A 144,179-nucleotide genomic window follows, 5' to 3' on the forward strand; every position below is an offset into this window, starting at 1 on the left:
CTTTGTATTGTGCCCACAGATGACTACATTATATTTAAATCCCCATGTGAATAACACATACAAATCAAAACACATTGTTGTTGTATGTTTATAAATGAATTCAAATCACAATGAAAAAATATATTAGCACAAACAATTGTACAGATACAATAATTAGATGATGCATTGGATCCTGAAAGAAGAAGGCTGTATTACCACAAAGATGCATGCAGTGAAGTGAACGAGTAATAGAATATGTATTTATGCACCATTTAGAAAGGTAATGTATCTAGAACTGACAAGGGTAAGTAAGAGAAGTAGATGGTGTAAACTATAGGATTAATCTGTATGCTTTAAACAATGGCATGTTGAGGTAGAAGCCACAAGAATACATGATAGATATGAATCCAGAGGCACATATGACAGCCGGGTTACATCGTATATATTTCAGTGTGATAAGCACTATGGGCCTTATTCTGGTTCACTTTTAGAGGCAAATTCCTTCTCAAATGGACAAAAACATGTGCACTGCAGGTGGGGCAGAAGTACTGTAACATGTGCAGAGAGATTTAGATTTGGGTGAGTTATTTTGTTTCTGTGCAGGGTAAATACTGATTGCTTTATTTCTACACTGCAATATAGATCTCACTTTGAAGAAAAACCCCACCCAAATCTAACTCTCTCTGCACATGTTATATCTGCCCCCCCCCCCCCTGCAGTGCACATGGCTTTGTCCATTTGAGAAGGAATTTACCTCTAAGAGTGAACCAGAATAAGGCCCTATGTTGTATGAAGGTCAGACAAGTAATTCAGATGTACATAACTCCACAGACTGAGGAGGTTGTTAACCCTTTGAGTGCCAACATCTCTGTGTAGCTCACATTTGTTAAAAAATTTAGTGTAAAAAAAGATTATATTTCATGTATAAGGTAAACATTACAGGGCATTATGATGAGTAAAAATGTTTGCTTCGCATATTTTGCATATTTCGCATATTTCCCACCAATTTTGCTAAAGTCACTTGGCACTCAAAGGGTAAGAGAAGGACTTGCACATGTGAGACTAAATTTTGATTTTGCCATCAAACATAAGTTGAAAGTATTAATGTTCTTGTTTTGGTATTTTTGCATCAATGGAATTAGTGTTATCTATACAGACTTCACAGGATGAGCATTGATCGTCCTTCATAGATGTGACTGATTATTTCTCAGGTTTCCATTCCTTGGAGATTGTTCTAGCAACAGAGTCACAAAAAGGATGTGAGGGGTGCAGGACACATTTGGCAGGGCAGCCTGAATCTTTGGAGACAGTCATGTAACTATGAAGGGGGGTGGCTTGTCATGAGACCATGATCCCATAGAGACATAAACAGGGACTTCAATAAGGGCCCACCCTTACCCACCAATCTCCTTCCCTCTAGATTGTAAGCTCCTTAGAGAAAGGCCCTCTTCCCTCCTGTTCTCACAGCCGTCTTCTCTCACATTTCAATTACAGAACTAAAATATAAAAATAATTCTTCTTAAACGGACCTTGCAGACTGCATAAGAAATCCTGTTAGAAAGCGCGGTCAAGCAAAATAATTTAAACCAAGTTGTTTTAATCAGTAAATATGCAATGTCTATTTCATAATTATTCTCCTAAACGTGATCATACACAATAATAAGATATACATATACAGACAAAATATTCAAATAAAAATAAATATAGAAATTTAAAATAATAAATAATAATAATAATATATATATAAAAAACAATTGCATACAATATACATACACTAATGGTCTGTGTAAAAATGAATGCCGCTGGAATCAACTTTGGTGTATCAGTCTCATATTAATGAAACAATTTTGGAGAAGATATGAGGCTTTTTTGGCTGGATGCTAGAATTTAGTGTCTCATGTATGAGGCGTATATGATACAGTCTCGTTTATCTTGATGTATAAAGTAATGAACGCTATATTTGCATCTCTTCATACTTATAATTGTTCATCTCTTCCAACTGCCACCTGACCTTGGAAATTCAAGGACAACTTCTTTGCTTCCCTAGATCTCAGCTATATTGTGTACTGAGAATTGTGGTACTACTGTTACATGAACATGTTTATGTACCCTGTATTGTTCTAATGTGGGCCATATGTGTGGTGCTGTAAACCACTTGACGCCTTATAACACATTGGGGGGTGTATTGGCCAGTGATAAACGCTGCTGCCGCCACCTGAGTTTACTTAGTTGACCTCTTATCGAGAAATAAACTTTATAATCTAATAGCACTGCAAAGATGCACTGAACATTTTCTGGTGTCCATGAATAAAGAGAATATCAGTATCCAAATACATTGATGCTTTTCACCTTGACAATTGGCTGTCATCAATGCTAAATATTTACAAAGAAGCCTTGATTATCCACCACACCAAGATTTCTGCCAGGATGCATGGGTTCATGCAACAAGGTGATGTGGTGGGCGTTTCTTTTCATTATTGGTGACAGGTTCACTTGCTAACATTTGCAGCTCCGTAGCCTAGGGAATCACAATTACACATACAAACAGGAAGTAGGCCCACAGACGCTGCTATTGCTCAAAGGATGACTGGAACCCTATTGGGAAACAAGTAAGTAATGTAAGAAAAGGTGAGCTGAGTGTCAGTCCACAATAATCATTCATAAAGCTAAAATAATTCTTAAATGCGCATAAAGCAAGTTTGCCAACAAGGAACCTGAGATGCTGCAACAGGATGGTAGAACTAATTTAAAGCTGTGTACACAATTAGCAGTACATCTGATGTAACAATATAGCTGGGCGTATGTAATGAATGATGTATTGTGCGACTGCATTACAATGCATTTTGTTGTTTGCTGGATCATCCCATTGGGCATGTTGCATCCCGGTGGGATAACCTGGAAAAAAACCTGCATGATTCCACAGTAGTGAGCTCCCGGATCCCTTCCAGAACCACACATGGCTGCCACTTCCCCCTGATCTGATGGGCCAATGGCAACCTCCTGTCCAGAGGGTTCAGTGGCAGCCTCCTGTCCTGAGGTTTCAGTGGTCTCCTCTTGTCTGCCGATTATTCATATGTATCCCATAAGAACATTGACACAGGCAGGAAAGGGTACGCATATTACTGGAGAGGTCTAATCACCTCTAGATTATTTCTTTCTTTCATAAACCTTTAGGCAATGCATCCCCACACCACACTAAAACCCTGTTTTGCTTTTCAGCTGTTAAAAAATCTGGCCACTCCGATTCATTTATATACTTAGCCTCTGCTGACGTGCTTTTGCTGGAAATGGGCCACATTATATGACCGCATTCACCTCTGTCTGGAGATTGTTTCTTTATGTAAATGCTGGCTTATTTATCTCTTTCAGAGAAAAGCTTTTCAATAGGCAAGATCCAAGCCCTCCTGAGTCCAGCTCACAGGGTGTGCTTTGTCTCTATGCACTTAACAGAAATGATTTAAGTATTAGCCGGAAATATTTATTCCAATGGTCATATATAAATAGTCCACTAAATAAGCCGCTTGTAGGATTGTAGATCTCCTAATGGGTAATATCTGGTAAAGAAAGCAACATATACAGGAATATACTCTAAGGGCCTTATTCTAGTTCACTCTTAGAGGCAAATTCCTTCTCAAATGGACAAAACCATGGGTGCTGTAGGGGGGCAGATGTAACATGTGCAGATAGCTAAATACCCTAGACATCAGACAATAAAAATAATTACGGGACCCCAGCAAGTGACTGCAGAATGTCATCACATCACATGTGTAGTCAGCAGACAGCACATACATGGCAGCATTGTGGAGGCACAGAGTGATGGGAGGAGTCTAAACTTACAGACAATGCAATAGATCTATCAGACTCCTTGTATTATTGACTGAGATTAGAAAAGTCATCAGCTTGATGGTCAGCAACATCGAGTCCGACCCCATGCTGAGAAGGTCGGGACCCACTTTGGGGTCAGGACCCACAGTTTGAGAACCGCTGCCCTAGATTGATTAATGAAATTAACCAGGATCTCGATAGATAGACGAAACAAACTATTTCATTAACGGGGAGAGCAAATGCACTAAAAATGAATGTGCTTCCGCGTATATTATATCTTTTTCAGGCCCTACTAATAATGATACCAACAAAAGTCTTCTCTAACATCCATAAATCATTTACCTGAGTTTTATGGGCAGGAAAAAAAGCCAGAGTCTGACTGAAAACATTACAAAACAATACAAAAGAGGGAGGTCTTGGAGTTCCAGATTTAAAACTGTATTTTTATGCAGTTTTGTGGCATTCGGGCAGGGACACACGAAGATGGGTCCAGTTGGAATCTGAGTGGATGCAAATGCACTCAATATCTACCCTGCTTTAAATACCACATAAACAACGCCCTACAAATATACAAAGCTCTCCAGCTATATTATTCACATTAAAGTTATGGGACAGGCAAACAAAATTACCTTAATTAATATCTAAACACCCCCCCCCCCCCCCCAGCTCTAACCCCGATATGGGATAATCCGGACTTCCCAGGCGGTGAAGAAAGACATCTCTTTAAACACTGGATCTGTAACAATTTGCTCTTTATTAATGATATAGCCCCAACGTATTTATTTCCATCCTTTAAAGACTTACAACTAAAATATAATATTCCTACTCAATGTTTACATCAATTCCTCCAACTACATAGTTTTTACATACAGATGGAGCGCCTCTCGCTATTGCTCCGCCAGCGCCAGAATCTGGCTGCTGGCGATCGCCGGCGGAGAGGCGCCCCATCTGACTGAGACGCGCGTGCGTCTCACACGCACACGCGTCTCAGTTTCCCGTCGGTGGGGGGACGGGAACCCTGTCCGTCTCCGCTTCAAGGAGATGGACAGGGTTGGGGGGGGGGGCGGCAAGGTGGCGGGGACTCGGCGTGACCCTCGGCGAGGTGGCGGGGACCCGGGGGGAGCCCCGTTGTAAGGCGACGCGCGCGCATCTCGTGCGCGTGCATCCCCTTATGGGGGATGGCGGCTGGCAAATCTTCCGCCATCCCCTGCAATAGCGAGAGGCGCTCCATCTGTAGCAAGTTATGGTACACAGATCCAAATATCTAAGTAACCCCCTAAAACTATAATGTCCTGTATCCACAACGTCCCCCGGCCCTGGAGGCGGAGTTGGAGCAGGGGGACGTTGTGGATACAGGACGTAGGAGAAACGTAACCCAGGCAACCAACCTATATATGCTTCTTAAAATAAGAATATGTATGAAGTTCCATGTACTGTATAATATGAAAAACTTTTTCAACAAAATGTTTATAAAAAAAAAGAAAAATAATTAGATTTGGGTGAGTTATTTCGTTTCTGTGCAGGGTAAATACTGACTGCTTTATTTTTACACTGCAATATAGATCTCACTTTGAAGAAAATCCCCACCCAAATCTAACTCTATCTGTACATGTTATATGTGCCCCACCTGCAGTGCACATGGTTTTGTCCATTTGAGAAGGAATTTGCCTCTAAGAGTGAACTAGAATAAGGCCCTAAGTGTAAAATAATTGAAAGCCAATGAAGATTTCCATCACCACAGAGACATATGACTGCTGATGTTTACTATGTGTCAAATGTTTATATGTGCATTTGTCATGACTGAAAATAGCAGTGCCTTCCGGGGTCTAGGTCATTCCTGTTTTTACCTAATCCCCAAGCAATGCTCCTGATTTACATCAGTAATATCAATCTATACACTAAGGGGGTGATTCATGTTGGCTCGCACAGCACATTTGGTTTGCTAATGGACAAAACCATGTACACTGCAGAGTGGCTCCAGGCACGACTACCGCCGTGCAGCGTCCGGCACCATCTGCCATAATGGGGCGTGCGCATGTCAAGATGCTCTAACGTCCCAAGCGTTTGTGAAATGCTCAAACCTCCATGTCCTGTCCCCGTCCACCAGATCGCCATCTGCCAGAAACCTGCAGACGGAGGTCTGGTGGAAACAACGAGAGAGAGATCTGTAACATGTGCAGAGAGAGTTAGATTTGGGTGGGGTGTGTACTTCAAACTGATATCTATATTGCAGTGTAAAAATAAAGCAGCCAGTATTTACCCTGCACAGAACCAAAATAACTCACCAATATCTAACTCTTTCTGTACATGTTACATCTTCCCCACCTGCAGCAAAAATGGTTTTGTCCATTGGGAAACCAAAGCTGTACAAGCCAACCTGAATCACCCCCTCATTTCAGTCACTGATGTGTCCAGGCAGTATAATGATAACGAATGTTCCAATATACCAGCTGATTGTAAACAGAGACTGCCCTTAAACAAGTCAAGGAGTTACACCCTCATTTATAACACATACATTGTAAATACAATAAATATGTCAGTTGGTCTTGGTGCAACAACACAAATAATATTAATAAGTTCCACTAGTCCCTGAGGAGATTAATCAGCTGATCAAAATATTCATATAAGTAAACCTAGAGAAAATAGCAGCCTGGTCCTGTAAAGAAAGGATGTGAGTATCAGCGCCGGCTGTACAGTAATGATTTGAACATTTTTTTTCTAAATATATATAATTTATTATAACATAAAATTATTAGATATAGTGCATATAAAATACTTTTTTGACTGGGTGACTAAAGTAATAGATCAAGGTGGGTCTGTAGATGTAGCTTATCTAGACTTTAGTAAAGCTTTTGACACTGTCCCACATCGCAGATTTCTAAATAAGCTTGGGATTGGATTTTAAGATAGTTGAATGGATAAGAGCGTGGTTGCAGGACAGAAAACAGAGAGTTGTAGTAAACGGAGTACAGTCAAAGGAGGGAAAGGTTACAAGTGGAGTACCCCAGGGATCTGTACTTGGACCAGTGCTTTTTAATATCTTTATTGGTGATATTGCAAATGGAATTGAGGGTAAAATGTGCCTTTTTGCCGATGACACAAAGGTATGCAACAGGTTAGGCACACCAGGAGAGGTAAAACAAATGATTGATGATCTAGGTAGATTAGAGGAATGGTCAAGAGCATGGCAAGTACAGTTTAATGCCAAAAAATGCAAAATCATGCACTTGGGTCTCAAAAACCCTAGACTAAAATAGTATAAATGGCACTATAATGGAAACAGAGGAAGAGAGGGATCTAGGTGTCACTATTTCAGGGAATTTAAAGGCAGGTAGGCAATGTAACAAAGCAATGAAGAAGGCAAGTCAGATGCTTGGTTGCATAGGGAGAAGTATCAGCAGTAGAAAGAAAAAAGTAATAATGCCACTGTATAGGTCATTGGTACTATTCTGACTCAATAACCAGGCTGTAAATGTAAGGCCTTTAAGACAGTTCATCTGTGTATGTCTATAGTGAACCAGTACTTACACCAGGAGACTTTGTCAGACAGTGTCAACTCAACTGAAGAGGCATGTGTGAAGAATCCAGATGAGGGTTTATTTCAAGCTGATATTCTTGTAATAATGCACAAAAACAGTAGGTGAAAAGATAATAATTTGCCAGAGCTCAACAGGAATCAACTGAAGGTTAAGATGGCAGACATACAATGAGATAGAGATGGGAAGAAGGCAGGGCTAATGACATCAGAGCCCTACAGGAACAAGGAAGGACAATTTTCACAAGATGCAAAGCTTGCAATAGTAACATGACAGTAACTGAACAGCATATAAAGACACATACTTCGTGGGACATGACACTCCCCGTCTGAAATCTTTAGATTTCACGATAATTCAAACATAATAAAGTCATTTGGTGAAGTGCAGAATTGATCTTGAGACCTGTAAACAAAGAGAACCTGCAACAATAACAGATAATGATAAGAAAACATTTAGTCTAAATCTTGTGACTGAAGTCCCAAGTGTCAAACCCATCTTCAGATTGGGGAAGTCGCAACTTGCAAACACTTCCACCAACCCACACTGTAATCCAAATAATTAGGTGTCAATGGTATGATAGCTGGAAGTTTGTAGTAAATTTCTTCCTATGATTAGCTGAATCTAGTAGCCAAGTTCGTCTTTATGTGACATCTTCCTTTGGGAGAAGAAGCACTAATTCACAAATTGGACGGAAGAAAACTCGGACAGAACCTCCTTTGGTCACTTTGACTTCCACTTTACGAGTCTTTCCATCGTCGCTTGGGATAACCTTGGTGATAAGTCCCATTGGCCAGTCATTGCGATGAGCCTCTTTGTCCATTAAGAGGACGAGGTCACCGATCTGGAGGTTGAGTTTTGACATCTGCCATTTATGACAACTTTGAAGCATGTGCAGATACTCCGTCTTCCAAAAACACATTGGACAGGTGTTGAACCTGTTTCCACTGACGCCTGTAGATGTCATTGTGGTCTAAGATTTCAGAAGGAATTAAAGCAGCTCCAGTCTTATTGGATTTTGCTATATGACCGTCCACTCTTAGCAATTTGTGACAATCCATTCCTGGGTTCAGTTCAAGGAGTGCACTGTTCTCGGATAGGGTGGCTCCCTTTGTGATCTTATCAATTTCTTGACAGTATACTTCTTGTTGTACACACTGAATGAGAAACTCCTCTGCATGTTCAGGGTCTGCAACTGTTTGTTGTAGATTGTTTGGTAGTTTCACTCTTGGCAGGCGGAAGGGTAAAGGTGTTACCCAGCTGTTGGAATCATCTTGAGTGAAATCTTTGTCCATTATCTTGAGAAATTCTTTATCTTCTCTTGCATATGCTAACTTGTTATCCTCACTTGTTGAATTGAAAACTGTCAGTCCAAGACTGTCATCCCGAGACAGGACTATGTTCGTATTATTGTAATGGTCATGCTGTAATTTACTGCTACCCAGCTTCTCTTTCACCCAGTAATGATGTGGGCATGGCTGAAAGTGAGTGCTGCGACCATTTGGCAAGAGGTTTGTCTTAAATGAGGAAATCTTGGTAGGCGGCATTATTTTGTCCATACAGACATTGCCTATGATAACCCAACCTAGATCAAGGCGTTGGGCAAACGGAGCATTATTTGGTCCATTTATATGTTGACGCACCTTATGTACTTGGAGAATGTCTCTACCGAGTAGAAGTAAGATCTTTGCATTCTCGTCAAGGTTTGGTATTTCATTGGATATAGGCCTTAGGTGAATGTGATGAAGAGCGACCTCTGGTGTAGGAATCTCTTCTCTGTTGGATGGTAACTGGTTACACTCGACAAGTGTGGGTAAGGGTATCTCAAGATTGTCCTTGAGAGATGCTACAACCAGTCCACTGGCTCTTCTTCCAGATTCCTCAGTAATTCCACTACAGGTACCCAAAGTGTAAGGATAAATATCTCCTTCTAATTTTAACAGATCAAAGAGTTCTGGACTTGCGAGTGACTGATTGCTCTGGTCATCCAAGATGGTGTAAACCTTTAGAGTCTTCTCTGGCTGTCCCTTGGGGTATACATTGACTAGACATATCTTTGCACAAGACTTGTCACAAAGACCTTCCCCACAAACTTTAGTGCATGAAGAAGATATAGTAGCGGGACCTGCCGTTTGATCTGTAATCTCCCCGCCATGCCTTGGCATAGGAGGGAGATGTGCAGGTGGTGTAGGATTCAGTTGAGATGGGTGAAGTGCCTGCACGTGGTCCTCACAGTCACATTCTGTGCATTGAATAGCAGTTTTACAGTCCTTAGCAAAATGTTCAGTGGAAGCACAACATCTGTAACATACCCCAAACTTCTTTAGAAGTTCCATGCGTTCCTGGAGTGGTTTCTTTCTGAAGCCAATGCATTTCTTGAGGGGGTGTGGTTTCTTATGTATGGGACACAGACGATTAGGGTTTTCGATCACTTCACCTTGGTTGCTCTTGTCAGGAGCTGATGTTGGTGTGGAAAGGATTTCTGTCTTATTCACTGACACTGACACCCTGTGGTTCTTGTAGTTAGAACGTGGGCTATCATACTTGGGGGAAAGCGAACCAGAATGATTTGGCTCACTATAGAAGAAGCTTGGGTCATTCTTGGATTCTGCAATGTTCTTGACAAACTCACAGAAGTAGGAAAATGGGGGAAAGGAGACTTGATTTTCCCTTTTGTATCTTGACCCAAGTGTAGTCCACCTTTCTTGAATTCCGTATGGCAGCTTGGAAACTATTGGGTTTACCCCATGAGCTGTGTCCAAGTAACTGAGGCCAGGTAAGTGAGTATCAGCCTTGGCCAGCAGGAGTTCAAAGAGTAGGTCACTGAGCTCTTGAAATTTCTCATTGTCCTTGCCGGATATTTTTGGGAAATTCTGCAGCCGTTTGAACAAAGCATTCTCTATGGCTTCAGGACTTCCAAAGCTCCTTTCTAGCCTTTCCCAGGCAGCAATGAGGCCTGCCGCAGGATTAGCGATGTGGACGGATCTGAGTCGCTTGACACGTTCTGTGGACTGTGGGCCAAGCCATGTGACCAGCAGATCTAGTTCTTCAGCAGCAGTAATGCCAAGGTCGCTAATTGCGGTCCTGAAGGCACATTTCCAACCTCTGTAGTTCTCAGGCTGATCATCAAACTTAGTGAGGCCAGTCTTAATAAGTTCACGGCGAACCATATATCTTGCGAAGTCTGACATGTCTTTTTTCTCTGACTTTGGGCAAGATAATGCTGGCTGCTGAGTTTGGTTGTTCATATTGTTTATAGTGTTCTGGGTAAGAGACATAGGGAGATATGGGGGTGCATAGGCATTCAGCCTAGGAGCTGGTTTAACGTCCATAGGTCTCGCTGCATATGAAACTGTGTGGTTACCAGGGATCTGGTGATTTACTGGCATATTGGTTTGCGACCATACATTTGTATATGGAGCTTCTTGAGGCATTGGACCTTGGTGCACTGTGGTGTGTGTATTGTACTGACCTTGGACATGGTTTGTTGAAAAATGATCTGAGTCCCTTTGTTGTGCCCTGTTAGGAATGCTTTCAGCAATCAGGGGTTCACTGTTCTGGCTTAGGACGTAATCTCTTGTGCGCTTAAGAGGATCCTCTGCATCCACTTCACTTAAATTGATGCTGTCTCTTTCACTTACACTGGCAGCTTGTTCTAAAATCTTTAAACGTGCCATTGCTGTAGCATGTTCACATTGTTTCTCCAGAGCTTCTATTTCTGCCTTTTCCTGCGCTGCTTTGGCTTCCATTTCAGCCTTTTCCCGTGCTGCTCTGGCTTCCATCTCAGCCTTTTCATGCGCTGCTCTGGCTTCCATCTCAGCCTTTCCGCGTGCTGCTCTGGCTTCCATTTCAGCTTGCATTTCTGCCTTTCTTTTTGCAAAGTCGGCTTGTATTTTAGCAGTTTCTACTTCTGCACGTGCCTTTACAAGTTGTTCACTTAGCATGGAATATTTTGAACTTCGTGACTTAGATCAGGGGTGGGGAACCTCAGGCCCGGGGGCCGGATGCGGCCCCTGTAGCCGTCTGAGTGGCCCGCCCACCCACCAGGCGGCTTTGCCGGGAGTCAAGTAAAGGGGAATTCTCGCGAGAGGTCGGTAGTTCTCGCAAGATTCCTCTTAATCAACAGCAGCCGGAGACTGTCAGTCCTATTCAGCGGCAGCCGCCGGAGCGTGGGACGCTGCAGCAGGACAATTTGTAAGAGACATTTTTACATATGGCCCCCAAAGGATTTTTTCCCCATACAAACGGCCCTTGGCACAAAAAAGGTTCCCCACCCCTGACTTAGATGATCGCTTTGAATGCCTGGTGGACACAGAAATGCGTGATGATGTTTCCAATAATTGTGCGATTCTGGCTGCTGTCTTACACTTAACTTCACATACTAAACTGTCTCGATCCAAATTGAGATGATTGAAGCCTTGCAATTCTTTTAATGCATCGTGAGTATTAAGCGTTTTCAAAACATGAACATATTCTTGACATTTCACTGTGTAAAGTTCATATACTGAACAAAGCTGACCTAGGGTTCCCTCTAGTGGTGAGACATCACAATCATGCTGAGAGATGGTGGACATGTGACTTTGTAGTTTTTGCCATAAGTTTAGGATATGGGCAGAAAGTTCATGTTTCCTACCTTCAAGATTCTCTTTAACCTTCCATGTAGGCTTAACAGGACGTTTAGACTGTAAGTTGAGATCCATAACTTCTTCTTGTTCTGATTGTAGATAGTGTTCATCTTGAACAGGCTGCACAATGTTCCCTTCAGCCATGATAGCAAACAGGTAGAATTTAGCTGAATAACACTGTAGTGAGTTTGTAGCTTGCTAGAAGAATCTGTGTGATGTAGCTGTATCTGTGGCTGCAAAACACTGATGATTTCTCCTCACACTGCAGGCAAACTGTTACTTTCTTTGTATCTGCAGAAGCTGCAGCTGGCTTGCTGGTATATCTGGCAGTTTATAAACTATCTTTTCACTGTTCTGACTCAATAACCAGGCTGTAAATGTAAGGCCTTTAAGACAGTTCATCTGTGTATGTCTATAGTGAACCAGTACTTACACCAGGAGACTTTGTCAGACAGTGTCAACTCAACTGAAGAGGCATGTGTGAAGAATCCAGATGAGGGTTTATTTCAAGCTGATATTCTTGTAATAATGCACAAAAACAGTAGGTGAAAAGATAATAATTTGCCAGAGCTCAACAGGAATCAACTGAAGGTTAAGATGGCAGACATACAATGAGATAGAGATGGGAAGAAGGCAGGGCTAATGACATCAGAGCCCTACAGGAACAAGGAAGGACAATTTTCACAAGATGCAAAGCTTGCAATAGTAACATGACAGTAACTGAACAGCATATGAAGACACATACTTCGTGGGACATGACAGGTACAACCTCATCTAGAGTACTGTGTTCAGTTCTGGAGGCCATGGGTGAGATTTAATGGGATGAGAGATTCAGAAAATGAGAGATTTGGTGAGAAATCTCCAGGTTTTTTAAAGCAGCAATCATTTACACTTCAAAATCAAACTTATTTTGTAGTGTAAATGATTGCTGCTTTAAAAAAACTGGAGATTTCTTACCAAATCTCTCACTTTCTGAATCTCTCATCCTATTAAATCTCACCCATATCTCCAGAAGGATATAAATACATTAGAGACTGTACAAAGAAGGGCAACTAAAATGGTGCATGGCTTACATCACAAAACGTACCAGGAAAGACTAAAACATCTTAATATGTATACTTTGGAGCAGAGAAGGGAAAGGGGGGACATGATAGAAACTTTCAAATATATCAAAGGCTTTATTAACAAGGTACAGATGGGAGACATTCTTCACAGGAAGAGGAGCAGCAGAACACGAGGACATGCACGGACACTAGAGGGAGGAAGATTCAGGGGAAATTTGAGGAAGAATTACTTCACAGAAAGAGTAGTAGATAAGTGGAATAGCCTCCCATCAGAGGTAGTCACTTATAAGGACTGGACACTACAACTATTTTATTGCTTTTTTAAACATAGAAGCAAAGAATTTGACGGCACTTGGCCCATCTCGTCTGCCCCTTTTTTAAACATGTTACCTCAAACCATATTTGATCTTTATTTTTTTGTAAGGATATCAATATGCCTATCCCAAGCATGTTTAAATTGTTCTACTGTATTTGACCCTGAAAATGCTGGGCGTTCCCATGAGTACGTGTGCTAGGGGCGGGTGGCTGATGTCATATGACATGCCTGTCCTGTCTTTGTCCCGGCTGACGCAAATAGTGACCTTTATTTGCAAGCCCAGGAGAAATCATTTGATGGTCAGCAATTATCGAATGATTTCTCCTGCAGTGGACACAATGTGAGGTAATTTGTCTTTGGTAAACATCTCCTTGCATGGTTGCGAGGGGAAATGGCGTGGAGGGGAGGGCGGATTTTTCGGCAGGGCGGGCTGTCTGGCACTCGATAAGCTGCGATCAACCAGAATCAGCCCCATAATACATTATTATATAGGCAGTCCACATTAGGCACCTAGCACCAACATTTCCCTGTGATAGTGCTTCAGCATGAAAGTTTATGCAGTACCTGGCCATATAGCCTAAATGCTACTAATATAAATACATATTCTTATTGTTCATATTAAATTGTTTAGAAAATGGATACAGTGACACTGATAATTTTTTTTTATTAATCTGGATGTCACGACAACCACCCCTTTGGCATAAATATACATCACTTGATGGATTACACAGACATGCTCTGCCTCAAGGGGCCTGTTGACTCAGGTAAGGGTTGTAAGATAACTGGGCCTTTGATCTTGTGTGTTTCCTGTTGTAGTAATTAATATCCTCCTCTTAACATGACATTTATGAAAGCTCAACCACTACTTGTAGTTTACCTACCTTGAATCATAATTAATATTACATGTAGACAAGAAACTTAATATATCTCTTTCTCCACACAAACAAATAAAATGAGCTCCAGACAACCGCTCTTGATTAAATACATGCACAGCTTCAATCATAATACCTAAACTGCCCAGTCCATTTAATATTATTTTTACTTATATAATTTGAAAATTTCTCTTTTTACACCCTTATCATATAATTTTAGCTTCACTGAAATGATTTAAAGGGCTTTTAGAGCAGTTTTTCTTAAAAACACTAAACACTTTTTTTTTTAGTAATCAGATCACATTTCCCATTCTTGTAATGCAAACTATTATTAAAATGGTGTTACTCAGGGTATTTTTAGTAAAAAAAAAATATCTGATGAAGTCTTTGGGGTGCCCTCACAAAGGCAAATCTTAAGGTGCATACACACTTTACAATTTTTTTGACGAATGATGATGCGCATACCCGCCAGTTGTTCATCAAGATTGTTCGTCAACTGTGCATGCAGCTCAATTTGGATATCTTTCAAGAAGACAAAGAAGGTACAGAAAGAATAAAACTGCGCTAAATATGAACAAACAGTGTATATAATGAAAACAATGAACAATGTAATGTAATGACATACATGAATTAAGAAAAATAATAAAAATAATAATGATAATAAAATTGTTAAAATACTGAAGGTCAATAATCACTCAGTGCATTTGAAATGAGTGTGTGGATAGTCACCCTTTTTGTGGTCCGCCAGTACTGGGGAAGTCCATTCAGTTGTAGAGGGGGTATTGAGGAATTTGTAGTATCCAGTGAATAGGAGGTGAGGGTCTCTTCGGTGGTGCACAAGCTCCAGGACATCAAAGGGTGCCGGAGCAGTGCAGCCCACTCCCCTGCCCGCTCCCTGCTCTCTTATCATGGCAGTGTGACTGCTGGGCAGAAAGCCCAGCTGCTATCAGCGCAGGTCGGCGTCCTCCCTCCGCCCGCCCCCCTCCAGGCAAGTGACAGCCGGGCAGAGAGCCCGGCTGCCATCAGAGCAGGTCCTCATCCCCCCTCCGCCTGAGTCCCCTCCAGGTAAGTGACAGTCGGGCAGAAAGCCCAGCTGCCATCAGAGCAGGTCCGCGTCCCCTGTCTGCCCACCCTCCCTGCTGCTGTCTGCTGCATGAAGTGTGGAGCTGCAGACACTGCTGCAGAGAGGTGATAGGCTCCACACTTCCACACTGCAGTTTTGCTGCTGGGCTAAAATATATTATAATTGTTGGCAGGCTCTGGGTCATATATATATATATATATATATATATATATATATATATATATATATATATATATACTCTATATATCTATATCAAATTCAGTCCCCCTTGGCAACAAGCAATATCAGTTCCCCTTGGCAACAAGCTATTTCAGTCCCCCTTGGCATTGAGCATGAAGCCCCTGGCATCGAGCATGCAGTTCCAAGCACTGAGCATGTAGTGGCACTTATGTGTCAGATGTGTAATGGGCATTACGGTTTGTTATATAGTATGTAATGGGCATCATGTGTGGCTTTATGTGTAATTGGCATCACGGCATGTGACTTTATGTGTAATGGGTATTACAAAGTTCGCTAAAATGTGCAACAGGCATTACGGTGTTTGGTATAATGTTAGGCCCCGCCCCTTTTGCCGTGCAAGAGCCCCGCCTACTACAAATGGGGGGGAGGTGCGAAACATGCTCTCGCTCCGGGCACCGTGGCACCTAGCAAAACCACTGACTGCAGAGAAACACACTTGGTATTTTCCACAATATCACTGTGCAGTAACAGCCTGGAGAAACTTGCTCAATTCAGAGCTCACACAGGAAGATTTACACAGGTGGCTAATCATCAGCTAGCAGCTCAGATTCTTGCTTGTATGCAGAACAGACTTCTCAGATAGTGAAGTCAGCACACAGGAAAACATGCTACTGATGAGCTGGGCTGGTCAATCTTGCAGTGTCTAGGTCAGGGGTTCCCAATCTTTTTTTTAATCTTGGCACATTAGAGTACAAGAGTTTTTTCACTGCACCCCTAGGATAAAAAATATAGAAAAAAATATGAAATTAAATGCATTGTGTTTATACTGTATGTGATCCTTAAGTTCAGTTATATGGTAAAGGGTTCAGTCTGTACACACATTTTATAACTGGTGTCACCAGCACTGGTTTTGTCCATAAATAATTGACCATAAATAATTTGAGTTGGTCTTGAACCACCAAACCGTGGCTCCCCTGCAAGTGTCCTGAGACACCCCAGGGAACCACAGCACACACACAGCACACTTTTGAAAAAGCTGGGAACGATCCTAGCGAAATGCGTCAGTTATTGACACCTCCTCCTCTGCAAATCTCTGTGGAAAACAAATCAAGGAATCCTGAACCAGGGCTGTACATCCACCACAGAGGAGCATTGTGCCCTAAGCAGGATAAAGAGCCGTCGGCCCCACTCCAAAGGGTTTATCACCATCACTGCTATTCAGCACAGGACTTTTTCCTCCCACAAATCGTGAGTGGTACAAGCAAAAACTGCTGTTTACCATTGGTACAAGTACAGTTCCACTTATAAGAACAGGATCTCCACAGAGAGGAACATTAGAGGTGTCAATTATTTTGCCTATTTTTACAAAATGATGTATTTCTGTGAATGACTAATTTTATATCTAATATGTAATACATTTGTCAGCAAGCCATTTATGTGTTGTACCATTAATCTATCCTCTGAGCGTAGATGTCTCCATTTTTCTATTGGAGCCACAGCACACACTTTGGGATCCACTGGTCTAGGTGCTCAATAAGGGACCACACACAGCTTTCCAGGTTTAGGTAAATTAAAATAATTGTTCCTGCTAACAGTGGATCCTGTGGGGCTTCATAAGTGGGCAGGAGCTATACAGTAGCTCCACCAACACCATTCTTATTCAGCCTGAATTATAGCAATTAAAAATTGTAGTTATGTATGTTTGTGAAATTGATTACTTATTAGACACAATTAATCACAAAAAATGGTTTGAAATATTTTTTTCTCTAATCCATTAGAAACCAGTGAAAATGGGAAAGCAACCATATTGGGTGCTTCAATGAATTCAGTGATGGCTTCCTTACGTGGCCTACACATGTTTTGCAATTTTTACCCATTTTCTAAGCGATCTGACTAGATCGTTTACAAATGAAGCACAACTCACTGTGTGTGTGTAGGGCCCCCGATGACGGTGATGCATGGTTCTGAGCGTCGCTATCTCCTGACTAGATTTGTACTGCATGCAGTTTAAATGTAGTCATCCCCTGCATTCTCTCTATTGAGAACAAGGGCAGTAACAGATCGCTCAGCACGAATAGTGGTACATTGTTGTGTGTTGAGCAATCTGGCTAAGCGAAAAAAAAAAATTGGGCAAAACGATCGAGCGCTGCGTCTGGTTATGTGCTGCCTCAATACCACCAGAAGGGGGACTTTCCCTTATGTCCCCAGAAAAGGATTAAGTGGAAGAGATGGCGCTTAACCAGTGTATCATAAAAATATTTCCTTACTAATCTTTCAATGTTCCTTTATCCAACTTTTTCTTTCTTAAACTGTCACATTCACTTCCTGGATCTGAGCGCTCTAGATGTCAAACTTGCTACTTGTGAAGGCCCCATTAGTGATGTACTGTAAATAAGTCTCTGTGTTTTGTTATATAGGCGTACACCATAAAATGCCTCTCTTCACAGCATGTAGATGGATGCCATTTATTAAAGTAACTTAGAAATGTTTAGCAAAATTGTATAAAACAATCTATGGAAATGTAAGAATGATATTGTGAGTGATGTATTTGACAGCACAGGAAAGGCAGCCTGGCTTTCTAAAACACTGCAAACAGATATACTGTAAGTCAGACAGATGGACTTTTTTAAGTAAAATGACAATCAGCAAATCAATCATTTTGTCATGATAGTCACTTCCAGGAGATTGCTTCAGGGCCATAAAAGAATCTGTTTGCACATTTCATACAAAATTGTCAGTGACTAGTCTACAATTATTGTCTGTGGATCAGACTCAAACATAGATTGGTCTAGTACAGTATGTTCTATGTCCCTTTTCAATAGTGCAAACTGCACAGCATACTGTATGCTAGCAATAAAAGCAGCCCCTATGGACCTGCAATATACTGTAACACAGGGTCTGATTTAGGGACAGACACTTTTGCAGTATGGTTGCATCTTTGGATATAGATACTGTAATGTTTGCAGGAGGTGTCTTAATGAAAAAGTTACTCAATAATTTCTTTAGTTCTTTTTCTTCAAAGATGTCTCTGATGGTGTTTAGTAATTGTGTCCGTTTCTCCGTCAAAGGTAGGTGTCCGTGAGCAGAGAAGATAAAAATAAGAAAAAAACGTAAATTAAACCATGTGTGTGGTAATTTATTATATGTCTGTGAAGTCAACAGAAAAAGAATTTTCAGATGTTTTTTTCTCAATAAAGTGAAGATATATTAGGCGTACCAAACTCACGTTGGACAAGTTGGTACGAAGCATATAAAGGTATCTTTATCCTTTAGTGGCGATATCTGTGGTTGTTTCTTTAATTCAAATGGGGAAGGTATTTTGCCAGTGTGCTCAAAAAGAGAAAAAGGTACAATACATGTGTGGATTCGTCTGGTGAAGAGAGTGATTATTACTCTATAAAAGGACCAGTAGTGGATGGCGTACCAGACTCACGTTTAGGCAAGTTGATACGAAACTCATCAAGGTATCTTTACGTGGTGGCAATCCCTTTCTTTTCCCAAAGTGTGAGAGATGTTTGTCCAGTGTACTCAAAGAAAGAGAAAAATACAATACATGTGTAGATCCTATGGGATCCTATGGGATGTGAGGGATTGTTTTGATTTGTGAGGAGCCAAAAAAAGGATAGGTGGCGTACCTCACTCACCAAAGTTGTGCAGAAATTACATATATCAAGGTGTCTTTAGTTTTACGGGCGTACCCTTACTCACGGAGTAAATTTGATGTTTACACTCAAAAAGGTTTCTTTAGAATGCCTCCGGTTCTTACGGATTTCTGTGGAGGTTCATCACTCAGGATTTGCTCGAAAGAAAAGGGGGAATCAAATATACCATATATCAGAATTTTTCTTGTGAACGGTTTGGTTTAGAGGGTAAAGGTTCTATTACACCTAATTATGGTGTACCTTACCCTCGATTTAAATATTTCTTGTATAAGATTAATTGGTGGGCGTACCCCAACTCACACTTGTGTGTTCAGGTGTCCGCTCATCAAGGTTTCTTTTAGGGAAGTGGATATTTTCTTTTAGTGGATCTACACATGTATTGTATTTTTCTCTTTCTTTGAGTACACTGGACAAACATCTCTCACACTTTGGGAAAAGAAAGGGATTGCCACCACGTAAAGACACCTTGATGAGTTTCGTATCAACTTGCCTAAACGTGAGTCTGGTACGCCATCCACTACTGGTCCTTTTATAGAGTAATAATCACTCTCTTCACCAGACGAATCCACACATGTATTGTACCTTTTTCTCTTTTTGAGCACACTGGCAAAATACCTTCCCCATTTGAATTAAAGAAACAACCACAGATATCGCCACTAAAGGATAAAGATACCTTTATATGCTTCGTACCAACTTGTCCAACGTGAGTTTGGTACGCCTAATATATCTTCACTTTATTGAGAAAAAAACATCTGAAAATTCTTTTTCTGTTGACTTCACAGACATATAATAAATTACCACACACATGGTTTAATTTACGTTTTTTTCTTATTTTTATCTTCTCTGCTCACGGACACCTACCTTTGACGGAGAAACGGACACAATTACTAAACACCATCAGAGACATCTTTGAAGAAAAAGAACTAAAGAAATTATTGAGTATACCTTGCGCCTTATTGTTTAGGAGTTCCAAATTGTTTTTTGTTGTTGTATAAGTGTAAGGTGTTGGTGACACTTTGGGAACTACAAAACTAGGGCTGCATTGCGCCATATAAGATCCTATAACCCCCATTTGCATTAATGAAAAAGTTGCCTACTGCCGGCATCTTAAATCTAAGTGCTGCGCCCATAGTGACCATCAGTGCCTAGTCTAGTAAATCTGCATCATAAGAAGAAGACATTGGTCTTGCCACTGCCAGAAAACATGGCCAACATGCCCTCATTTTCTGTTAATGCCACCACCAAATGGCTTTGGGGCAGGGCGAGCAATCACTCAAAATTAGACCCTTGATGCCACATGTTACCAGGGCAGCCTTCAGGGGGAGTTCTGTGGGGACTCCAGACCCGGACCCAGACAGAAAAGGGGCCCAGGACTGGAGGCTGTCAAGTATAAGCTGTCATAAACAAAGTTCACATTGCCCTTAAAGCAATGTAGAGGTTGATTAGTGCATCCATTGCTGCTGACTCACCAGGCAAGCCATGGGTACAAGAAGGGGAAAGGGGGCCCTGCCTATTTTGTCAGCCCTAACCCCATCAATGTCTGATGGCAGTCCTGCATGTTACTCCACTACTCATCCAATGCCTCTAATACCCCTTTCACACCAATCACCGGGCAATTACCCTGCATTTTTGAGTGCCAAGTCATTTTGCCGGGTGCAGCCTGACCCCAATTAACATCACCTGCAAATTACCTGGTTAAGCTTTTCATCCTGGAAATTTTCGGGAAAAAAACTGGTTTTTCTGTGGTGGGAAAGGGTCAACATGGGTCTTAAATCCCAGCTCACCGAGCCTGGTCAAGAGCAGGTTCGGAGTGCTAGGATTTAAGACCCATGTTGACCCTTTCACACCAAAGAAAAACCCTGGTTTCTCAACAAATCCTGGGTTGAAAAGCTTTAACCCAATAATTTGCTTCTGGTGTGAAAGGGGTATAAATCATTTCATTATCTGTACTAAAACACACTCGGTGACTGTTATTTTTATCTGATATAAAACAGATAAAAACCGATAAAAACAACAGTCACCTAGTGTTATCCATTGTCTATATGTTTTAGTATAGATAAGGAAAGGCATTGGATAAGTAGTGAAGTAACACAGGGAAGTACATAAAATTGCTGATTTGCATATAGTACCACTATGATGTTAAAACATCTGCGTATGCACAGGTCTCATTTGGGAAACTGGAAATAATATAGAACAATACATTATCTAGAAAAATTATGTATTTTTTTGTTGAAACACACACTTTTTATTCTTCCTATTGACAATATACTGTGCAGTATACACTGTACTTTATCTAAGATGAAAGGTGCTATAAATAGTTGTAATATACATTATGGCATGACAACTCAGGGGTCTTAGGCATTGTCATGGCCTGAACACCAGCTAAAAAGCTTTCCGCTGTTCTGTGTTCAGCTTGTTAAATGAGACATGTTCTATAACAGAGGGTGTAGTGTGAATTACTTTGCATTTCATTTAGTTCTGCATTCACTGAGAGGAATGGAGCACAGACGCGACTGAGCTTTGGCAGCTGTTTGTGGTGCTGAAGCTGGACTCCTCTTTCTCTCTCTCGCTCTCTCAGTCTCTCTCTCTCTCAATCAGTATATAGCAGAGGTAGAGGCTGCATCAACGGGAAATACAACTGAGAAAACCTGAAGAGCAGTAACTACTACACCACACGGCTGCTTTTCTGATCTGGAGTGCACGTCTCTTGCCAAATAGGACAGAAGCAACACTTGAAATGGTAAATAAAACACTTTATTTGCAATGTATTTTCAGGAATGCCTTCTATTTTTAAGGCTTTATTAGTTATTTTTCAGCATTCTGATAAAATTATTAAATGGTGTACAGTGCCTTTAAAATACAGTACTGCATACTATTTATTTAACAAGTTAATGATCACTTTGTAATTAATAAAAAAATGTATATACTTTTCTGAAATAATGCAGCGTGCTAAGTTGTTTCCAAATAAGATATATATATATATATATATATATATATATATATATATATATATATATATATATATATATAACTTAAAACCAAGTTATTAGTCTAAGCCTTAAAACTTTTGGCTATGTTTTTATGGAATATGCATATATTTAGGATTTGTTTAACCATTGTGAATATGAACAACACAAATAGATATAATTTGTAAAGAAAATATTGTTTTGAATGACTTTACATAATGTGTTCTTTTGACTTATTTTCTTTCTACACAGGACACCTGGATTTGAATGAATTGTGCTGCTCCATCCAGTCTCTTTAGTTGCTAACCTTCATCACAAAGGCTCATAAATAGCGAACACAACAGAAACATGGATAATTATTCACTAGCTTTAGGTATGCATATGATGAATGAAACTCAAATCAATCAGACCCTAGACAACATGCCCCAGAACGCACTAGAAGTTCAAGTTGTTACCATATTTCTTGTCCTTTTGATATGCGGAGTTGGCATTGCTGGAAACATTATGGTTGTTTTAGTAGTCTTAAGAACCAAACACATGATGACCCCAACAAACTGTTACCTGGTCAGTTTGGCCATTGCTGACCTAATAGTGCTTCTGGCTGCTGGGCTTCCCAACATTTCAGAAGTGGTCGCTTCTTGGGTTTATGGCTATGCTGGGTGTCTTTGCATCACCTATCTGCAATACCTTGGCATCAACATCTCAGCTTGCTCAATCACAGCCTTCACCATAGAGCGATACATAGCTATCTGCCACTCCATAAAAGCCCAATTTATCTGCACTGTATCCAGAGCCAAGAAAATAATAGCTTTTGTTTGGATGTTCACCTCAATGTACTGTGTTATGTGGTTCTTTCTGGTGGACACTACAGAGGTCAAGTTTGCTGATGGCATTCAAGTCAACTGTGGCTACAGGGTGTCTAGAAACTTGTATACTCCAATCTACTTTTTGGACTTCACTATTTTTTATGTGATTCCATTGGTTCTTGCCACTGTTTTGTATGGCTTGATAGCTCGGATTTTGTTTATGAACCCATTACCTTCTAACCCTCAGGATCTTAGCAGAATGAGTTCAAAACACTATGGGAAGCCCTACAATTCCATAAAACTTTCATGCAAAGGAAACAAAAACACAGTGAGTTCAAGGAAACAAGTGAGTACAATTGTATTTATTATCCACACTTGTAATCAAAATGTTAACAAACTTGTCCAGTGATACTCCAAGCCATTCATCATGACAGATGTAGTTGAGTAGCAACTAGAGGTGCACAGCTTGCTTGATACCTTTCCCTACATTATGATTTCAAGTACCTTGTTTGTCATTTTCCAGGTATTTTGAATTAATCCAGAATGTGCTGTAGTTTTGTTGGTTTCCGTCCAATCAAATCCTTTCAAAGACAAAAGATAACCTTACGTATGTATCAATAATGTAGTATAAACATGTGCTCTACAACAATAATACCAGCTCTCTTCAAAACAGAATCTAAACAAATGTAATCAAATACATGTTTGGTGTACTGATTTAACATTGTAGCAAAGTATCACTGATGTATTTATCATGAGGCAACATCTGCTAGAGGAAATCCTGGAAACTAAAGCAGGAATAAGCACAAATCTGGTAGGTTTTTCTGTACAAAGTAGGAATCTTGGGAGAAAGCTACAATTATGGAATATAAGAGGTTATTCCATTGCATTACACTGAAACTCTTCTGTGCACAACACTAGAGCTGATTTGCAGCATTTCAGTGAAGGCTGTTAAATGTTTGCCTCTGGTTTCTGGGCAGTGTGAGGGACTTACTGTAGTATTGTACATGGAGCATTCTCCCAGCATTGGTGGTAGGAATTCTTTAGTTCCAATATCCATGGATAATTAGCTTTATACATACAAATTAAGAAAAAAATATATTAGCTCTTTTCTGTTAGCATATTCTGTGTTTCTATAAAAGAAAACTATTAAACAAAGGTGCAGATTTTTTTTTATCTGACATCTAGGTGATCTGTCCTGTACCAATCTTGTACTGAAATGGTCAAACTGCACTTGAATGCGATTCTCAAAGGAGCTTATAATACTAATAATACTGTATGTACAATACACAACTTTTTCCCCCAATGTTTTAAAAATGTCATGAAAATTTGCAATTTCTAATGTTGCTCTAACAGCACACATAGCGCCATGACAAGTCACCTATTTGCTATTGACCTTAGCTAAAGCTGGTGTTTCCTATGAATAATGAGCTTGATCTTTGTATGCCATTGTAATAATAATTTTTAGTACATGGTTCGTATCTCTTGTAAAGTGACCCACACTGTGTCTCCTTGTTGCACTTAAACCGAGAAGCACAATTTGAGATGCACCTTGAACCATTTCACTAATCAAAATGATACAACATTGACACAAAATAAAGTTATAAAATAATCATGATATCTTTGCCATTATTCATTTATGCCATAATTAAGGTTAAACTAAACAGAATTTTTCAAAAACAAGATTTATTTGATTGAGAGGTTTATTGCTAAAGTAATAGGAGTCTTAACATTGATGTGATATATACATTTGAATAGAGGACCTATGGAACTTTTTCAGCTTTCAGAGAAGTTAGGCAGGCACCTTAAAAACCAAAGCATGGACAGTGCCAGAAAGCCAGAGAAAGCAAAATCATATTGATCTAGATAACCATAATCAATAGATAACTACTATGAAAGTCAGACGTGTTGAAGGTTCTTTACAGAAAGAAAGAAAGAATTGCAGCAAACATTGACATTATTGACATGGTTTTTGGAAATGATTATTTCACATTATGCCAAATTGGTCTATGCTTCCCTGGGGTTGTTTTAGCCTTCCTCTGCATCCGCTGACTGGGGATTTTGAGTATAAAGGGACTGAAGCAAATTTAACTCAACTTAAATTAGCTCATAAATATAATATAAATTCAATACTTTTTTAGATCTGAAGATGCATTTCAGTTGGCAACTGTCATATATGCATCTATCTCACACCAGGCACAAATCACAGATACATCTCACTTGTATCTGTCCTGTACCAACATTATGCAGTATAATATGTATTTTATGTACAAGAAATGCATTAGGCATCAATGTCGCTACTAAAACCTATACTATATAATACGTAAGAAATTTCTCTACATCTTGCACACATAAAAAGTAAACATAATTTTATCTATCTATATACAGTGGCGTAACTAGCTTTTGGGCGCCCCCCGCCGTTAAAGGGAGGGCGCCCACCCACGCACCCCGCCGCACCAACCCCCGCCAGCCCCGACGCACCAACCCTCGCCCGCCTCGCCGCACCAACCCCCGCCTCGACGCCCATGCAATCCCCCCCATCCCCCGCAGTCTTACCTACGTTCAGTACACGCTGGTCCCGGCTCCCTTCTTCTGCTATGAGGACCACCACAAAATGTCCGCCCCCATGCAGCAGACAGTTTCAGAGAACTGTCTGCTAAATGGGGGCAGACATTTTGTTGTGGTCCTCACAGCAGAAGAAGGGAGCCGGGACCAGCGCGTACTGAAGAAGACACTGACAGACAGGTAAAGACTGCGGGGGATGGTGGCGGGGCGGCGGGGTGTAACTATAGCACTGCAGCCCCCGGCGCCCCCACATGCACAGCGCCCCCCGCGCGGTCGCGGGGGCTGCAGTGCTATAGTTACACCCCTGTCTATATATACTTGCCCTCTCCTTCCCTAACCTCCCTACAAGATGCCTAAACCTAACCCTTCCCCTCTGCAGCCTAACCCTAATGATCCCCATTACTGACTAACCCTAACTATTACCCCCTTAGTATAATTATAACTCTCTCCCACTTTAGTACCACCGTAATACCCCCCATCTTAGTGCCTAACCCCCCTCCCCAGTGCTTAATTCTATCCCCCTAACCATTACCCCCTTAGTATAATTATAACTCTCTCCCACTTAAGTACCACCGTAATACCCCCCATCTTAGTGCCTAACCCCCCTCCCCAGTGCTTAATCCTACCCCCCCCCCCCCATGTGTGTGCGGCCTAACTCTAACAGTCCTTGGCATACTTACAATCGACCAGGATGTTGGCAATTCCGTGCCAGGATTTCAAATTCCAGCATCTTGACCCCTAAGTGCGTTCCTTAAATACAGTACTGTTTAAAAGTTTTAGGCAGTAGTTAAGCTGCAAAGTAAGAATGTTTTCAAAAATGGAAGTGTCAATGGCATATATTTGATTAATTAACAAAATAAAAAGTGAATGCGAATGAACAGAAGAAAAATCTAAATCAAATCACTATTTGTATATGCCTTCAAAATGGGTATGGGTCATTAGGTTGACAGTGTCTAGGTCAACAGTCAATAGGTCGACCCCTGTTGGTTGACAAGCAATAGGTCAACACAGCAAAAAAGGTGACATGGTCAAAAGGTCAACACAAGCAAAGGATCGACATGAAAATAGTAGACTTAAGAAACGGTTGGAGCGTTATTTCATTTTTTTTAGTGTCTATGTTGACATATGTTGACATGGACACAGTATAAGTGTATGGTGTGCACAGGGAGTTAGATTTGGGTGAGTTCTTATGTTTCTGTGTAGGGTAAATACTGGATGCTTTATTTTAACACTGAAATTTAGATTTTAGTATGAGCACACTTCATCCAAATCTAAATCTCACATGTTTCATTTGCCCCACCTGCAGTGTAGCATGGGTTTGTCCAATTGAGAAAAATGTAGGCCCATAATCATGTGTATGATTAACTAATCACACCAAACAGGTAATAATGATCATCATTTCAATATGTAGGTTGAAACACAGTGATTAACTGAAACATAAACTGCTGAGTAGGTGGCTTAAAACTAAGCGTGGACATCCAATTTCTGCTACAAAAGGTGAGGATGTGGAAGATATTTTCATGTCACAGGGCAAACACCATGGCAAGACTGAGCACAGCAACAAGACACAAGAAAACAATGCTTTAGATGAAGGACACTCTTATTTGCCTTTGAAATCAGAGGATGTCCAGCTGTGCCTTTAAACAGGAACTGGCAGTGAGATCCAGGCACACCCATGTAATGTTCAATAAGAAGTGGTCCTCATAAAAGTAGTGAAGCATGGTGGAGGTTCCTTGCAAATTTGGCACTGCATTTCAGCAAATGTAGCTGATTTGACCAGGATTAAGGTGTCCTCAATGCTGAGAAATACATGCAATACCATCATGGATTTGTATGATGGCTTCAAATGTATTCTGCAGCTGGACCCCAAACATACAGCCAATGTTATTAAGAAATATATTTAAAGAATAACAAGGAGTCCTGAAAGCGATAATATTGCCCATCCAGTGCCCTAATCTCCACACCATCAAGTATTTCTGGGATTACAGAAGGATTTCAGAAACTCTACAACTACAGAAGATCTGTGGTTAGTTCTCCAAAATGTTTGGAAAAACCTCCCTGCCAAGTTCCTTCAAAAACTGTGTGCAAGTGCACCTAGAAGAATTACCACTATTTTGAAGGCAAAGGGTGGTCACACAAAATAATTTTTTGTAAATTAGATTTCCCTTCTGCTCATTTACTTTGCATTTTGTTAATTGATAAAATTGTTGAAAGCATTCTTACTTTGCTTTGTTCTGCCATAGATAAGTATGCCAACGTTGGAAGCTTGTCAGCTGACATCCCAAACATAAGTATGCCAGGGCAGTATAGCGTCAAGCTGGGGATGTGGGGGAGGGTTAAGTTTAGGCACTAGGGGGAATTTAGGGTTAGGCTGTGTAGAGGGAGGGTTAATTTTAGGCACTTAGAAAAGGGGAGTTAGCTTTAAGTGGTGGTGTACAGGGGTTAGACTCTAATCGGGAGAGTTACGGTCAGGTTGTAGAATATCGTATTGCACCATATGCAATACAATTAAGCACCAGAAAATGAGATTGCTACCATTACAACCGATAAGCAACTGGAAAAATATTAGGCAAAACACAGTCATATTAGATACACACTCTATAAAAAGAAATGTAGTACTGTATATAGGTAAATAGATCAATTGATTGGGGCAACATGTGCACACAGAGAGTCCCAGCTGGACAGCTGATGGCTCACATAACACAATAAGCCCAGTCAGCAGATTGGATTCAAGGAGAACCCACAATCATTTATAAAGTACAAAGCTGTATAACAAAAGTATGTACCATATAATTATAAACACACAGAAGGCTGGAAACGGAACTGAATATTATGCAAAACATCTAATTATAAGATACAATGAAGTACTACAGTATCATTAAATCCATAGGGGGTTAAGGTATCAAGTTGTCAAATCCAAGGCAACTCAAAGCATAACAATGGTTGGGATCTATACTCACTTCTCTAACAGGTAATGAGATACAGTACTGTATATTACATGCAGCAAGGATCAGATTATATATGATAAGTAATTAGGAACCTTTTATCACTAAAAGCGGTTTTAAATGTATTCCATGGAGTAAAATAGTTATGCAATTTAGACATTTGAAAATCTTTTATTTCACTTCACCTGAAAACCCTGAGATTACGCACTCTTGAATAGCAAGTCTTTATTTTAGTCTTCTGACGTTTCAGTTCAGGCTCATATTTTACAATAGGCTAGCCTTTCTTAGATGATGTATTGATAAGCCTGCTGGTTGTGTTACACCGAAGAACCACGGCATTCAGAGCCGGCCCTAGCCTAAATGACGCCCTAGGCAAGATTTTGGCTGGTGCCCCCTAGCACCACCACTAGTTCCGCCTCTGACCCTTCTCCCCTTTCCCAGCACCATCAACCCTCATCATAGCAGTCATCATTTTGGTGCTCCTACCCGCAATATTTTAAATAGAAACAGTGCACACATTCAGTGCGCAGCCCAAACAGGGGTGTGTTCTTGCTGGGAAGGGGCATGGCCACCCAATAGTACCCCCAATTCAAATTATGCCACACAGTAATCCCACTTTATTCACATTATATCATGTGATGGTGTCCCTTATTCACGTTACATCACACAGTAGTACCACTTTACCTTATGTACATTACTCCTCACATTATTCACATTATACCCTTAGAAAAAAATCCTGAGAAAATATTGTATTTTAAGCACCTCCATGGCCACACTGCAACCCAGCACAAAGCAGTGTGTGCTGGGCAGAGGAGAAGAGCTGCAGCTGCTGCTGTCACTTAAGGGGAGGGGGCCCGGAGCCCCCACTGGGCCCTTCCATCACACTTTGGCCTGGGTAATTTGTACCCCCTACCCCTTTCTCTGGGCACCCCTGATAATACCACACAGTAATGCCCCTTACACATGACACACATTATTAATGTCCTTATAACCATAATGCCCCTTACACATTATGCCAACCTTTATTAATGCCCTTCATACACATAATAACACACATAATGCCCCTTACACATATGTTGCACATTATTAATGCCCTTATACACCTGACACACATAATGCCCATTACACATATGTTGCACATTATTAATGCCCTTATACACATGACACACATAATGCCCCTTACACATATGCCGAACACTATTGCACAACCAACCCACCCCCAGACAGCACTCTAACCAGCCGCTAACACTGTGACCTCTGCCTCTGCTTGAATACAGATGTTTCCTCATACATCTTGCCTCAATAGGCCATGCAGCTCCTGGCCAGTTCTGCTAACGTTGGGTGCATTTTTTGCTGAAAATTCGTATAATTTGCATTGTTATGACCAGCACACAGAAGGAGCTTCCAATGATTAAAATTATATATGGCATTCCTATATTCTGTGTGTGACTGTGGCTGTACCTGCATACGGAATGCTATGTTACAGTGATTTCCATGAATACACTAATACATATGCAGATACAGCCTCACTCACACACAGAATATAGGCATGCTGCATATCATTTTAATCAGCAGAAGCTGCTGATGCCCCTAGGCATTCCAAATGCCCTAGGCAATTGCCTAGTTTGCCTATGCCTAAGGCCGGCTCTGACGGCATTACTGCAGGTGCCAAGTTTGGAAGATTCCGCACAGACAAGAATATTACCAAAGGAATACAGTGAGGTTAAACCAACATAATAAAATGTATATAAATTACTCTATGTGAGTAAAGGTGTATAGCTCTGTTGGGCCCCCATGAGACCTGAGCAGTGGCAAAACTCTGGGAGGCAATGGAGTCATCTGCCGCCAGGCTCCTGCTCTCAGGGGGACACCTCTCATACCCTGCTAAATCAGTTAATTAAAAACGTCAATATCACTTTGTAGCTGAGTTCTGAAATATATGTCTACTCTGTCTCTGTAAATATATATAGCTACATATATATAGAACACATATATTTCATATATTATTCAAAGTTGCGTTTGTGTGTGTGGGGGGAGGGGGCACCAATATATATCTTGCCTCTGGGCAACTGGGACAAACTTATGCCACTGCTGAGTACAGTATGCAAGGGAGAAGAAAAAGAAGACAAGGTACTTGTTTCCTAGAACGGCCACAATCGTGAGTGATCGTGGCTCTTAATTAAGGGACACGATCCTCACGATGTGGCCGATTTTTTACAATTTTTTCCCTTTGATTGACAGAAATCGGGTCAATCGGTCGGTCGCGACCAATTAAAATCGGCCGCGATGCGACCGACCGATTGACCCGATTTTTCCATAGACTTCAATGTTAAAAAATCTTTTAACATTGAAATCGGGAGGATCTTGTCGGTCTTGTGCCATTATAATGGCACAAGATGAGATGGACTTGATTAAGTCCATCTCACATAGGGAAAAATGATAAAAAAGGTGAAATGGGCCAATATGACCCATTTCACATTTTTTATGTGCCCGCCATGACCCCACGATAGACGTCAACCCGAAGCGTGGCGAGCGCAGCGAGCCCGCGAGGGGCGGCGGTGCGCGTCCTACGACCTTTTCATTCCCCTACTATCCACTAGGGCGTGGAGTGAGAATAGAATAGTGTGGCGAGCGCAGCGAGCCACCGAGCCCGAAGCGTGGCGAGCGCAGCGAGCCCCGCGAGGGGACGTGTATACCTGTGAAGTTATACGCGTCCCCTCGCGGGGCTCGCTGCGCTCGCCACGCTTCGGGCTCGGTGGCTCGCTGCGCTCGCCACACTATTCTATTCTCACTCCACGCCCTAGTGGATAGTAGGGGAATGAAAAGGTCGGAGGACGCGCACCGCCGCCCCTCGCGGGCTCGCTGCGCTCGCCACGCTTCGGGTTGACGTCTATCGTGGGGTCTAGCCCACTTAGTAACATTTGGGGGGGCAATTAAAAATAATCAGGTGAAAAAAAAAAAAAAATCGGGTGAAAAATCGGTCGGTCGGATCGGTCGCATCGCATGCGACCAAATCGCATGCGATGCGATCGATCCGATTTTTTATCTTACGACCACAACGATCTAAATCGTTGTGGCCGTGCTAGGAAACAAGTACCGAAGACAATTTTTGCTTGGGCACGCTTTAAGACAAGACAGTTGATTAAAAGGAATCTTTATTGATATATACATTAAAATACAGATCAAAACAGGAATAAGAAAATAGGGGAAGGGAAGTGTTAGAATAAAAGGATGGAAGGGGGTGATAAGCAAGATGGTGTCATGTGTAGGAACAATACACATATTATATGTGGTCTCTGATTCTTGTATATAAACAATACCAAGCAATACAATACAGTGTGTGAATTACATGCAATCTTCAATTATTGTGCATATACGTACAATTATGTCACATACAGACAAAAGTGACTTGTGGAACAAATGTGGCACAATGTGTTGAAAAACTTTATATATATATATATATATATATATATATATATATATATATATATATATATATATATATATATAGCTTAGTATAATACACCAGTGGCTCTCAAACTTGGTCCTCAGGACCCCACACAGTTCACGTTTTACAGGTCACCCAACAGGTGCCCTCATTACTCACTGAAAAGTTTTAAAAAATCCACAGGTGGAGCTAATTATTTCACTTGATTCTGTGAGGAGACCTGCATAACATGCACTGTTGTGGGGTCCTGAGGACCAACTTTGAGAACCTGTGGTATACACAATAGTCGAAATCCATACGGTAGGATTACGCCTTTTGTGTATACTAAGTGTGCCCCAGCAAATAGAGTCTTCTTTTTCTTCTCTCTTGCATTACTGCAGGGGTCTTCAGTTATTGCTTGTTTGTGGGTCTTTCTAGCATTTAGTATTGTGTTTAGCAAGGTAAATACAATTGACTTGGCCATTGTAGAATTTTTAATTATTCACCTTAAAAACTGGGTTGGAGTTTACGTCCCAATTATTATAAACTACCTCTATTAGGAGCTTACCCCCTACTCACAGAGAGTGGTACTGTAATTTCTAATAGCAGCAATCTCCACATCTCCAGATAATAGTGTATGCAAGCAGTGATGTGTAATATATTTTTTTATTTTAAATTTGAATAATTGTATAAAGATTTTGCAAGTATCTTTTGTCAATGTCAGGTGTTGATCTGGTGTGAGGGTGTGATTGTAAGAACCACAATGCTGTTGATCTGACTGTGTTAAGAAAATATTCAGGTTTCTAAAATATACAACAATCCCACTCTAAAATTTGACTTTGATTTAATTTAATTAGTTGAACAAAGATTGCTGGACTGACATCAGAACCACTAAGGTAATTTTAGAATAAAGATAGGCATTTAATAATACTGTCTGTAGGAGCACCTTCTCAAAATGATTGGATGCAATACTGTTTAAACCTTCCTGATGCGATTGACTTGAGGGGAACAGCCTGTCAAATGGTATGCTTAATACAGGTTGAGTATCCCTTATCCAAAATACTCGGGACCATGAGCATTTTGGATAAAGGATTTTTTGGGATTATGGAATATATTTTTTCATACTGACCTGGTTTCCTGGTGATGCCATGATGGTCCTCCAACGTTAATGGTGTCCCCCGGCGTCCATGGCAGCCTTCCGGATGCTCTTTAGTGGCAACTCTGGTCCCAGGGGTGTCATTACCGGTGCGCCAACATTTCAGACTTTTTATTAAAACGTTCCTCAGGGAGACTGAAACAGAGTTTAGAGTTTAAAAGTGTAATGTACCATTCTGAAGCTTTTACAGTTTGAGTGCCAGCCATTACATTCATGTGTGTAGTCACATTAAGTTCACTGGTGCTGGTGACTCTCTTCATCGTAGCTGTTTGAAACTGTGCCTGACCTCCTGCAACTAATTTCTATTCCTGAGCTTCCATGTACACATGGTTTTAAAAAGCATTGAAAATTGATTCTTGAAAGTATTACAAAGAGATTACTATATCTGCAGCAGATGAAATTAGATGCTCTTTCAGAAACTGCATTTGACAATTCAAGTGATTGTCAATAAACACTGGCAAAAACAAATTATCAACTGAAATCAATATTGATTTTTTTGAATTCCCTGCACGCTATATGTCATGTTAAAGTATTTGTTATTAGGAATACATGGAAGAATTCATACACAGGAGTGTGTGTGTAAAGAGAGCATGTTACAGATATGAATGCAATCGCACGCAGCACCAATGTGACAATAGGCTAATACAGCAGATGGCGTCTGAGGGTAAATAAATGCCTCTGTGGGCATCTGCACCTTTTTCAGATACAGCATCAGATCATTTTCCAGGAAGTCTGCAATGTGCCCCCATATTTGGGAATGCCCACTCTTCCAACCCAAACAACCGCAGCCTTTCAATAATGTGCAGCACCCCACCATTGGAGATGTATGCAAATATATGAATTAGACTCATTGGAGCAGATGTATTAAGCCTTAACAAGAGATAAATGCAAGTTTGATAAGGAGAGATAAACGTCCAGCCAATCATCTCCTTACTGACTTCAAACACAGCCTGTAACATGACAGTAAGGAGCTGATTGGCTGGACATTTATCTCTCTTTATCACCCTTGCATTTATCTCTTGTTAAGGCTTAATACATCTGCCCCAATGGGTCTTATTCACTACAGATCACATAAGCCCATCCTGCACATGTCTTACACTGAGAGGTGCAATAGAATGGGAGGTATACTCGAGATTGGAAACTCAGAGTAGAAATAGGCGCCCTATGGGGTGTGTCGCTAAGCTGCTCCTACTTGAGGGGTGTGAAGCCCTCTAGTGGGTACAAAAGTGGGAAAAAAAGGTGGAGCGCTAAATGGATCAATTGGATATCACAATTTTAATATATATAAAATATTAAAAAACAACCAATTTGTAGAAAAACAATAACATTAATGTCAATGACAAAAACCATATAAAATTACATATATAATAAAGAACAAGGAAGACAATACTTATGTCTCTGCGTAGCTGCCTTGGTTACCCTTGGAATAAGGGAGGGGGGGGTTTGTTGCTCTCCGGGTAGTGCACTACCGAAATGGTGGTTGGCAAGTTGCCGTCCTAGATGGTATTTGGAGACGCTGGAGGATGATCTGGTTCCCAAAATTGGGGTCCTCACTAGGTTGCGCTGATCCCAGGTATAGTTGCTGTGGTCAATTTTCTCGCTGGAGGAAGATCTTTATACCTTCTTGAATGAAGGGTCCTCACGATGATGCGGTATTGGTTATCCACAGGGTGCGGGTTATCAACTCCCAGGTGGAATTGTGAATGAAGATAGGGATCCGAAGGGTGGCAATGAAAGGGAGAGCTTCCAGGAGAGTACCAGATGAAGTGGGGGGGGGGGGGGGGGGGCCAGTAAGCAGAGTTGAAGATTCTTCCCAGTCCTTAATGATAAAAGCAAGTGCTGCCTAACATGTTTCGTTGTGATCTCACAACTTTATCAAAGGTATGGCACTTGGTCTGAGAGAGGTGCAGTTTCCTGTCAAGCAGTCCTGCAACAGGCAGCTTGAGTAAGGTTCGACATTCAGGCTGAAGTCACAGAGGAACACCAAGACTGATGGTCGTGGTGTTCCTCTTAATTTGTGATCGCAAATACAGTCAGGAGATGGTATGCCAGAACAGAGGTGGTATGCACCTTCTACTGCATTTCAATTGCTAAGAAAATGTTATTATATGCGGCTGTGAGCAGTTTGTCATATGCAACCCTTACTGAATCAGGCCCAACACATAGAAAGCATAGAATTTGACTGCAGATAAGAACCACTTGGCCCATATAGTATAGGGGATACGGTCATTTGCTCTAGATAATACAATACTATTGTCTTTTTGGTTACTGTCCATTAGCACTGTTTAATCTTTCTCGCTAAACCCATGTCGACCTTGACCCATGTCAACCTAGTGGTGTTGACCTAATGCTTGTCGACCAACATGCTGTAGACCAAATTATCCCAACCCTACTGTAGTATGCCCACACTGGAGTTAATTTTTTTTGTCAGGAGCCACTTAATCTACCAGTATATTTTTTAGAGTGTTGGAGAAAAACTGATTGCCCAGGGGGAACCCATGCAAGCACAAACTCACAGTTATGGCCATGGTGGAAATTAGGGATGTGACCGGCCACTAGTGTTTTGTGAAACATGTTTTGGATCTGTATCTCCGGCAGTGTTTTGGATCTGGTTCTATTCCAAAACACCACCCTTCAGTGTTTCATGTTTCCTGTTTTTGAAAAAACATAGAAATCGCAAAAATCTGAAAAAAAATAATATTTTTTTGTTCCTACGCTATTATTGACTTCAATAACATTCATTTCCAGTCTATCCTGAATACCTCACACATCACAATGTTGTTTTAGGACAAAAGGTTGCACCAAGGTAGCTGGATGACTATGCTAAGCGACACAATTGGGTGGCACAAACACGTGGCCCATCCAGGAGTAGCATTGCAGCGGCAGACAGGATGGCGGTTTGAAAAACTAGAGGTGCCAGATGGAATTGTCCTTGGGACCTCCCACACAACCTTATGTTGCATAAATAGGACATGCACACTATAACAAATCAATCATTTCAGTGACATGGGGCCAAATGTAATAGGGTGAGAGTTTCAGAAAGTGAGAGATTTTGGGAGAGTTTTCCCCTTTTTTTAAAGCAGCAATCAATTACACTGCAAACCAGGTTGATTTTGCCATGTAATTGATTGCTGCTTTAAAAAACATGAGAAAACTCTCCCAAAATCTCTGACTTTCTGAAACTCTCACCCTATTACATTTGGCCCATGTGGTCTGCTGCACGACTGTGGCTGAAATTATTGGTTTGTTTGGGCCCCACAAAAAAAGAACCAATTCATCTCTCCCAGTACAAACTGGCTCTACAGAGGCAAGATGTCATCCTCATGCTCCAATTCCTCTCCCCTTCAGTATGTACATCCTCATCCTCACAGATTATCAATTCGTCCCTGCTGGAATCCACCAATACAGTTCCCTCTTTAGTCTTTGGAGGCAATTGCTGGTCTTCGTTTAATTGATCATTCATTTTGATGAACCTCATCTTCTCCACATTTTGTGGAAGCAACCTTCTATGCCGCTCGCTGACCGGGTTCCCGGCTGCACTAAAAACACACTGGAGGGGGGGACAACTCAGGTAAAATAGAGCCAGTTTGTACAGGGGCCTCCAAACTGCCATATTTTCCTGCCATTACAGGAACGGACTGCCTGACATGTCTACTTGGATGCTTTCACCAAAGTAATCCTCCACCATTTTTTCAATGGTGACAGCATCGTATGCAGTGAAAATAGACATGTCAGCAATCATTGGCAGGTCCTTCAGTCTGGACCAGATGTTGAAACTCACTGCATCACCGACAGTGCGTTGGGTAGGAAATTTGAGCTGTTTCCACGCAACCACAGGCATGGGAGAAAATGAAGGAGGAACTGTTGCCGTGTCAAGGTCCGCTTCAGACAATCTCCTGACCAGCAGGTCTTTGCACCTCTGTAGACTTGTGTCCGAAGGAAACAGAGACACAACATATGCTTTAAACCAAAGATCGAGCACAGTGACCAGAACATATTCCTCGGAGATGCTGCTGCTGTTGCTGCGGAAGGCGATGTATCTACCCAGTGGGCTGTCATATAGTCCTTAATTTGCCCTGAACCACTTGTCCATATGTCCATGGTTAAGTGGACAGTGGGTACAACTACATTTTTTTTAGGGCACTATGGACACTTTTTCGGACATCTCTTTACATCCTGGGTATCGCCTGCCTAGTAAAGTGGAATCTAGATGGGATTTGGTACCGGGGACAATACCTCCATCAATCGTCTAAATCCCACTCCACTGATGGCGGATAACGGACGCACGTCTAACACCAACAGGCTGTCATACTTCGTCCTCTTTGCAAACGACTGTTGGACAGTCAATTGCTTAGTGAAAGATGTAGCAGTGTTCCAACTTCTTCTCTGGGTTGATGAACAACTCCCAGCAGTAAAAGAAGCAGCAGTAGGCATAGCACTGAAGGATCCTCCGGAGGAATTCCAGATAGAAGAGGAGTCAGTCATGCCTTGACATGGCCTGCAGAACTACCTCCGATCCAGATCGAGGAGGAACTTGATGAGGAGTGACTTGCTGGTGTCATTTTCAGGCGCTTGGATACAACAGGATCGGAACTAAACAGTGACTTATGAATGAACTTCAGGTGACCCATAGATGAGGATGTCCCTAGGTGGCCAATGGCCTTACCCTTACTTATTGCAGTATTACATAAGCTACATATGTCGAGACAATTGTTGTCTGGATCTGGATAAAAATAATTCCAGACCAAAGATGTGGATTTTTTGGTCTTCTACCCAGGCATGGCGATGGCCTTTTTCATCCCATGGACAACAACTGTCTCACCTTGTGCCTCATTTAAGCAAACCATATCACCATCAGCAGCATCCTCCTCATCAACTTCCTCCTCAGCACCAACTACATCAATATCCTCCTCCTGGTGTTCAACATTGACACCTTCAATATCAAAATAGGAAACTGGACTGTGAGGGATCCTTCCAGCATATGCAAAGGACGTGCTGTAAATGGTGGAAGGAGCCACCTGTTCCCGTAGTGATGGGAAGGTCAGGCATTGCAACGTCTTTAGAACCGACAGTTGTTTGCTGTGTTTTTGATGAAAGCTTAATTCTATTACATTTTCTAGTGGGAGGAGGAGGGCTTACATCGTCATGTGAAGCTGAACCATTAGTCATGAACATTGACCAGGGCCGTTCCTTGCCGCTCCGTGTTGTAAATGGCATTTACATTATATTTATCTTTGTGTTACTGAACTTTGGCATTTTGAACTTTACATGCCCTCTACAATGACATTGGGAAACGACCTTAATAGATGACATTGATGGCATTTCATGTTCTAGGTCATGGCTAGTAACAGCAGCTTCAGCACTAGGAGGAAGTGGTTCTTGTTCTTTCACTCTTTTATCCTCCAAATTTTTGTTCTCCATTTTCTTTCTGGAGTTATAATAAATGCAGCACAGTAGAGTGTACCACACACACGGCAAAGCCTGAAAAAATTATACGGATTAAAATAACCCTTTTATTTTGGGGTTATTTATATATTCGGCCCGCACAGGAGAGTGTACCCGGCCCACACACCTGGCAAAGCTTGAAAATATTATACGGATTAAAATAACACTTTATTTTGGGGCTATTTACAGGGGCAAACGCAGGATTTTCAGAAGGGGGTTTCCGGAGATGGACACTTAGGTGGCCCAGTATATGCTGGGTCAGTTAAAGTATTATCGATAGACCAAATGTATATAAATAATAATAATAATAATAAATATATATATATATATATATACATATATATATATATATACGTACAGGAGGAAGGAGCGGCACTCGGAGACTTGTAATCCAGGTGAAGAAAAACTGTGGTTTATTAAGCGACGTTTCGGGGCTCGCACCCCTTTCTCAAGCCACACACAAGTGAATCACAATAAAACAGTGCATACTCACGAAGCGCGGCAAACAACCATCAACTCCTCCCTCCCGGCGTCTCCTCCGGCCTCCGTCTCCCTGCACGCTCTCCGGGGACGCTCATTCCGTTACCAGGAAGTGCGTCACTCGGCTGTAACGTGCCGGAAGTCTCCAACCGTGGTGCGCCCGGTCGGGACAGCGTCCTGTTGCCATGGGGACGCGGCTGCATAAAAAGAAACATCAAATAACAAATCAACACTTATATATACATAAAAACTACCCAATTACCTTAAAACCTTACTGCTACTACCTTTCTTAGTGATATATCTATATTTTAAGACCACGTCGAAGACGTGGAGTTACAACGTAAATGACAACAATTTTTGCCATTCACTCCGTGTTGTGATTTGTACAGCAAGTGTACATAACCGTTTTTTTTAAAAAAAAGAGAGACCAAAGAAGTGAATCTCTCTGAATAATGTGCTGTGCTAATTTAACAAGAACCCCATTTATGGGGGGCACACATATACATATTTATACATCATTAATTTCATATACACATGTATTAAGGAGAGTGCTAAATATGCCATTATTGTTATTCTGAATACACTTAACGCAACCAATTTATTAAATTAGCACTCTACTCCGTGCAAGGACCTGTATGGCTGAACATAATTACAGAATGGACTAGCTATATCAAATAAAGCAACTTAGCCATAAGCTATCGTTGAGTCCCCTGGGCGTGACTGTATCGAGCCTGTAAATCCATTTATTTTCTAACTGAACCAATCTTTTTCCCCTGTCTCCCCCTCGTGGGGATAAGGGTACCTGGTCAATTATTTTATGGCGTAATGTAGCAACAGAATGTTTCTGATGGGCGAAGTGGCGGGCCACCGGTTGGTCACTGGTGCCACTTACCAGTGCCGCCCTGATGGCCGCCCTGTGTTGTGCCATGCGTTCTTTGAACTGTCGCTCTGTTTTGCCCACATAGTAAAGCCCACATGGGCAAAACAGAACGTACACAACAAACCTGGAAGTACATGTGAGGGGCATTCTGATGGCGAATTTTTTACTCAGGTGGGGATGATCGATAAATTTTCCTACCGACATGTGGCTACACGTCGTGCAGCCGGTGCATTTAAAGCACCCGTTGCCCCGTCTTAGGAACCCACTAGTGCCCCCTTTGATTTCAGGTTTGCCCAACTGTGTGACATCTGACTTTACTACCCAATCTCTCAGGTTACGACTCCTGGTGTAGCTGGGCATTAATTTATGGTTTTTAAACATCTTCAGGTCTGGGTCTGATGTAATAATGGGCCATAACGATTTGGCCTGTTTGTTAAGAGCCATACTGTGTGTATGGAATTGCTGTACCCAGGGCACTGACGTTGTCTTACTCTTTTTGCCCCTCTCCTCTAGTAACTTACTGCGTGACTTTTTAGTGGCCTTTTGCCTGGCTTGTTCGAGGATCTGTTTAGGATATCCCCTCTCTCTGAATTTTTTGGTCATTTCATCAAGCTGTTGGTCAGCTGTTGCAGGATCACTATTACACCGAAGCACTCTAACATACTGGGAATAAGGCAGAGAATTCACAGTGGACCGAGGGTGAAAACTCTGATAATGTAACAGAGTGTTTCTATCAGTCTGTTTAGTGTGCATCGATGTTGTGATCTTTCTGTTCTCAATGGTTATATTAATATCAAGAAAGCTGATGAGTTTTTTGTGGTGGGCTACTGTTAATTTAATGGGGTGACCTGAGTTATTTTGCCTTTCGATCACTGCCAGGAACTGTTTGACATCCCCTGTCCAAAAAAACAATAAATCATCTATATATCTATAATATAAATGTACAAATGGGGTAAATGCCTGATCTTCAAAAAACAGTTGTTTCTCAACAGCCCACATGTATGAGTTCGCCAGTGACGGCGCAGCTGGCGAACCCATTGCACACCCAACTCTCTGGTTATAATATCTCCCATCGTAATAAAAATAGTTATGCTGCAACGTAAACCGTAATAGAGCCAGAAAAAAGATAATGTCAGGACCCTTATAAAGTGCGTTGTGCGTAATCAGCTGTTCTACCGCAGCAATACCCGCTCCATGGGGAATGCATGTATACAAACTTGCCACGTCAGCTGTAATTAAGGTGGTTTCTTCAGGTACCTCATCCATGGAGTCGAGTCTGCGCAATAAGGTAGAGGAGTCTTTAAGATGAGTGAAAGTGCCTTGTATGCAGGGTTGTAAATATGTGTCCACATAAGTTGCAATTTTCTCGTTTAGAGATCCTATAGCGGCCACAATAGGTCGGCCCGGGGGCTTTTTTACATCTTTGTGAATTTTTGGGATGACATAAAACAGTGGAACCACTGGGTGGTCCACCATCAGACTGTTATAGGTGTCCTTATTGATAAGAGCATCGTTCACGGCAGTGTTCAACAATATGTCCAACTCTTTTTGATATTTCTTTGTAGGATCGGACGGAAGCAATTCATAGGTGTCTCCATCATTCAATAATCGTACACATTCCTCCTTATATTGCATTATATCCATTACAACAATAGCCCCGCCTTTGTCGGCTTTTCTTATGACAATGTCCTGCCTTTTACTCAGAGATTTCAGCGCAGTGTCTTCTTCCATGGACAAATTGTAATGATTTAAATGATTTGAATTTTCTTTAGGTTCTTGAAAACCTTCTAGCATCCTATTGAATATTTTTATGGATGCATTTGTCGACACTGGTTCAAATTTGGACTTAGGGCGGGTGTCTTTTCTTATAGGTGCACTCTCATCCTTCAGGGATACTTTTTCTGCTGCCTTCCCAAAATGTTCTTTGAGCTTAATTGATCGATGAAATCGATGGGTTTCGATTTTATGTTGAAAAGCGTCCATCCGATTTGTTGGGATGAACGAAAGACCCTTGCTCAGCAGACTGGTTTCCCCGGGTGTGAGTGCCGTTGTAGAAAGATTAAATATTAGCGTTTCGTCTCCTTGCTTATGATGCCGCGGGTTTTGACGCCGGTGTTGGCCCCCCCTGCGGGTGGCTTTCGACCTTTTGCTCCTCTGGCACCTTTCTTCCCTCCTAAAGGGGATTGAACACCAGATTGTGTGCTTGTTTGCGGTCTATCTTCGACATCGCTCGCAGAGGTGCTAGAGTCGACTTCTTGTCTGCGCCTATTATACCTCCCGGCAACAGGGGGTCTGGGTCTGGGATTATTTCTTGATGTCCCCAACCAGGAATATACTCGGTGCATTTCGTAATCCTGTTGGACTTTCAACAATTTTTGCTTTTTAAATTTCACCAGTTCTTTGGTGTAGTCCGTCTATTTGCGTCTGCAATTTATGCACCCAATTGCCATCTGTGTCCGCCAATAAAGTGTCCTTGTGCTCCAGAGTGAAAGTGCTAAGTTTAGCCTTGGTCTTATTCAATTCCTGAGTGGATTCTTGAATGACCAATAACATTAAGTCTGTGGAACATTTATTAAGGATAGAAATCCAGGTCTTGCAAAACTGCGCGTTATACCGTCCTATTGTGGGCATATTATGGATTCTAAAACCCCGTGGTATTTGCTTAGCCCTGTAATAGTCGGATAAAGTCCTACTATGGTAGAGAAAATCTACCTCGCGCTTGCTTAACTTCAGCCACTCTTGAAATATGCAGCCGCGTCCCCATGGCAACAGGACGCTGTCCCGACCGGGCGCACCACGGTTGGAGACTTCCGGCACGTTACAGCCGAGTGACGCACTTCCTGGTAACGGAATGAGCGTCCCCGGAGAGCGTGCAGGGAGACGGAGGCCGGAGGAGACGCCGGGAGGGAGGAGTTGATGGTTGTTTGCCGCGCTTCGTGAGTATAAATGTATGCACTGTTTTATTGTGATTCACTTGTGTGTGGCTTGAGAAAGGGGTGCGAGCCCCGAAACGTCGCTTAATAAACCACAGTTTTTCTTCACCTGGATTACAAGTCTCCGAGTGCCGCTCCTTCCTCCTGTACGTATATATGCTTCCTGGTTCATCCAGTGTATCGCGATGAGAAGGCACCTGAGCAAGGTATAAAACTTTAAACCCTTGGTTTACCCCATGAGTGCCGGTTCATAGGGACTATGTATTCATGCTGACACTTCATGGTGAGAGCATTCAGAACAAGGCACCTCAGTTAACAGCTCTGTCTGTTAAAAGAACATCCACCGCAAGTTTGCACATCACTGGTTTTGCACTGAAGCACAAGCACTTTATTGAACCTTTTCTGTTGGTGGGGGAGACCACATATCATCACTATACTTTTTGTGTCAACCCGACAAACGGCCACTTGCACAATGGCCGAGGAGGAAGGAAGCAATCCTTTGGCATATGTCCTGCAATGCGATAATAGTGATAACTTCAGCTATTCAGACATTGAAATTGAGCGCATTTTGCATAAAGACCCCGCTTTTGATACCATCTTGCACAATTCCAATGAAGAATTATTTCAAGAGTGGCTGAAGTTAAGCAAGCGCGAGGTAGATTTTCTCTACCATAGTAGGACTTTATCCGACTATTACAGGGCTAAGCAAATACCACGGGGTTTTAGAATCCATAATATGCCCACAATAGGACGGTATAACGCGCAGTTTTGCAAGACCTGGATTTCTATCCTTAATAAATGTTCCACAGACTTAATGTTATTGGTCATTCAAGAATCCACTCAGGAATTGAATAAGACCAAGGCTAAACTTAGCACTTTCACTCTGGAGCACAAGGACACTTTATTGGCGGACACAGATGGCAATTGGGTGCATAAATTGCAGACGCAAATAGACGGATACACCAAAGAACTGGTGAAATTTAAAAAGCAAAAATTGTTGAAAGTCCAACAGGATTACGAAATGCACCGAGTATATTCCTGGTTGGGGACATCAAGAAATAATCCCAGACCCAGACCCCCTGTTGCCGGGAGGTATAATAGGCGCAGACAAGAAGTCGACTCTAGCACCTCTGCGAGCGATGTCGAAGATAGACCGCAAACAAGCACACAATCTGGGGTTCAATCCCCTTTAGGAGGGAAGAAAGGTGCCAGAGGAGCAAAAGGTCGAAAGCCACCCGCAGGGGGGGCCAACACCGGCGTCAAAACCCGTGGCATCATAAGCAAGGAGACGAAACGCTAATATTTAATCTTTCTACAACGGCACTCACACCCGGGGAAACCAGTCTGCTGAGCAAGGGTCTTTCGTTCATCCCAACAAATCGGATGGACGCTTTTCAACATAAAATCGAAACCCATCGATTTCATCGATCAATTAAGCTCAAAGAACATTTTGGGAAGGCAGCAGAAAAAGTATCCCTGAAGGATGAGAGTGCACCTATAAGAAAAGACACCCGCCCTAAGTCCAAATTTGAACCAGTGTCGACAAATGCATCCATAAAAATATTCAATAGGATGCTAGAAGGTTTTCAAGAACCTAAAGAAAATTCAAATCATTTAAATCATTACAATTTGTCCATGGAAGAAGACACTGCGCTGAAATCTCTGAGTAAAAGGCAGGACATTGTCATAAGAAAAGCCGACAAAGGCGGGGCTATTGTTGTAATGGATATAATGCAATATAAGGAGGAATGTGTACGATTATTGAATGATGGAGACACCTATGAATTGCTTCCGTCCGATCCTACAAAGAAATATCAAAAAGAGTTGGACATATTGTTGAACACTGCCGTCAACGATGCTCTTATCAATAAGGACACCTATAACAGTCTGATGGTGGACCACCCAGTGGTTCCACTGTTTTATGTCATCCCAAAAATTCACAAAGATGTAAAAAAGCCCCCGGGCCGACCTATTGTGGCCGCTATAGGATCTCTAAACGAGAAAATTGCAACTTATGTGGACACATATTTACAACCCTGCATACAAGGCACTTTCACTCATCTTAAAGACTCCTCTACCTTATTGCGCAGACTCGACTCCATGGATGAGGTACCTGAAGAAACCACCTTAATTACAGCTGACGTGGCAAGTTTGTATACATGCATTCCCCATGGAGCGGGTATTGCTGCGGTAGAACAGCTGATTACGCACAACGCACTTTATAAGGGTCCTGACATTATCTTTTTTCTGGCTCTATTACGGTTTACGTTGCAGCATAACTATTTTTATTACGATGGGAGATATTATAACCAGAGAGTTGGGTGTGCAATGGGTTCGCCAGCTGCGCCGTCACTGGCGAACTCATACATGTGGGCTGTTGAGAAACAACTGTTTTTTGAAGATCAGGCATTTACCCCATTTGTACATTTATATTATAGATATATAGATGATTTATTGTTTTTTTGGACAGGGGATGTCAAACAGTTCCTGGCAGTGATCGAAAGGCAAAATAACTCAGGTCACCCCATTAAATTAACAGTAGCCCACCACAAAAAACTCATCAGCTTTCTTGATATTAATATAACCATTGAGAACAGAAAGATCACAACATCGATGCACACTAAACAGACTGATAGAAACACTCTGTTACATTATCAGAGTTTTCACCCTCGGTCCACTGTGAATTCTCTGCCTTATTCCCAGTATGTTAGAGTGCTTCGGTGTAATAGTGATCCTGCAACAGCTGACCAACAGCTTGATGAAATGACCAAAAAATTCAGAGAGAGGGGATATCCTAAACAGATCCTCGAACAAGCCAGGCAAAAGGCCACTAAAAAGTCACGCAGTAAGTTACTAGAGGAGAGGGGCAAAAAGAGTAAGACAACGTCAGTGCCCTGGGTACAGCAATTCCATACACACAGTATGGCTCTTAACAAACAGGCCAAATCGTTATGGCCCATTATTACATCAGACCCAGACCTGAAGATGTTTAAAAACCATAAATTAATGCCCAGCTACACCAGGAGTCGTAACCTGAGAGATTGGGTAGTAAAGTCAGATGTCACACAGTTGGGCAAACCTGAAATCAAAGGGGGCACTAGTGGGTTCCTAAGACGGGGCAACGGGTGCTTTAAATGCACCGGCTGCACGACGTGTAGCCACATGTCGGTAGGAAAATTTATCGATCATCCCCACCTGAGTAAAAAATTCGCCATCAGAATGCCCCTCACATGTACTTCCAGGTTTGTTGTGTACGTTCTGTTTTGCCCATGTGGGCTTTACTATGTGGGCAAAACAGAGCGACAGTTCAAAGAACGCATGGCACAACACAGGGCGGCCATCAGGGCGGCACTGGTAAGTGGCACCAGTGACCAACCGGTGGCCCGCCACTTCGCCCATCAGAAACATTCTGTTGCTACATTACGCCATAAAATAATTGACCAGGTACCCTTATCCCCACGAGGGGGAGACAGGGGAAAAAGATTGGTTCAGTTAGAAAATAAATGGATTTACAGGCTCGATACAGTCACGCCCAGGGGACTCAACGATAGCTTATGGCTAAGTTGCTTTATTTGATATAGCTAGTCCATTCTGTAATTATGTTCAGCCATACAGGTCCTTGCACGGAGTAGAGTGCTAATTTAATAAATTGGTTGCGTTAAGTGTATTCAGAATAACAATAATGGCATATTTAGCACTCTCCTTAATACATGTGTATATGAAATTAATGATGTATAAATATGTATATGTGTGCCCCCCATAAATGGGGTTCTTGTTAAATTAGCACAGCACATTATTCAGAGAGATTCACTTCTTTGGTCTCTCTTTTTTTTTTTAAAACCGGTTATGTACACTTGCTGTACAAATCACAACACGGAGTGAATGGCAAAAATTGTTGTCATTTACGTTGTAACTCCACGTCTTCGACGTGGTCTTAAAATATAGATATATCACTAAGAAAGGTAGTAGCAGTAAGGTTTTAAGGTAATTGGGTAGTTTTTATGTATATATAAGTGTTGATTTGTTATTTGATGTTTCTTTTTATGCAGCCGCGTCCCCATGGCAACAGGACGCTGTCCCGACCGGGCGCACCACGGTTGGAGACTTCCGGCACGTTACAGCCGAGTGACGCACTTCCTGGTAACGGAATGAGCGTCCCCGGAGAGCGTGCAGGGAGACGGAGGCCGGAGGAGACGCCGGGAGGGAGGAGTTGATGGTTGTTTGCCGCGCTTCGTGAGTATAAATGTATGCACTGTTTTATTGTGATTCACTTGTGTGTGGCTTGAGAAAGGGGTGCGAGCCCCGAAACGTCGCTTAATAAACCACAGTTTTTCTTCACCTGGATTACAAGTCTCCGAGTGCCGCTCCTTCCTCCTGTACGTATATATGCTTCCTGGTTCATCCAGTGTATCGCGATGAGAAGGCACCTGAGCAAGGTATAAAACTTTAAACCCTTGGTTTACCCCATGAGTGCCGGTTCATAGGGACTATATATATATATATATATATATATATATATATATATATATATATATACACACATACAGGGGCAGCAACAGCAGTGTAGACCCCTGGGAATAGCAATGTACTGTGGCCCCTACCGATCCTCCAGCAGTAGGGGTGGGGGAAGCTTTGATATCCCACGGGTGGTAGGGGGTATTATATCAATCGCTCAGCATGTATGTAGGGCCTGGATCAGCAATTTCCACTAATTACCCCTTTACTGCACAGATGGTGGGAGATTGGGCGGGAGAAGGGGGCATTGGGCTGAATGAAGGGGCCCTGATACATAACTTCCAGGGTGGTGGAGGATGTTTAATATGCAGAGGAGGGGTGTATAATGGAGTGGGCTTATTATTCATAATTTTCTGGTGGGAGGACAGCTTGCTTGACTGCAGATATCTCCAGTTCCCGGAAAAAGATTTCTTAGATTTTAATTGGAATGAAAAAAAACTAGTTAATCCCACCTACCAAATGGTATTATGGACTAGGGGATCAGAGTTCAGGAGGCAGAGCAATCCGCCAATGAGAATATAAAACTAAATACCAGGTGTGTGGATCTGGAGCAGTAACCAGCTGCTGGAAGGCTGATATCTCTAGTTTTGTGAATAGTAAAACTCTAAGTCAGACAGAACCTGAAATATCTGACTGGGAAGATTTAACAGGCTTGGATGGGGAAAACTGCTTTGAAGTCAGATATCTCCGGTTCCCAAGGGCCGATTTTTAAAATTCTTGTACCCATGGAAAGAGGGGACCCTCAGCTTTCAGCCTAGGGTCCTTAGACTCCTAAGGGGGTTTCTGGGTACTCAGAAACCCCTCCTGCGTGCACTACTGATTTATTATATGTAGGTGGCACAGGAGAGTGTTTAAAACATACACACAATAGTGTAATCTGGACTGTCACTGGACTTAACGGCAGTACTGGACTTAACGGTAGTACCACTAGATTTAACTGCAGTACTGGACTTAATGGCAGTACCACTGGACTTAACGGTAGTACCACTGGACTTAACGGCAGTATTGGACTTAACGGCAGTACCACTGGACTTAATGGCAGCACCACTGAACTTAACGGCAGTACTGAACTTAATGGCAGTACCACTAGACTTAACAGCAGTACCACTGGACTAGCAGTACCACTGGACTTAAAAGCAGTACCACTGGATTAACAGCAGTACCACTGGACATAGCGGCAGCAGTAGACAGCACAGCACCACTGCATTGGACTTATACAGCAGCACAGGACACCAGCACTAAACAACACAGGACACCAGCACCGGCAGCAGACAGCACAGTACCACAGAACTGGACAGGACAGGACAACACAGGACTCCACCACTGCGACCAGGTTGCCACCCCATGCCAGCTTTCCAGAGAGACACAGAGACACAACCTCCCCCAACCCTCTCCAATGCCGGAGTGAAGATGACGGCGGTTGTGGGGGACTTATATTGAGTTTGGATCTCGTGATAATCCGATGCTGGGATGATGATGTTTTGCCTCATTCTGCGAGCCGAGTTTGGTGGGAAATGCCAAATGGCACTCGGATAACAGTTGGGATCCCTGCCGTTCAGTAGCGTCCTGATTTCAGAAATCCGGATGTGCTCATCTCTAGTGAAAATAGAACACATGACCCAATACATGGGGGTAAGTTAATAAGATGTGAGTTCTTTTGAAATATTTTGCTTCTACACATTTTGATTTATTTTTATCTATAATAAAATTTGATTATAATATATAGCTAAATCTGGTCATACACTAATGAGCTTGCAATTGAAAGTTCTCTTTGGGTGCCGTGATTTAACTAGATTCCACAATAAATCCTCAACAGCAGCAGGGTGTTCTCAAGCCAGCCATTTAGCAGTACTAGCAACACAGGATTTACACATAAACATAATTGAATACTCCCTTAGTCCCAGTCCATTACTGGGCTCTCAAGTGTGAACTGAGAAACATGGTTCCTGCCAAGACAGTTATTTCCATAAGATATAGGCAGCACAGCCACAATCCAAATTAGGGAGACATTCATCATGTTTGTATCATTAAACTGATTATACCTTTCAGTTAGGGAGAGGTACATGTCACAATATAAACATTCTTATATTCGTGCTGTTATTTATTATTTGCAAATTAAGCACATATTTGTGCTACTTAGACATAATCAATTATAATACCGATGGCCTTTGCAAGCTGCTTAGCACTTAATAAAGTAAAATGATATAGATCTATCAAACAATTCCTTTATACAGGTACTTTCTTCAAGTCCTCAAATCCACTCATTTCACTTAAGCTGTACTTAACACACGGTGCGATTCTGGCTATCGACTTTGACTATATAGTCAAAATCGAATAGAAAGTTAGTGCGAATCACACAGTGGTCAATGCCGATGCGTGCCCCATTTAGTCAGTATCTAATAGAAACACAGACTGTGCAGGCAACTTTTTCTTGACTATCTCGCCTGTAAATGGGGTTACAAGTTCCCATATGGAGAAGACTGAGACATATCTTTAAAATGTGTTAACATTTTGGCTATGTCAACCTTATGCAAGTCAACCTTTCTCATGTGTCACCCTTCTGCCAGTCAACAAATAGTTGTCAACATATTTGACTGTCAAGTTTATGCTTGTCGACCTAATGATTCACACCCCTAGCGCAGATATATATGTGGAGGCCCCTACTTCATTAACTAAGTTGGAGAATTAAAGACAATTGATAAGAACTCATCATCTGTATTAACATAGAATATCTTGTGAGATCTATAGCAGGTTTGATATCCTGCACACTGTGGTGTTTTGTAAAATAAGTAACTGGGAAATCATGAGTACTGGTGTATTTTTAGGGTTTTATATTAATATATTTACAAATATCTTCCCCTCCCCTGTCATCACATCTGTCCAGAGTCAGAACCCCCACTTTGTGTCCCAGCTGTGCCTTGCACTGGAAGAGATGTCATCCGCGACTGGTCGTTGGCTTAAGCACTGGAAACAAAAGGTGCCACAGTGATTTCATCTCCCTTAGCGGTCATCCTTCCCAGCCGAGGGAAAAATATACAATATGTAACTCATGATTATGGGTTCTTCTATGCCCCCAAAGCCAGCTCGAGTTATGTTGTGCTGCTTCCAGTAGCTATTAAGTTTTAAAATGTTTTGGGGTTTTCATACCTCCCAACTTGAGCAGCGATGAAGGAGTGACAGGGGGCGCTCGCCACAGGCGCGCCAAAAAATTTGAGGGCGTGGCCTAATTAAATGGGCATATCCTATACTTGCGACTCTCCCATGAGGCCATGCCCCTGTTTTGACGCTATGGTGGCATGACCCAGAGGCTCTGTGAGCCTCTAGCCATGCCCCCAGCCCCCTGGTTGCGTTTATTCCCCGCTGCTCAGCAGCCGACAGGGGGGACTCCCAACAGCCCCCAGGGCTGGCAACAGAAATCTTGGGGCCCTGTACAATTATATTCCTGGGGCCCCCACCTAATCCCAAATCCACATAACCCTTTTCTGTACGAGCCTCATTTAACCTTTCGCTGCTCCAGATCCTGCTTTCAGGTGCAGACTTCTCTCATCCTCAGTCCTGTTGGCCTGGCTACTGGCTGCTGCCTTTTGCTGGCCTGTCACTTTCACAAAAGAACGCCGAGCACTACAAGCAGGCACAGAACAGATGACCCGCGCATGTGCTATAAAGTACAGGAGCCAGAGACTGAGGCTACAGTGCCAGCAGCGGGTATGGCTGTTCACCTGCAGCCACAGGCCATGTGCACACACAGAGTAGATGGCTCTGAGCACGCACCGAATGGCAGGGTGCACACACAGTAGACAGCAGTGGCACACAGTGTCAGTCAGACTCAGCCACACAAAGATGGTGCACAGTAGACAGCCTGGCCGCGAGGGTCACTGACAGTCCAGCGTCCGTGAAGGGACATGGAAGCTCTGGGGCCCTTGAGATTGCTGGGGCCCGTCACACTTGTCCGCCTTGACCCCCCCTGTCGCCTGCCCTGACAGCCCCCCCTCGCCGCGGGACACTGCCGGCCGCAGGAGGGATGCGGGAATGTCCCCGAAAACCGGGACATTCCCGCGGTAATCAGGACTGTTGGGAGGTATCGGTTTATACTTAAATATTTGCAAACTAATATTTTCCATCCCTAACATTTAATTGTAGCCAATCCCCAGCTCCAGAAAAAAAGGAGAGCGAATTTAATGATCAATTAATAATTAACTTCCATTTACCATATGTAGTGCACATGCTTGTAAGGCTTAATATTTAATGTTAGAAAAAAAGTCATTTTTTTTTGTAGTCGTTAAATTGTTTCCATTACCTACAATACACATAGTGCAGACCATACACTGTAAACTAGAAAGTGTCAGGTAATACAGTAAATTACCATTCACAGCTACTTAAGATACATAAACCATTTACTGCAAATAGCGAGATAAAAAATGTAGACCTGTACAACTGTAGCACGGATTTTCTTGGCTGATTTAACTGCAATGTTTATTTCTGGGCATCGTGCCAAGCGCAGAACTTATGTGATATGGTTTAAAATTAGGCCTATTAAAAGCAAATTCCTGGATCTCTCTTTGTATTCTAAAAGCGGAGCGGTCATCCATAGATAATACGAGACTTATCCAGTGGCTAGTGAGTGCATAAATATTTTCTAAAAAGGCGCTCCACCTAAAGTTATTAATTGCACAGTATCTACAGCCAAGGGTGTATACTGTATATGTGTTTTGGTGCCCAGGGCAAGTTGAAAAAAGGAGGTAATATCCTTTTACGGTAGGGTATCACAAGAGCAGTGTCCAAATACATAATTTCTGACAAATATGTGCCCCAAACTCATAATATGTCACATATCATTGCCCCCAATTTGTAATATACCTCAGAACAGTGCCACCAATAATGCCTCATGTCTATGTTTCAAATGTATAACCTACCCAGCAGTGCCACCAATTGATAATATGCCATACGGCAGTGATTCCCTCAGATGCCACAGTGTAGTGTCACTAATTTATAATATGCCACAAATGTGCGCCCCAAATTTATAATATGCCACACAGAATAACCCAAAATCAGTTTTACACAGAAGATCATGATAGAACATGGGGGCTGCATCACTGCAGGTGATTGACAGCAATCAGTCTTTGGACCATAGTTTGTTCACTCTTAGTCTACAATTTGATTCCTCACTTCATGTGACCGAATTAAATCAAGCTTTACCAGAGCCCTAATATATTGTCAAATAGCCATGGAATACCATAAGTGTACCAACTTCTGCAAGCATAATATACAGGCTAACAAACAGACTTCTCACACCAACATAGTGTAGATCAACTCTTCATGGCCTTTAAAATGTGTTTGGCAAAATCAGAAAAATATATATTTTATTCAGAGGCACACTATGAAAATTTGGAGAAACAGGGTTAGTGCTCTGGGTACACCCATGGGACATATAATTTGTGTAATGTACCTCAGACCTGTACTATGTAGACTTCAGTGAGTAATACTTTAAGCCTGTCTGATCCTCCTGGTACTAAAGCAGGACTCCAATACTATCCACTACTGTGATTAAGTTTGGTGGATAGTGTCCCTCACCAAAAGACTCTTTTGACCAGACTGTGTCCCTCCTGCCATCTGTACTTAACCCACCCAATGTAATATCACCCCCAGGGTTTCCTAACCTTCCATTCTCCTCTCCTATCCTACTCATGTTCTCTTTGTTCTGGCTTTGCTTAATGCCGGTGGCCTTTTAGTATCATCTGCATGATGAAAAATGATGTGATTACTGTCACTAGGCGACCATTTGTAATCAGGGAAAATGCTACCGTATTGTACATGCTTTGCATGCTACAACCATTCCTTATAATAATTGTTCTCTGCATTTAACAGCAGATCAGCAACTTTATCATAATAATTGCAGAGAGAAACAGGGAATTATTGACTGGATGTCTCATGGTAGGTGGCGTCACAAACCTTATTATTGGGAACAAATATATTATTTCACACTTGGAGAGAGAAAATTATTATGAGAAATAGGGCAATTTCCAGAGTTTTGTTTTCTCTATAGCTCCTGGAGCTTTTTTATATAATGGGAAATTCATTCATGCAGCCTTTGTAACACAAGCATATGCTTATGTGCTGGATTTAGTGATTTTGGGCCAGATGCACTAAGCTTCAAAAGTGATAAAATGGAGAGTGGTACACAGCCAGCCAATCAGCTCTTACCTGCTATGTCACAAGCTGTGTTTGAAAAATGTCAGGTAGGAGCTGATTGGCTGGTTGTTTATCACTCTCCATTTTATCACTTTTGAAGCTTAGTACATCTGGCCCAATGACTGATAAGAATACAGAAGAAAATGGTAATAGGCCAATTAGGAAGAATATCTAACACGACAAAAACGTTTCAATGCAGATTTTTATGTTTTCATATTTATTTTTATTTACACATATTTTTTGTTAGATATTTAAGCTTTTTTTTATTTTGTAGGAAGAGTGAGGAAGGGATCCATAGAAACATTCAAAAATATAAGGAACAACCTTTATGTTTTCCACACCTGGTAAAATTTAGGAAGTGTCATGTATACTGTAAGCATGTTAATTAGATTACTATGCATATTCATCCTATAGACAAGGTGATGATTGGATTATGATAAGTTTGCAGACTTTTAGGCTGCCCACTCTGGGAGAGTGCAGCCAGCTCCATGAATTAGGGTGCGGGGGCAACTAGTTTGACATGAAAGGTGGTTGGGCTCACCAAAGGGACATTCTAGTGGGGGCTTGGCCATTGCAAATGGTGGCCCCGCCTCACTGTGCAATGCCACTATTACAAGCATTGGACAGTTTTGCATCATCTGGTGCCCACAGAAACCCCGGCTGATGGTGGGTTGTGGGAGGCTGGGGCAATTGTGGGGGCCTGGGAGGTGGTTCTGATTTTCGTGAGTCCCCCGGCCATTCTGGAAGGGTAGGCAAGTATGCTATATTTTCTTGGCCTGTTTAGACTCATACGGGGGTATTCAATTAGTCTATGTTTTTTTTTTCAGGTACTGTAGTCGAAAAATCAAACTTTCTATATTTAATTGCTTCCGTTTTCAGCCCGTTTTTCCACTGATGAAGTTTCCCTTTTGCAAAAAGTCAAAACTGAATTGGGGGAAAATTGTTAAAAAAGGTCACAGTTTCTACTACAACACATGGGTCGGCAAGTAATTCGCCAATCCACTTGCTTTCCGACAATGCCAATTCTTATGACAGTTGAAAAATTGGCACTCTTTTTGAATAGGTCAAAAGTAAATTATAAAGGAAAGCATTTAAAAAGGCAGATTTTTCGACCGTCTAAAAAAAATGGCACTCATTGAATACCCCGCATAGGGCTAAATTTACTAAAGCTTCTAAAATGAAACTATGTCATGTTGCCCATAGCAGATTTTGTCTAAAATATCTTTCTTGTTTACCTGAATAAAGGGGTTATTCAGACCTTATCACTGATGGGTGGTGTTGCAGAGCTCTGCGATCAGAGAGCCCCTGCCCAGACAAGTGAAGTCTTGGCCCGTGCAAGTCTGCAAATAGCTTGGAAAAATCTCGCCAATCAGCAGCCGGGTGCAAATCCATATGTCACTCACCATCGAACGATATCTTCAGTCTGTGCCGTCTCACCTTCTACAACTCTGCGATAGAAACAGGCTGATTGAGGCCAGAGCTGACGTCACACACCTCCCTGAAAACGCTTGGAAACTTCTGCATTTTTCCTGACATTCCCAGAAAAGAGTTAGTGACATCTACAAATGGCAGCTCCTGTCAATCAACTTGGGAATGGCTTGTGAATAGAGTAATCACTTGGGCTTGTACATGCATGCAACGATCTGTATGCATGCGCAGTCTTTCACTAATCGGTCGCAGTATGAATTCGCACAGCAGTGATTAGGTCTGAATAACCCCCTAAGTCTGTAGATGTTGCACTACTTTCTGAATATTTTGGTGCAGTGACACCAAATGTATGACAGAATGCATTGAGTTCCACAATCACCCAAATAGGGGATACCCACCCCAAATGCTGCCAAACACCACAGTCTGGGACTTTCATGCAGTTGGTGCTGCTTTCCTATTTGAAATTAGGGTACTTGTTTCCTAGCACGGCGCCCATCGCATCACATACATTAACACTAAATAACGTATATGATGGGATGCAATGCGACGTACAATAAAATATTGCATCGTATGCCATACAATGGCATAGGATGCGATTGTATACGATTTTTGATTGTACAACCACCCTGATGGGTCCTTACAATGTTAAATGGCCCCCATACTCAACGCCATCCCCACGATCAATGCCAACCCGAAGCGTGGCGAGCGCTTTTCATACCCCCACTATCCACGTCGGCGTGGAGTTGATTTAAGATAGTGTGGCAAGCGCAGGGAGACACCGAGCCCGAAGTGTGGGGAGCGCAGCGAGCCCCGCGAGGGGACGTGGAATACGAGCCCGAAGGGTGGCGAGCGAAGCAAGCCCTGCAAGGAGACGCGCAATATGAGCCCGAAGCGTGGCGAGCTAAGCAAGCCCCACGAGGGGACGCGCAATACATGTAAAGTAATCCGTGTCCCCTCGTGGGGCTCGCTGCGCTCACCACGCTTCGGGCTCGGTGGCTCGTTGCACTCGCCACACTATTTAAAAACAACTCCACGTTGGGATCGGGATCCCGACGTCAGGATAATGACTGTCGGGATCCCGACTGTCGGAGTCCCATACCACACTCTATTTATAGTAGGAGATATTGCCGCTCTCTATACTCTCCCCATTTAAACCACTTTATATGCACAGAGTTGGCGGAGGAGTATTTACTGTTAGCAGTTTCATAGAGTTAATGCTTCTGAATGTTATTTTCAATGGTTATCATATGGGGAATAAGAGACAATTTCCATAGTTGGGCAAATAGAATATGATATGCGTCTCCAGATTTAAGTTTCCCAGGACAGTAATGGAAGAGTGTTATTAGAGGATCATCAGAGACTTCAAACCCTATTATTCTGTAAAATAGGAATTTTCCAGACCACAACGGCAGCAACAAGGGACAAGTGCAAAAGATATGATAGATGACCCTGACAGATCCCCAATTTCTCCAACAGAAATGTGACACAGAAGGCTATATCTCGTGCTGCCATTCTGGAGTGAAATAAGTTCTTTGGCACAGTTTATAAAATACTGTATCTCTGAATGATTAATGCACTTAAATATTTAAAAGCATGGAAAGGAGATTAAATCCCATCCCTCCACCATAAGGATCCTAGAAAAGAGGATAATATTTTAAACAGTATTTAATACATGATCAGAGCCCAAGAACTAAAACTGTCATTTTTAAACAATTAGCAAGCTATCATAGAGACAAGCGTAGAAATATTGAAATATAGGGGGTGATTCAAGTTGACTCGGTAAGCAGCATAAATTTGCGGCTTACCGAGGGCTTCAATGCCGCCTACCGGGCGAGCGAATTCCCTCCGCCCCTGAGCTGAGCGAATGCCGGCAGCGGCATATAAAGTGTTCACCGACACATCCATTCAAATGTGGCCGTACAGGCGAAAAATCTTTGATCTTTATATCTGCGCTGGAGATGGACGAACAGGGGGTGGGCGCTGATGTCATGTGATGTCAGCTGTCCACCCCATGCAGGCTTTGACCCGCCTGTGTATGCATGAGGACACCCAGTATTTTTTCTGGGCACACCCACCATTTTTGTGGTCACACCCAGTAAACACAGGGCGTTCCCCAGGCACCAGCCTCCTGTCCACCCCCCCCCCCGCCCACCTGCCCCGCTGTGTGTTTGCACAAAATAAATATATAGATTAGAGTTAACCAGTAGTGGCGTAGCTAGTGCTCCGCAGGCCTAGCCGTGGCGGGGGGGGGGGGGGAGGTGCCACGGGGGCGCAGGGTCCTGGTGCAGTGACCTGTGGGAGCCAGAGTCAGAATGAAAGTGGGGGGCTGAGGGTTCTCTAGTCTCCGGCCACTCTAACCTGTGCTGCCCATCTGCTCCCTTGTACAGGCACCCGCTGACAGCTGGAATCTGTCAAAAAAGATACAATGAAAAGCCTGCGGCTGCACAGGCTGCAGTGTTCTCCCAACACTTTAAATGATGGGCGGTCCATCTGGCATGTGTCCCCGTGTCGGCCGGCAGCCAAAACCCCCTGTTGTCCAGCAGCTCTTGTTGGAGAGGGTGTTGGGCGAGCAACAGGCAACGAGCGGGGAGCAGGGGGCCCGGCGGCGCCATATGTACAGCACAGAGCAGGAGGCTCTGTGCAGGCTTCTATACAGGGGAGAGAAGGTGACCCACTGGCGCCACCTGTACAATACAGAGTTGAAGCCCCTGCATCACCTATATGCTGAGAGGTGACCCAGCGGCGTGGACAGTGGCATAACTGTATGTTAGACAGTTTGCTGTCATTCAGTAATAGGTGGCGGCTGTGTACTGTAGCTGCGTACCATTGGTGATAGCCCACCCCCCCTCCCCAGCCTCCTCACCTCCTCACCGTCTCTGCACCTGGGAGCATCCAGTGTAATTACCCGCACACACTTCCGTTAGTATCTCCTGGCTACAGTATGTCAGCGCCGCGGACGGGATGTTACACCGCATGAGCTTACATCACTCCTGGGGAGCTGCAGCACTATACATGGCGGCACACAGTGGCCCAGGAAACCAGTCTTCACCATTGTCATGTTTTACTGAAGAAGGAGGGGGGTGGGGGGTATACTGGGGGGGCGCCACAAATATTTTGTTATGCCACTGGGCGTGGATGAGGCGACCCGACAGGGGTGGATGGGGGGACCAGACACTGAAGGTAGATCTTTCTTGGGAGGAGGAGGTGACCCGACACTGAAGGGGGGTGGATGAGGTGACCCGACACTGAAGGTAGCTTTTACTGTGGAGGAGGTGGGGGGGGGGGGGGGCAGTTTTTTGGCAGGGGGGCACAATATTTCTAGTTACGCCACTGTTTACCAGCACTGCATCTCTTCATCAATTAGTTCTATCTAATCCAGAAATAATACTCCACAGTATGTACCCCCTAAAAACATTATATATATACAGCCCTCTGACGAAGTACGTGACTAAGAAACGAGTTGGGGCATTGCCTTGCGTTGGAGTCCTTGTCCATCTGACGTTTGCGGGTTGGCAGTTGTTATTTTGGGAGAGAGACAGCCCTGAGTCTGTGCAGATGTGGCGGTACTGTTCTGATTCATAGTAATGCCCTAGTAACTGTTATATAGTAGTTTATTTTATGAACAATTGTAGTTCTCTGTTACATGGGTTCAGGAAGTTATTCCAGATCCCATGTTTTATCGCCCCAAAAAACTGGATCATTGTAGCCTGAAAAAAGCGGGCTAATTATATAGCCTGATAATGACCACAAGTCAATATTAATGTCCCAGTCTTATATCAGATCCCATTAGGTATGGAATATTGAAAGGTACAGTAACACTGTTAACAATGTTTTAAAATCAGACCAAGAACATGGTACAGATTAATTAACATTAAAACATCAATATTTCAACATCACAAATATGGAAGTGCATATGTATATGTTTTTTTCTTAACCTATGTCCATATACAGCTTCTAGAAGAAAACAGCTCTGGGGGCGGCAATAAAATATGCAGAAAGCAGCAGCTCCCAGTGCAGCGTAATCACATCCAGGCATTGTATCGCAATGTAGGAAACGTATACTATTACTAACAAACGTCCTCTGCATGTTTTCCAGAGCTATGCTCTGCAGGAATAGGAGACAAGCCAATCAGCATCAGAACAAATCCATTTGTGATAAATACACATTTAAAAATCAGCTTCAATGGCAAAAAAAGTAGTCTTTTTATATAAACTGACATCAAATAATTTTTGTTGTTTATTTATGTATTTATTTATTAACAGTTACTTATATTGTGCAACAGGGTCGGATTGGTAATGACGCCCCACAGGGAGTATCCCTGGTGGACTGGTGTGTCTGTGGGGCCACCTGTGGCTGAGAGAGGGTAGAGGTGGACAGATTGGTGGTGTGAGTGTGTTAGGAGGTAGAATGGGGCAGGCTGGTGATGTTTCCAACTCAGAATCAGGCCCTATGAGGAGGGATGCCAGCCCTTTAATAGACCCCACCCCCTCAACAGACTTGAAGGCTGTTTCCAGAAATTCCCAATCCAGTATTGTTGTTTAACTACTGTATATTCCATTGCACTTTAGAATTGCAGTTGGCCATAGGTGCTGAGATGGAGACAGAATTTATTTATTTTTTTGGTGCAGAGATTGGAATAAAACTGTTTATTCAGCAGTGTCCATAACATTTTGTCATGAGTCTAGGATTTGATGTGCTCAATTGTGAATCAGGAAGTAAAACAGAGGCTGATGAGGTTGGTTTAAAATGCGCTGCTTTAATAAATGACCTTTGCATAAGGATTCAAATGAAGGAATAAGTCCCAAATAGTGTCTTTGAGAAACAAAAGTTCTGTGGAGGACATAATACAACCTGTGTGATTTCCACGAATACTTAGCAGTTGAAGAGCGCTAGGATCCGGTATCTGCAAGAAGTATGTAGAGAGAGGTTGATATGGTTTTGGAAATTGGAAAAAAGTTAGAATTGATGAAGAAGAAGAATCCTAGGAGAAGTGCTGGAAGAGGCTTGGGAATTGTAAGAAGTTGATAATATCCAGAGCGAAGAACTGGAAGAAGTTGTATATCGGATAATTGATTTCTTTCGGGTCGAAGATCTGGAAGACGTTGGAGGCTTGGGAACTTTGGAGAGATGCTGACTGAGGAGGGCAACTGGGTCTTAAAGGTCGGAGCTGGAGACGGACTGGAGAAAGCGAGGTGAGGCAGGAGGACACTGAACCAGAGCCACCAGAAAGCGGAAGACAGTCAAGAAGACTGAGAGGAGTAACCCGAACTGGAATAGAGGCCAAGAATAGCGGAATATGCTGGAAATGATTAGGACAAGTGTCAGCCAAAATGCCAGGAGTCACCAGGAAGCGAACTACCTAACAGGCTTTTTGAACTGACACTGAGCTGAGTAGGCAGATCTCTTTTAAAGGCTGAGCCATTGGCTGCTCGGGCAGTGAGGGCCCTTTCTGGCCTCTCTTGACCTTGCCAGTGCTTTTAATGAATGATATTAATAGTTATATTTTAATTTAGTTCTTTAGCTAATACAGGTTGAGTATCCCTTATCATAATATCTGTTATTCAAATAATGTACTCCCCCTCCCCCCTTTTTTTTCTAATAGCAACTACTATAGACATCTGCTTCTGTTACTACTGGGGACATCATATAATTGGCACTACTGGGGACATCTGTAACTGTTAATACTAGAGACATAAATTGTAACTGTCACTGCTGGAGTTATGAAATGTAACTGGCACTACTGGGGAAATCTGTAACTGGCACTACTGGGGACATTTGTAACTGGCACTACTGGGAAAAAAAATCACTGCTGACGTCAGATAAATGCCCCAAAAATTGTCAAATCACGTCTTCATTTTGCCAATTACTCCTCCTTTCTTCCCCCAAACATTGCTTTCTTGTCAATCGCTCTGTGAGTATATCCTATCTACGAGTGTGATTGCAAAGGAACTTTGATACTGTACATGTACAGTGTCGGGGAACATTGGCTTTGCGTGCATCCCTGAATCAGGCCCAAAGTTACTTGCTCAGTTTCTTATGGGGCCTACACATGTAGAAATATTGCTGAGTGATCTGAGTGTTCTAGGTGCATCACTGTCTCTATGGCCCCTACACATGGAGCAATGTAGGGGCACTATCTAAGCGATCTAGTCAAATTAAGTCAGATTGCTTAGGAAATGCCCTGAAATCGCTCCGTGTGTAGGCCTCATAAGAAAAATGTTGTAAATAAAATGTCAAATGCAAATAACATATGAACAAGTACAGTATCGTGCACTGTTAACTTTAATTACACGTGGCAGATACGTGACTGATCATTATACAATGTTGTGACAGGGGTCTTGTTTGCATTAATCTTTCACAGATGAACAATATTGCCATTCTCCATATCTGAACAACATCAAATTAACATCAGACATTTATTAATAGGAGGGAGTTAGGCTGCCACGATATCACGCACGTAAACATATAGAATTGAGATTAATGTGTTGATCCATTAGATGTGCTGCATGCAATCTGTTCAAAGCTGCTGACCTTATCAGCACATATATATTTAGCAACTTGTATAGTATGGCAACAGTGCCAGCAAACCAATAGCACACATTACTTTTACAGTACTGTATTTAAGAGATCATCTTATCTGTGTCTTAATTAAATGTGTCAGCAAAACGTGCTGCACATAATGTAGTTTATGTGAATATGCGAAACAAGATGATTTGATGATCACATCTGTACAAATACATGAAATAGTATAATATATTATGCTGATTCCCGGGAGTCGCAAATTGGCTGGAAATCAGTGCTGATGCTGGGGATCCCCGCTGTTGATCAGTACTGGTGATCTCTGGGTGATTCCCCTGCAATTCTCCCCTCCCCCCACCCCCACACCCCAATATTTCCCCCCTGCACTTGTCATGACCAAATTTAGCCACATCTGGGTCAAGAGAGGAGGAGGCCCGTGTCCAACCCCCGTCCCCCGCCCAGGCTCCACTCCATCTTCCATCTGCAATCTCTCCGCCTGCTCGCGATCACAGTATCCCGGGAGGAAGGAGCTGCATGCAGAGAAGACTCAGCAGAGGAGGGCGATGGCGGGAGCAGGGAGCACAGGCATCTGTCTCCTTTCCTTGTGGTGCCTGCTTGGCCTCTTCATCCTGCGGCTTACAGAAGGGGCCATACAGAGAAGGAGGGTCAGGCAGGGGGGAATATACTGTGAAGGAAATACACTGAATGGGGGCAGAGTGGGGGGACATACATAAAAGCAGGGAGCAGGCTGGGGGAAATACACTGAATGGGGGCAGAGTGGGGGACATGCAGGGAGCAGGCTGGGGGAAATACACTGAATGGGGGCATAGTGGGGCACATACAGGGAGCAGGCTGGGGGAAATACACTGAATTGGGGCAGAGTGGGGGACATGCAGGGAGCAGGCTGGGGGAAATTAACTGAAAGGGGGCAGAGTGGGGGACGTGCAGGTAAGGGGGGAGCAGGCTGGGGGAAATACACTGAAAGGGGGTAGATTGGGGGACATACAGAGAAAGGGGGAGCCGACCTGTACTATTTATTGCAGTCAAGATCTCAGTATCACCCTTCACATTAGAGCAGGTAAGACAAGTTATTTGTTTAGTCTTCTGATGTGATTCATGGTTCAGGCTGAATTGTCGGCCCCTACACATTTTCACCTCACCAAATCTGACCCTCTTTGCAAAACGTTTGGACACCCCTGCTCTAGGGGGTATAATTACTTGTTTGAATGGGTAGGAAATTACTCAGTAGTACCCATTTGATTGCAATCATGGCCAGGACCCAGCAGCTGGCTGTTATAACTGGTGGGTCCAAACTTGATGGTATTGACCTCTTCTGGATTGGTTTCCATCTAAGGTGCATCTTCAGAGCAATGACCCTTGTGCACCAGGGGTTGAGACTTGTAGAACACACCAGTGGGTCTTCGTGCCAATAGCAGCCGCCATTTCCCTTAAGGCTAGGTGCACCTACTGGTACTAGATTCCGCCAGGGCTTATGGTACTGTTGGTAGTACAAGTGCCATATCCGTCAGATCCATGCATGCTTATCTGTGTAAATAAATAAGAAAATGAAATAATAAAAAAAAAATGGTGTGGGGTTTCCTCTCCTTGAGTATAACCAGCCCTGGGCTTTTTGAGCTGGTCCTGGTTCAAGAAATACAGGGGGGGGGGGGGGGGAGTTGGGGGTTCCCCTGTATTTCAGAAACCAGCACCGGGCTCTTGGACAGGTTCAAGTTACAAAAATATGGGAAACAAAAAGACGAGCACTGGGCTCCAGAAGCCATCAGGGTAATGCCACAGCCAGGGGATGCTTTTTAAATAAAGCACATAGGACTCTATGTTAGAAGTTTCACATGGAATCTTATGGTGGGAATTGGTAAATGAGGCTGACCGCAAAGTCAACTGGGGTCATCTTTGTGGTGCTTCATTTGTCACCCTTATTTGCCTATGGTGAGAACCACCTGTAGGCTTACATGTTAGAGTCATAACCTGAAAGCCCATAGAGGAGCACACACCCCAGCAGGTGGGATTCCCTTCACTCTCATTCTCGGGGCAAGATGCTTGTGTAAATCCACTGGCCACAGTCCACTGGCAACAGTTTTTTTGCTATTTTTTTAACCCCATGGATTCCCAATTACCGAATTAAAGAGGACATTATCTACACTGGAAGTGGTATCCTTTTTATTTCCCACCGCTCCCCATTGGAATTCTACTGGAGAAGAGGACTGGCCTAAGAGGGACCCTATAGGTGAGTATATATGTATGATGTATGCATGTATGTTAATAAAATTAACAGGACATGCCATTATAGATATGCCACTGGATGCAACTATACTGCAAACAAGTACTCACAGTAAAGTTCTGATTCTGGAGAAGGTTTTCTCTTTGTTCTGCACCTGCAGTTTTGTGATTATCCATTAGCTCAATAGCAGTCTGTAGGATGGAGTTTTTCAGTCGTACCATGCTCACTGGTGAGCCAGGACAAATGTTCCCTGTGTTCAACGGCAGTTGTTGTTGCAGTGGAGAATTCCAAAGAAGGAGTAGAGATGCTTACAGCACATTATGAACTTGACCATTGCATTGTTTTTCACACCACAAGCTGACAATTTTCTGATCTCAGTAGAAAATGGGCTTTTACAAAATGCACAGCTGTATGAAATTTGTTGGGATTTGTTTGGCAGTTGGAGATGGCACCGTTAGACATTATGTAATCGGTTGAATTTTGGCTATGATAAATTAGACAAGATTAGGATAGTCAGAGGGCACAGATAACATCACCATAACATATACTTCTATTAAAAGACCCCTTTGCTTAGGGCAGTCTAGGAAGCATGAGGGCCAGAAGCTTGAGTGGCTGATTGGCTTATTAGTGTTCCATGCACCGTGATTGGCTCAGTTATCCAGAAGAAAACAGTAAATGGTGTATCTGGGCTAATTCTCAAATTCATTAGCAAAGCACTGAAATAAATCTTAATCGTTTTACCAAACTCTATAGAAAATGTACCATACAACCTATTGCTACTTCTGCTAAGTTGAGGTTCATTACTGTTGTGAGATCCAGATGTTGGATGGATAAAAAGAACACGAGGGAACTCTTTTTTCTCTATTTCCATCATTGTCCCCTGTCTATGCTGGATGATAACACAGCTGTTGATGAATCTTCTTATTTTCACAATATTATGTAACTACAATTACTAAGCAGACAGCAAAGCAACATAATTTGATGAGAGACTGTGGCTGAATTTCATGAATAAATTGTGTGTGCCTGGGGCCAGCTGTGTTTTAACTGTTCACTATTCTGAAGGGTTCCTTGTTATTCTGGGGCTCAGTGCTGAACAATGGGGATACTGCTCTATCAGACTGGAAGCTAATCAGCATGGATCGCTAAATAGAGAATTTGCATATGGAGCGATAATGGAACAACTGAGTATGCGTGAGGAAAATTAGCAACAGAAAATGTGAACGCGATCAGTTTGACTGACAGGAAACTGGCATTTACAGGTGGTAACCTACATACAGATAGTGGTAGATGCTCAATTAGTTCAGTAATATTACTCAGGTGCATGAGGGAGGGTTTAATACTGAGTAAGTAAACAAGACATTTTCCCCCCAGCTCAGGTGGTAACCTGCCATTTTGTGGGTGTTTTCGAAAAAAACACAGGCCCGCCCAGGCGTTTTCCAGGAGGGTCTCTGACATCAGCACTGACCACTTCCAGCCTGTCTCAGTCATAGATTAGTGGCAGCTTTGGAGCTACTGTAATCACAGTAAATTCCTTTTGATGGTTCCGGGAATATCATATGGATTTGCCAGTGGATACTGATTAGCAATCCATTCACCAGTGTCTCACATCCTGCAAGCAGGGCCGGATTTGTGCCTAGGCCCGTGAGGCACCGGCCTCAGGGAGGCACCAATTAAGGGCGGCAGGCAGGCTGACATTCTGTTAAATAGGAGCATGGCAGAGCGGGTGGGCAGCGGCGAGTGACGAGCGCTGCCGCCCCAGACATGAATTATCATATGCCGGCGGCAGCGCCGCTCGTGACCCGCCGCTGCCCACCCACTCTGCCATGCACATTACATCACCGCTTAGTGGCTGGGTCCGACGGTCCCCCTCCGCGTCCAGAAATGGCTCAGGCTCACTGCTGCCGGCTCCCGCCCATTGGCTACTCTACACACACACACAGTCTATTGGCTGCTGTGTATCCAGCAGCTGAGCTGAGCGGCGCACAGATCCTCCCTGCGCTCAGTCAGTCACAGTGTGTGAGCCGGAGAGAGACTGACAGAGACACTGTGCTAATCACTGTACTAATAAGTGCCTCCCTCCCTCCGGGTCCTCCGTACAGTGAGCAGTCCAGAGTGCTTAAAAAAATATTAAGGTGGGCTACAGTTACATTTTTATGAAATATATAAATAACAATGTATATACATATATGATTACATTAAAATAGGGGGGGGGGGCACAAAAATGTTGTGCCTAGGGGCGGCCTGACCCCAAAATTCGCCCATGCCTGCAAGGAGTGTTTCCTCTTTCTGTCTGAGTGGCCGCTTACTCCTCGCAATCCTTGCAGTCCAATGCAAATTCTCACAATAGCGATCCATGATAAATTAGCCCCAGGTCTTGTCATTATCCATTATTATGGTTTAGCAGCAGAGATCACAAAAATGAACTGATGGGGCCACTATGCTAATTTGAATCTGCGAATTCACGGATCAGATGATTATCGATACAATGTGCATACGCATGATGGCACTGCAATGAAAGCCTGCTGCTTTTTCTATTTGCAAGCTGTGCACAAGAGGATTGAAAGGCATGCTTTAGTATTTAGGGGAGGGTGTGTGATGTCAGCTCCAGGCCAGATATGCCTATTTCAATGGCAGCGCAGAGAAAGTCTCTGGCTACTCTGAGCCTGCGATGACTTGTGCCCAGTGTGAATATAACTTGCTGGTCAGCCTGTAATGATAGGTTCTAGACATATTTGCTCTACTGTGAATATATCTGTAGCCATACACAAGGACAGATTGGTAATAAAAGTGACCCTGGAAGAATTTCTAGACATGGACTCACATGTACGGCAGCAAATTAAATGTAGGTAGAGCCAACAACAATATACAGTAGGTGGGATGAATACATCACTACACCTCTGTGGAAGCCATTGGTTTCAATTGACATGGCAGTCTATTGGCCTCCAGACCTTTACGCTGTTGTGACAAACCACAAACCTCCACATTTAAATCATGTCACCTAGGAGGTTATTCTGGTTGGTGCGGTCCATTCCAAAATCTTTCGGAGCAGACCGCACGCCACGCTGTGCGGACATCGTAAGAAGAAACGCCCACAGGTCCTCCGCATTCGGACGGACTCACTCTTTAAGAAGACTACATGCAAACCGTGCGTGTGCGGTGGCCACACACAAATTCTGCACGGTCTTACAGCGTCAGAACGGATGGGAAGCTGTGATGGGAAGCGGGTATTAGTGATACCAAGTTCTGTCCATTGCTTGCAGTGTAAATGTGTCTAAAAAATGCAGCCGTGCTTTCAGCATATATTTGTGTGTTTTGTAATGGTCCATTTAGGCTGCAATGGTTCCAACTGAAGCAATGAAAAGAGTGTAATTAATGAGTAATGAGTAGAGGAGTAGATTGTATTGTGTTCAGCTGACAGTGGTTCAGGTGCGGCCGTACTAATTGGGCGATCCGTATGCCTAGCGCATGACCGAGTGGTGTCCGCAAAGTTATACTTGCTTATGAAGACCGCATATTTCCTGGCTGTTGGTTCGTTTGCAGTCGGTGTTCTGTCCGAATGCACGCCTACAAGAGTTAGTGCACTCCCTCCTGTACGCCCATATTTACGCCCAGTTTAGCCCACTTTGAAACTACGCCCTTGTGTAGTTCCGAATGACACCCATATTACGCCCATATTTCCCGAGTGAATGCGGTGCACATTTCTGTACGGTATTAGTGAGAACAAGTACGGAGACCGTGCGTGGCACATGCGCATTGCGCTGCCTACGCATGCGCAGACGGCTAAAAAATGCCATCCGAAAGAATTCGGAAAATTACGCATCCACCAGAATAAGGCCCCTAGTGAGGCGGAACACAGGCTCCAAATCCTCCATCTAGCAGACAAATATCTCATTACTATTACCCCCTGAATGTCACACACATTCACATCCCACCCCTAGTGGAGTCAAGAAAACCCAATAATTGTTACACCCGCAAATAGCAACCACTCCTGTTCCTTTAACAGATGTCTCAATGGATATAGATACTGGCAGCAACCTTAGATGAGTATTTGCAGCAACAGGTACTCTGCTTTATGAACCAGAAAAAGTTGTTTGTGTGGCAGACTGGAGGGGGTGGGGCAGAAAAGTCACTGGCTCACAGGTCCCTACTGGGAATATTCCCTGTATGCTGTATGGTCAATCCGCCTGTGGCGATACACAAACATTCGCTCAGCGATCACATTCATTTGCAAGACGGGGTGGTGATTTAACTGAACACTGGCCGTTACGATTTCGGGCCCTGTGATAAGGTCTGATACAGAGAATATTTGAACAATCACATCAGTCCCTGCCCCAGTGGTGCTTACAATCTATATTCCCTACCACAGGTACATGTAGACACATTACTTCTAGGGTTAATTTTGATGGGAGCTGGGCGTTCCCCTGGATTCAGTATTGAATCCTGGCGGTCGGGATCCCGGCGTTCAGAATCCCGACGCCGGAATCCCGACAGCCGAAATGCCGACAAGGGGGGGACGCGGATCGCCCCCCCTTGTGGGCTCGCTGCGCTCGCCACGCAGCGGGCCCGGTGCCTCGCTACGCTCGGCACACTAATTTATTCTCCCTCCAGGGTTGTCGTGGACACCCCAGGAGGGAGAATGTGTCAGTATTTCGGCGGTCGGGATTCCGGCGTCGGGATTCTGAACGCCGGGATCCCGACCGCCGGGATATTAACTGCATCCCCGTTCCCCTCACTGCCCTGATCTTTTTGTGTGCTGACCTTTTCCATGTCCAAATTTTGCTTTTGTCAATGTCGATCTCGGGCATGTCAACCTTTTTCTGTTGACTTAATGATGTGGACCTAGACATTGAGCTATACCACACCCCATGTCTGTACAGGGGCAATTCCTGAAGCAAGTGACATGCAGCTATGATGTAGACACGCAGATATAATTTATCTGCAGAGCTTGATCAAACTGTTTTCTGTTGGGTCCAACATTATGTGAACACTGAAGACACTACCTGAAGAGACAAGCTGCTGTTTACAGTGCAGCCTGCTATACTGGAGTCTAGACAAGACAACTTGCTATACTAATTTATACTGTATTTTCTATTACCTATATCCTCACTTCCAGGACTTGTTTGGGTGCTCTTCAATATTTTTGTTTGCACTGTTCATTTACCCAGCTGACTTACATTGACACTACAATGCATTATTCATTTGTCTTTCACTCTGCGTTAAATAAACATGCCACAGTTTCTGTCATATTTAGTAAGTGTTCCACCACCTGTAATGGTCCACCATGGCCCTGCACAGTAATTGCAAGAGAAAAGACCACCCCACCTCCCCATGTCAATAGATACAGATAGTGTCACTGATTTCCTTCAGCCACCTCCCCCTTCCTCAGGTCCTTGCAGCTCCAGTGTCCTCCTCCACTTTCTGCCCAACCCTCCAGGTACTCACTCATGCTGTGTCTGTAATACAGAGTTTACCCCTCAGGACTAGTGGCTTACATTTCCTGCTCAGCATAGGCAATGCCATGCCTCTGCTGAAGTGAAGAAGAGCCCGTAAGTGCATACTAAAAACACAAGTTGAGAGGGATATTGGAGGTGGGCAAGCTGCTAGAGTGACAGAGACAGATATGTGAATAAGGGGTATTACTGTGTGCACCTTGTGTAAAATGGGCACCACTACTGTGGACATTATGGGGGAAATTTACTAAAGGAAATTTGTAAAAAATAGGTGTATTTGTATCCAGATTTAGGCCAGTATTCAATGCCTCAGATTCGCCATTTTTTTCAGTGAATCTGGCAATTCGCTGGGTTAACGGCGAATTTTCTGTTAGAAAAAACAATTCGCCATATTCAATGGAGGCAATTCGCCACAAATGAACAGCGAATGTCTGCCGATTCGCCGTAAATGATTCGCCTGTGATTTTCAATTGGGTTTTTAGTGGAATTCGCCGACAGTGTATTCAATGCTCAAATGCAGAACTGCTTTCTCCATTGATTTTCGCCATGATTCTCCGTTTAGCATTTGTCATCTTTTTTAGGTGAACTGTAATGTGATCTTTTAAATTAAAGCGTTTTTAATTTTTTTTGGGTGTTAAAAAATCAGAATTTTTTTTCTATGAAAGGGCATGCTATTTTTATTCATATACTCGCAGCATATGAATATATTTTTTTTTAACAATATTTTTGTTTTTTTTTACACATTCGCCAGCAGGGGGCCGGGAGTCGGAGCCGCTCATTAATATTCATATATTCACTGCACACTGGTCCCGATCATTACATAGGCACGATCGGGACCAGTGAGTGCAGCGGCTCCGACCCCAGCAGCACCCTGCAAGCCCTTCTTCACCCCCACTAGTGTCCGGACACCCCACAGGTGGGACACGTGTGCTGCTTTGCTGGGGGTGAGGTGAGGGAGGTGAGGGGACGAGGGGACGGGGGGGGAGATATATGCGGGGGACATTAGCTGACAGGGATGGCTCCAGCAGTAGCAGACCTCTGGCTCTGGCAGCCCCAGCGCGGTGATAGCAGATGTCAGCGCCGCTGCTGCTTGAGCTGGAGGTCTGCTACTGCTGCTGCTGGACTCGTCAGGCTGTGCAGGGGCTCCCGGCAGCATTAGTGCGCTCCCCGGCCGGGACTCCGCTCCATCCCCTGCAGTGGCAGTGTAGCCACAGAAGCAGGGGAGAGCAATTCGTCATGGGGGTCAATTTTCGCCATCAGGGGCTGAGAGCCCCTGACGTGTTGAATACAGGGGACGGGCGGCTGCCGGCGAATCTCCCAGCAGGGAGAATCCAAGGCGAAAGGGCAGCGAATCCTACACAGGATTTGCTGCCGCCCACGACCCCCGGTCATTGAATACTGGCCATAGACTTATTTTTGACATTTAGGGGGAAATTTACTAAAGGAAATTTGTAAAAAATAGGTGTATTTGTATCCAGAAATACACTTATTTTTTACATTTACTATCCCGAAAATACGGCAATTTGTATTCGTATTAATGTGCTATCAATACGAATATGAATTGCCGTATTTTCGGGATAGTAAATGTCAAAAATAAGTGTATTTCTGGATACAAATAAACCTATTTTTTACAAATTTCCATTAGTAAATTTCCCCCTTACTATCCCGAAAATATGGCAATTCGTATTCATATTGATGTGCTATCAATACGAATACAAATTGCCGTATTTTCGGGATTGTAAATGTCAAAAATAAGTGTATTTCTGGATACAAATACACCTATTTTTTACAAATATCCTTTAGTAAATTCCCCCCAATGTGTGTAAGTTGCACTTTTATGGACATTATGTGTATAAGTGGCACTTTTATGGGCATTATGTGTATAAGTGGCACTACTATTGTGGGCATTTTGTGTAAGGGGCACTACTACTGTGGGCATTATGTGTAAAAGCAGTACTACTACTGTGGGCATTATCTGTAAGTCGTACTAATACTGTGTGAATTGTGTATAAGGGGAACTACTGGGCATTATCTATAAGGGATACTACTGTGTGGCATAACATGTATAAGGGGCACTACAGAGTAACATGATACAGGGGAACTATTGTGTGTCATAGTGTGAATAAGGGACACTAATAGGTGGTTTAATATGAATCAAGGGTACTATTGTGTGATCATGTACCTTTCTTTTAAGACTACTGTTCCTTTATATAAGTATGGGAGGTAGGGCACAATTTTATAGTTTGCAGGGGATGCCAAAAACCCAAGCCCTGCCTCCTTCTAATGAGGGAAGGGGAGTAGGGTGCAGGATCACTTTCAACCATGATTATAGTCTTGGGCCCCCTCATGGTGGCTAAAGTCCTCATCCACCATCTGTTGTGAGCCCATAGAGACAGATTCAAGTATGGAAAGTACTCTATCATTTGGTGAGTGAGAAATAAGATTGAGATTATGCACAACTGGGGCAGACATGGACCAAACAGGCACTTTGGATTTGAGCTTGCAGCTAATGAGCTGGACAAGATGTATGAAAAGGTGTTAGCTAATCAATAATATGTGTCTCAAGTATCATCCATATTCATGTCACTTAACTGAAGGAGCATGAACTGTCTGTGCAGACTGCGTGCATACACTTACTACCAGGAAATGTGCTAAAATGCTTAAGAGACAGGGGATGTTTAGTTTCATTGCTTATAGCAACTGTAGTTGACAATTAAGAGTTATTGCCCCTTAGCTGTATCTGTTTAGTTATTCATGACTAAAGATGGACAAATCTACAAGGAATCTGTTTACCAAAATTTCAGATCTTTGAATAATAGTTTCCATTTTTTGTTGACTCATTTAATAAATCTTTTTATTTGTATCTAAAACATAGAAGTGCCAATGCTTCTTGGCCTCATTTGCCTCTAAGGTGCTGATATAAAATGCATTCAAAAACATTCAGTTTAGTATGTTCTTAAATTAAAATAATGTACAGTATGTGCAGAGTATTATCAATGTGTCTGAGGTATTAAAGTGTATCATACAATTTCAAATATAACACAATGTGGTATAGACCACCGTCATCATCATCTTTAACTTTTCTATATCTATAACTTATAAGCTATTAAAAAATGGTTGCCCAACATCCGCTGATGTCATCTGCCCGCCCCCTGCATCCGTGTCATCAAGGAATTACCATGGTAACGCCCAGCGTTCTCATGTGAACGCCCATGAAACGCTGGGCGTTCCCATAGGCAAATACCCCAGCCTACCGCCCCCACCCCCGCACCTGGACTTCTGTGTGCGAGCACTGTGGGGCGCTCGCACGGAGCGGCTGCACATGCGCATAAAAACCTATGCGCATTCGCAGTTGCAAACAACTGCACGGTGGACCAATTGAATTATAATAACCCCCTAAATGTGGCTAAATGTCATAATGCATCTCAGTGTAAGTCAACTGTACCCCCCTCTTTACCAGCCACCAATGTTGTGGTCTGGTCTACATATATAATTCAAATAATCACCTCAATGTTTGGACTTTGAGGCTGAACCCCACTATATAGAAAATCAGGATTTGCTTACTTTAACACTGCACTGTACAGAGGATATGTTATACATTTATATCAGGGCCTACCCCATTAGAGCAAAATATGTAATTCCCTTACCGTACCACAGCTATAAGATATAATTCAATAACTCCAATGGAAATTCACTCAGCCAGCACAAAAGTACACGTCAGCATTATGTCTCTATAGGACAAACTGTAGATGCTGTTTTCCTATTAAGGCTCGCTGTACTTCAGAGCAGGAAGTGCAATTCATAGATCTAACCGTAGCCTGACCCTTCATCAACAGGCTCGAAATTCTTTAGACCCTTATGCAGTGGAAATAGGAAACACCTCTTCAATTAATTGAAATCCATCAAAGTACCGTAGTGTATTAATTTGAAGAGAGAGATGTACGTTATTTAATGCATGACTTGGCATACATGATTCAATTTGAGTCTGACATCATTTTTCATTGCAGCCTAATCACATTAATTGCTCAGGAGCCACAATTGCTTAACAGCCAAACATACGTCAGGTCATTTTCTAAAGGGCTTTGTGAATGACTAGTGCGGAAGCGGTAGGATAATATCTCAGGTATGCACGCAATGCATTTCAGTTTTGTGAACTAGTCATCCCTTTTTTTTCCATAAGAACCTAGAATACTCATAATATTTAATATTTATAATATCTAAAGAGAGATTGGTCTGTTTAGGTTGTTTTTTTAATGACTTTATGCCACAATTAATTTATGATTTTAGGCCACAGGTTCTCAAAGTCGGTCCTCAGGACCCCACACAGTGCATGTTTTGCAGGTCTCCTCCCATAATCCAGTGATCTAATTAGCTCCACCTTTGAACCTTTTAAAATGCGTCAGTCAGTAATGAGTGCACCTGACGGGTGACCTGGAAAACATGAACTGTGTGGGGTCGTGAGGCCCGAGTTTGAGAACCACTGTCCTAGGCATTGGCGTAATTTGCATTTGCTACAAGTTTATTGCATACATCTACTATTCTTAAGCAAAACAATATATGCCATTTCGCCTAAACATTCCATGCACCAATAAGGATTAAGGACAATTTAGTAAGATTTAGGTTTTCCTTTCAATGCAGTGGCAACTGAACCCATACAGGGGGACATGTTCTAAGATGGGAGTTCTATTTCACATGGGATGTTGCTATGGGCAACCAATCTACTTCTTATTTATTTAGCACCTTCTAGAAGATAATTGATAGAATCAGATTGGTTGCCCATAGCAACATCCCATCTCAGATAAAACTCCCATCTTACTAAATCCTCCTCCCCCCGTTTCATTTTAGTAATACAGGTTGAGTATCCCTTATCCAAAATGCTCGGGACCAGGAGAATTTTGGATAACGGATTATTCCGTATTTCGGAATATTTTAATATTTCAATGATGTATTTTGAAGTATCTTGCATTTATGCTGTATAAACACATAATATACACACAAATATATTTTATTACCACATAAAATACACACAAATATATTTTAATTGTTCAAAAAACAAGGTTTCAAAACGTGAAACAAAATGTGTGTACTATCTCAGCACTGAATTTGAATGCCAAGCAATCATTTTCTTGTACATATATAGTGCCAGTTACATATCATGTCCTCAGTAGTGCTGTTACAAATGTCCCCAGTGAGTTTTTAGCAAAAAAATTTTTTTTTTCACTTTCTGGAATGTCCGTATTTCGGAATAATTCGGATAACGGATATTCGGATACGGGATACTCGACCTGTACAATACTTTAGGATAAAACACACAATACCTAAACCAACCTTTATAACAAGTATATAAATATTGATTATTCTCTAATGCAAATACATTAGTTGGAGAACTGTAAATGACACATTTTGAAAGCGCAAGAATATTATTGATATGACAATTGTCAAGATTATTGAAATGCTTTCTAATTGGTAAAGTCAGTAAATCAAATATAATAACTAATTATTATAAATCGTTTAATATTTCATGAATTTGTGTGATGTTGATCCCATAGTGCATGGTGGACTATGCAATGGGCTTGTTAACATGAACTGGCGCTGAGATGTAATACGTCGTTCAGAGGAAATCTGTGCGTTGGTCCAGTCTCATAGCTGAAATAATAAGGGCAGTAATGTTCACTGAATATTAATTTCCCCAATAGATATTTTATATTGTGGAAAATGTGCTTCAGCGATGAACCACTTTATTTAAAATTGTTTCTTACAATCTGTCTTAAAAACTGACAGGTTCAATGCAGGGAGATATTCACGTTCGATAGCAGAGAGAGCGTCTTATGCTCTGTGCACCGCATTTCCCATGAGTTTTAAGGGCTAATAGACTCTTCCAAAGACAAGGCAAGTGGGACTCACTAGCAGCAAGTGATTAACCTTATCATGCATTATTAAAATAAATCCCTCAAACTGAGCACCCTGCTAAATTTATCTCTGCCCTCTTATGCACATCGTTATTGATTATACCAGGATTATGAACCCCTAAAATTGTTTTGTTTGCTAGCAATTAAGAGATTTTCACTAACAAACACAATTTATTCCTGGCTGACTGCTGGCCAGAGAGGTACAGAGGACAATGATGTAGATGTCCCGCAACCCATCAATGATCCTTGTTGCAAACAGCATGTTATTTCCAGCCAGTCTGCCTGCAGAAAAGCAGCAGTTAATGTTTTACCATTTGTTTTGTGATCTCATTGCAAGCAGGATCATATCATATATTTTTTGAACCAAAAATCTTATCTTTATTCTTCTCAAATTTATACTAATGGTGTGAACCTTAGGACAAACCATTATGCCATGTTTAGGCTGTGGTTACTGTTATTATTACCATTTCTAAAATACATCATCCTAACAATATCTGGTTCATACTAAACAGGTATGATATTTATACAGGACATTCTTATTCAACATATAACAATACAGGTACAGATGTGTCCTCTTAGATCATTGTATCATGGGCCAAATGTTGCCTATTTCACAACTATTTTTGCAGGATTAACACGCTTTTTTGGACAGTCCCGCATCCGGCCCGGGTGTGTGTGTGTGGGGGGGGGGGGGGGGGGGCGATTGGGAGACCCTCCAGCCCACTACTGTTCTGAGGTGAATAGACATTGTGCACACAGTGTCTATTCCCGGAGACAGAGGGGCTGGGTGCACAGAACCCCAACAGTGGCAAAAATGGGTCGTAGCCTAGTGGGAGTGTCATGAGCATAAACCATGCCCCCTTGCTGCTAGGCCATGCCCCCAATTTTGGCCACATGCTGGAGACATGCACAAAGTCCCTTCCGCTCCTATTTCAGATGTTGGGAGGTATGTCATTGTACGCACACTCCTGGCTACAACATGCTATGAATGGGAAGAGCAGATGCACGAAAATGGGCCACAGCCTTGTACCAGCTAGGCAATGCACCGTTTTTGCAGCTGCGCATATCGGCTCTTTAGCTTATCTACAGATATTTTTAGGCTCTTTGTCTCAGACTAGTTGGCTACCTACAGTAATACACTGTAGAAAATACACCTTAGTCATGTGCAGTATAAGGTAACTAATGTATCTACATAAGCATAATCTAATAATGTATGTGTCTGTGTGTGTGTGTATGTGTATGTGTGTGTGTGTGTATGGATGCTCCATGATAACTCTCAAACACTTTAAGTAATCATCTTCAAACTTTGCCGACTACCTTATTATCTTAAGGGATAATCTAAGTTCGAAGATGGGTTTAATTGGATGATCCCTTAAGGGTGCTGTCATAAGGGTCCATGCTACTGTATGGCAGTACAGGTAATATTGTGAAGATGTGACGTTCCTCTGCACTGTCTGCAGAGCCCTTTTGTATGTTGTACTGTATTTTAATTTTGTATTTTGCTGAATATACAATTTACGAATAGAAATGTTTTGATGACAGTCAAATTATTCTATGTGCCGTGGTTGTGGTAGGATTGGGAAAACTGCTGCCCACATTTTATTAACAGAACATGCAAAATGTTGTGGCCATTTGCAGAACAATAAAAACAATTTGCTAATTGCTCATGAATATTGTTATGCCCTATAAAGTGGCTGACTTTAATGTGAATACGTTTTGAATACATTTAATTTTACCTTGTATTCTTGCTTGAATAAACATTTTCCTTCAAGGGGCTTGTAAATTGAAGTTTTATGTAATTAACAAGAATATGTGTCTCATTCTGCTTGAAGAACTTTGCAAACCTCATCAATGGAAAAGAACAATTTATTAAACTAGTCTGACAGAAAAGTTATGAATAATATTGGATTTGAAGAGTAATATACTGTAAGTACATAGTATACTCTGTAGGGATAAATGAGTTGGTCTGATTTAAGAAATGCACAAGTGAGTTTTAAAATAAGATGAATTATATAAGTGGGGAATATTTTAATTGCATCCACTGGTGCTCTATTTATAAATGTTATAATAAGCACTTCACTGGTGTATTCCACAGATATATAACATATGTCTCTATATTTACAGTACATTCGGAATCATTAGTATTCCACTACTTGGATAACAGATGGAAGAATTCAACGGTATCAGAACTGCCTAATTTTTACAACTTCTGCCCATAGTTCATAAATTATCCATGTGAAATGTAGATGAATATTAAAGAGATCAGTTCAGTTGCAGGGTACTTTTACTAAGAGTCAAATTAACTTCAAACTGTGAAATATAAGTTTCTGTGTCTAGGTTGGATTGCTTTAAATAACCCGCATCTTAATAATGATATCATCTGAGCACCCGGATGAACGATATAGGGCATACACACTGAACGATATAGTTCAGTGATGTCAGTGATGTCACCCAACCCCCCTTAAACATGCAGTCAATGACAATATATACAGATTTGACTGCATTTTTAGATAACGGGGGGGGGGGGGGGTCGTTATTGACCAGCGGGAGCGTGAATCGTTAACAATATAGTGCATACACAATAGACGTTATGAACGATAATATAGTTAACAATATCATTTTAAAATATTGCATAGTGTGTCCTCATCTAAAAACTTAGGGCCAGATGTATCAAGCTTCTAAAAGTAATAAAGTGGAGAGCGAGAAACAGCCAGCCAATCAGTTCCTACCTGTCATTTTTCAAACCTAGCCTGTAACATGACAGGTATCAGCTGATTGGCTGGCTGTTTATCACTCTCCATTGTATAACATTTTGAAGCTTGATACAACTATCCCTTAGAGAGAAGTAACAGCTGGCATGCCCAGAAAAAGACAGTCGTATTCACAAAACGCCTGATCTTCACATCAATTTTGGTTGTGTTTGTTGGCACTTGCAGAAAGAAATGTTAGCTTTTTGTAATTACAACTGGGAGATATGGAGGGATCTGCCAAGGAGAAAACCATCATTGTGAGGTTTAAGCAGATAAGCAAAAGCGCAGTTAATCTCCGAGAATTCTGGAGTCATCCCTCCCCCATAATGGCTGCAACATACCTCTATTTTGATATGTGGAGGCCGTCACCACATATTAGAGAAATTACCTATAGCAAACTTTTATTTTAATTCACTAACCTCTTGTGTCATAGAAGTCAAATCGTGGGTGAAATGTAATAGGGTGAGAGAATCAGAAAGTGGTAAGAAATCTCTAGTTTTTTAAAAGCGGCAATCATTTACACTGCAAAATCAAACTGCTCTCATCCTATTACATTTCACCCACGATTTTCAATTTTGACTCATTTAATGTGCATCCTATTCCAAAACGAAAATACAATGGAATTTGCTGCGCTGTGTAAGAAACTTTTAATAAATGAATAATGAAAAACTTTTTTAATAATAAAAATGCCACTGTAGCAGTTAGACTCAGCAGTAATCACCAGAAATTATATTACATGTACTCTGTATGTATAAATCAATTGTATTCTATTGACCTAAGTGCGATTCACTGGGGTATTTATAATTGGTGCACTACTTAACCTCCGGAGTGCCTTGTTGGCAGCACTGCAGAAATCATCAGCAAAATGGCCACATTGCTGGCATTTCTCGCATGCGCAGTAGTCTCTGGAACACCCCTAGTGACCTTAGTGCCCATAGTCTACAGCGCTGCTGGATAGAGAGGAAGAGGTCCAGACGGAGTCTGAACACGGTGCCTTTGGTGTGGTGTAATTCTGTGTATCGAAAATGGTTGACATGTTCATGTGTTCTGTATGTAAGCTGTTTGCAGGCTGAAGAAAGGATAGTTCATGGGCTTCTGTAAGTCAAGAAAACCAGATAAAGATGTTGTACCAGCAGATACTCTTTTTAGGGCACAAATATAAATCTCAAAGAGGTTGGCTGCTTTAAATGGCAACTGTGCCATTTTCCCTGACATTTCTATATGCAGTGTTGGCCAACACTGGACTCTGCAACCAAGGGCCTTTGTGAACTGCCCACCCTTCAGCCATTATTAATATGCCAATAATTAGCTACAACTCTCACTAATATTGCTCAGATCTTTATATATTCATACTAAGGGGTGAAGATATTGGTATGATGTGGCCTCACGGCTTAGATTGCCCTACCTATATTCTGTCTGTTGGGTTCATTTACTAAGATGGGAGTTATATTGAAGATGGGATGTTGCCCATAGCAACTAATCAGAATCAACTTCTTATTTATTTAACACCTTCTAGAAGATAACTAACATCTGATTGGTTGCGCATAGCAATAGCACTCTAATCTTAGTAAATAAACCCCTTTGTGTCTAGGACTCATTTCTCTCCTCAAAATTTCTAGATATATCCATTACAGACTTTATAAGGTCACACCTGTATCTGGTAATTGGCGAACAGCATGCTCCCAAAATTGTCCACAATCTGTTATTTTCTGCTAACTTTTCTTTGTAATTATATTTTAGAGTAGAAATCAAAAAAGTATGTGTTTCACACTAGTAATTTAGCTTCCTGCATCGCTGAGGTCACATTTTATTATTTTGTTCAGCTCAGTTTGGGCACACGGAATTTATTTGTCTTGTGTTAGTGTAATTTATGATTTAGCAGACTTAAAACCTCAACTGCTTCATTCCACTCCCTTCTGTTTAAATCCTTAAATGTACGTTTGTTGTGATCTGTTGTGGGTCTGCCTGCTGATTTCATTACACTCAGCACAGGCAAAATAGCTTAATATAAGACAAATTCTTGTTTCTTCATAATACGGCTTTATCTATTAAATAGTCATGCAGCTCCATTACAATAAAACCACACTGGACCATATTTGCAGACTAGACACTTTGCTGAATGAGGTCTAAAATTATTTAACCCCTATGTTATCAATATGAATTTATTGCACTTATCTAAAATGATTATCTACATGTAATTCTACTTATTTATTTAGAACATTCTAGAATGTGATATATATTATCTGATTGGTTGCTAAGGGCAATATCCCATTTTCAATAGAACTTCCATCTTAATAAATGTACCACATACACTTTACCTCACTAAGGGTCAGATGAAGGGATGCCAATCTTGGGGCATTTTTTAAATACAGGGGCGTAACTAGATATTAATAGGCCCCATAGCAAAAGTTTTTAAGGGCCCCCTATTTAGCAACTGATGGTGATAAAAGTGTGTAAAACATATTACTTAGACAGTAAAGATGGGCCCCCTTCAGCTCTGGGCCCCATAGCAGCTGCACCCTCTGAACTCTTGGTAGTTACGCCCATCGGCGAATCTAGAATTATGGTAATGGATGGTCCCAGATCTAGACATAACATCAGGGGGACCTTTGCGCGGCGTAGCCGAGCGGCAAAAGGGGGTGTGGTCTCATGGGAAGGAGGCGTGACATCACAAAAAGGGGTGTGGTATTACACTTTAGACCATACACAGTAATGCCCATTACACATTTTAGCAAACTCCGTAATACCCATTACACATAAAGCCACAGGCAATAATGCCAATTACACATAAGTCCACACACCATAATGCCCATTACACATTGTGCCACACATCATGATGCCCATTACATACTATATCATACCCTCCAACTGTACCGATATAGCCGGTACAGTACCGTTTTTTAACGGACTGTACCGGCTAAAATAAATTGTACCGAATGTACCGGTTTGTGGTGACATCGGCCGCCCAGGCCCCGGAAAGAGAGAGGAGGAGGGAAGAGAGAAAGTGCTGGGAAGCGGCAAGACGGTGGCTGAGTGCTGAAGGTTCCGCTCATACGCTGATTGGCTGGTGGTTTATCACTCTCCATTTTATCACTTTTCAAGGCTTAGTACATCTCGCCCACAGTGACAAAATGGCAACGTGCATGTGCAGAGGACCAAATGATGGCCATATTGGTAAATGCTTTGATGGCACCACAAGCAAACACCATGGAGACTATCAGGTAGCACATTCCATAACTCAGCACCCTACAGGAAATAATAGGCCTCTGCATAACCTGTCACTGTACCTTTCCGGGTAACTGTTGTCTTTTTTCTCGTGGTTATAATGAATTAAATGTGATATTACATTTTAGGAAGATAGTAATATTCTGGGCAGGAGCCTGGATAAAATAAAACAGGATTCGCACATTAATCAAAATGGTTCAACATGCGTTGTGAAGAATTCAGTATATTTCTATTAATTACCTGAATGCTTCTATTATCTTAATTCCTACTGGCCTTCCTTATCTGTCTGACTTATCAATAACATGGACATGACATTTTAATATCTCCAGCCAGAAAGGTTGAATACTGGGTCAGAGCATTAATTAGCGTATGGCAACTAATGGTAAATTTATTTAGCATGGAATAGTGTATTTATGGAACATTTCTGGAAGTGTGTGCAAGTGACTGTCCTAACTCTTATAATAGAAGCTTGTGTCATGGGAGTTATATACAGTATTAATATTATTATCCTTTATTTATATGGCACCACAAGGGATCCGCAGCGCCCAGCAACAGAGTACAGAAACGAATAAGCAATACAATGACTTACAGTTAAATACAATAGAGGACAAGTACGGGGAACATAACCATAGCTGCATCAGTAGAGGGCACTGGAAAAAGTATCAGCGGGGCAGAAAACCGCCGTATTTTGCCAGACCAGTGGGAAGATATATTAAATCTAAGGGCGGGATGTACTAACGGGAAAATGTGGTAAAACCCCTGTTTTACCGCATTTTCCAATGTACTATTACCCGGCCACCACGTCACCACATTGTAGGGTATCGCCACCTTTGGGACCCCCCTCTCCCCCTCCCTCTGTATTACCTGGTCCAGGTCCTCCTGGACCCGGAAGGTAACACATCTCTCCCCCTAGTGACGCAGCCAACGTCCTTCTGGCTGCAGGGGGAGAAGGAGGCGCCAGGGACAGCCTGCTTAGCTGTCCCCGGCGTGAGGGATGCAGGAGGGGGCAGGGAGGTGACAGAGACCCCCCGCACACCACATTCCAGGTATCCCGGGGGGCCTCCGTCACCGCATCGCGATGCCAGCCGCATTTGTTAGTACATATGCGCTGGCATTGCGGTGGACAGCCGGCGAAGGGCGGCGATGTATATTAATACATCCCGCCCTAAATCTGACCGTTTTTACGAAAATCTGATTCACTCAAACTTTGGGGTCCTGAGTAGAGCGGAGTCCTTGCTCTGATCACTTTGGAGTTCTGATCAGAAACGAGTCTAGCAGCCAAGTTCAGATATTAGATTTAAAAATGTATCCTACGTACTTTGAATTGTACAGTCCTTCCCTTACGATTTCCTGCACAAAAGAGTCAGGGCCATCTTAACAGCATTACGGGCCCCCGGGCAAAGCAGTGCAGCGGGGCCCCTACCCAATATATATTATATATATATATATATATATATAATCCAAAAAATCCACTAATGGAAATGAGCACTCGCCTCCAAGTTTTTAAGATAAAAAAACTTTTTTCATTTATTCATCAACAGAAAAAAAGATTTTTAGGTTTTACACATACCAAGTCAGTTGTCAGTTTTTCCAAAAACTGTCCCAACGTTTCGATCCCAATCCAGGATCTTTATCAAGGGGAAGTCACCAAAATATCACAGCCTTTGAAGGGAAAATGTAGTCAGCAGTCCAGAGGTCCTTCTGCTACAGTGAGCAGAGACCTACTGAGTAGCCGCCCTGTCCCGGGTTTATATGCACAGTTAATTGACAATCATTAATGCAAAGCCTCCTCCCCGTGCCGACAGGTGTAACAGCTCTAGAATCAGGAGTGCTTCCTGTCCATGACACGCAAGCTCCACCCAGCCCTGTGGCTGGTGGAGCGCATGCCATGTCACTTCAGTTACAGTGTCGTGATAGGTGCTGGGCTCCGGCTGGGGGCGGTGTTAGCTGTCCGTGCTGACGGACTGCTAACTAAGTGGGGCTGTCAGATCCTTAACGTGCAGGTGTCTCTATACAATAGCGTCTTTACCGCTAGGTGATGCGGGGTCTCTACGTCCCTCAGTGTCTAACTGTGCAGCGGTGGTGATACTGCTGGTGCCGTGGGGTGATGTGGGGTTAGTGTTCATGCGGCTATGTTCTAGACTAGTGGTGCCGTTTGTCCCCATTTCTACGTGAAAAAACAAAGTGCGCTACAGTGGTGAGAGATAAAGGTGTGCACAGTGCAAACCCAAACTGTGGGGAAATAAGGAACCTTGGTGCATTATCCATAACCAGGGGTGTGTAGTGAGGTGTGTGTTATCAATGTATATGACAGCCCGAAGGTGGAGGAAATTATATCATTGTTAGTACATATGCGCTGGCATTGCGGTGGACAGCCGGCGAAGGGCGGCGATGTATATTAATACATCCCGCCCTAAATCTGACCGTTTTTACGAAAATCTGATTCACTCAAACTTTGGGGTCCTGAGTAGAGCGGAGTCCTTGCTCTGATCACTTTGGAGTTCTGATCAGAAACGAGTCTAGCAGCCAAGTTCAGATATTAGATTTAAAAATGTATCCTACGTACTTTGAATTGTACAGTCCTTCCCTTACGATTTCCTGCACAAAAGAGTCAGGGCCATCTTAACAGCATTACGGGCCCCCGGGCAAAGCAGTGCAGCGGGGCCCCTACCCAATATATATTATATATATATATATATATATATATATATAAAAAAATATATATATATATAAAATATATAATCTGTTTGTTGATTCACTTACCAAAGACTGTGGTGAGAGAAACCATGCTGATTCCCTGTGGAAGATCCAAGAATTTTTCATAAGAGTGTACCATTAAGTAATTAGGGTCAGATGTGTCAAGCTTCAAAAGGGGATAAAATGGAGAGTGATAAACAACCATCCAATCAGCTACAACCTGTCATTTTTCAAACCCAGCCTGTAACATGGCAGGTAGGAGTTGATTGGCTGGCTGTTTATCACTTTACATTTTATCCCCTTTTGAAGCTTGATACATCTGCCCTTAATCTTGACTACGCACTAGGGATGGCCACTTTTGGGTTAACCATCAAAGTTACCATTAGTGGCTAACCTTGATAGTATAGCAGGGCCGTCTTAACATTAGGAAGGGCCCCTGGGCAACCTAGTTCACTGGACCCCCCCCCCCCCAAATTAGTTTGCCCAGGAGCCCACAGTCACCTCCCCAACCCTCACCTCTCTGGCTCCGTGCGGCAGCCAGTCAGCTTCCGGCGGCCGGGGATCCGATCATCTTCGCTGGGGGATCCGGGCAGCGGGATCAGGGCAGCGGCGGTAGCTAGGAGCCTGCCCTGAAGTGGCAAAGCGCTATTAACTGGCGGGGCGGGAAGCGCTGTTGCATTTGAAAAGACTGGCCAGACGCTGATTGGCTGAATTCAGCCAATAAGCGTTCGGCCAGTCTTTTCAAATGCAGCAGCGCTTCCCGCCCCACCGGCAAATAGCGCTAATGGGAAAGATGGTGGCCGGGTGGCGGGGATCCGACCATCCTCGCTGGGGAAGGGGATCAGGGCGGCGGTGGCGGTAGCTAGGAGCCCGAAGCGGCGAAGCACTATTTGTCGGCGGGGGCGGGAAGCGCTGTTGAATTTGAAAAGACTGGCCGGATGCTGATTGGCTGAATTCAGCCAATCAGCATTCAGCCAGTCATTTTAAATGCAGCAGCGCTTCTCGCCCCCCCTGCCGGCAAATAGCGCTTCGCCGCTTCGGGCTCCTAGCTACCGCCACCGATGCCCTGATCCCCCTGCCGGATCACCCAGTGAGGGTGATCAGAACCCCAGCACACGGACCCCCGAAATTAAATTCACTGCTAGCTAGGAGGTGAAGCGCTATTTGCCGGCGAGGTGGGAAGCGCTGTTGCCTTTTCAAAGACTGTCCGGATGCTGATTTTCTGAATTCAGCCAATCAGCGTCCGGCCAGTCTATTCAAATGCAACAGCGCTTCCCGCCCCGCCGGCAAATAGAGCTTCGCCGAATCAGGCTTCTAGCTACCGCCACCGCCCTGATCCCCCTGCCCGGATCCCCCAGCGAGGGTGAGCGGATTCCCGGACCCCGGCCACCATCTTTCCCATTGGGCTGGGCCGGGGGCCCCTAGGTCCTAGGGCCCCCGGGCAACTGCCCATCGTGCCCAATGGGAAAGACTGTAGTATAGTACATAACCATTGATGGTCATGTCCATCCCTGCTCTATGTGGCCAATTGGGCTCTGTTGGAGAACAACAAAATGGTTTAATGTTTATTTATTGTTTTTTTATTCATACTCTTCATTACTATTATGTATTTAAAAAACATATTTTGTTAATTTATTAGTACCGTTTATATATATATATATATATATATATTGTACAATATAATTAGAAATTAAAGTACAATTTCATGACAATGGTTACATGGTACACTTTTAAACATCACTTATAGGGCGGGATGTACTAAGCAATTTGCGAAAAGAGCTGCCCTTTGTGAAGCTGTCGGCACCAGGTGAGGGGGCGCCCACGGGTCCCTCTCACCTTCTACCCCAGGGAGCCTCCTGCTGCAGATGACTGCAGGGTCTCCCAGGCTCCTCCTCCCTGCACCCAGAAGGAGAAGTACTACTGCTAGGGAGGAGAAGGTCACTGGGTCCGGCCAGCAGAGGAGGAGGCTGCCCGGACAACAGGTGAGGGGGGACAGCATGGGCGGTGTGGGGCTGCTGGGTCCGGTGTGAGCGGAGGGGATGCGAAAAGAAGCCCATAGGCTTTTATAGTGTAAGGCCAGAAAAAGCTGGCGTTACCCTCTGTGTCAGAAACGCGGTTGTCCCGTGTTGATACATGTGAAAATGCGGTAAAAAAATTGTTTTTTTTCCCCCACATTTTTAATTTGATACATCCCGGCGTCAATCTACAAAACAAGTAGTGAAAATCTATAATCTATCTATCTATCTATCTATCTATCTATCTATCTATCTACAGTATCTATCTGTCTATCACTTTATCTAGCCATCAATCCTCTTTTTAATTAGTTTTACTTTATTCAGTTTACAAACTGCTACCTTTCAGATCAATGATATCGGTTACAATCCTTGAGGGCTGGGAATGATGTAGCACTTAATAAACACAGACAGGCAATCTGTATGGCATAGACAATAACTAATTAACAATGGCTACAGCATTACATGCTGTTCAATGAAAAAGGCAGGAGTTCTTGGCCCTAATTGTTTAAGCTTTTACAGAGCAAGGGCATTGAAGTGGAAGTGTTTTTAAATGGCTAATACAATAGTTGTAATAAAAGAAGCTGCATGTTTTTGCTGTTTGTGACTTTACCAATACCTGTGACATACACAATTCTGAATACAATAATAATCACTTTAGTTTATAGAATTAATATTCTTTGCTTGGAAATGTTGATGCCTGAAATATGGATTTCTGTAGCTACATGTGGAGTTTCCTCATTTAAAGGATACTGTAACTCCGGGCTGCCACTAGGAATTTTGGGGCCAGGGACTGATTTCCCACCACCACGCCCCCCTCACTTCACTTATCGCCCGACTCTTGCTCCCTCATCCCATCCTGCTGAACGCAGCAGGTCCCGAAGCACAGACTTCTTCAATGCAGGACGCCTGCAGGCAATTAAAATGCAGCACCGGCTGGTGAGCCAATCAGAGCTTGTGTACTGGCAGTCACTCTGATTGGCTAATGGTACACGATCTCTGATTGGCTCAAAAGCCGGTGCAGTATTGCAATTGGCCACCAGCGTGTCCTGCATTGATGAAGCCTGTGCTTCATTCAGTGCACCGAGAGCAGTGCAGGCAGTCGTGGGGGGGGGGGGGGGGGGGGCTACGGTGGGCAAAATTAGATACCCGGGCCCTTCCAGAGACCAGGGCCCGGGACAGTGGTACCCACTGCACCCCCCTATTGACGGCCCTGCTGTAACTTAATCCAGACTACCCCAGGGCTAGTCCAATGTAACCAGTGGCTAAGGAACAACCTTTGGAGAAAGAGACTGGCCTACTCTTCTCTATGAAATATACTTCAAGGACCAGAGGTGTAAATTCATACCAGTTGCCCGGAGGCAAGTCAAAATCTGGTGCCCCCTCCCCTTAAAAAGGGTGTGACAATGACCGGTGTGTCAGACTCACAAGATTCAGCAATCTGCAGCATGAGTCAGAATTCACCAGTGAGTCCCATCACACAGTCTAGCAGCAGCAGCAGGTTCACCACTGTTTGCTGCAGTACTGGCTGATCAGTACCAGGCACGAGCTGTCCTGTCCCCATTTGCAGGAGTTACCATGGCTCTTGGGGCAGAACTGATAACTGTGTAGCAGCAGAGGGTGCATCACAAAGCTCCATTGGAAGAACAAGGGTCACACTTGGACCCCACTGTGAACCAGCAGGTACCCTTTTAGGGATTAGAGTCCGGAGGCAGGAGCCTCCATTGCCTCTGGGAGTTACGCCCCTGTCAAGGACAATAATGGTTAATGAGAGTTGTTATTCAATAGTGGTTCTGTGGAACCTGCATTGGAAAAGGTTCATCTACATTTTAAATATATAATAATAGCTAACTTTAATTAGTGATAAGATGCATATTAGTATTACAAGAATGTTCAGACTAATCTGTGGCTATACAATCAAACAATTACTGAGCATAGATGACATGAATTCTTCTCTGAATGGAGTTGTCCCAGCAGAAGATTGCTGTGATTATATTCTTCCCTCTGCTGGGAGAGTAGGCAGCATCGGCACAGAGCACAGAGTTGGAGACGGGTTTCTGTCTTATCTCGCAAGAATACAAATACCTTTGTGAGGTATTCCAGGGGCAGGAGAACACATTTGTTGTGCATTGTTGTTTGCCTGCTTGAAAGCATTGAGCTATGACTCAATAAATTGTTCCCCACACGCTGTTTTCTGGTCCCAGTGATATTTATTGTATACAAAATATTCTGTACGGTTGTAAATTATTACAGAAATACTAACAATAAAATGTTTTCTTTATATTTTGTGCAAGGACACCGATGTGAAATAAATACGTTTTTGTTGTCTATACAATTTGTGAAGAAAAAGATAAAAGTGAGATTGGATACATTTTGAAGGCAGTGATGGTAATTCCCCACATTCTTTGTTAGAAAGAAAAAGTACTTGTTTTTATAGTTTGAAAGGCGAGTACGGCAGCTTGAAAGGGGGATAGTGTACAGGACTGTCATCAGAAATTATGGTTACCAACAATATCAAAATAGGAAGACCCCCCTCCCAACACACACACACACACACACACACACACACACACTCCTATAGTCACTATACACTCCCCCCATGGCCACACATGCACACACACACACTGACCCATAGCCTCACAATCATTACACTATACAGTATGTCCTCTCTCTGACAGCCCATACTGCAAACTGTGGAAGGGACCACACGCTCACCTTGATATTAAAGAAAACAGTGTAGGCTTAATTGTTGGAGGTTGGCACACCCCCTATCTAGAGGCTGCTGATATACATATAACATATCTGAAGCACCGCCTACTCTAGCACCTGAGACATTACTGTGTGTTAATGTAGACTTAATGTTTTATTAAGGCCCTATGGTTGAACAGCTTGCAGACTGTCTTTCCACTGCATCTCTTTGTAATAATACTTTACAGTATGTTGGACTATGGACTATGGTTCATTTCTTTAAAGTGCCGAGCCACAAGTTGCTCGATCAGTTTACCTTCGAACACCATTCGGACATTGGACCATTGGAGGACCATCCATTCCTTGAAGGACCGTTTGGTTTTGCCAATGCACAGATTGCCACATGGGCATTTGTAAAGTACACAACATGTGTATTGGTGCATGTTAAGGGGTCCTTAAAATTGTATTTCTTCCCTGATCTAGGATGGGAGAAGGTATCTCCTATTTCCAAGGAATTGCAGGTTATGCATCCCAGGCATTTATAGTTTCCTGCTTTCCTGGACAGGAAGTACAGTATTTTGGTATTTTCGTTCGAAATTGGTGATGCCATTATGTACAGTAACAATTTATCTCTGAAATTTCTACTTCGCCTTTATCCTGGCATAATCTCCTTCTTGGTTTGGATGCTTAAATTAGGATTGGAGCCCACCAATGGCCAGATCCCCCTAACATTTTTGATAAATTCATCTGAATTAGGTGGTATAATTCATGTCCAGCTGACTCTTTCTGTTCTATGCGTCTGGGACGTAATGCACTTTCCCTAGGAAAACTTAGTGAAGCTTTATTGAATCTTGCAACTTGTATCCTCTCCTCAAGAATTTGTTAATAAGCATATCTATTTCTGAGATAGCTATCGCTTTATTATTACACACTGACACAATGGCAGGTATTCAATGGGGATTCTCGCGGGCGGCAGCGAAACCTGTGTAGGATTCGCTGCACTTTCACTGCAATTCTCCCTGCAGGGCAATTTGCCGGGCAGCTGCCCGTCCGCCCTATTCAACGCGTCAGGAGCTCTCCACCACTGACGGCGAAAATTACCCCCTACAGCGAATAGCGCTCCCGGCTCTCTCCCCTGCTTCTGCGGCTATACTGCCACTGCAGGGGATGGAGCGGAGTCACGGTGGGGGAGCCCGCTGATGCCGCCAGGTGCCCCCGCACAGCCTCAGGACAGGGACGGCTCCAGCAGCAGCAGCAATAGCAGACCTCCGGCTCCAGCAGTCCCAGTGGAGTGCTGACATCTGCTATCACCGCGCTGGGGCTGCTGGAGCCGGAGGTCTGCTATTGCTGCTGCGTCTGGAGCCATCTCTCCCTACTGTCAGCTGCTGAGGCAGGTCAGTGTCCCACCTGTTGCCCTTCTGGGGTCGGGGAGCAGAGCGGGCTGCATGTCGGGTGTCGGACCTCGGCTGAGAGGTGCCCTGGCTGCTGAGTGGCATCTTCCTCCAGGTGCCCCCCTTTCCCCTCCGCAGTGGTCCGCACAACACTGAACGGGCGGGGGGCGCCGTTGATCTGACATAAGGGCTGCAGGGACCCCCTGTCCGCTGGTGGGTGGCATGCAGCAGGGTCTGGCAGGATGTCCCTGCGGTGTATGTGAGATCAGCAGCGGGGTCCCTGCAGTGGATGAGAACTACTAGTTCCCATCCACTGCAGGGACCCCGCCACTGATCTCACATACACTGCAGGGACCTCTTGCCCGCCAGCGCTACCTGACATGACCATGCGCTGCCAGACCCCACTGCATGCCACCCACCAGTGGGCAGGGGGTCCCTGCAACCCTTATTTGAGATCAGCGGGCCCCCCCTGCAATATGTAATTGAATCAGCAGCACAGCATATGTAATGTGACCAGCAGCGCCCCCTCCCTGCATATGGTATGTAAAAAAATAAAATAATTAGACTCTTCAAAAAATTAAATAACTGATTTTTTTACACCCAAAACCCCCCCCCATCATTTTAAAGGATCACATTCCAGTTCACCTAAAAAGATGACGAATGTAAAATGGAGAATCATGGCGAAAATCAATGGAGAAAGCAGTTCTCCATTTCAGCATTGAATACACTCCCGGTGAATTCCACTAAAAACCCCATTGAAAAACACCGGCGAATCGCCAGTCATTCGCTCTTCATTTGCAGCAAATTCTCTTCATTCAATAGGGTGAATTGTTTTTTTTTCTGTGAGAAAATCACTGTAAACCCGGCGAATTGCCTGATTCGCCAGAAAATACGGCGAATCAGAGGCATTAAATACTGGTCAATGACTTCGGCATGAATGTATATAATTCATTAGGGGAGCACTCAACAGTTTTGTAATGCAGGTAAAAATGCTGTATATTTATTATAATGATTTTCTAAGTTACAATGTCATCATCATAGTGCATCTCAATGTTTCCGTCACATGTGCGCCTTCATCAGGAGTCACAGCTGAATCAGTTGTGCAGCACAGCATGCGCCACCATCCTCACCTACAGCAAGAGGAAGTATTGTAAAGCAATGTCTAAGTACTAAACAGAAAGTAAATGGAGAGCCGCGCGTGTTGCCTTTTCACAGCAGAATAATTTGTGAATGAAAGGGGAAACAGCATTCACCTTCACAGTACTTTAATAAATCATGAAGATAATTGATTTTTAGCCTCATTGCTACACATTGATAAATAAGCTTCAGAATAAAGAATGGCCTTTCAGGTTCTCTGTACCTTATCTATCCACCCTTTTCAATTTAATATTACCCATGAGTTATAAGCAAGAAGCAGTGCTAAAATATTAAATAAATCAGTATTTGTCTTGTTTGCTTTCAGTTCTACTATCCTGCAGATTTTTTTTATATATAAAAGAATACAAAAAAATAACAATAAAAAAATCTATTTAAAAAATGTTATAGCTAAAAACAATGCCTTATACAATGAATTCTGTGCCTTGTTAAGTTAGCTCCCCATGTCAAGTACAGTAATCTGCACCAACACCTAACACAGCATCGGTACATCACACTCTTCGCAGTTTATTGGATGGGAACCATTGTTGCTGGCTATAGAGAATGCCTCCCAACATGACCATTTCCAGGTGGGAATGTTCTATTGCTGGACTTCCCACTTAATATTCGATTGCCATGTGCAGGCCCGGATTTCCCACTAAGCCCGTGAGGCATGGGCCTAGGGGCGGCCCATTTTATGGGCGGCAGTGGCAGCAGCATAGCCAAGCGGAGCGGGCATCGGCGTGTGATGAGTGACATCATGATCAGCGGCGGCGCCGCTTGTCACTCAACACTGCCTGCTCGGAGACGGCATGCTGCAGCTACACATGTGTGATTGCTCTGCTGTCCGGCCGCTGCGACGCCCCGTCTGGTCCGGTACATGAGGATCAGCTCAGTGTGCCGATGCTGAGCTGAGCCACTGCTCCCCTGCCGCTTTTGGCTGCTGTGTCAATGGGCATGCAGAGAGGGCGTCATAGTGTGTGTGCTTCCCTCTCTCCCTCCCCTCTGCACTACAGAATTAAAAAAAAGGTGCGTACTGTTGTGGCTGAAGTTTGATAATATATATATATATAATCAAACTACAGCCTGAGCAATGAATATGTTAAAATGGGGGGTGGGGGGGCGAGGGCAGCGGCAAAAGTGTTGTGTCTAGGGGCGGCCTGAACCCTAAATTCGCCCCTGGCCATGTGGTGAACTAGTTCCTTAATAAGAAAGATTTTAACTACACAGGAGAGGCACACTTGCCGATTTTTCTTCCCCCTCCTGCAGGAAGGGGAAGCATGGCTGATGTGGTGCAGTTGTGACTGGTGGGTGGGCGAATTAAGGGCATGGCCACATGATTGCATTGCTATGGCACCACTCCCACCATCAGGGCCAGACTGGCCATCTGGCACTTCTGGTAAATGATTTTGTGTGTGAGCCCGCTGCCTCAAGTTCTGAGCAGCTGGGCTTCATTCACTGTGCGCCGCGCCGCCCCCACTTCATTAGCATATTGACCCTATGATGCCACAGCGTCATGACGCAGCCGCTCCTGAACCCTCTGCCCTGCCGCCTGGCTGTCACTATGTGCCGCTTGCACACAGCATGTCAGTCACTGGGTCATTTGAATATTGCTCCATACATCTTTACCAGCTCCTGTGGTTGAAAAGGAGGTGACTACCATCAGCTCCCATGTGCTATATGGAGGTATGAGAGTGTATTTCTAACTAGCCTCCTGAACAGCTACCTTGAAGTCCAGCGGCTACAATATCTAGGAGTTTAAATTATTCTATATCCACCAGAGGTTATACAAATGCTCTGACAGAGGTGGAGCTTTATTGTGTCTTATGGGCATTACTTGTGTCATAGGGCTAGATTCTCTAAGCTTCAAAAGTGATAAACTGTAGAGTGATAAACAGCCAGCCAATCAGCGCCTACATTCCATGTCACAGACTGTGTTTGAAAAATGTCAGACAGTAGCTGATTGGCTGGCTGTTTATCACTCTTTATTTTATCACTTTTGAAGCTTAGAGAATCTGGCCCATAATATGTAATGGGCAATACAGTGTGCAGCAATGTGTAATGGGCATAACAGTGTATTCATTAATGGGTAATGGAAATTACAGTGAGTTCCATAATGTGTAATGCCTCCTTTTTGTGATGCCACACCTACTTTCCGTGAGGCCACGCACCCTTTTTGCTGTGTGGCTTTGCCACGCAAGGGTCCTGTCTGCTCCAGGTGAGCCTGTGTGCTCAAAATATTAGGGCCGATTTCTGGTTCCAGTCCGGCCATGCCCGCCATACAGCACTATAGAAACAGGTGTTGTATAGTAGGCACGGGGCTTCACTGATGTAATTCAACTCAAATTGCATTATCAGGTCCTCCCTGTTGCCCACTTGTGTTCTGTAAGTGGGCAACCGAGGGGGAGTGGGGTGTTTAGGAGAGAAGCAAGGGATTTGCTCCCCGATTTCTAGGAGCCTCCCAGTCATTTCATGAGGGTAGTCATGTATGAGATGACGGCAAGCATACATTGAGTGGGATGTCCAGGAACAGAGCATTGGCCATTTTCCTTTGATAAATAGAACCCTTGTTGTCTTTAAACAAAATATCTAGACACAAAATACAAGATTGGATCTCTACTAATAAATTAGCAGCTGTTTATAGTCACAGTTTTGAATCAATTATTCGCTCCAGTGCCAACATTGACTCAAAACACTTACATTTCGTCTATCATCCTGCAAAGTTACTTCGTCATTTGATAATTCTATCCTGTAATCAAGAGTTAACAATTTTATTCAAATTGGTGTATTCGTTGTTACGGCATAGCAATTAATTTTAAATAGCAAACTTTCATTTACTACAAGGCAAAGTGCAATCTGGATCCAATTAACTGGTATATGCAAAAGAAAACATCTTGCTATTCACAGTCTCCATAGATAAGACAGTAGCCCATTTTTTAAATAATTTGTTTTAATATATGTATATTAGATTGGCTTTTGCATTTATACATTTGCAATTTTATCAGGTTGAAATCAACTCTTAATAAAATGTAAACCATTAATCTTTATGATTATCTAACAAGAAGAAAGCAGCAATTTATGTGTGAGCACTGGTAAGATGGAATAAACATTCTTTCCTGTTGCAAAATGCTACATAATATGTTGCAGTTATATAATTAAAACATAATAACACAAACTGAGTGGGCGTGTCTATTTTGTTCTGTGAACTCTTTTGGTATGTATAGCACATTTCATAAGGACTCATGTTCACTATACCGGGCCTACTTGGGTGTACAAGTTGTACAATTGAAAAGCGCAACAGAATCTGCTGCGCTATATAAGAAACTGTAAATAAATAAAAAGAAATAATACTTCCCAAATAGGTTACTTATTTACAGCAAGACGCAGGCACACATACAAAAATACACACATAAGCAAGTAAGTAAATAAATGTTTACTTTGATAAAACTGTTCTTCACGTTTTTAGGAGGGTACTTTCCATTTAAGAACATTTCTGTGGGTTGGTCTATTGATTGGTTTTTAAACATCTGAAATACATTAAAATAAACAAAAAACATAACAATACATAGGGGTCAATCCTATTACTTGTGAATGATTCGCGAGTGCGTTTCAGCATTAAAACGGCACCCGAACGGCAACTCGCACCCTTCGGCGATAATAGGATAGACCCCATATACTGTATATGCTATATAAAACAAAAATGCACATATATTTTTCATGTTTTTTTCCAACCTGACAGAATATGGAAACCCTTTTAATTAGTATTCTAGACCAGTAGTAGTAGTATTGATATTTTGAACAGGTTTTGTGCATGTTTCCTCTCTGATGACACTTCCTGCAATTGTTGCTCCTCTTGCAAATTAGCTTTTTCAAATGTCATAAGTAGATGCTCTACAAAGAAATGTATTCTCATACACTGTCCTACTGGAATATGTCTAAACAAGTGTGCCACTATCTGATTCAAACACTGAATGTGCTATATATATAAAGTACACAGTGTTCTGGATTATTATATCCTTCCCCAGCACACATTTATTTTACTAATGCATAATGAATAAAGAAGCAGAATATTGTTATCTATACAGTATATATGTATTGTGAAATAATGATGGCAGCACACATATACTGGACTAATACATAGAGAATAAAGAAGCAGTACGTTGTTATCTATACGTATTGTATTGTGAAATAATGACGGTCATTCTGCTTTGTCTGGGAATAGAGATGAGTAATGGGGCCTACACACAGAGCGATTTCAGGGCATTTTCTAAGCGATCTAAGTAGTTCCCTTAGGAAATACACAGTAGGAGGCAGATTCTGTGTATAGAGCAAATAGCTCTATCAGTAAGGTGTGTGTGTCACAGGCAAGGGGTTTGATGGTATCGTGTGGTGCTCAGGAACTGGAGACTGACCAGGAGATGAAGGGTTGCAACAGGCAGGTTTAATGAAGGATTTCATATAGGGGAAAACAATAGTAAGCTCAAATACTTCTTTCAGAAAAAGTCAATGACAAAAGAAAAAAGCAAGTCCTCGCGGGAGAAACTTGGGGTTTTCAGGGATAGTTGATGAGGGTTGTGCTGGAATGACGCTTTGAAGAAGGTAACGAAGGCTGCGATTGTATCTGGAAAGAAGAGTGGAACGTATAATAAGACAATTGGAGCCAATAAGAAGAGCTGAAAGACTTTGGTATACTGGAACTGGAGAAAATGGAACTGGACTTTAGACGGGAGCTGGAACTGGAGGGTACTGCGAGGGTCCAGTAGGGCCCAGAGGATGGAGGCAGGCCAAAGGAATGACCAGCCTGTGGAAACTGCGATGAGGTCAGATGGCAGCTGGAGTAAACTGACAGGCAGGGCAGAGTGAGCACAAGGCACTAGGGATAGACAGGATCCAAGGATGCGCACAGCTCAGGAGACTTTTTGTACTGACCCAGAATAGCCTAGGCAGATCCCCTATATAGCTAGAGAGTGGCTGCCATTGGCTAACTGGTCAGAGAGGGGAGGAGAGACACTAACCTGGCCAGGCCAAATCACCATTTGCCCAAAAGCAAGATGGTGGCGCTATCCTCCCGGCAATGACAGCCCATACAGGCACACTGGTGCTCCTCCAGCTCTCCCACCACTGCTCACAAGCAGCCAAGAACCCATCACTGCCCGTCTGCCCTGGGAGCCCGCCGGATACATGCCAGCCATTGGCGGACACGGATGGGTGAGTACTGTGCCCGCTGTCTCCCACCGCGGCAGCATGTGACAGCGTGCCTCCAATGAGACGGGGTACAGCTCTAATCATAATATTTATATCTATATCATAAATTAAAATGGGTTCATGCGCAAGGCATAATTTCCAGAAGGATATAAATGTCCGTCTATTCATCCAAATAGACCCGACCAGGATCGGCGAAATTATTAACAAAGAATAGACCAGAAGAGCGCACAAATGAGCATAGTAAAAGTTTTTATATGGTAATAGGAAAGCTCACATACATAGTAGTAAATGAATATCTGCTTGCCAGCATAGGACAGAGAACCTCACTAGAGCCACAGCACTGCTATATCATCACAGCAGAATGGAAAGTTGAAGATACAGCCGGCACAGCTCACATGTTGCGTTCTTGTCAGTAGGATGTCAACCACCAATGCGTTTTATCACTCAACGGACTTCATCAGGGGGACCCCTAATAGTGAACAAAATCAGCTAATAGTGAGTTTTGCACTTCAGCAATGGAATTAGGCTGACTGTTCTCACTTCCTGACACAATAATAGTGAAATAGTATTTTAGTACTGCATTTTACAGTAGTGACCCATTATATCACAACTTATCGAGAAAACTTTTTTATTTCCTAGTCGTCAATCTCAAATTTTATTATTAAAGAAAGAAAAGTCTGTTTATCTATGTTTATGTGGCATTGAAAATGTTGTTTTGTTCCAACTTTAAAACTTCTTTAATTATTTAGTATCTGGGAACTCAATCAATTCAGTTCATTCTTTTCCAAACTTAACCACAGAAGATAAGGTGAATGATCCCAGTGTAATAAAAACTCAGAGAAAATAAATATTCATGAAATCCAAGCTCAATCGGCTCATCTCCTACTAAGAAACTTGGACAACCTGCAACACAGGGATTCTATGTACCATAAGGTTTATTCTTTATAAAACCACAGTAATGCACACAATGTTTGTGGCTGGAACCAATACACATGTATTCCCCAGTGGGGGAACTTGTGGGTGGGGAGCCCAGGTGTAAAAATATAATTTATGACCCCCTTCAATGGCTGTTTCCCTTGTCTCTATGCAATGGCATACTTTTAGTTAAGGATACCCTAAAATGTTAAATTGTATTTAACTACTTGAATGACCATGAACATTTTCACGGTACAATAATTAGTTACCGTAACCATTATTTAAATTTGTATCCTGCATTTGTTTTTCGCAGTCACAGTTAGAGGTCAAGTTTTGCTGATTGCATTCGAGGTCCACATGGAAGCATTCCTAATGTTGATTAAAGGGACCCTTTCCTGCAAATAAGATTACGTTCTCAGCTCACATACCTTATATCATTATTTGCAAACTCAATGCTATGTGATTTATCAAGACATGGCCATAGGCTAAGAATGATGTACATAATTGTTAAAATATTGGGCCAAATGTAATAGGGTGTGAGAATCAGAAAGTGAAAGATTTTAGGAAAGTTTTTTGTGCAATCATTTACATGGTAAAATCAACCCTGGTTTTTCAGTGTAAATGATTGCCACTTTAAACAAAATGGGAAAACTCTCCCAAAATCTCGCACTTTCTGAACATGGAAAAGTAGACACGTTAAAAGGTCAACATGAATTTTCACATTTGTTGGTGTCAATTTTGACAACTGTGTACATGGATCACCAAAGTGTAATGCAGGGCTGGGCAATTGCGGCCCTCCAGATGTTGATGAACTACACATCCCAGGATGCTTTGCATTAGTTTTGCTATGTGGCCATGCTGAAACTGATGCAAGGCATGCTGGGATGTGTAGTTCCTCAACATCTGGAGGGCCGCAATTGCCCAGCCCTAGTGTAACGCATACCCTTCCTTGGTTTTCTTTGCTCACCATTCTTCGTGCTCTATTATGTTGTTCTTTAATGACAAAATGTATGATGGAGTTGGAACAAACCTGCTAAAAAAGTCATGAAAAATTCATGCTGACCTTGTCATGTGTCTACCTTTGTCATGTCGACATTTTGACTCTGTCAACCTATTGCATGGTGACTTTTTTTCATGTCGACTTTATGACCCTGTTTTGTTGTAGATCTATTGATTGTCTATCTAGACCAGGCATTCCCAACCACGGTCCTCAAGGCACACCAACAGTGCAGGTTTTCTAATATATCCAGGCTTGAGCACAGGTGACTTAATTAGTATCTGAGGGATTCTGATTAAGCCATCTGTGCTGAAGCCTGGATATCACCAAAACCTGCACTGTTGGTGTGCCTTGAGGACCGTGGTTGGGAATGCCTGATCCAGACCTTAGATCTCTCAACCGGAACCAGGTGGGGTTACCACAATACCTATTAAGACATAGGGTGTGAAGTACTGTATAATCCAGTGTTTCTTTAAAGTCCAGCCAAGCTGACCAGGTTGCGATAAAGACTGAAGATGACAGGTTTGAAAAAGGATCTGAGGTCATCCATGGTCATGTAGAGTTCAATACTCTGGAACCACTGAGAGATAGAAGGCTGGGCAGAGAATCTCCATAGATAGAGGATATCTACTCTCGATTCATTCATAAGATGGAAGAGTAAGGAATTCTTACATTATGAGATGGTCATGTCCATTAAAATGAGAAGCCAGGACTCAGGTGTGTCTGGGAGCGGGAGACCAGTGATTTTTTTCTGAGCTCTTTCAGACCTGTAACCAAAAGTGGCCTAGCACCGGGCATAACCACCAAATGTAGAGAGCGCGAGGTAAGTTATTATATTCTGTACCATAATTTAGGGGGGTGGACACCTCTTATACCTTTGCAGAACTCATCCATAAAAGGTTCTGAGCACAGGGACTACAATCCCCTAACATAACCACCAAATGTACCATGTGTCTGACCCCATCTTCAGAAGAGGTCAAAGTGGCCTTAAAACATCTGGTGGAGATCTACAGGACAGTGAGATAGTATCTTGTACTGTGTCTCATGCACTTGTATCTAAGAGGAGCTAGTTACCATGCGACCAATAGTGCTAACTTATCATAACAATCACCACACCAGTTTCTTTCAGAACTGAGGCAAACAGTTCTGTAAGATCAGTTTCTAAAAGGAGCCAGGAGAATCCTGTTTAATCTACTGGAAGCATTGGCATCTAGAGACTTTGTGGACTGTCATACAGTTTGGCAAGGATGGTGGCCTCATGTATAAATCTTCCCCAGGCATCATATCCAAAATTGCTGCTAGATTAGTGTGAATAATTAAGCATTGCTATGCATCATACAGCATTATGTTGGATAAACATTAGATGATTTTTCATTAATGATATTTCCGTGCAAATTGTCTAATGTGTACTCACTAGATCATTAATGAAGCTCGTTCTCGAGGTTCCTTAGCGCCCCTTCAGTAAACTCCTGACAATATTGTCAACAACAGCATACTCCTGGATGTGGCCCCTGAATGATATAATTGGCAAAATCATTTGATGTGTATCATATGTCACTTCAAGAGAAATCATTGATGGCATCGCAGAAAGATGCTGCTCTTATGATCTGTCTATTAGAAACCTAATTTTGATAAATATATTCTAACCTTGTATAATAGATGTGATGGCTAATATCACTTTCAGCAGATGTGACAATAATAATCCATCTGCAGAATAAATGTGGTGGTAAATATCACAATCAGCAGGAGGGTTGTGCATAAAAGTGATTCATTTTTCCTTCTAAGGGGTATAGCTGCCTATTATACTAAGCAGTGTCTACTGTATACGAGCAGAGAAACTCTATAGTCCTGACTGGAATACTGTCTTTCAATAGCTGACTTGGATAGAATAATAAACAGTTTATCACAGTCCAGAAAAAAGATTCATTGGTTTTCTTACAGACTTTACCAATAATATAAGAAGAAGCTATTTGCTTCTATCATATTGAGATTATACTCATTATATTACTTGGAGACAAATAGGATACACATAATACTGTATTTGAGCTGGGACTACATTAATAATATTATTTGGACATAATAAGGGGATATGGAACCTTTGAGCTACACATATATTACACTCTACAGTAGATTAGTTATATTATGTGTAAATTGTTATAGGAATGAGATGCAGTCAGCATCCTGGCACTCATTATGCCAGCGTTCAGTACACCAAAGTTGGCATCCCGACTGCCGTCAAACACTGACTATGGGCAGGAGGGTAAGGTATGGGGACTTAGAAGAGGGGTTAGGTTCAGGCTGCAGGGCAGAGGGGGTTAGGTTTAGGTACAACCCGGAACAGTTAGGGTTAGGCTGTGGGAAAGGTGGGTTAGGGTATGCCGGCGTCAGTATTTTGACTACCAGCATCTGTATGTATTCCATATATTTAATAATAATGTAATGTACATTTGGTAGCACAAAAACAACACAGTGACATACTTTTTTTATCATGAATTCCATTCTTTATTACACTCTATATGTTTTTTTCACATATTTTCTCACAGTTAATTATTATGTTCTAACCTTTAATAAAGTGCACCAACACAGGGACAATTCTTTGCCTTCTTGCTCCTATTTGTCTATTTATGTTGTCTTTGGCAGTGCCCCTGTTTGCATAATAGGTCCATTAGATTGTTTTCCTGACTACTATTTGGGGATAACTATAGGGTACTACTACTCAGGGCCGGTGCTAGGGTGTCCGGTGCCCTCCTGCAAACCATAAATTTTGCGCCCTTTTACATTGCCATTGCAACAAGCTGCAGCCCGTTTGTGGGAGTGTATGCAACATGCGATCTTATGGAGGATCTCGGTTGCATGTACATGTGTGCATACACCATCTCAGTGCTGTGTCCACAAAATGTTGCAGGCACTAAAGGTGCCCATACACGCTGCAAGAATTGCATAAGTTATGGGCTAGATCGCATCGCACGGCATGCATGCAATGTGTGTGCGATGCGATCTGAAAGCAGTACAAAAAAGTATGTGCAGCACTCGTAACTGAGGCGGAAAAGGAGGGGAGAGAAGGAGGAGATGGAAGAAGAGGGGAGGAGATAGAGGGGGCCGAGTGTTGAGGACTGGCAGCGGCACTGGCACAGCACACTGAGAAGAGGGAAGAAAAGGGAGGCGGCGCAGCTGCCTGTTCGTCATTTGATTGACAGATGACAGGCGCAGGGAGCAATGGGTAGGGGGCGGATCCGGGCATGACATGTCATCCAGGCATTCACAGTCAGCGCTACATGCCTCAGCGCAAGTGTCCGTGAGGAAGAGGGGGCAGGTCGCAGGAGGACAGTGTGTGCGTGGTGCAGGGAGCTGCTCAACCTCTCCATACTGCAGCCCGCTGTCAGACAGTCGCTGCCGGCGGCGTGCAGGAGGCAGTGACAGTGAGGGCTGAGGCAGCTTTAGCAGAGCAGGGAGGGAGACAGCGCCTTTTCAGCATGGTGCCTTTCTGCTTTGTAGGAGCTGCTGAGTGGGTAGCGCCGGCACTGCTAATACTATAGTAGTTATTTTACACAATAAAGTAGCTCTGTATTCTCCTTCCCAGAGACAAGTAATTAAAAAGTTTGTTCTGTATTGAAAGTTTCCAGAGTGAGTCCCCATGTTCTGCTATTTATAGGCTGCTGTAATTCTTACTGCAATTTTTATGAGGATCTGACTGTGTGCTTAGATTTCATATTGTTCACTGTGTACTGAGGAAGAGTTTAATTACTGTTGTGTAATAACTGGATGGGGAGCTGGCTGCAGCTACATTATCTGCTGGGAAATAGATTTGTGCTTTTTTATGTGGAAAAGAGATGACAGAAGTAAACACTGTAACTGGTCAATGCAGAATCATAAAAACAATTAGTGTGGTCCTTTGTTCTGTAAGCATTTTAAAAGCAAAGGTTGCAGACTGTACTGGGTAATGTCATTATAAGGTAGAAGAGAGTCGGTGTAGTTGCTGTAATGCACTCTTCTTGTCATTTCATTGACTGATTTGTATTGAAAAATCAAACTTGTATTGTCCCTATCATCACAAAACGCATAGGGTTATTATATTTATTAAATTGGGGAAAGTCTCTAAAATGACAAAGATAGGCTTTCAGAAAGCCGCTTTCTCTCTATATAAGAATGCTCAGTCAGTGGCTTGCACAAGCAAATGGTCTCATGACAGAGGATGGAGGGGTAGAGCCACTAAGAAATGCTTCATATTGATCTGATTTATCATTTGGGGGTTTTATTTTTAGTTTTTTTTTTCACTGTGAAAGTGACCCTGTAAGCTTAGGGCCTGATTCTGTTTGGTTTGCAAAAGCAAACTCCTTCTTTAATGGACAGACCCATATGCACTGCAGGTGGGGTAGATTTAACATGTGCAGAGAGAATTAGATTTGGGTGGGGTTTTACTTCAAACTGATTTCTATATTGCAATGTAAAAATAAAACAGCCAGTATGTACCCTGCACAGAAACAAAATAACTCCCCCAAATCTAACTCTCTCTGCCCCACCTGCAGTGCAATGGGTTTTTTTTTATTACAGAAAGAGTTTGGTTTTGCAAACCTACCAGAATCAGGCCCTCACTTCTATGCTTCCATCTACTACACATGCGGGAGTAAGAAATCTGGGTCACCCATGTGCCTTTGCTGGCCTGATCTTACCAATGCCAGTGTTTGTGGTAAAAGTGTTTATGGTACATTGCGGCAATGGAATATTTTACTATTGCCAAAGAGACATCGTCCATGCTGTATTCACTTCAGGGTTCAGTAGTGTAGAGCAAAGTGCAGCTGTAAACAGACAGTAAAAGAAAAGGAACTGATTGGATTTGACAAGTGGCCACTCCTACCTCTTTGTCCTCTGGGTCTGCCCTGCTGGTCTCAATTTGAAATGTCCATTTGCATGGGATCCCATCAGCTGCAGCCCCTTGAAGTCAGATTGGGGCTGGGCTGCAGTTATAACAGTAGAGTCCCTAGGAAACACTCTATGCTAATTGCAGTCAGGACTGGCAAAACCAGGGCTAAAAAACCCTCACTCATTATGCCAACTTAACCCTTTAGGTCCAAGGTCTAGTCAGGCTCAACAGCCCTAGCGCTAGTAGCAGAGTCAATGGTGAGCCACTTTAAAATAAAAACATTAACATCGTTCAACATTCAATGTAGACCATTGTTGAATTAAAACAAAAAATACAATTAATTTAAACATTTAAACCAGACTGTTTGAATTGCAAAAAAAAAAAATGGATTGCAAAGGGTTAAGATATTTTTTTCTGTGCAGTTGAATGCTCCTTGGCAATTCTATAACACTGTTCTCCCCATTTTAGCACTGTGATGGCACTGAGTGATGAAAATGGGAGCTACTGCGCATGCCCACCCACAGCCATTCCTCCAATTGGCCATTACAGCATGCAGGCATAAAGTGTAGTCTGCAGAGTTGTGTAACTCTTGGAATACTGTGCTGTGTTCTATGATGGTACAGCTGCCTTTCCACATGCCACGTGGGGTGCGTCCAATGAAAATGGGGGTGTGATACACATATGCCCCCAATAGTGCAGTGCCAGATATATAAAAAAGGGGACTACCTGAAAGGTAGCCAAATGGGCGCTGGCAGGGGACGTCGGGTCAAGCTGCTACTTAAGGGACTGAGTCGATCCCTGAAATAGACACAAGAAAAAGGGGGGGAAAAAGCAGCAATGAGGAGTTAAAGAATAAAAAAAGTAACATTTATCGGTGCACATTTACCGCCCAGATGGTATAGAAATGGAGGAGCTTTGAAAAAGCTTTTCCTTAGAGACAGCGAAACATCAAACCTACATAACCTCAACTGCCACTTCACGCACTTGCACTTTTTGGGATCCAATCAGCCGCCCTTTTCCCCCGTTTTTTCATTGGAGGACTTTTTCCACACCATCTTCATTTCCAAGTGGACCCAGTTTCACCTTCACCACCAAAAGGAGGACAATGCTGCAAATGCAATCTAAATTGGATGTAATGTAATACTCCCCTGGTGACCAGAGCAGTAAATATACCTACCTCAAATTTGCAAAAATTCTGTGGAAAATACATAAAATCTTGTGACTCAACTGGTCCCTTCCTCCATTTCTATATCATGTAGGCCAGGCATGTCCAACGTTGGCCCTCCAGATGTTGTGAAACTACGCATCCCAGCATGCTTTGCCACAATTTTGCTATTAGAGAATGCTAAAACTATTGCAAAGCATGCTGGGATGTGTAGTTTCAAAACATCTGGAGGGCCAACGTTGGACATGCCTGATCTAGGTGGTAAATATAGGATCGGATCCTGACCAAATTATCAGCATCAGTGGCTTTTGCCGGGCACCTACATGCTCATATTATATGTTCATACCCAATGTGTTTTATTGTGATTTGATGTGCACCATTAAATGTTACTTATTTATTCTTCAACTCCTCAGTATAGCGCTACTGTTTTTCCTTTTTTCCAGATATACATATGCCCAAATAGTGGCAGATACACATATACCCCCAATAGAGCCATATACACATATGTCCCCAATAGTGTCAGATACACATATGCTCCCATGGTGCCAGATAAGCCCCCACTGTGCCAGGTATGCACTCACACTGCCAGAAACAGATATGCCCTCATGGTGTCAAGTATGCCCCCACTGTGCCAGAAACAGGTATGCCCACACTGTGCCAGGAATGTCCCCCACTGTGCCAGGTATGTCCCCCATTTTCCCGGTATGCCCTCACTGTGCTACATATGCCCCCAATGTGCCACATATGCCCCACTGTGCCAAATACAGGTATGCCCACACTGTGCTAGGAATGTCCCTCACTGTGCCAGGTATGTCCCCCACTGTGCCAGGAATATCCCCGCACTGTGCCAGCAGCAGCTGAACTCACTGTTGTTGTTGTTCCTGCTGCTGCTGGGGGTAGGAGAGTCTGGTGCTCCCTTGCTGGCTGGCTGGCTCTGGTTGGCTGGCTGGCTGGCTCTGGCTGGCTCCTCAGTCCTCCGTCCTCCATCTCCTCCGCTGCTGCCGCTTCACTTCCCTGTGACTGGGCCATCAGCTAATCCAAGCTCACAGGCCGGCTCCTAATTGGCTGCCGGCCCGCGAGTTCTGATTGGCTGATGGCCCAGTCAGTCACAGGCATACACACAGTGAGAGGAAGAAGAGGCGAGTGATGCGTTCTACTCCCCTCAGAGTCAGAACTGGCGGCGGCAGACGAGGGAGGGAGGCATGGGCGGGTGAGCGGGCGGGCGGCTACAGTGGTCAAGCTACTGCGAGCTACCAGTAGATCATGACAGATGGGTTGCCATCCACTGTTCTAGACAGCTACAAATTTTTCAGTGTGTCACCACAGCAAGCCAGACGTACACTGAGACTGCCATGGAGACAATTTATACCTTAGTCAATCAGGGATTATTACCCAGTTTCATTAATGATTATTAGGTGTGTGGGATCTCCCTACAGATCACACCAATACAGCAACAAGCATAGAATCCAAATACCATTCCCCTATCTAGCCTTGTATTAAAGACAAACAAAACAGAAAATCAAACACCATATAACATATAAGGATGCATATTGAATACTACCAGAACCGCTGGGATCCCGGTTCGCCGCCTGCCGAACACATATTAACAGTGTGCGTGTCCATCAGTGTACACCAACGGCACCCTCACCCGGAAGTATGCGGGTCAGCTGTGTTCCACCATGGTCCACAGCGGGGTATTGGGTAGTACTGGTCAGCCGTTCATAGACAGACAAAAAGGACAAACAAACACTATATAACATATAGGTACCCACAGGCATCTGATAACCGTGGACAAGCATACAGTGCGGACCCGGGTTATAATACCACCTTATACAGTATGTTATATGTTGTACGTTTTTACTTTTTGTCTGTGTTTTATTGATTAAAATGAGAGGGCTTAGGTGATTTTCCACCACCCCCTGTGATCAACAGCTGCTCTATACTATCCAATCCCGTGCTGTGGACAATGGTGAAACGCAAGTGACCCGCATGCTTTTTTACACTGACTGACTCGGACACTGTTTGCGTGTTTACACTGATGTTTATAATCAAGATCCGGGCGGTCTTGTTAATGCCTAAAAAGCTATTTTACCTGCTGTGCTGGTGAGTGCCCTCTCTGGCCTAAAAAACTGACTTGTTGCTATTATTGGAATAATATTTCCCTAGGGGAGCACCCCGTATTCTAAACTCCTGGATAAGTGTGCGGATCCCTGGACAATGTATATAATATATATATATATATATATATATATATTTGAGAGAGAGAGAGAGTGTCTAACTAAGAGGACACATAACCCTAAAAAGAGACATTTACTAGATATGACAGAACGTCTAAAGCAAAAAGAGAGACTAAAAAGCAAAATATCAAGGTGCAGATTTAACAATGAGTGATATTATTGTTATCTTTCTTTATGAATGGTACTCCAGCCAATCATTTCCTAACTGTCGTTTGGTTGAAAAATGACAGTTTACAGTTAAGAGCTGATCGCTTGAGCACCACTTATAATCCGTAATGAGTAGTGACAAGAATATCATTCGTTGAATCTACCCTAAAGAACAAAACAACAGAGAGAGAGAGAGAGAGACAGAGAGAGAGAGAGAGAGAGAGAGAGAGAGAGAGAGAGAGGGTTAAATAATAAAGGTGAAAGAAAGAGGGAACACACACAACGGAGGAACAGGGACGGCAAAAACTGCTAATTACTAAATGTTTCTATGGTTTTATCATAGTTTATTCAGATCTGGATTATAAATACCTTGGAAGACAACATTTAGTCTTTCTTTATTTTATATGTCGTAGATGTGTACTTAGCAATATGAAGCCCATTGCTATATACAGTAAACACATTATTGCTGGCTATGTACCCATCTACATCTTCTGTATCTTGGCTGAGTTTACGACATACAGTGGAAGTAATTGGCATCAGTAACACCACTTATACTCTAGCTCATTTTAAAATCATTTGCTCATAACCTAATCTTGTTGAATTGAATTGGGCACTAATATCCACCGATGCAGAAAAGAAAGAATTCTGGCACATAAGACAAAGTCTGTGCCATGGATACTAAACTACTTTTGCGCCTCTTTGCATCACTCTGCTGCATCGTTAATGACACCCTCATTTTTAAAAAGTCAAGCGAGGATAATATGGTCAGCATGATGCACATTATATGTACCTCTGCTGTTGATATTTCATTGAATTTGATCAGTGTGGTAGTTTATATGCATGTAAGTAATGGCCTGATTCAGACCTGTTTGCTAGGCTGTGTATGTTCGCAGCCTAGTAAACAGGTAAACACCGCCCGACTGAACGTACACCCCCATGCAAATCCCCACATTTGCATGTGAGGGGATGTGTACGCTTACACATCCCCTCGCATGCGGCCGCACAAATGAAAAAAAAAATGTTCACTGTTCGCAAATAAAAGTTAGTCTAAACTGACTTTTATTTCTGACTAAGATGGCCGAAAAGGGGGCGGGGTTGATGTTATGTGACATCAGCCACCTGTCCCAAGCAGGCATCGACCCGCCTGCATTCCCAGGGGAAGGCCCATAGAATGCTGGGCATTCCCCTGCACCAGCCCCCAGCCCGCCTTATTCCCTCTCCTGGCCAGGTGAACACCTCAGCAAGTGTGATAGTCACCGAAGGCGGTCACACAGGGGGTCAGCAAATGTGCATATTCGTGAATGTGGAGACCCCACCATCGGAAATGGGTCTGACTTCGGCACCATACGAGCCTACCTGAATCAGACCCTTAGTGCAAATATCTAAATGAATAAGGGTTTCTGATTTAAGAAATATATTTCTATATTTTAACATTCATAGAAAAATTGTACAGTATATTGGGGCAGATGTATTAACACTCTTTTAACATTTGTTATTTTTCGTTTCCCACTTATCCTGCCATAAGTTGGAGAAGTGGGCACCCATTTCCTCCTAGTTAGTGGTTAACGTTAATTGTTAAGTCACCTCTGTTCCTCAAATATGTTTTTCCTTCTGCAGTCCTTTTTTTTACTTAGAAATAGAGGTGTATAAACACGCGCTGGAAACAATGTATGTAAAAAAAGAAATCTAAGAATTTATTAAACACATATATTGCACTTAACATTTAAAATAACACATACAGTATATATGAAAACACATCCGTGGCTATCCAACAATTAGTTACATAAAATGTAACCAGTAATTTCATTAATAGGCGCCCTCTGTGCAGTAATTACAGCCGGATATTTTTAATAAATTAGAACAGTACTAATTGTCCAATGTCTGGCCAGACAAAAAAATCATAAAAAAATGCAGTAAAAGAGTCCCGGACTTCTGACTGTCCTGCTGCTATTAGATGCAGTGGTGGGTTAAAGGTGTAACAATACTTGCTTTTTTATGCAGGCAGATGCCTGATCCCGTTCTGGAGCTCCAGAAAGTATGATGAGGCAGATGCGGGATCCCGTTCTGGAGCTCCAGAAAGTATGATGAGGAAGGCATATAACTATATGACGCGTTTCTCTGCCTCCTATAAGGTGTCAGCGGCCTCATCAGATCTGATGAAGCCGCTGACACCTTATACACATGGGAGCTGCTTGAACCCTATACACATGGGAGATATATTTTAGATAATTTGTCTTCTGATTTCCCCTCTGTGTGTATATTGGTATATATCAATTTCCCACTACTAAGTACATTAACATAGTGTTTTGGGCTAACAGGGCTAAGCGCCAGTTTTTCACCATACAGTTTGTCTTCTTTTTTTTACTTACATCCCCTTATGTGGCTACTGCCACGGGTCTTCTTTATGTAGCTGCAGTCGCTGATCCCCCTTATGGACAAGACACCCACCCCGGACCAGACACTATAAGCTCCAGTCTGCAGATTTTGATATCCGGGCCGGTGGTCTGGGGTCTTGTCCAGGTCCGGTTTTTACATAGTCCCATCGTAGCAGCTCCGTGTTCCCATGGTTGCGTTAGCTGCTTTCCCGTCCCCACGGCAGATTCTCCCTTTACCTCTGGACCAGGCAGTTTTCCCATCTGGACCGCACCTGGGCTACCTCCAGTGGATGTTAATGGCTCATTTGATACTGTACATTGCACAAGCAGTTAAATAACACACCCGGTACTTATGTATTAGCAGGGCGCCCATTATGTAGTTTGCGTAGTGGTGTATTGAGAATATCAATACACCACTATGCTAGCTACGTAAACTACGTAACTTACGTAAAATACGTAATTTACATAACTGGAGCTGTGCTAATACATAATGGATCATATACCCACTATCCACGTCATACCCCCATTATCACGTGAGCGTTGAGTTAATTTCATAAAGTGTGGCGAGTGCAGCGAGCCACCGACCCCGAAGTGAGGGGATGCGGATATGCGTACCCTCGTGGGGCTCACTACATTTGCCACGCTCCGGGCTCGGTGGCTCGCTGCGCTTGCCACACTTTATAAAATTATCTCCATGCCCACGTGGATAATGAGGGTATGACATGGACAGTGGGTATATGATTTTGTTAGTGGGTGTTGTGTGTGTGTAGTGTGTTTGTGCCTGTGTAGTGCATTATACTTACCTGAATGATGCTCTCGGCCCAGCGTTCCGGCACTCGGCTCCCCGTCTGCCATGACAGTCCCTGCAATGTACGCAATTAGCGTAGTGCTGCTGGGGGAGCTGGGAAACCATGTGATGTTCCCCCCACGTCATTACACTGAATGACAGCTATTGCTGGCATGACCCTCCGTGCGGCCGCTGATGAAGCTCCGGCGGCTGCCCTTCAACCCGCCGGGATGTCCCCCCTCTGGCCGCCAAAGCTATCTCACCCCTCCGCCCGCCCAAGCTACGCCGCCCATCGTAAGTAAGTTACGTATTAGCCGGGCACCCGGCAATGGTTACGCTGACAACATAGCCTAAGCTACATTGTCAGCGTAGCATAGCCGGGCACCTGGCTAATACATAAGTACCCACCCTTTTACTTTGTACAAAGTAATGGTATAAAGGATCTAATTATTTCAGCATATAACCTACAGAGCTGAGAACATCCACTGGTTTGTTTGCAGAACAATTTGTTATATTGATCCTATTTTTAGCAAATCAATTAAAAAATCTATTAGTAACATATTGAACAGAAACTTTGTTAAACATACTTTTTAAGTCAATACTTTTTCACATTCTATAAATCAACAATTTGATTTAACTTTTCACATTGATGTGAATATAATGTTTAGCTGTCATTTGGTAGGTAAACTTAATTTTAAATACATTTTTAGAAGTTTTTATTATAATTTTAAAATTTGGAACAGAAACCCAAATCAACTAGAAGCCAATTATAATTTTCATCTATAGCTATAAATACTTTGAGATCATTTAATAGTATGTGCTCATCCTGCAGAAAACTGAATTTACTGATACTCTTCATTTCGTTTATCACTAAATTCATTTTAAATAAAGTAGTAAAGGTCAGTCAGACACAGATGAAATGTCAGCCTTGTTGCAAATTGTTCCAAATTGTAGGCAAGCTAAACATTGTCTAGAAGCATTGTTGCAGACTTATTCTGAAAGATGTATGCCTTTTGCCCTGGTGATGTCATTGACCAATATTGTTAATGATATCAGTCAGTGGAGGTGATTCTGGTTGGTTTGCAAAAGCAAACTCCTTCTTTAATGTACAAAAACATGCACTGCAGGTGCAGAGAGAGTTAGATTTTGGTGAGTTATTTTGTTTCTATGCAGGGTAAATACTGTCTGCTTTATTTTGACACTGCAATTTAGATTTCAGTTAGAACACACCCCACCCATATGTAACTCTCTCTACACATGTTACATCGGCCCCACCTGCAGTGCACATGGTTTTGTCCATTAAAGAAGTAGTTTTCTGTTGTAAACCAACCAGAATCACCCCCTGTGTCTATGTGCTATATCATTCGCCCATGGAAAATATAGTTAACAATATAAGCAGTGTTGGGAATCGCCCGCACCTAGTATAACATTATGTTTTGCCGCCCGCATCCCCTCGCTAGCTTGCAAGGGGATGTGTATGAGAACACATTCCCTTGCATGCATCCAAAGGGGAGATAAATCAGTGGCGTAACTATAGCTCCACAGCCCCCGTGGTGGCAGGGGGGCGTAGAGAAATTGGGGGCGCCGCCGGGGGGCTGCGGGGCTATAGTTACCCGCGGTCTGCGTCTCGCCCAGCTCTCTGCCGGGACCTGCCTGACCGTCACGGTCCCGACTCCCGGCCGGCTCCTGCTGCAATGAAAACTGACAATTAGAAAATGGCTGCCCCCATACTGCAGATAAATAGTTAGTTACGCCCCTGAGAGAAATCATTCCAAGGTCACCGACCAAACTGTGGCTCTCCAGATATTGTGTAACTATAAGTCTGCTTGACCAGACTCTGGGCCAGATGCACTAAGCTTCAAAAGTGATAAAATAGAGAGTGATAAACAGCCAGCTAATCAGCTCCTGTCTGACATTTTTTCAAACACTGCCTGGGACATGGCAGATAGGAGCTGATTGGCTGGCTGTTTATCACACTCCATTTTATCACTTTTGAAGCTTAGTGCATCTGGCCCTCCTATTGGTATGCTGAGACTTGTAGTTTTACAAACAGAACAGCTGAAGAGCCACAGGCTAGCCATGCCTAAACTAAATTGTGGCTTGTAGGCTATTTCAAGATTAGAATGGCATCATTTTAAGTCAGCACCAGATGTGTCTGTGTATTAATATAATTACTTTCAGTACACATTAACTAAATACTGATAGCTATGAATACATTGTACTGTTTATCTAAAGTATGTCATTGAATGTAACATGTATATGTGCAGATTTATGATGTATCTATCAACCAACAAGGGAGGCAATTAATGTTCCAGCGTCCACTCATATTCCACTTCAAAACACCAAGTCAATAATGTATTAGTTGAAAAAGGAATACAAGCCAAGCTGTTTATTTACTTCGTGCTGAGATATGGAAATGAAACAATTTGGAGATCATGAACTGTACAGACGATAGACAGATTTATGGGAGAGTAGGCGGCAGTTGGTGATGCTATGGGAGATACGGTAGGAAAATAATAAACTGTTCAACTAAATAGGAGGAAACATTTGTGGCAAATTAGGAGCTATGACAAATGTAGAAGCTGTGAAAATCTTCTATAATGAGAAACAATTGTTACATATATTTAGACTTCTACGTGTACAGTATTTTGAAAAGAATGGAATCCTACGAAATAACGTTATTATTAATATGCTTGATAATGGGTGTTGCTTGCTGAATACAGATGAGAAGTATGCATTCTCAAACATGGTCTTCAGGGGACACTAACAGGCCAGGTTATAAGGATAGCCATACTTCAGCAAGGTGACTTAATTTATTATTAGTGTTTATGTGATCTAAACATTTGTGTTTATCAAGCATGGATATCACTAAAACCTGGACTGCTAAGACCTATACACACTATACAATACCCGCTGTCACAGATAAGGACGAATTGGTCGGATGCCCACATTGGCATGTGCATACACACTTGCATACACACTTGCCGGTACCAGGGGGTGGGAGTGACAACGGGGGGTGGGGGTGCAGCATAGCTCTTGTTAACAAGGTTAAGATGTGTTTAATATATGTGATGGCTGCAGCTCCCTGGGGATTGGCAGAACTGTGTCTAACACAGACAGACACTGTGCAGCACCCGGGAATTAGCATTAGGCATCACTCTTCTTCTAAGTCCTGCCCCCAGACTCCTATTGGCTAGGTTTCACAGGTGCCTGGGGGGGATTTGAAGGAGAATAAAGTCAAATGCTACTTCCTGGATGCCAATCCCAGATAACATGTATGTTTGTAAGTACTAACTAGCTCGCCCCTGCAGAGTGTGCCGTGGTGTCACACTGATGCAGAGAGATGTTTTCGGTGGGGCAAAAGGCCTTTAGCACTTTTCACATGCAGTTTGCACTGCCATTAGTTCAAACAAAGGTGAGACATTAATAAACCATAAAACAAAAAAACCTGTTCAAACTGATCTTTTACTTTGCAACCTGCCACCGATATCAAATTTCCAGCCCCTCAAGTGAAAGTGTGGAGGTGGCATCTTAGAGGTTCCACAGCCACTACCTGCATTTAGTACAACAAGGATGTCTTCCTCATAACCTGTCAAAGTCGGGCTCAGTGGTGCCAGATTCAGATAGTTTTTACTTCTGAAAGCTAATGTAGCTAATATCTCTGCTATATCTTGCATTCAGCTATAGGTTAATATCAGTGATACCAAAATCATACAGAAATTGCCATTAGCTATAGGAACTCTTTCTGAGATACACATTATCTAGAAGGTTCAGTAAATCAGAAAATATACATTACTCATTTTTACAGTTTGGTGATTTTGTCATGTATGTAAGTATGTATGTATGTATGTATGTATGTATGTATGTACTGTATGTATATACACAACCTGTAGTGTAACAACCACCTTGGCACCAAATACTAAAGAGTTTTGTGATGAGAGTTCATATACCCTGTAGGACCACATTCTGCTCTTCTGTGCACAATTGTGGCCAGCATATGGTCAGTGGATCTCCCAAGCACATGCATTGGCCTCATGGATGCTGAGATGGTTCCAGTCCTGGTTTGATCAGCTAGGGAAAATGTAATAAGATGAGAGTACTATTGAAATGGGATGTTGCCCATTGAAAACAATCAAATTATATCTATTATCTAAAAGGTTACTATGGGCAACATCCCATCTTCAATAGAACTTCCACCTTAGTAAATTTACTCTACAGTGTCTCTGTTGTCAGTGAATTATCCACAGGCAAAAGGTCATCATAAACAATGGGTCAACCTTGACAAATGGTTGACACAAGCATTGTGTCAGTATGGCAATAGTTTACACCTAAAAAGGTCGACATGAGTTTTTCATAATTTTTTTCTTTTAGAAAACTACTTTACGATCCACGTGTACTACAAATGAGAATGGTAAAGTGTGTTGAAGCACGGCAAGTGAAAGGATTGTTAAACTAATTGTGGGTCCATGGTGACAGATATCAATATAGATATAAAACATCCTTAAAACTCATGTCAACCGTTCCGTGTTGACCATTTCTATGTTAACATATTGCTTTTGTCAACTTTTTGTCAATACTGACCTAGTGCATGTCGACCTTTTTCAGGTGTCAACCTTTTCACTGTCAACCACTCATGGTTGACCTAATGACTTTTGACCTAAACACTGTAGTAATCTACACCCTGCTGAAAAGAGCAGATCATGGACCTAAGGACCATGGACCTTATTCTGATCCACAAGCAAAGCTGCAAAATTTGTAGGGTTGCGTGTGTACTAAACGCCAGCTCCCGCCGCAGTTCCGGCCGCCCACACCAGCGATCCCCCGCATGGCTGCGAATGGATGATAAGCATAATCAGCCATTCACAGCCTTGGGTGCGAGGAGAAGTAATTCGATCGGATGACTTCTCCAGCATTCGCAGACGACGTCAGCTGCCCACCACCTGCATCATCAGCTAATTTTTCCCATGGGTGGATTCCCATGGGCGAATCCACTGGCCGACTGCCCCCCCCCCCCCTCCCCACACAAACACACACCCCACCCAGACTTCTGTGTGCGAGCGATATGGGCGATTGCACACAGCGGCTGCACATGCACATACATAACTTTGCGAGTCACCAAAAATAAATCCCCCCTGCGAATGCGCGGGGGACCGATTCAGCGATTCAGCCCCAAATGTCCCCAGTCTAAGGAAATCTAAATCGCTATGCAGCTTCTCTTGTTGATGAATTCTCAGTCAGGGCCACTTACAAAAAAAAACTTAAGGAAAAAAATGTAATAAATATCTTTAAGAAACATGGAGACAAATTATTGTTGTTTGCGGCCTGCAAGATCACAGCAGCATGGCCTGAAATGATCAAGAATACATTTAATATTGAACGCAGTATTTATTTTGTGGAACTAGCACATTTGAAATAAAGTATTTTATTTTGTTGTAGAAGAAAAGCAATATCGTTCTTGTTTTGGATCCTAATTTTTATTTTACCTATTTGTCTCCAACAGGTCACCAAGATGTTAGCTGTGGTGGTCATCTTGTTTGCCCTCCTGTGGATGCCCTATCGTACTCTAGTGGTGGTGAATTCCTTCATGGATCCACCATACCTCAACGTTTGGTTCCTTTTGTTCTGCAGAATGTGTATCTACCTTAACAGTGCCATCAACCCCATCATTTACAATTTGATGTCGCAAAAGTTCAGGGCCGCCTTTAAGAACTTGTGCAAATGTGAGCCGAAAAGGACAGAAAGGGCTGCTAAGTACAATGTGCCTGTGTATTACAGTGTGATGAAAGACAGTTCCCATGACAGCCCCGACCACGACCTCACTGTGCAGGAGGACCTCAATGGATTTCCATCTAAAAAAGTCAACTTTACAGAGAAATGTATAGATACCACCACAACATATAGTGTGGCATAATGTAGCTAAAGTGCTATACAATGAATGAGCATTTTCATTTTCAGTGTTGTGTATTGAAAACAGTGTTTCACAAACTAAAGTGGACTCACGTCAACTACTAAGTGTAGGTAATGGGTCCTCTTTAAGTGAGACTAAATATAAATATTGTAGCAGCAACTGAACTCTGAATTAGGGGTATATTTACTAATGTGTGAGTTTTTAGAAGTGAGAGATGTTGCCCATATCAGATATCAGATTCTAGCGATTATCATCTAGAAGGTGATAGATACATGTACATGATTAGTAGAATCTGATTGGTTGCTATAGGCACCATCTATTTTTTTTTAAACTCACAATTTAGTTAAGTTACCCCTTCGTGTCATATTTCTACAATTTTTTTGTGTATTTTTCAATGTGTTTTTTTTACAAGATAAATATAAAGTATTTATTATTTGAATATAGTATGACAATGTTAGATCTGGAATTGATACGGACTATTGTACATTATCTCCATTGTAAGTTAAGGTGTCCATTATCTGTGCTTTATGGTTACTTCTTATTGGCTGTGTGTTGTAGTTGAACAGCCCCTGTAGGGCGATACAGTATATTCTATGGAGACTATCTTTATAATTTCCTTGTAAATAACTTGTAGTGATTGATTTGGAAATTTTGGAGTTTTGTACTTGTTAATAGAACACACACACACACACACACACACACACATACTGTACATAAATAAATATATATATATATATATAGAGAGAGAGAGAGAGAGAGAGAGAGAGAGAGAGAGAGAGAGAGAGAGAGAGAGAGAGAGAGAGAGAGAGAGCAAGGGGATGGCACTCCAATAAATATGAGGGAGATGGCCGGGGTGCTTCGCTCAAGAGGTATAGGCAGAGAGGGGAACGGGCGGCACACACTCGGACTTGCTGAGAAGGATAACAGACACTGGGTACTGTTAGCAACGTTTCAGGGTTTATTCCATTGTCAAGCTAAGAATTTAGGCCGAAACATTGCTAACAGTACCCAGTGTCTGTTATCCTTCTCAGCAAGTCCTAGTGTGTGCCGCCCGTTCCCCTCTCTGCCTATATATATATATATACACACACACACACACACACACACACAACACACACACACACAGTCCTGATGACTAAGGGGCCCACTGCTGCCTCTGTAACCTCTTCCTGTCACTCACTGATTTTCCCTGTCATACTCTGCCTCTCAATGTCATCCACTGCCATGTTGCATATTGTAAACTTGGGTTGGGGTGAAGGAGGGGGCCCAAATTATATTTTTGCACCTGGGCTCACTCCCGCAGTTTCTGCCATTGGTAAGTGAGCCCTATTAGCACAATGGAGCAGAGTGCTAGCTCAGCCTACTATCAGTTACATTGTGTTTATGATATTTTATTTCAAGCTGTGTGATTTTGTGACCTATCTAGTTATAAGGCTAACTAGATATTTACATATTTACAACTTTATTTACATCAGTTGCGACAATTCAGGGAACAATTGGAAAGATTATCTTTGCCAGGTACTTAAATATTGACCACATTCACCAGCTTTTTAATCCTGATTGGGAGCTTTAAGTGAAAGCCTCAGATTCTTTGGAACCCACCAGTGCAGAATTTAGTAATGTATAAATAGGTAGACTGGGTATTGTGACATGAGTTCGTCAAAAAATAGCAATTTTGTTTGATCGCTAAAATGACTTACATTGCATAGTAAGGAGGAACACATTTACAGGGGTATCGCCTGTTTTGCAGAAAGGAGCGCACCCTTTTTCTCTCAGCAGATGGACACAACATTACTGCCTAGGGGTACCAAGGATAATGAATCATTGATGGAACATGTCTATGTGAAAATGCATTATTCTGCCCCGACTAATACAATCAGAACACTTCAAAGTTATGAGAACAGGGCAAGATGTGATAAGCCCTAAAAAGTGATAAAATGGAGAGTGATAAACCACCAACCAATCAGCTCCTACCTGTCATTTTTCAAACACAGCATGTGACATGGCAGATAGGAGCTGATTGGCTGGTGGTTTATCACTCTCCATTTTATCACTTTTCAAGCTTAGTACATCTGATCCATAGTCCCAAAACTGTTATGCCCATTATATGCCATAAATAATTCTAAACTGAATAGAAGTTTAGGAAAATGTTTGAAATATACAAATGAATGGTCCCAAAAAGTTTGTAGGCTGGTTTTTGAAGTGATGCTTCATTTTCATGTGTATCTACTATCGTGCTGTTTACAAATTCATTTTCTGTTGGAAACTTCCAAGGACAGGGAAATTGGTATGTTCTTGTGCTCAGGACCATCTTAACGTGTGGCTTTATTGAGCAGCTGCCAAAGGACCCCCCAATTCTGGACTGTGAACAAGAGTGGCCAGTCAGCATTCCCTTCTTCTTCCCAGTCTGCAGCCAGACAGTGAGGCCGAGTACGAATCATCATGGCACCAAACTCATTTATGGCAGACAGAATTGCAAGCAATTTTAAGTGAATTTGGGACATTCAATGGCTGCCAGCATGTTAATTGTTGGATAGCTCTAGTCATCAACCAATAAGCTACTCTCTGCATGGAAGCAAGTGGAGAGATGGTGCAGGACTAAAGGAGGGGCATCCTACTCCCCAATCTCTGCAGATGCCTCCGCAAACTTAAAGTGTAGAGTATCTTGGTTTGAGGGAGAAAGAAATATCTCCTGACAATACACTGACCAACAGGGGAAATGTCCCACAGAACACCTCCTATCAGTTTACCTTACTGTCTGTCTTATAATAATCATGAAAGAATGGTCATAGGGACATAGATTTATTACAATATAATCCAACAGGACCATAATCTGATGCAAATAACAAATCTAAACTTTATGCTGTACCAGCAACGCTTTGGCACTTTGCTGCACTAGATCCCTAGCATAATTCCCACATTCCCCCAGCCTATTGCCCAGCCACTAAAAGACATTGGAAACACTGACCTTGTGTTATAACAGGAAATAACAGATGTAGTTACTAAGCAAAAAAGATCTTAGGTAAACTGGGACTGGATCTAAATCAGTCCTACTGCTGTTGCTGCTGCCCTAAAGCTTGATACTGTTGCTCCACATTACCTTCACATGGATACATGCTGACTGCCACACTATATATATATATATATATATATATATATATATATCTGGTGAATCGGTCGGCACTCCAGCTCAAGTAGTAAAGTACCGTGGTGCCTTCCAAGTATAATGGATATTTGTTGTAAAGAATTGGCGTCACTCACGGATTTGATAATCAAAAATGATGTGTATTAAAAATACAACATGGTGTCACAAACGAAAACCCGACGTTTCGAGGCTATGCGCCCCTTCTTCAAGGTGTGAACACCTTGAAGAAGGGGCGCATAGCCTCGAAACGTCGGGTTTTCGTTTGTGACACCATGTTGTATTTTTAATACACATCATTTTTGATTATCAAATCCGTGAGTGACGCCAATTCTTTACAACAAATATATATATATATATATATATATATATATATATACACCAACTGACACTCCACTCCAATAATCTTTAGCAGGTCCCCAGGTGCATTGCAATGTGGGCAGTGGACCAACCAAATATAGAGAATAAGGCGCTGGACTCCAATTCACATACTGTATGAAGAAAAGCTGTTTATTCTTAAGTGGGTCAAATATATATAGATCAATACTATATACTGTATACCTGATTATGTTTTGCACTTCTACAAATCTTGATGTAAAACCTTACTGCAGACAGTACAAGCATTTGCCTGTTTTAACTCTCCTACCAGTTGGCTCAGAGATCTGCACAAACTATGTGCATTAATGCAAACTTTGGTGACTTGAGGGCATGCAATTGACATACCGTGGGTTGGGATGCCAGCAGTCAGAATACCATCACTGAAATCCCAAAACTGGTGAGAAGACTGGCATCGGAATCCCAACCTAACCTAAACCACTCCTAGTACACTACACCAATTTGTAAGTGAGCTCGCTGCACATTGGTACAGTATAACTGAACGCATCGCTCTGCAAATGGTCCCTACATTATCTAAAAACACACATCAACTTATGATACGTATCTAAAATGTATTATAAATTACCAGTGTATTGCTTTTTAGTCTGTCAATTAATAGGCTCCATTTTGCTAGTCATGCTTTCATAGCAATCAATTCTAATATTGAGTCACACAATCTCCTGTGTACAGTATTTGGACAGTGCTGCAGAACATGTTAGCTCTATGAAATGGTGGTGGGACACCACACAGCGATTATCCTTCAGGTGTGTGATCATTTCAAGTAAGGTGTGTGCAGACAACAGAGGATATAAGCTTATATCAGGCCATAGCCGCTGGTGTCAAATGATACTGCAAGATTGTAAATAAATGCAAGATGGTGGTAATACTGTGTGTGTCTCATTGCTGTGCACAAATATTGCAGTTCTTTGGTCATTTTTTAATCTTATCTCGCAACAATCCTAAAGCGCCTATAGGGTAAATGTTATAGGGTCAGAGTTGTCAGAGGTCTGGGATTTTGTCAGAGAATGGCTATATTTTTAGAACGGCAATCATTTACTAGGAAAAGCTGTAAATTGGGTACAATTCTATACCATAAACAAATTGACAGTAATATAAACTTTTCCAGGGAAGGGGGAATTGTGAGTCTTTGCACTGGTTAGTTCTCATTGTACTCAAGAGTGTCCCCAATTGATATTATATATTATATTTAGTTATAGGTTCCAGGGGTGCTGCCAAAGACAATGGGTATGGTCCAACAAAAAATAGAGGCCCGTATTCTGATCTGATCGCGGTACAAATTTGTTTTCAAAATGGGCAAAACCATGTGCACTGCAGATGGGGCAGATGTAACATGTGCAGAGAGAGTTAAATTTGGATGGGGTGTGTTGAAACCGAAATCTAAATTGTAGTGTAAAAATAATGCAGCCAGTATTTACCCTGCACAAAAAAAAAAAAAATAACTCACACAAATCTAACTCTTTGTTCGTCGGGAGGCTTGCCACCTAGCAACAGCTGGTGGGTTATGGTGTAAGCCTCCCGACATACGCTGGAATGGTATAGTGAAATAAAATTTTCACTTACCTTACCACAGCCAGGGGAGTAGGGAGCTTAGCTGCTGATGCATGACATGTGCACAGGCAGTGCACATATACTGCAGGTCATGCAGGTGCACTCTAGTCACATGCACCTGCTGTATATAAGGCTAAGCTCCGCCCCCTGAGGTCAGATTTTACCTCAGCACTGAAGGAAGGAGGAAGCTGTGTCTGCTACAGACTAATAAAATCCCCATCCTTCAGCAAAACAGACGGCCCTCCAAACATTACATGGCTTTGGCTGCTTATACCTCCTCTTCCTCACAGAGGGCCTTATTCTGGTTGGAGCGGCCAAACGTGCGTACGTTCCAAAACAACGTACGCTATCCGTACGCGGCCGTTGGGGTTAAGTCCACCCACAACTCAGCCGCATACGTACGGCCAGAAATAACGGCAAAGGGGAGTGGCGTACAATTGAGCGTACGCCAACGTACACGGATGGGCCAGCCCTTACACTCCTACAACTGAGCGTACGACACCGTTTACGGACGTCTCTCGTCCGTCTTCCCACCGACTTCTTGCGGAAATCTGAGCGTACGCCAGCTTGCACGGACGGGTCCCTATTGTTTTCAATAGAAAACTCCGCTTATGTCACCGCTCGTGAGAGTGAGCGTACGTCCGTGTACGCTGGCATACCCTTCACATATATGGACCTGCAAATCTTGCCTTTCAACTATAATTATGAAAATTAATTAATTGATTGAATTAATTAATGGGCAAAATAGTGCCCATGGGCTTAAAACATTGCTGAAACATCCTTTGTAGGTGTTAGATGTGGTTTATGTTACTGTATCATAAATACAAAACCTATGTTTGTATTAGAGTGAACACGTTGACACATGTCGACTTGTGTAGATTGAATGTGCTACTGTGTAAAGTCTATGAAAGCACGTAGTGAATGTGTATAACTGTTTAACAAATACCTACCTTAGCATATATAAGCAGGTCTTAAAAAGATTCTTACCTTAAATTAAACAAACCTTTAAATGTCGAGAAGTATAGAAAGATAAGCTTCCAATGTGTTTGAGTGCTGTGTGTGGCTTGCAGGTAGTGAAATCATGGTTTGGACTTAATAGACTGCAGCATTGGTTATTACATTCAGGTGTATGTGTTTGGTAGTAATCAGCGTAAATTAGCAAACCCAGGCGCACGCTGGCATGCGGTATCTGTAGGGGTGGTTTGAGATGGCGGTTGGCGGCCGCCTGTTTTGTGTCCGAAATGAACGGTGCCTTAGTCGATCGTGCGGTAGTAGCACCGCTCATTTTTGGTGCACACCCCCGTGTACGCCCCTATTTACGCCCATTTTCCCTCATTATTTCGGCCGCTCCCCTCATCACGCCCCTATGCCGCCCCCAATGCCCGTACACTCGCGTATAGGTTTTTTCGCACGTAGAGACCCGTCCGTAAGCGTTGTGGAGTGTTCGCGCCTGCGCATTAGCGAATGTACGCATGCGCAGATCATAAAAAACCCCGGGACGTACGCGTACGGCCCGGCAGCTCCAACCAGAATAAGGCCCAGAATGAGGTATTATTTAAGAGGAGAAAGTTATTTAACCCTGTCAGGTCGGAAGACAGCAGGGAAGTTTCTGTGGAGAAAGGAGAGCCCTGTCAGGCAGAGTCTCCTCCTCCTCCTGCCTATTCTCACAGTGTTGTGGAAAGGCACAAAAAGAAACAAACAAACAGTTCATGTTTCTTCAAGAGATGCCTGTTCAGGCAATAACATCTCTTTACCAGGTATTGCCTGCAGTAGGAATACCTGAGAGGTCTGTAACAGACCACCCTCTCTTGCCCATGGCCGGCACATTTTCCTGCCTGTCACTGGCAGTATGCTCAACAACAAGCTCATAACAGGGACTAGTGCTCAGAAAAGGGACTAGTCACCACAGTACACAGTCCCCAGCTAACTCACAGGGAGTGGCTTGGGAGTTGGAGGATGTAACAAGATCCAGTGAATCCTCTCACAGGGGTGAATATAGTTATTTGCAAATGACCTGAGTGGCATTGGCAAGTAAAATGCTCCATTGATGCTATACACAGCACACTCTGCCCTGAACAAGTGCTTGAGGTGTAGTAATTCACCCAGCTGGCTTTTGCAGCCCCTCATTAAGGAGGACAAATTGTTCTCTGTAACACCTGGGCATTCCTGAAATCCCTGCCCTTTTTACCCTAGAGATTGACTCTGCTTTCTCAGCACAAGTGGGGGAAAAAGTGCTGCAAAAAATAAAAAAAAAAAATATAAATAAAGTTCAAAGTAACTGACACTGTGGGCCAGTATTATTTGCCCTGGATAAGGCAGAGTAAGAAGGGTTCCAGCGAACTCCCTAGATTCTCTGCTTCCAAATGGCCCTATTGAAATCCGTTAATAGAGCTACCCTGATGATTGGCCAGGCCTTTAATTCTATTTCAAATGCCTGCAGAACTGCCAGCAAGCAAGTGCAGATCTCAGTAATGTAGCTCCTGCATCAGTGGATGTCCCAAACCTAATTCTGATCTTTCAGTCCTGACTTCATACACAAGGTTAAGTTCTGCTAAAGTCCCCAGCCCTTCAAGGGGCCTGTTTGCTAGGAGGGTCATTCTGTTGGAGCCAGCAGTTTGAACCTAGAGCAATGTGACAGCCGCAGAGTCCTCAGAGGAGGCTTCTCCCAGACACAGGTCACGAGAGGTGAAGTGAATACCATCCTAATAAAGACAGAGGATTCCTCCATCTTTCCAGAGCATTGGCCTCCTGTAGGCGGACTACCATGTACAGGTGGGGGGAGGGGCATATTCCCCTTGTTCCTTTTCCTAACCAGATATGGTCCACTATAGGGAACACTAGTTCTGGATGCTGGATAAATAATGTCCCAGGCCTTAACAGGGCTAGATCGAGTCGGCAGACAATTGCAAATAGGTTGGGTCAGCTACCATTTCCCTGTAAGGAAACAGGACCTTTCATATAGGCCAGTACTGAATATATATGAAACCTTGGTCTTTCCATATGGAGGGTATAGCAGATATACCCTTTAGGCTGGTCCAAGCTAAACATTGTAGCTAAACAGACCTGAAGGAGGCATTTAACATGATAATGGAACATCCAAATCATAGGAGGCTGCTAAGTTCCCTGTGGAGAGACGTTCCATGCAACTGGACTGTAATGGATTTCGGACTGTCCAATGCCCCTTACATACTCATATGCTTCATGAATGCAGCAATTACACACCTCAGACAGTAAAGGGTTTGCTGTTATTATCTACCTAGGTAATCTCCTGGTAGTGCATGCAGAACAATTGTCCCCCTTTTCTCCCAGGTATCTTATCCTGTCGCTCCTCCTAGGTTTTCATAAGAACCTTGAGAAATTTGTATTAACCCCTTCACGACATATGACGTATATATACGTCATATGTCGGTTGCGGGGGAATCAAGCCAGCTCACGGAGTGAGCTGGCTTGAAAGAGAGCAGGTAATGGCTGTATATTACAGCCAGGTCCCTGCTCTCACGGCCACGAGCGGCGAGTTCGCCGATCGTGGCCGTTTAACCCTTTAAGCACCGCGGGCAAAGCGCCCGCAGTGCTTAAATAGCTGATCGGAGGGGGGGCGCCCCCCTCCGGCGCCGATCGGGGCCCCCCGCAGCGAGATCGGAGGGTGCCGATCGGTTGCCATGGTAGCCAGGGGTCTAATGTAGACCCCTGTGCTGGCCGTGTATGCATACCTATTACATCCTGCCTCAGGCAGGATGTAATAGGAAGTGCATAAAATCACTACGTTCAGCCATAGAGCTCTATGGCTGAACCTAGTACAGGCGATCGCGCCCCCTAGTGGTCAAGTACACTAGGGGGCCTTGTAGTAAAAGTAAAAAAAAAAAAAAAAAAAGTTTAAAAATAAAAAATAAATAAAAAAATATTACAAGTTCAAATCACCCCCCTTTCCCCATTTCCCAAATAAAAATAAATAAAAAATAAAAAAAATAAACATATTTGGTATCGCCGCGTTCCTAAAAGTCCGATCTATTAAAATATAACATTAGTTATCCCGCACGGTTAAAGGCGTAAACGGAAAATAATCCCCAACGCCAAAACTAAGTTTTTTGGTCGCATCGCGTACCCAAAAAAAAATAACTAAAAGAGATCAGAAAGTTGCCCATATCCCATAATGGTATTAATTAAAAAGTACACTTCAGCCCGCAAAAAATGAGCCCTCACCCAGGTCCGTAGGTGGAAAAATAAAAAAGTTATAAGCCGCAGAACATGGCGACGCAACGCAAATTAGAAAAACCGTAAAAGTTGCGATTTTTTTTTTAGTGGTAAAACATAACGAAAACTATATAAGTTTGGTATCACCAGAATCGTAACGACCCATAGAATAAAGATAACCCATCATTTTAAACGAACTATGAACTCCAAAAAAAACGTAACCAGCGCAAAATTGTGCAATGGCGGTTTTTTTTTTTTTACCCCACATTGAATTATTTCCTGATTCCCCAGAATATTATACGGTATAGTAAATGGTACCATTACAAAGTACAACTTGTCCCGCAAAAAAAAAGCCCTCATGTGTCTATATAGCCGGAAAATTAAAAAAGTTACGCTTATTTGAATGCAAGGAGGAAAAAAAAAAAAATTACCTTAAAAGGCAATGTCGTGAAGGGGTTAATACCTTCCCAATCTGTTGTCTTTCTGGGGTCTTTGATAGATTCCTCTTCTTTATCAATAGCGGTTCCCTCAGACAAGTGGAACGCCATACAAGTCTGTTTCTCAGGTGCTCAGTTTTCACTGAGAGACTTGGCTAGGCTGATAAGGAAAATGAGAGCCTCAGATCCTGGGTTTTCTCCACGTACCTCTCATATGCAGACAATTCCAGAACCTCCTATCATCCCTTATTTGACAGGATTAGGACAGACAAAATGATACTATCTCCCATAGTCCACAGGGAGATTCACAGTTGGAAAACATTTCCTATTCCAGATCTCCCCTACCTCCTACTCCAGACATAGTCATCACATCAGATGCATCCCTCATGGGCTGGGGGGCATTCACCCAGTGCAATACAGTAGGAGGGAAGTGGACCGCTTGAGATTCTAAAGCTCATATCAATCTCTTAGCGCTAAGAGCTGCCAGATTGGCTATATCCTCTGTATTTCCCTCAGACCCACGGGATAATTCAGTTCAGCTCTGTCTGGACAACAAAACCACTGTTTATCTACCTCAAAAGAATAAGAGGCACTTGATCTTGCATTCTCTGTCAGCAGGCAATAAATGCCTGGAAGTGGGCAGTACAGCGGTCCATTCTCCTGTTTGCTACATGCATACAAGAAGAGTTAAACAAGATAGCCATTTCCTTATACATAACCAGTCATACTGTGGATTGAGCGACTCTCCAGTTCCTTCGGAGGTGTAGATTTAGATCCCACTGCTGCCATAACACACCAGAGATCTTTCTCAGAATTGAAAAGACCTTGGGTCACCCACAAGTGGATACGTTTGCAACACCATCAAACGTACAAGTTCTGACATTCATATCCAAAATTCGGACTCAAGGGACTCTCCACATGGATGCTTTGTCCTTTTTCGCGGGCTGACATTCCACTTTCATATGCCTTTTTCCCTCTGGCTCTGCGGTTGTGGGTCATCCACAAAATCAAAACAGACGTGTCCAAAATACCCAAATATTTCTGGCATATTCTGTCTGGCCCTCCAGAGTTTTGTTCCCTTTATCAACCTTTTTCACAAGGTTCCAGGCTTCCTCTAGGTTCATCTACAGACTGTTTCCAGGGCAGCACAGACCTACTGAAACATCTTCCACATTGTATGTGGATTGCAACATTACTAGGTTGCAGACCATTCCCAACCTCTCGGCCTTTTCCACGCCTTGCCTGTTTTAGGCCTAGAATAAGATCCAGATATCAATCCATAATTGAATTTCTAGCCTTACAGTCCTCTAACCTTCCTTCTTCAGGCCCCCTTTTCCGAGCCTAGCATAACTCTGGACTTCCTTGCCACCACATTCGAAACAGGTTTGGCTTATGCCAAGATATGCTCATATGGCTTGACTCTAGCTCTCCTTATCCCAGGCCTCAGAGAATAAGAATAGTCCCTGCCTTTATAGCCAGAGGGGCTGAGTTTTCGTCAAACCACATATCTGAACCTGGATGACCCCTACGCCAATGGGTCTCCTTATTATTCTACGGGGACACACAAAAACAAGTTCCATGCACACACCTCTGGTGGAATGTGATCTGGTCAGAGACCAGTCAGATCCAGATCTTTGTATAGTTGATTGCCAATCCACTTACTTACCCCTCACAGTACCTGTAAAGAGAGACATCAAACAAACTTCTCTCTCACATGCCAGAATATTTTTCATCCTGCCAGACCTTTTTATGACCAGGGAGTGTATAGTTTTCACCATACAGAGTTCTGGAATAGACACTCCACTTCAGAGGCCATTCACTGTGACGCAGTTAATTCAATGGCTGCTAGAGGCTTACCATTTCAGCCTGTATTGCAAGCTGCACATTGGTCATCCGCTTGGACTTTCTTTAGACATTGCTGGAGGCCTTCTGGTTCTCAAAGAATTGCGTTCCTTAGAGCAACCACCAGGTGTGTGGTAGTCTACCCACCAGCTGTTGCTAGGTGGCAAGCCTCCCGACGAACAAACACTAGTTTGCAGGAATCTATAATCTGCAAACTCTCTTTGTTCTAGGGAATAGGATTGCCACCTAGCAACAGCTCCCACCCTTCCCACCCAGTTCCTTGCTAGGTCTGCTGCTTGTTCTCTCTAAGGTTCGGTTATATACCTAACTTATCCTTTGATTCAAGGCACTCCAAAGGCCTAGAAGAAGCAACAAGTGCAGCCACCTAAAGATCAGAAATTAATTATTTCCTCTTCTCTGCTATACTCACAAGTTTGCCTCAGTTTATAACATGCCTGGCTACAATACAGCATGGTAGTTATTTCAGTTGTTGGTTCCTAGTCCAACCCAGTTTCATTGTTACTCCTTCCAGTAGAGTTTCTCAGATGTGATCTATGTTCGTTATGAATGTTCTAGTGTACATTATTTTTGCATACAATGGTCTTTGCATACAATGGCATTTCTCTCTTGTTCCACTTTAGGATTGCCATCTGTAAGCTTCTGTAAAATCTGACCTCAGGGGGCGGAGCTTAGCCTTATATACAGCAGGTGCATGTGACTAGAGTGCACCTGCATGACCTGCAGTATATATGCACTGCCTGTGCACATGTCATGCATCAGCAGCTAAGCTCCCTACTCCCCTGGCTGTGGTAAGGTAAGTGAAAATTTTATTTCACTATACCATTCCAGCGTATGTCGGGAGGCTTACACCATAACCCACCAGCTGTTGCTAGGTGGCAATCCTATTCCCTAGAACAAAGAGAGTTTGCAGATCATAGATTCCTGCAAACTAGTGTTTCTTTACATGTTACATCTGCCCCAATTGCAGTGCACATGGTTTTGCCCATTTTTAGAACAAATTTGTACTGCGATCAGATCTGAATAAGGGCCAGAGAGAGAAAGATTGGGTACAAATCTCTACCATAAACAAATGGACAGTAATACAAATTGCAATGCATCTGATTGAGCCTAAAGAGGGACATCCAACCTCCCAATTAGTAATCCAGATACGGAAGTAGTGGAACAACAATGTAACAAATAAATGATATTGAGATCACACTAAAAGAACAGTAGAGATGTGCTTCACCCAGGGGCGGATTGGGAATTAAATCCAGCCCGGGAAAAATCTAGAAGCAGCCCGGGGGGTGTCTGGATTCAATTCACAATCTGTCTCTGGCTGTAGCTGCGAGGGGTCAGGGTCCGGAGCAGGGAGGCCCGCAGTGGGTCAGTGCAGCCTCCTCCTTCCCTTCCGATGTCCTTTGTGCACTCGACGTATGCTTGCTGGGGCTGCTGCTGCCCCTCAGAGTCCAGGTGCTTGTGGTTCGGTTGCTTACGCCGCGTCATGGTCTGTGCCCTGGGAGCCAGCCGCCGCAACACTATGATGCCTCCAGCAGGAGCCGGGGCCAATGACCCCTCAGGTGGCAACGCGCATGTCGTAGCAAGGCCAGGGGCAGCCTGGGAGTTGTAGTCTGCACCTGCACACACAATGCTGCTTTGAGGGGTAACAGAGCGGCCGCCATCTTCCGTACTGCATGTCTCACTGACACCACGGTCCACGGCCCAGCCACCCCAGGGAGGAGCGAGGCCGGCCCAGTTGTTGGAGGGGTGGTGGAACCAGTCAATCAGCTTTCACCAAATTGTTCATCGTGCATACATATGAAACGATTCTGCACGTATGAAAGATCATAGACCGCTATTAATGAGCGTCGGGTACGCGCATCGGCATCGATATCGTTCATATACACGGAACAAATGAACAATTGGTTGTTCAGATCGATTGGGAATGCACAAATTTTTTCCCAAATCTATCCGTGTGTATGCACCTTAACTGTGGTCAATGTCTAATGTATGTCTAACTTTGGTCAATGTCTAGTTTTTGTCAATGTCTAACTAATGCATGTCAAACTGGCGAGGAAGATCAGCCTCGCAACTGCATTCATAATGGATTGTAGTGGTGAGAGTCTGTATTGGGGAAGACCAGTAAGGAGACTATTGCATTAATCAATGCGTGAGATGATAAGAACATGGATTACCGTTTTAGCAGTGTCTTGTGTAAGGTAAGGGTGAATTTTAAATATGTTTTTAGATGCGTGTAGCATCAGTGTCTTGTGTAAGCTTGATATGCAGGGCATATTTTGAATATGTGTTTTAGATGCATGTAGAATAATTTTGAGACAGATTGAATGTGGGAAACAAAGGACAGTTTAGTGCTCTGCTTAATTCTCTATAGTTACAAACAAAAGAAAGGGAAAGTCTCTTTGAGGCACTAACCATTACACCAACAGGGACTGTAACGACATTATGTACAAATACATCTACTTAAATATGGAGTTGGTCTCCCTTTTGTATTTAGAACAGCTTCCACTCTTGTTTCTGTGGGAGTTTTATTTTGTTTTTAAGTATCAATTATTCCTGGGTGCACCTTCTTAAATATTATAGGTATCTAATAAATGTATTAATAAATAATAACAAATATTATAGGAATGGACTGTTAGTATTAAAGATAGCTGTGTTAATCTGTGGAGAAAACCCCAGTTCACATCCTAATTCTCTGTTGTGACAGACTGTGCTGGAAATAGTGTTGTCTTCATTCTGTGCCATTCACTCTGTGTTTGCTTGTGCCTTATGGTGTCTGCATGACAGGTGTTGTTTTATCTGATTTGGGCCTGTGTAAGACCAGGGCCGGCACCACCATCAGGCAGCTCTAGGCATTTGCCTAGGGCGCCGGCACCTGGAGGGCGGCAGTTCGCCCGTCACCCCCAGCATGTGCATATAGCTGGCGGCGTCCCTGCAGTGCTGGAGCGGGCAGGGGTGTCCGTGCCGCGGGGGTACCTGCGGCGCTGTCACTGTGTATAAAGCTGCTGCTGGTGGCGGTGGCGGCAGCGGGGTCCCTGCAGTGAATAGAGAATAACTAGCGCTATGCGGTGGCGCGGGAAGCGCTTCTGGGTTTGAAAACACTTGCCGCACGCTGATTGGCTGAGATTCAGCCAATCAGCGTGCAGCAAGTGTTTTCAATATCAGAAGCGCTTCTCGCACCGCCGCATAGCGCTAGTTATTCTCTATTCACTGCAGGGACCCCGCCGCCGCCAGCAGCTTTATACACAGCGACACCCCTGCCCGCTCCAGCACTGCAGGGACGCTGATGCCGCCAGTTTTATAATACCGTTTACCACCCCCCCCACCCCCGGGCACTGGGGTGCCCCCACCCCGACTCGCCTGGGGCGCTCCAGTGCCTTGCACTGGCCCTGTATAAAACAGTCGCACATATGTGACTAGGGGCTTAACCTGTTGAAACATGTGTGCACTGTTGGGGTGGTATAAGTAATAGTGCACACCAAGAGTTTCCAAAACACAAGGCAGCCCAGTGTTTAACTAGTGGGGTGGTTTATTCAGCAGTAATCTGGATGTACAGTCATACTCACAGTTATTCATGTAAAAGATGCTCAGTAAGGAGCAGAGCATACAGACCCCCTGCGATGACTGGATGGAGGTACTAGAGCAGGATCCAAGCAACTTTGGTTGGTGTGGAATGCAATATATTGCAGTCTCACTGTGCTAAGTGGAACTCGTCCATCTCCCAGTAACAAGAGGGCACCCACATGCCCAGTAGGCTGACCGGTGGCCATCCTGGTAAAAAAAAAAAGCCCTCCTTCAGGAGCACCATGGAGACGCTGGGCATTCCTGTGTGCAAACCCCCACCATCGGAGCGGTGCTGAATGCAGTTGTGTGCAGTGAGTAGAAGCATCCTCATCACAGTCATGAATTGGCTTCTCTTTGTTTCTCAGTGTGTGCTGTCATACAGTTTTCCCATGCACTACTGTAGGACATGAAGATTGCTCCAAGGGCGTAAAATAAAGATACACAAATAAAGTGTTAATGGAACACAACAATTTAATGAAGGAAGGTAATATGCTCACTGTGTAAATCCATATGTCATGAGTAAAGGAGTAATTTTTGTGGCAATTATTGTGATTTTTAACAACACCAATCAATAAGTCAATAGTCTCCTTAGTTCAAGGTGATCTTTTCAATCAGACATTCGGATGACAACCTACTGTAGGTCCGCATAGATTAGCAGCACTTGATCTGAGTGCCTAGTTTATATTAAGTTCAGGAGACACTTGGTTGACACGCTGACAGGATTTGGAGAATACATTTCATGTACTGTAACCTTTCTAGAATATAGTAAAGTTCCATTTTTCTAGAATCCCAATGCAAACAAGACTTGATCCATGTGCAATTGATTCTCATTATCCCCATTCAGCGCCTCCATTCGGATTTGACTCTCCCAAACACCTCTGGCTCGCTCATAATACATTTCTTCCACTATAGTCTGCAATGATTTATTGTGTGGACATTCTTTGTTCTCAGTCCATTCTACTGTTTTGTTCTGGATTAATTTCAAGAAGCGCAGAAATTTGTCTTATGCATTTTGGATTTTTGTGCTTTACACAAAGAGTCATCTTTAGTGCCAGGCTTGCTATTTCTGAGGCTTAATTATCATTTAAATGTCCTAGAAAAACAATAAAAATAGTTTACTATATAGAATCTGCAAATGCTGAGTGGTTCTGCATTCAAATAAATAAATCAATAATTATTATGATTAAAATATATGTTGCCTAACCTTTATGATTGGCTCATTTATCAACGTCTTCACTTAGGTCTGTGCAGTGGCGTAAGTTCGTCCCAGTTGCCCGGAGGCAAGGTAAATATTGGTGCCCCCCCCCCAATAGCTCAAAAATTAAGATGTCTCCAGTAAGACAGGTAATGGGTTCTTCTAATACAGGGTGACAATTGTAAAAATGATGTTAGGAGGGGTTAGCCACAGAATTGAAATTGAAAGCTTTCAATTAACTGATTGGCTGGTCCCAGGATATATATATATATATATATATATATATATATATATATATATATGGTGTAACTCGCCGAGCACAGTGAACAACAGTGAAAAAAGGGGGGTATGAACTTGTTGCTGACATGCAGCAAACAAGGGGTGGTGGGGTAGCGATGGAGAGGGGTAAAGTCACAATAACAGTCAGAGATATTAAAGAGAGGGATTATCATGCAATATGTATATATATATATATATATATATATATATATATATATATATATATATATATATATATATATATATATATATATATATTGCATGATGATCCCTCTCTTTATTTGAGCAGTACATGTAATATCCTTTTCTTTTTCAACAAGATGCACATATTGTGCTGGTTTTTACAGACCCACAGCACAGACTCACCCCTCAAAGGCTGACGCTGCAGCGTCTCCCACCTAACTCCCGGCTTTTACTGTAGTCATTTGTCAGCTTCAGTGACAGACAGTCACGCACCCGCACACTGGCTCCCGCCCGACTCTAGTCTCTGCTCTTCGTCACTGGACAGTGACACTTCTCCTGTTATCTGGCCTGGCTTCCTCAGGCAGACTTCCGCCCCAGCCACTACCAGCAACCAGTTGAAAGGGGACGCCCGCACCACTGCGCATCACACCAGGGTACTGTACGGGGGAGGTTGGGGGGGAGGCCGGCCGCTGAATAAGATAAGTGCGGCAGGCAGCAGCGGAACATCGGAGGCAATGGAGCCAGAGCCCCCTTTTAGCCTGGCGCCCGGCGGCAGATGACTCCATTGCCTCCGGGAGTTCCGCCACTGGGTCTGTGATATGGTAACACAATCCATTTTGTGCTAATGAACATTGATTGGACTTCAGGAGGATGTTAAAGCCACCTTGAATGCACTATTCAAAATTGTGAGTCTGATATGGAATAACCAAAACCAAATTGCTCATCCTACTGAATTAGTAAATAGTAGAGATGTGCACCGGCCACTTTTCGGGTTTTGGGTTCTGATTACCTTGAGGTTTTGGGTTCTAATGGGTTTTGCCAAAACACCTCCTAAGTGTTTTGTGTTTGGATTTCTTGGGTTTTGGGTTCTGATTTTTTTGTTAAAAAAGCATAAAAACTGCTAAAATCGCAGAATTTTTTTTTTTTTTGCTCCTACGCTATATTAACCTCAATAACATTCATTTCCACTCATTTACAGTCTATTCTGAACAGCTCACACCTTACAATATTGTTTTTAGGGCAAAAGGTTGCACCGAGGTAGCTGGATAACTATGATAAGCCACACAAGTGTGCGGCACAAACACTAGACTGATATGGCACTTTTAGCATCCCCTCTAGGCTGATACTGCACACCTAGAATTACCCCTGGACTGATATGGCACAGGTAGCATCACCCCTGGACTGATACGGCACATTTAGCATCACCCCTGGACTGATATGGCACACTTAGCATCCCCTCTAGTCTGATACGGCACACCTAGCATCACCCCTGGACTGATATGGCACGCTTAGCATCACCCCTGGACTAATACAGCACACTTGGCAGCACCCCATGAATTATTCGGCAGACTTGGCTTACCCCAGGAATTATACGGCACAGATGGTGGCACCCCTGACCTGATACAGCACACATGGAATTATACAGCACAGATGGTGGCACCCCTGGACTGTTACGGCACACATGGCGGCAGGCATGGAATTATACAGCAGACAAATTCCTGCAGTAAAAATAAAAATGTGTATTCTTTTAATTATAAAAAAGAGCAGCACACCTTACTTAGCAACACCCCATGAATTATACAGCACTCTTGGCTCACCCCTGGACTACAGCGCATTTAACAGCCCTTGCAGTAAAAAAAAAAAAAACCATAATTTTATTTTCATTAAAAAAAGGGCAGCTCCCCTGGTCTGATATGGGACACATGGGGCACCCCTGGAATTATACGGCACACATGCGGGCACCCCAGGACTGATACAGGACACATGGGGGCACCCCTGGACAAATACAGCACACATGTGGGCACCTCTGGATGATACAGCACACATGTGGGCACCCCTGGACTGATAGTACTTGTAGCCAGTGGGAACAGCAGATTGGAATTATATACTGCAATAAATACTGGTAGCCAGTGGCAACAGACTGGAATTATATACTGCGATAAATACTGGTAGCCAGTGGAAACAGCAGACTGGATTTTTATATACTGTGATAAATAATACTGGTAGCCAGCGGCAACAGCAGACTGGAATTATATACTGCGATAAATACTGGTAGCCAGTGGCAACAGCAGACTAGAATTATATACTGCAATAAATAAAATACTGGTAGCCACTGCCAGTGGCAACAGCAAACTGGAATTATATACTGTGATAGGTACTGATAGCCAGGGGCAACAGCACACTGGAATTATATACTGCAATAGGTACTGGTAGGCACTAGTCAGTGGCAACAGCAGAGAGCAGACTGCAGCAGACACTAGGCAGTGCAGGGCAGACAGTGGCACTAGCAGCACCAGTGGACTATCACACTGTGACTGACTATACAGGAGCAGACTCAGCAGAGGCAGGCCCCAGCACAAAGGAGAGACAGAACACAGCACCAGTCATCCTTGCAATGGTGATGTCTTGATCACTAAGCAGAGACACAGTACACAGCAGCACGGGCCCCAGCAGAGACCACACACAGCAGCAGCACACCCTTCCCTACCCTTCTCCGAGATTGGAGTGAAGATGGCGGCGCGAGGTTGCGGAATTTAAGGGTTCCGTGATCTCGCGAGAATCCGACGCCGGGCGATGACGTTTTGCCCGTGCGCCCGGATTCTAGTAAGGCGGGAAGCGCCGAGCGCTGCTCGTATCCGGGCCCGGATTGATGACGTCCGTACTGGCTCGGATCTGAGGAATCCGAGCCCGCACATCTCTAGTAAATAGTAATACTTTAGGCAAGTACTAAACCTACTGTATATAAAATTTTTTTTTAAAGCAGTCATAATGTCTTCAGTCAGGGCAGCCATCAGGGGGGACTGCGGGGACTCCAGTACTGGGCCCAGACAGAAAAGGACTGGAGTTTGTAATGTAAAGGTGGAGTAGTGCGGCCAGTGCTGTGTACACTGGAGGTCTCACCAGGCGTTCTATGTGTTCGAGAAAGGGATGGGGGCCCTGCCTATTTTGTCAGTCCCAGGCCAAACAATTTCTGATCGCAGCCCTGTCTACAGTCAAAATGTAGACACTAATGTCACATGCTAGAAGCCGACATATCATCCCTGGTGGCCCAGTGGTCATATACCTGGTTCTGATGGCGTCATCAGCTCCAATGCAGGTTTTTTGTCCTTTTAGATCTGGTGTTCCTGATCTCCTGTGTACAGTCCTAAATCATTCAGCATGTTGCCTTATGATAATCCCTCCATTATAACAGGCTGTTCATGCATATTTGCACTGTGTTTATGTACAGTAAATTTTACTAGTGACTTACTTTAGGTCAACTGTAACTTTTTCTTCAGTATTTACAGTAGTGCTATTTGGTCTTGTCATTCAAACGTGGCTGTTGGTGTATGGACAAATGCTTAACCAAATCTATGGCATCTAAAGCCTCTCATAACACTATCACCAGCAGAATGAAAAAGTCCAAATCTGCCCGGGGCAAATCTGCTCCACCTTTCTCTATGAAAGCCAATCAGGACTCATTGGATCCTTTGGAACCACCCAACCTTGAGACTATTCTATACAATGCTTGCCTTTTAACCAATTATCTGGCATAATCATGTGTAATGCAGCCGCAGACAATTTGGCTTTAACGGATATGGTCACATCTCATGCAACAGGACCATGCCATGCAGTCGCATCCCATGCAACTCTAACTTTTAATGAGGAGTTTTGTTATCTTCAGGACTTATTGACTGCTCTCTGCAAGGATCAGTTCCAACAGTGATGACTTTTAATCACTGTGCTCTATATGCCCAGTGACGGTAATATTCAGTAGAAGGGTCTCTATCTTTACTGTGAAACTATATTTCACACAATAAAACCTGTTTCAGGTTACGGTAAAGCTTCTTTATTGAAGTGAAAGACAGCAAACAGCATAATACAGTGAGCACTCACCTAAGGTAAGGTGTCGAGCAAGCAGTGCGTCATCAGGTCGCCATCAAAATATACAAATAATACATCAAAAGTAAAAGTGACATAAAGTGATAAAAGCAATAAATTAAAATAACAATACAGGTACAATTTACATAGTGTATCTATGTGACATAATTAAGTGAGCATATAACATATAATATAATAACAAAAAGTCAGAGATGGGGGTAACACAGGTAATGCAACAAAACAGGTACAATGTAAGCATTTAATACATACAGTAATATACACTGCACAATATACTGTTACATCTAAGAGACAAATCGCTACAATAATACTGCTATCCCAGAGTGCTCATTCAGGCCATTGGGGGCCAAAGTACCAAGCCTCGATATCCACCGGGCTTCACACCGCAATAGTTGCAATGACCGATTACCTCCCCGTATTGACAGGGGGACGCAATCGATCTTGCGGTATTTAATAGAGGCCACACTGTGTTTAGCATTAATAAAATGTATATATATACTGTATATGTATATATACTGTATATGGCAAAACATAGATACATAACACTGTAACTATCTTACAGCTTTTCACTTGGCTCACTTGAAGGTAAGTTTTCTATCTTATCCACTGTTGACCTATTCACAAGGAAAAATACACAGCTCTGCTCTCTGCAAATGTCAGACTGTGGACATCACATATATTTATCTGATTAGGTACAAACCTCTGCTCTCAGCACTCCAATGAAATCCGCCAAAGCCAATTTCAGAATGTGGGAAGAGTATTTACTGTATATACTTCTAGAAAATATAGATGTGTAACCTTCTATAGCTCATTTTATCCAGCAGTGTGTGTGGAATGAGACCAGCAACAACAAAATGTTTCAGTAATAGATAAGACTTGAACTTTACTTAAACTGTGCTTGTTCATAATAACAAGCTGAACACTTGTGACAAATTATATTTGTTACCAACACACAGTCAATTTAGCTGAACCAATATCTTAAATAATGCAGCCTATGAGGTCACTTGTTGCTAGTGAATAACATACCCACCTCCACTTAGTGTAGGTATTAGATCTCCTTTCCAGAACTTTTTCCTTGAGCCTCTGGGCTTGGTGTGGCGCTCAGAGCCCATAGGTAGTTACAGCATTGCTCGTCAAAATTGGGGTACATGGGGGACACTTGCACCAGAAACTGAGATTCCAAGGGGCCCTCAAGCACTCAACAGCCCACAGATATATACATCTGTCTCCAAGCTCCTTGCAAGTTTGGTTCAGGATACAGTCATTAGGTCTACAACAACTAGGTCGACAAGCATTAGGGCGACACCACTAGGACGACATGCATGAAGGTCAACATGACTGAAGGTTGACATGGGGTTAGGTCAGCAGGGTCATTAGGTCGACATGTGGAAGGTCAACAGTCAACATGGGATTTTTCACTTTTTTTTTGAGCCGACATGTGCCGACAGGCAGTGTTTCATGCCCTACCATCCACAAGGATGTGGTAGGAAAATAAAATAGTGTGCCAAGAGTAGCGAGACACCGTGCCCGAAGCACGGCGAGCGCAGCGAGCCATGGGAGGGGACGCGGTGCACTTTAACCTGTGTCCATATCAAATGTGTCGACATTCGGGACAAAAACAAGTGCAAAACCCCATGTCGACCTTTTGACTGTCGACCTTACCCATGTCATCCTAATGACCTGTCGACCTAATGACCCTGTTGACCTAACCCCATGTCGACCTTCAGTCATGTTGAACTTCATGCATGTCAACCTAGTGGTGTTGACCTAATGCTTGTCGACCTAGTTGCTGTCTGTCAAATGATCCATACACGCTTGGTTCTAACCGCTGCCTGTACCACTGTAATAATCAGCAGAAAGCAGCCATAAAAAGGGCTAGGCCCTGTTGCACAATCCGGCTAGTGTTCCAGTGCAGTAAACTTCATTTGATTTGGCCAGTGCTAATGATAGAGTATAGATATGATTCTCACCTTTTATATACATATAAGGTTTAAGTTTTATATATGTTATTCAGAACTATCACTGTCCCTTTAAGATGTATTTTCCTTAAAATGCTTCTAGCAGAACAGATTTTAATTTCAGCATAAGATGGAAAACTTTGAGGTGATTTCAAGAGATGTTACCAAGGTCAGAAGATATTGCACCTGCGACATGAAGATAGCGTTTTCGAATGTTTTGAGAATCAGAAGGAGGAGGCAAAGTTACTGATTGCTTATTAATATTGATCCAATTATTTCTATTATAAATAAACTTTTGTTTTGACATCTTATTAAAAAGTGTGAATTTATTGCTTTAGCTTAAAACTTCAAAATAAATATTTAATGAGCAATGACGTGGATTGCATTCCACATTTTTGGTATAACTATGAGCACCAAGATTAAACGTCAGATCACTGTCTGACTAGCATACTCCATTGGTGTGTGTGTGTGTGTGTCATTTCAACTGATCTCCGGCCGTCACTTGGAAGATGAATCCTCTGGCTGACATTGAAGGTTGATAAGTATAGCTTAACCGTATCAGTTTTGGGGGCTCGTCCGGGATATTCCATCATCTCTCCACCTGACAACAAACTCCTCTGATCTCTCAGGAACCGCTGAACAAAAAACTGGTAAGTGAGAATAAATGTGTAGATTTCTACCTGCTCACTTGGTTCAGCGCTTCTTGTGTGTATCTGTGGAATGTCAGTTGGGAGGATCAGAGAATATCTCAAAGAACCCAATGTCAGTCAGAAGAAATTATCTTTAAGGTAAATACTGTAAAGTGTTATATGGATAAAGTAGATTATGATGCTTGTAAATAATTTGAAATATTACATAATCAGAGGGGTGTATGTAGACAATGTATCTGTGTTGTTGTTTTAAGAATATTGGAGATCTGTGGTACCAAGTTTAGTAGCAAGTACAAGTACTAAAGTATAATTTGGTAATGTAGAAAATTATAATGAAGTATACTGCATAATAGGCTATCATTTAAAAAGGGAATTGTTGGAACAATACATTGAAGATGATTACTCTAATATCATAATCTATTTGCCCAGGAATCATATAGTCCCAGGTTTAAAACCCATTTGTCAGTATAGTATTAAGAAGCTGCCACATACTCAAGCAGCAGATGGTAAAAAATCCCTTATATTTGTAGCCCTTGGTTTCTGAAGGTTTTAGGGGTATAAAGCATATTTTTGTCTTGAGAACACTAAAAGAAAATTCAAATGACTGAACTGTTTGAAACTTCTTGGTGAAACTGAAAATATACAGTTGTATGAAGTCTGATCAATGATATATGCTCCACACTACCACTGCTATTTTCACTGTATGAGGTGGTGTATTGTTGATAGTTCTATCACTATTCTTTTGAAGAATGCTACACCTGTTATAACAAGTGTGTTACTGGGAATGGTGGATAGATTTTCTTGCAATGAATGTATAAGCTTTATTGTAATTTAGAAACAGGGTAATAATGTGCCACAGTGAGACCAGGGGTTTATTGGGAATACTTTACCAGATTTTATAAACCAATTTGGGGTACTATAATTCATAGATATGAGTCTATGACTGCCATAGGTGGTTTACATATCGATAATTGGGATGTATTGTGGAGATTGTAATTAGACTAGAATTGTGGGAACACATTGTGCAAATGCAGGTGAACTATTAGCAGTAATAGGAACAACCTGGCTTGAGGTACTGACATATCCCACTACACAGAAAAATGGGACAAATATCACCCTCACTCATTTGTTGTGGGCCCAGGTGCACATATATAATCTGGGCCCCCTCCTCCACCCCAACCCAGGTTCACCATAACTCATTAATGGTTTTATGCAGCATATATATATCGTAGTGCGGCCCGGCACTCGCTCCCTGAGGTCATCCGCCCCGGTGCCTGTCCTGGTGTAGGTGTAGCAGGTAAAAAAGACTGGCACTCCTGGGTCTTGGTGCAATAGTATATTTAAAGCTTGGAAACAACCAACCAATGTTTCGGGGCAGCGCCCCTTTGTCAAGGTGTAGGTTCTCACCTACACCTTGACAAAGGGGCGCTGCCCCGAAACGTTGGTATACTATTGCACCAAAACCCAGGAGTGCCAGTCTTTCTTTACCTGCTATATATATATATATATATATATATATATATATATATATATATATATATAAACCGATCAGCAGGCACTCCCCTTTCCAAAGCCGATTGCCGGGGTGCCCTGTCTATGGATGGGGTATGCAGGGAACTTGTAATGCCCGGCACTCCACAGACTTGGTTTCAGAAACAAAGTTCAGAAGACACGCTCTTAGTGCTATATATATAAAATACCACATGAGAAGCCTGTGTTTGTCCCTCTGTACCTTACTCTGTAGGAGCCCTGACAGGCTCAGCTCTGCCTCTGATTAAAAACCCTCCAATGACAAGGCGCTGCTGCTGCTGTCCTCCATGGACCTGAGAAGCATACAATGAGCTCCACCCGCCCCCTGTATCAAGTTAAAACAAGGAAGTCTTCCTCTTAGACATCCATATTTTATTGATAAAGAATCAAAACCTGTCATTAGCTTGCAGAGCATCCACCAGTGGATCATGACCAACTTAACAAAAATAAACCTCTGACAGCTTTTGGTGCCTCATATGCCCATACCCCAGCAGTGCAGCATGCGGATCCTGGAAAACACACTACAGGTCCAGACTGAATCAATCTATCCAGTCAGAGGAAGTGGTAAGCAGTAGTCAGCCCAAGTGGTCACAGAGCAGTATTGAATATGTCAGTTAATTTAAGTGTTCTGTGGGCATAACTATTGGCATTATTATTTGAGGTAGCAATTATGATTGATGCTGTTATGTATAATAGCACTAATAACAATGCCCACATGACATAAAATTACCAATATTAATGCCCATTTATCATCTCTAAAGTTAGAGGCTTTAGAAAAGGATTAGTTGAGGTAAACGGAATAGAAAACAAGACCGCACTGTGACTGAGTACCGTGACAACGGGCTTATCTAATGCCATTAGCAGCTTAGCTGCTCTTGTGCCAACATGCTGCATTTGATTTATCCATTTAGGAAACAACATTTGCCAAAGCCAGTCAGTTTTATTATATTTATATATTAGATTCATGTGGACATAGAGAAAAAAAAGAATAAAAACATTTTGTATTTGAAAATTCTTGCAACTTTTGGCTCTTGGCCCTGCATGGCTGATGGAGGATAATGCTGTTGATGTGTGGGAGAGTGCATTCTTAGTGACATAGCTGATTCACATTGAGTGATGTATCCGGTATGTCAGTCCAATCCACTGGATTTTATCCATAAATTCATTTTGAACATATTGATGATGGGTGAATAAAAAGTAGATTCCAGGTCCCAAAAGTCCAGCCATGTCTGCATTGGGTTATAAGGTAACACATACAGAATCTGCATGCAGGCGTATCAGTATTTGCACATTTATACCCACGGATGTACACCAGGGAGGAGCCCTGTAGCAGTAATAGGCCACAGATGTGATTGTGGCAAAAGGTGATAAAGTGGTGGTCCTGTGATTCAACATACAGTATATATTAATTTCTGTATTGTTATGAGAAGGAATGGATGGAAATAGGACATAATTAGCCATCTTCTTTTTCTGTTCTGCCTCTTTGTTCGTAAGTACAAATAAACAAACAGATACATATTCATGTACCAGCATTGGATTGCTTTCTGGGCATGTCCAGTATGAATAACTGCCACCGCCATGTGGTATACAATAGCCAGCAATTGAAGATAAAGAATACAAGTGCCAGAGTTATATGGGGATGGAGGGTTAGGCTTGGGGCGGGGCTTTCAGAATTCCCTCCATCCATCGGGATGCTTGTGGTAGTATTGTAAATGCCAGCATCCCTTGCTGCTGGTCATCTATATGTATCCCCTCATGAGTACAGATGGCTATCTATCATGCAGCCCTTGACAAATACCCATTCCTTGCAGCACGACCATGCCATTTTTATTTATTTACACTAGGAGCCAATTTTTATACAGAGAGAAATTTCACCTTAGGCGCTGCAAACCTTAAAGCTGCATATAAAACTTCAAAAGAGGTCACCGGACCACTGATGGAATGTAGGCAAAAAAAAAAGTAAAAGTCTCACATGCGCTAAAAGGTAAAGTCCACAAGTAATCATGATCCTCCACAGGGCTCCACTCTTTTTTCACTCCCAAAATTCAGACATGTGGAGAAAAAAGAGAGCATACAATGATGACAAAACTATAAATGACAAGACATTCTCCTTCTGGGTGAATGGAAAGAAAGGAAAAAGGTGTTCCCAGTATTTTCCAAACGATCCAGGGTAGTTTATGGGGTCACCTCACTCGTGCATATATGGAAAAGTGCTCACATGTATGCTTCATTTTGCATCATTCTTTTTTTCTCCACATGTCTGAATTTTGGGAGTGAAAAAAGATTGGATCCCCGTGGAGGATCATCATTACTTGTGGACTTTATTTTTTAGCGCATGTGAGACTTTTACTTTTTTTTACACTAGGAGCCAATTGTCTACATATGGCCCTGGTCAGACGAAATTATATTTTCTGTTTCATCTTATGAACAACAACCACAATAATGAAGATCTGCTATAGGACAAATCAAAACAGTGTTTTCGTATGCCTTTAAAAACAGGTCAAATCAATACTGGTGCTTCCATTGTAGCCGCTTGACACTTTAATGGAATTCAGTTTTTATGTCCTTGTTGAGAACACAGGTTACAAGATATATAATTAAAATTAGATACAGATCATCTATATATGTGCCTAGTGTCTGTGTGTCACCAAAACACTGCCATCTGTCTCTTTCTCACATTAGCTACCTTACTAGCTTTTGAAGCATTTCCATAAAACAGGCTACAGGTTGAGTATCCCTTATCCGAAATGCTCGGGACCAAAAGCATTCCGAATAAGGGATTTTTACGGTTTTGGGATATTTTTTTACATACTTACCTGTCTCCTGGTGGGTCCCCGATGGTCCCTCAGCGTCCATGGAGTCCTCCGGCGTCCATGGCAGGCCATGGCAGGCCTTCAGCTTCATCTCCAGTTTCTCCGGCGGTTCCAGTAGTGCATTCCGCGAGTACCCAGGCACCTGTGACGTCACCGGCGCACCTGGGAACTCGCGCAATGCACTCCTGGGACCGCTGGAGACGCCGGAGATGAAGCTGAAGGCCTGCCGTGGATGCCGGGGGACTAGGAAAGTATAAAAAAGGGTCGGGGGGGGGAATTCAAGCTATTCCAAAAACCACGGTTCTTGGAATAATTCGGATAACGGATATCCGGTTACTCAACCTGTAATACAATTACAGTATAATGCTGCAGAATGTACAGTCCAAAAATATAAACTCAAAAGAAAAAAATTTTAATTTTGAGAATAAAAGCACAATTTGGTACAAAATAAACGTAATAAATAGTTATACGTAAAAAGCATAATTTAAATGTACAATTTTTAAAAATGATAAAAACAATAAAACAAACTAATTCTGTTTGCTAAACTACTGCAAAATATTATTTCTTCTGTTTTCTATGAATGCTAATTAAATTTTATATGATTTTGTAACATATTTCTCTATTATTTGCAAAGTACAGTAAGTCATTTGATGTACAATATGAACTTGCTTCAGATAAAGACATAATATACAGGACACAGCAGATTGCAAATAAAAGGAAGCAAAAACCAAGCAGAAGACACAGGGGATACATTATCTCGCAGTGTATCCAGCTAAGCAGCACAAACTCATCTACATAGCAGAAACTTTTTAGTTGATAGGCAACTGTTCCAATCCTTTGATACACACCTACACCAAGACACAGCTATTATTAGATGCTGCCAAAGGCGAAGCATGTAGCCATATAGCTGGGAGCTCGTGCAGACTGCCACCTCCCTTACCCCAAGTATGTTAGGGACGAGGCATATCCAGCATACGGAATAATATGAAGAAGAAAAAAATAAACATTCGGAGCAGTATCACACTGGGGCATGGTGGCCTAGATATATTTCAACCCACAAAAGTAACCACACA

The 144,179-nt window shown here is 42.8% G+C and overlaps 1 protein-coding gene and 1 long non-coding RNA gene across 2 annotated transcripts; one reads left to right on the plus strand and one right to left on the minus strand.

Annotated features, from left to right (window-relative positions):
• Positions 1–21,644: 21,644 nt before the first annotated feature.
• Positions 21,645–116,472, plus strand: LOC146008078 (thyrotropin-releasing hormone receptor-like). Its single transcript, XM_083147002.1, has 3 exons — positions 21,645–21,880; positions 22,359–23,258; positions 115,077–116,472. The coding sequence occupies exons 2-3, from the start codon at positions 22,455–22,457 to the stop codon at positions 115,485–115,487; spliced, it is 1,215 nt and encodes a 404-aa protein (XP_083003128.1). The 5' UTR covers positions 21,645–21,880; positions 22,359–22,454; the 3' UTR covers positions 115,488–116,472.
• LOC146008079 (uncharacterized) lies at positions 96,473–108,884 on the minus strand. Its single transcript, XR_014444457.1, has 3 exons — positions 108,784–108,884; positions 99,419–99,515; positions 96,473–96,561 (listed from the first exon to the last, which is right to left on the minus strand). It is a non-coding gene; the product is annotated as an uncharacterized LOC146008079 (long non-coding RNA).
• Positions 116,473–144,179: the final 27,707 nt, after the last annotated feature.

The sequence above is a fragment of the Crinia signifera genome, chromosome 6 (genome assembly GCF_055691185.1).
Source record: "Crinia signifera chromosome 6, ASM5569118v1, whole genome shotgun sequence".
NCBI lineage: Eukaryota > Metazoa > Chordata > Amphibia > Anura > Myobatrachidae > Crinia > Crinia signifera.

What these genes read in the sequence shown, in the direction of transcription:
- LOC146008078 (XM_083147002.1), top strand. Translation starts at nt 22,455, where the DNA reads ATGGATAATTATTCACTAGCTTTAGGTATGCATATGATGAATGAAACT. An exon ending in CAGTGAGTTCAAGGAAACAA is followed by an intron (nt 23,259 to 115,076) that starts GTGAGTACAATT and finishes TGTCTCCAACAG; the next exon opens with GTCACCAAGATGTTAGCTGT.